The 144179-nt window shown below is 44.5% G+C and overlaps 2 protein-coding genes, 1 long non-coding RNA gene and 1 pseudogene across 3 annotated transcripts; 1 reads left to right on the top strand and 3 right to left on the bottom strand.

Annotated features, from left to right (window-relative positions):
• Nucleotides 1–30751: 30751 nt before the first annotated feature.
• Nucleotides 30752–47982, top strand: LOC118930378 (laminin subunit beta-3-like). Its single transcript, XM_057489532.1, is given in 15 exon segments — nucleotides 30752–30824; nucleotides 30958–31154; nucleotides 32138–32261; nucleotides 32476–32513; nucleotides 32516–32856; nucleotides 34088–34260; nucleotides 34353–34558; nucleotides 34836–35033; nucleotides 39473–39617; nucleotides 42846–43041; nucleotides 43429–43570; nucleotides 43969–44145; nucleotides 44894–44909; nucleotides 44912–45046; nucleotides 47345–47982. Coding segments are annotated over 15 exon segments (2298 nt in total). The 3' UTR covers nucleotides 47482–47982.
• A 758-nt stretch (nucleotides 47983–48740) lies between these two features.
• Nucleotides 48741–90564, bottom strand: LOC118930377 (calcium/calmodulin-dependent protein kinase type 1G-like). The gene is given in 19 exon segments (XM_057489530.1): nucleotides 48741–49615; nucleotides 49767–49882; nucleotides 50432–50675; nucleotides 50678–50855; nucleotides 51092–51179; nucleotides 52635–52713; nucleotides 53450–53562; nucleotides 55509–55513; nucleotides 55516–55611; nucleotides 55613–55633; nucleotides 64421–64559; nucleotides 66717–66791; nucleotides 69065–69190; nucleotides 80347–80463; nucleotides 80833–80940; nucleotides 81770–81868; nucleotides 83056–83444; nucleotides 84704–84853; nucleotides 90532–90564. Coding segments are annotated over 18 exon segments (2151 nt in total). The 3' UTR covers nucleotides 48741–49615; nucleotides 49767–49791.
• Nucleotides 90565–99244: 8680 nt separating this feature from the next.
• On the bottom strand, nucleotides 99245–102102 carry LOC130679958 (uncharacterized). Its single transcript, XR_008992934.1, has 3 exons — nucleotides 101139–102102; nucleotides 100124–100213; nucleotides 99245–99665 (listed from the first exon to the last, which is right to left on the bottom strand). It is a non-coding gene; the product is annotated as an uncharacterized LOC130679958 (long non-coding RNA).
• A 4862-nt stretch (nucleotides 102103–106964) lies between these two features.
• On the bottom strand, nucleotides 106965–131675 carry LOC118930376 (extended synaptotagmin-2-like; annotated as a pseudogene).
• Between the last annotated feature and the right edge of the window lie 12504 nt (nucleotides 131676–144179).

Genomic DNA, 144179 nt, shown 5'->3' with positions numbered 1-144179 from the left:
CCACATTTTCAGTATTTGTTATGGCAACATTTCAGTCTTGGATGCCAAAATCTGTATTAGTGTTAAAGAACTGTTGTATATCAAGTTACCACAAATTTAGCAGTTTAAAACAACTCTCATTTTTTAGTTCAGAATCCTGTAAGTTGGAAGTCCAAGCATGGTGTGGTTGGCCTCATGACATCACAAGGTTGAAATCAACGTATTGACAAAACAGAGTTCTCATCTGGAAGCTTTAAGGAAAAACATGCTTCCAAGCTCATTCTTGTTTTTGGAAGAATTCAGTTCTTTACAGTTACAGAACGATCGGCTACAGTTTCCCACTTCCCTTCTGGCTGCCAGTCAGGCCACTTTCAGCTCCTAGAGGACACCCACATTCCTTGCCAGGTGACCTCCTTACTCTTCAAGCCAGTAATACTGGGTCACATCCTGTTCATGCTTTTCATGCTACTCCTCTAGTCAAAAAAATTCTCAGCTTTTAAATGGCTCATATCATTAAGCCAAACTCACTTAGGTAATCTCCCTTTCTCAAGGTTGTCTATGCCATAGAATGAAATCTAATCCATGATATTTACAGTCCTGGAGATCACACAGGTCATGTATTCCAGGGGGAAGGGGTACCAGGAAGTCTTGGGGCCCATCTTAGAAGCTTATCATAGGTGTTATTCACTGGCCTCTTTAAGTCCCACCAATCCTGAAGAAGCAAAGTTTAAAGTCTGGGAATTTATGTTTTATCATTCTGTGTCCACCCTTTTCTTTTCTCACTCTAAGCTCTTTAGGCCAGTATATTATTAGATTAAGAAAGATGAAGAAGAGAATTTCATGATTTCATGGTAATTCACTCTCATTGGAACCCACAAATTCCCACACCAAGAGAATGGGGATTTATTTTATCTGTATCGGGAAGGTACTCTGGATTGCTCACTTAGCACAGAGCCGGACTCTTCGAGAAGCAGCACAGTTCCAGCCTCAGCCTGCACTCTGTCTGTGAGAGCCTGCTCCCTTTTATTTTAGACTCTTTCCCTCTTTCCTCATTATCTGTAGGATGAATGTAATTCTGAGTATTTGCCAGGTCACCTCAGGACAAGTGGGAAAACCCAAGGGCCCTGGTTCTAGTGAAAACGGTTTGTCGGTATTGACTGGGGTGATGTCACTTGAGGCTAAGAAATCACAAAATGATAAGATTACTCCCCAGAAACAGCTCCCAGGTAAGGCTGTAGGTCACATGGCCAATAGCATTATTCTGACTTCCTGGTAATTCTCCCCACCCCTCAGCAGTACAAAGGAGGTGGTTTCTATGCTGGATTAGGAGTTGGCCAAAATTAGAAGAGAGCTGTGACGTGCTAGACCAAGGAAGGGATATGTCTCCTTTCCATTCCATGCAACCCTTGCTTGAAATTTCCATTTGGGGAGCAAGGCTGAAACTTGGACCGCACAGGACTCCAGGCATCATACAGCAACAGAACTTCCATGTTACTCAAGCCACCCGTAGAGCCACACCCAAGGAAAGGGTGATGTCGGGACCAGTATTACACAGCAGGTATCTTAAAGCTTGCACAGTAATTTTGTTTCTTACAATAGCTCCTTGGGATAGTTTATGGAAAAGCATCATCTTTTGATTTTATTGTGACAATAATTTCAAAAGTGGAGAGACACTTCTGAAATATTACCATTATTACCTAACAGCTTAGGAATCAAAACTTACCTTCAGTCTTAAGATGAAACTATGAAAACTGAATATTGTGTTCAACTAGAATTTTAAAGCATAGAAGAAAAAAGTGACCTAATAAAAGTACATCTAAAAGGAGCTGAGCATCTACCAGGGTAAACTTTGACACTGGATACAAACTGTTTTTCTAACAAAAAGATGATGTTATTCCCTAAAAGACAAATTGCTGGGAAAAAGAATTAGGAGAAAGATGACCTCTTGTTCAGAAATCTGAAGATGGTATTTTACACAAAGCATCATTTATCAGTCTCCATGGCTGCTGTCTCGTGAGCAAGTCAGGCAAGGAGGACAGGAAATGGGGAAAAGCACCACCAGCCAAGAAAGCAACCAGGATCAAGTCTGGGGAGCTTCCACTAGGGGTTCTGCCAGGCTGGTGCTAAACAATGAAAAATGAAAAATTGGTTCCAACAGATAAAGCAGTTAAAAACAAAAAGAATCTAGATTTGTAGTTAGTGTACGCAAAGGTAGCCAAAACTTTGGCCAGTATATCCAAATTGACATGTAAATCCCCATCCCCACTTTAAACACAAAGAAATTTGGACAAACTGTAACACAACTACACACACACATGTGTACACAATGCCCCGGTGCTGAAAATACAGATGGAACTCCAAGTCAGAGCAGTGATGGGGAACCAAAAGCCGAAGGACTCTTGGGGAAAGCGGGATTCGAGATCGGCCTGAGATGCTGGTGGCTGGGCCTTTAATTAGTTGCAGGACCTGGACACCCAGGAGCTGGAACAAGCTATGTATGCAGAGCAAGAAGTCACACAGGGCTTGTCCATACACAAAATGGAACTAGATACACCATGACCACTTTGCAGGAAAGTGCCCTGGGGGCTAACTTCCTGCTTGGGACCGGAGGAGGAAAGAGGCTAACTGCGGGTCTCAGGCTGGCGCTGTGCATGAGGGACTGAGTCAGTGCACGCTCCAGATTGATAGCACAGGGCCCCAGCCTCAAAGCTGATAAGCAAACTGTCCCGGGCCAGTGGAATGCATTGCGCCCCTTGCAGAGACAAACATAAAAGCTCATGGGTCACAGTTCATAAAAGAAAACACATTTCACAAAGGAAAAGTTTAATAATAACTTGGAGTACTTGATCACTTAAAATTTCTGTGAAATTGTAGACACTATAGACAAAATTTAAAGGCAAATGGTCAGTGGGAGAAAAGATTTTCAAGCCATATAACTAACAAAAGAAATAGTATGCAGAATTTATAAAGAACTACAGATTAAGAAAAAATAGAACAGTGGACAAACATTAAGAATAATCAATTCTCTGAGGAAGAAAGCTGCCTGATAAACATTGGGGGAGAATTTCCATCTCAGAAATGATCAGAGAAACCCATTGTAAAACCTTCACATTTATCCTATTGGCAAAAGTTAAATAGAATATTTGTAATATATTATAAAGTCAAAAAAACTCTTAAAATAGTACTAATTCCCCTTTTGGGTGTCCCCTAGAGAATACCTTGTACACATGCCCCAGTCAGCATGTACAAGGTGGCTGCTATAGCCTGGTGGCAGGAACAAAACTTTAGAAACTTAAATGTCAACCACGAAGGGAAGGGATAAACCAAGCGACTTGGGAAAAGACGGCAGAGCAGGAAGGCAAGGCAGAAACCACCTCCCTCATACACACCAAGGAAGCAACTACAACCAAGCCTGAAAAAGGCCTGAAGACAGCAGAATAAACCACCTACACCTGGTGAAAAAGGGAAGCCCACACAGAGAGGGGTAAAGTGACAGGGCAGCGGCCTGTCAGGACCCAAGCCCTTCCCCCATCGTGCCCCGAGCAATTTACAGATTTAATGCAATCTCTTATCAGAATATCAATGATGTTTTTCAATGATCTAGAGCAAATGATCCTAAAATTCATATGGAACCACAAAAGACCCGAAATAGCTAAAGCAATCTTGAAAATCTAAAATAAAATAAAATGAACAAAACAGCAGTAGATTCAGAGACACTGAGAAGTGGCCGGTGGTTACTGTGGGGGAAGGGTTGGGGTAGGCGAGTGGGAAGTGTGAGGGGGATAAAGGGGCACAAAATTCCCAGTCATAATATTAGTTGGTCATAGAAATGGAAGTGCAGCATGGAGAATACGGCCAGTGGTTCTGAAACATCTTTCTAGGTTGACAGATAGTAACTGCACTAGTTGGGGTGAGGATTTAATAATGTGGGTAACTGTTGAAGTACTGTGTTGTATACTTGAAACCAATGTAATATTTTGTATCAAAGATACTTCAGTTAAAACGAGGGGATAAACGGTAGCCTCATTTTACAACGGAGTAGAATTGTAGTTAAAAGGAGTGACCTAGGTCTCTCTGTATTAACATGATATATCTCAAAAATGGAAGGTTGAATGAAGTACATGCTACAGAATGATACAGTGTGATTGTATTCATGAAAAAAATGTAAAAGTCTCAAACTACATATTAAAAAATGTTAAAAGCAATAGATGGCCTAGAAAAATAGAAATAAAAAATAAAATTGCTGATCAAGATTGCCTTTTATTGGGAAAATAAGAGGGAAATGGTACTGAGTAAATCCTCAAAAAAGGACTTTGACTTTATCTGTAAAATAAAAAATATCAGAAATAGAATGAGAAATACTAACAACTTCAATGCTAGGTGATAAGCACTAATGTGTTTATTATCTCAATCTGTACTTAAAAAACTTTCTGAATATCAGAAGTAATTTTTTAAAAATAAAATTAAACATATATCTTGGTCCTATATAATTGCAGAAATGGACAATGAATTGGGCTTAGAGCTTAACTGTTTCCTTCATTACTGTTTATTCTGCTGTTGTTTTGTATCAGCCCAAATGTCAAGAGCTCACCTGAAAGCTGTTGAAGATGAAGGTCTCTCTCTAATCTTTCAGAAGGTCTTTCTCACACTTACAGAAATATGACAGGCTGCAAAAACAACTAGCAATGTCCCTCCATCCCCTCCCCTGTATAACCATGCCGGATTCACAACTAATTTAACAATTACATGCACATATTTCAGTTCTCAATACTCAAGTTATTAATTTGTGTATTCTCTCACTGTCTTTGTAAGCCCAAAGGTGGGACTGTATCTAAATCTCTTTACATGACACTTAAAAAGATATGACATGCAAACAAATGCTCACAAATACATTACTTTTCATGGTCATACCAATTCATAATGAGGAAGTGTTATGAAAGGGGCCCAGGTAGATGACAAAACTATACAGACAGGCTTTCCCAATATTGTAGTTTCATAACAGTTAATTATTGGTCAGTTCCTCTATAGAGATGTACAGTTCACATATATTATTTGAGTATGATTGATATTGATGAGTTTCTATTTTTATGGGAACTTGAAACTACCCAACTTACTTCCTTAGAAATTGAACTGTGAATTTACATCTTAGCAGCTGACTTTCTCAAATGATCATATAACTTCTGTATATATATTGTTTTCACACATGCTGACTCTACAGCAATTTGCTGACATAAGAGCACAAAACAAGCAAGAAAAATGACAACCAAAGTATAATAAAATGCAGAAAACAGGCTTATAACTAAAAAAAAAAAAACCTGATAGTGCTTTTATTTTCCACCAGTTTTATTTTGAAGGGAAAACTTCTAGATAAGAAGTTCATAAATCTAGTTGGTCAAATATCCCAAAGTGTAGATTGTGTTCACAAAAACAAAATTTTATCCATCAAGGAGTATGAATTAATCAGTTATTTGTAGCAATTTAGGCAGCTTCACAAAAGAAAATATCACACAGATCTATAGGTATATAGTATAGGTTAATGAAAGTTCCTTTCATTTTGCTATATAATTGATCATAAATTGCCTTTTCATGAATTATTCCACAGAAGTCAGCAATTCAATAAAAAAGACTAATAAATCTCATGCAATCATCAAGTACAACATTTTACTGCAAATTCTATAATTTCTGTGGTGTGAGCAAACAAAAATGTCTAAATAAATGTTCCATATATATTTTTAAAGTCCCCCTCAAGTATGTTTTATCTTTCACAGTTATCAGAAATCATTTTAAAGCTGTTAATAAGTGTTTTGATAAATATTTTGAAGATTGGGAAATGTCTGCTCAAATGCAGAATGATGAATTTGTGTCAGTAAATGAAAAACCAAAAAATCTAACAGATAATAAATCAATAAGTAAATGCTTTTAGGACTTCTTGGTATTCCATGAATTCCACTGACCCCGCCACAATGCATTTATCAAGAACATCTTTTGACAGCCATTTGCTCTGCTGCAGTCAACCAAAATGCTATCCCAGTACCCTCTGGTCTTTTCCTAATGAGTCAATAAAGTGGGTTCTTCTCCATGTTCCCAAATCTTTGAAGCTCCAATGAACTGAAGCAAGACTGTACTAGAATTTATGAATCTCTCTAAGAACTGTGTATGGTGAATCTCTATGTTGTATACTCAAAACCAATATAATATTCTATATCAACTTTACTGCAATAAATAAAAATAACTGCCTATGAGAATTTCATGCCAAACACCAAGTTCAGTCAAAGCTCAACCAGGCACTTAAACATTCATTCATTCACGCACTCACAGCAATAGCATATTTTTATATATATATTTTCCTCTTTTTGTAACAATTCCTTTTTCTTCCACAGTTTCTCTCTCTCCTCTTCCTTTTCTCTTCTTCTGGCAGAGATTTCCATTTCCAGTCTTGCTACCTCTTCCTGGTGGGCTCGCCATTGAAGAACCTGAAATAAATAGAAATTCACTCCAATAACTATACACACTCCAGTGATTTTGTATATCACAGTGACATTAGGTTCTGTATCAAGGAGATGTCAAGCTTTTTCCAGATATACATTAAAATTCTATGTGCAAAAGCGTGCGGTGTGTCATGGGGGCAAGATGTGTGGGTGTTAATGTTCAACGGAGAAAGCAGCGTTACAATCAGTTCATTTAGAGAGTCTTCACTTCAACTCATGGAGTGGAATCCTAATGAGTCTATGAACTGACTTCAAAGGATCTGTGAATTCTCATAAATGGTATATAAAAATTAATGTGTTTTTTCACAGGTGGGTTTTTCTGGAATAACATTTCCAGTTTTTGCTCAGCAGCTTTAAAAAATTCCCAAATTGTCCTAAGATCTAAAAGTTTAAGAACCATAGATACATTTCAACTTTATTTAAAAGTGAGGAAAATGAGCCCAAATGAAGACAAAGAAGAATTTAAGACATTAAAATGAACTTTCTGGGTACCGGTAAGTGCTGCTGGTAGAAGTGTAATTGGCACAGCACTTTTAGAGACACTGGACAATATGTAAATAGATATCACAATATAAAACATGCATAGCCTCTGACCCACAGCCCCACTTTCAGGAAGTTATTCAAAGAGGACAATCAACTGAATAAGTACACAAAAATGCACCCACGGGAATGTTCACTGCATCAACAAAAGAACTGGAAAGGACCTGAATGTCTGGCAACAAGAGATGGCTTAAACTAATTATGGTACTTTCATACAATGACTCTCATTGAAAAGTGATGCTATAAATCTATATTCATCGACACAGAAAATGCCCACAAAATATTATTAGATACAAAAAATCAGGTGCAAAGTCACATTTATAGTATGATCACATTAATAAAAAGCATCATCTATGTATCTACACATAGAGATTTAGAACACCAAAATAACTATTGGTTCTCTCTGAATAGCACCATTTCATGGAATTTTAAAAATTTATTCTTTAAGCCTTTATGTGCCAAGTGACATTTTTACAGTGGACATGTATTATCTTTATAAGCAGAAAACCAATGAAACTAATGAAATAAAAAGAAACACATTTTCCATGCACACATGTAGCTAAAGAGGCAGCAAGGAGTGAGATGGAGAGGTGTGCAGAATTCTTTTCTGGAAACGAATAAACTAGCATTCCTAATTTGAAACCTCATATCTTACATATTTGATGTAAGCATGACTCATTATGGAAACATATAAAATGAAAATAGAGTAAATAAAATGTACTAAAAATATGCTGAATTAAAGTAACTAGTTAAGCTCTTTCATTTTGTACACTTTCACTATTAAAGTTTGTTTTCTAAAAATATATTTTGCCCAATTTACCAAAACAAGCAAAGAAATTCAGAACTATTGGTTTTTAAACACACTTAGGCTCCCCCATCTGCTGTTATCCTGGCCATCATATTTGCCTTCTTTGGCACCCCATTCCTAGAAGGAGATCATCTATGTCTTTCGTCCTGACCTCCTGCTTCCAAACAATTCCTTCTGTAATCTACTGTATCAAAGCCAGGGGTCCTGTCAAGTGCTATCGGTGACCTCCCTCCTGAACACCCAAGGGATAGTAGTTCTCAGTCCCGTAACCTCGTGGTGGTACCTGACACTGCTGGCCATCTTCTCACGTTTCCAACTCCTTCCTCAGCCATAACGTTGTTCTCCCCTGCTTTTCCACCAATGGCTACTACTCTCTTCTTGCTTTCTGTGTCCACCCTCCATCTCCACCTCTACTGCTACCCTTTCTCTTTGACCTCAGCCACTCACTCTATGTCTGTTATTTGATGTGTTCTTCCTCTCGTATGAGTTAACCTGTCACTTCTGTGTCTGACTCTAAGACGTACAGTATCAGCTCTGTTTTCTTATCTGAAATCCCATCCTAACAAAATCTGAGAGCCTTTGGTTTTTCTGTGTGCCCAAAATACAACGTTTCCAAAATTAAACCCAGCATCTCTAACTTTGCCACAGCTTACACCAAGCCCTGTGCACCTTTTTTATCTTTCAGTTTGTTCTATGGAAACACAAGTACCTCTGGAGTTTGTATTTTTATTTTACTACTATGTACACTTATCAACATGACTAATTCTTTGTATTTTACATATAATTTGGGAAATATTATATTTATTAAGCTCAGATTAGCTTTTAACTTACCAATTTCTTTCAAATCCACTTCTAAACTATTGAATTTCCCTAGGCCATTTTTCTGTAATTCCCTAATGCTCCCAAAGTCTATCTGCCAAATGTGTTTAGAACAATATCAGAAAGTTACTGGGGTGATGTCAATTTCTCCAAGTAGAACCTTTAATAATTAAGCTTTCTCAGCCCCACCCAGTGCCCACTCTAGCCCAGCTAATGTGTAATTTCTAGGTAAGTTTTTTCTGTGGCTCCCCTGATATGACCATTCTTGTTCTTAACTTCATGTCAGGGTCCAGGCTATTCCCCCACCTAGAATACCTCTCTCTTTCTCCCTATTTCATGAAAGGGTTCCTGGCCTAGCACATGTACCATGTCTTCCATGAAACATTGCACATCTCTCTTTTCTTATTACACTTACCATACCATAACTGTTCTCTGTTTTGAACATAATGTTTCTATTTCCAGTTAGAGCAGGGTTTTCTCCTTATACTGTCTAAGCACAGTGTTAGCACATTATAGGTGCTCAATTACTCAGTAATTACTTTCTATTTAATTTACCAAAATAAACATTTAAAAATAAAATTTAGTAAGTGAAGAAGACATGACAGTATTAGAATATATCATTTGGCAACACATAAAGAAATAATGCATCCTCACCCATGATCTTCAGTGGCTACTAAAAAGTTCATGCCCAACAGCTGATGGGAAACTCAGTGGATGGATCAGGCTGGCATCAGTTGGATACACTGAACAATCTTAACATCACAGAGCAACAAGCAGGTATTTTGGTCTCATGATGGAAATATACAACATTCCCCTGAATTACTCTTGACAAAAAATAAAAATGAATACGATAAAATCTCTAGACCTATCTGTCATATTACAGGGAATCAGCCAATGAAGAAACATAGTAAGCAACAATATTGGCATGCAATCAGCAGAATTAAAATTTGAAAAACATTAAAGGACTTTAACAAATTGAAAGAAAAAAAGAAAGAAGGATAACTAAAAGAGATTTAAGAAACGTAGCAACCAAATGTAAATGTGAATCATATTTGGGTTCAGATGTTACCAAATGTAACAAGAATTATGAAACAATTTGAGATATTTAGTATCAATTAGTTGAGGCTAGTAAGGAATTATGGTTAAGGTTGTTAGGTATGATTATGGTATGGTTATGTATTTTAAAAAGGATCTTTTTTTTTTGATGGTAACTTTGGCTCAACTTTATTTTATTTATTTAATTATTTTTTTGAGAGGGCATCTCTCATATTTATTGATCAAATGGTTGTTAACAACAATAAAATTGTGTATAGGGGACTCAATGCACAATCATTAATCAACCCCAAGCCTAATTCTCAACAGTCTCCAATCTTCTGAAGCATAACGAACAAGGTCTTACATGGTGAATAAGTTCTTACATGGTGAACAGTACAAGGGCAGTCATCACAGAAACTTTCGGTTTTGATCACGCATCATGAACTATAAACAGTCAGGTCAAATATGAACATTCGTTTGATTTTTATACTTGATTTATATGTGAATCCCACATTTCTCCCTTATTATTATTATTATTATTATTTTTTAATAAAATGCTGAAGTGGTAGTTAGATGCAAGATAAAGGTAGAAAACATAGTTTAGTGCTGTAAGAGAGCAAATGTAGATGATCAGGTGTGTGCCTGTAGACTATGTGTTAATCCAAGCTAGACCAGGGCAATAAAACATCCACGTATGCAAAGATTTCTCTCAAAACGGTGGTGGGGGGGGGAGGTTCTAAGCCTCACCTCTGTTGATCCCCAATTTCTCACCTGATGGCCCCCCTGCGACTGTGCCTGTCTTAGGTTGTTCCTCCCTTGAGGAATCTTACCCATCTCTGGCTAACCAGTCATCTTCCGGGGCCTTACAGGGAAATGTAAAGTTGGTAAGTGAGAGAGAAGCAATATTCTTTGAAAAGGTTAGCTTTTTACTTCTTTGCAGATTTATGCCCTGTGGCTTCTATGCCCAGCATTTGTCTTGAGGTATCTTTACCACTTGGAAGAATTATGATACTCGGTAATTTCAATATGAGGCACGAATTCTACTAAAGGGTTGTAATTAGGAAGGAAGAAGAAAAGCTATAGAAGTAGCAGACGGAATCGGACCCTGACAGCCCGACTGGGAATCCATGAGGAGTGTCTTTCTTTCTGTCTCTCTTTCACTTCCAGCCTGGTTCTTCAGGCCGCCATGGACTCTGAGTGAGGCAGGAGGCTTCCCTAACTCTTCTAATTTCATCAACATCACAGAACCCAATGCTCACCACCGCAAGGTAGGAGATCTATGCTTCGCTCTTATTCCTGATGAAATGCTGTACTTTTTATCTCATAAAAATGTGTCTGGTTCGTTGAAGAATGCTTTTGGTCTTTTGATGGGGGTTGCATTGAATGTGTAGTTTGCTTTAGGGAGGATGGCTATTTTGACAATACTTATTCTTGCTAGCCAAGAGCATGGGATGAGTTTCCATTTGTTAGTGTCCTCTTTAATTTCTCGTAAGAGTGTCCTGTAGTTTTCAGCATATGGTAGGTCTTTCACTTCCTTGGTTAGGTTTATTCCTAGGTATTTTATTCTTGTTGATGTAGTTGTGAATGGAATAATTCTCCTGATTTCTCTTTCTGCTAGTTCATCGTTAATGTCTAGGAAAGCAACAGATTTCTGTGTATTAATTTTGTATCCTGCAACTTTGCTGAATTCAGATATTAGTTGTAGTAGTTTTGGGGTGGAGTCTTTAGGGTTTTTTATGTACAATATCATGTCATCTGCAAATAGTGACAGTTTGACTTCTTCTTTACCAATCTGGATGCCTTGCATTTCTTTGTTTTGTGTGATTGCCGTGGCTAGGACCTCCAGTACTATGTTGAATAACAGTGGGGAGAGTGGGCATCCCTGTCTTTTTTCTGATCTTAGAGGAAAAGCTTTCAGCTTCTTGCTGTTAAGTATGATGTTGGCTGTGGGCTTGTCATATATGACCTTTATTATGTTGAGGTATTTGCCCTGTATACCCATTTTGTTGAGATTTTTTATCATGAATGGATGTTGAATTTTGTCAAATGATTTTTCAGCATCTCTGGACATGATCATGTGGTTTTTGTCCTCCTTTTCATTGATGTGGTGGATGATGTTGATGGATTTTCTAATACTGTACCATCCTTGCTTCCCTGGAATAAGTCCTACTTGTTCATGATGGATGATCTTTTTGATGTATTTTTGAATTTGGTATGCTAATATTTTGTTGAGTATTTTTTTTTTACTCAGTACCACTTTTATTCTTTGTCTTTTCAATATACAAAGTGTTTTTCTCACTATACCTAAAGCACACACACACTCACACATGCACACACACACACATATATGCATAAAGATAGATTTTTCCTTTAGAGAACACACAAAATACAAAAAATTGCCATTGCAAATCTGAACTGTTAGCATCTGGAGCATATAAAATGTGTGTTCACCTGCTTTTTTTTTCACAAGGCTCCCCTGATCTCAGTGAGGTGGCCAATTGGAGTTTGTCTCCTCTTGTCTCTGGTCCATTGATTTCAGCTTGGACATACTGATTCTAGACTTTCTAGGTGGTTCACAAACAGCAAAGGTTAAATTAACTTGAGGACAGTATTTGAAAATGCAGAATTGCTCACACTTTTTTGTGCCTGTTATTAAGCATTGTTTCCAGAAGGTCAATATTTTAATTACAGTGAGCTTCCCAACTGGTGGATCTCAGTAACAAGAAGTGTATTGTGTGAGCTGACTGGAAAAATAAAGAAAAGGAAAAAAATTCTTTATAGCACATTGCCTTTGCAAAAGTAACATCTCCAGGGTATTGAATAGAGTCTGGTCTTCACCAGCCTATCTAAGGTTGGTCCTATAATCTCCATAAAAAATTTACCTTCATGAGTTCATGTTTGATGGGAAGAACTTATAATAGATACATGCTAATACTTATTGTGTATTTTCTATGCAGTTGGAATTGTGCTAATCATGTTAACTTATATACTACGAGGTTGGCTCTGTTATCCTTCCCTATTTTAGAAGTGAAGAAACTAAGGCTATTGAACAGTTAATCTGTGGCCTTATAACAATAACTGGAGCACTATGTTAAATTTAGCTCTATCTTACCACAAAGGTAATGGTATTAACTCCGATGCTCTTCTTTTATTTATTTATTTATTTAAAAATTTAAAAAATTTTGTTATCATTAATCTACAATTACATGAAGAACATTATGTTTAGTAGGCTCCCCCATCACCAAGTCCCCCCAACAAACCCCATTACATTCATTGTCCATCAGCATAGTAAGATGCTGTAAAATCACTACTTGTCTTCTCTGTGTTGCGCAGCCCTCCCCATGCGCCCCCCCCACATTATACATGCTCATCATAATGCCCCCTTTCTTTTTCCCCCTTCTCCCTCCCTCCCCACCCATCCTCCCGAGTCCCTTTCCCTTTGGTAACTGTTAGTCCATTCTTGGGTTCTGTGATTCTACTGCTGTTTTGTTCATTCAGTTTTTCTTTGTTTGTTTTACTCCACATATGAGTGAAATCATTTGGTGCTTGTCTTTCTCTGCCTGGCTCATTTCTCTGAGCATAATACCCTCCAGCTCCATCCATATTGTTGCAAATGGTAGGATTTGTTTTCTTCTTATGGATGAATAATATTCCATTGTGCACATGTGTCACATCTTCTTTATCCATTCATCTACTGATGGACACTTAGGTTGCTTCCATTTCTTGGCTATTGTAAATAGCGCTGCGATAAACATAGGGGTGCATCTGTCTTTTTCAAACTGGGCTGCTGCATTCTTAGGGTAAATTCCTAGGAGTGGATTGTTGAGTATTTATGCATGTATGTTTGTCAGCGATATTGGTCTGTAATATTCTTTTTTGTGGTGTCTTTGCCTGGTGTTGGTATTAAGGTGATGCTGGCCTCGTAGAATGAGTTTGGAAGTATTCCTTCTTCTACTTTTTGGAAAAGTTTAGGGAGGATGACTATTAGATCTTCACTACATGTTTTATTAAAGTCAGCGGCGAAGCCATCTGGTTCAGGTGTTTTGTTCTTAGGTAGTTTTTGATTACCAGTTCAATTTTGTTGCTAGTAATTGGTCTGTTCAGATTTTCTATTCTTTCTGGGTTAGCCTTGGAGGGTTGCATTTTTCTAGAAAGTTGTCCATTTCTTGTAGGTTATCCAGTTTGTAAGCATATAATTTTTCATAGTATTCTCTAATAATTCTTTGTATTTCTGCAGTTTCTGTAGTGATTTTTCCTTTCTCATTTCTGGTTCTGTTTATGTGTGCAGGCTCTCTTTTTTTCTTGATTAGTCTGGCTAGGGATTTATCTATTTTGTTTATTTTCTCAAAGAATTAGTTCCTGCTTTCATTGATTCTGTGTATGGCTTTTTCGTCTTGATTTTCTTTATTTCTGCTCTAATCTTTATTATGTCCCTCCTTCTACTGACTTTGGGCCTCATTTGTTGTTCTTTTTCTAGTTTGGTTAATTGTGAGTTTCGACTGTTCATATTGGATTGTTCTTTTTTCCCGAGGTAGGCCTGTATTGCCATGTACTTCCCTCTTACACCGCCTTGTCTGTGTCCCACAGGTTTTGTGTTGTTGAATTATTGTTGTCGTTTGTCTCCATATATTGCTTGATCTCTGTTTTTATTTGGTCATTGATGCGTTGGTTATTTCGGAGCATGTTGTTAAGCCTCCATGTGATGGTTGGCTTTTTCATTTTATTTGCACAATTTATTTCTAGTTTCATACCCTTGTGGTGTGAGAAGCTGCATACATTTTGAGGGCTTGTCCGGGATCACTTTGGAGGTGAGTTTAGGCATCCAAGCCTGCCTTTTCTTTCACTGTCCTTATATGAGAAAGCCGTCTATGGCACAGAACATTGGGCACTTGTCAGCCACCTATGTGGGACTAGCCCGGCTGCCAATCTCAAAGTCTCGAGCAACAGGTTCTCCTGCGTCTCCCTCAGTGGATCCCCCGTCTCCCTTGGGAGCCGGGAAAGTCACCTGAGTGGAGGCCAGGATTCCCCTTCAGAGGCATGTCCATGGATGCGAGGGACTGAGGAAGGCCGTGGGCACCTGCGAGAGTCTAGGCTGAGGCTGCGCTTCAGCGGTTCCTCAAAGGCCCGCGTGTCTGGAATTGGACCCCGACAGCCCGACTGGGCAGACACCGCTGTGCTCATGGAGCTTAGCGAAGTCTATCACCGCAGAAAGCTCAGGGGACATTAGAGTCACCTGGAGGGCTTATCCCCTAACTTTTAACTGTGAAAATGTTAAAGCAAAGAAAATGCAAATAATAGTACAGTGAGCACCAGTGTACCTATCACCTAATTCAAAAAGTGTTAACATTTCACTATATTTGTTTTAGTTACATCCACACATAAGTAGTGACATCATGGAACAGTTTGTAAACAGGTCGCAAACATCATGACACATCACCTCTGAATCCTTCTGTCTGCATCTCCTAAGAATAAAGGTGTTTTCTTCTATATCCACAATATTGTCACATTCAGGAAAATTAATAATAACTCACTAATGTCATTTTAACCTAGCTAATTTTAGAAAATTACAGATTCTTGGTCCCAAACTTACCAAATTGGGATTTGGGGAGATATGACCCAATAGCCAACCACCTATATTTGTAGTTCTCCTGGTGGTTCTTTTGCATCCAGGCCGTGCACTGGTTTTGAGGGGTCTGGGGGTGGAGAGGACAAGGCAGGGGCAAGCCACAGTTGTTGCAGCAGATACGGCTGAGAAGGCACTAAAGAGAAGGCATCTCTGTGGTGCTCAGAGAGGGGACAGCCGCAGGCTGCAGACCCCATGCAGTACAAGGTGAGGGGCTGTGTAACAGGGAGAAGCTGGGCAGAGCGGACTCCCTGTCAGGATGCAGCAGAACCCTACGACAGAGGCCTCTTCTCTTCGGTTCTCAGCTGCCCTGGAACAACCCATCAGGGGGAATAGGTTTTTGCTACATCTTCCTGGATGCCACCCACAATGCTAGGGCCTTCAGGCAGCAACAGGGACATTAGGCAAAGCTAGTCCAGAGCAGGGGGCATTGTCACCCAAGTTCCAGGTCTCTTCCTTTCACTGTCCAGGAAGATATTTTATCCCTGTTTCCTCCACCATGTCCTTCACCACCCAGGCTCCCAGCAAGAGTGGAAAGATACTCAGAACAGGAAATGCAACCTAAAAGTACTATTGCAGCAGGTGCTTCTGGCCCTGAAGGCTCTGCTTGTCTGCCTTCTGACCTGAGTAACCCTGGCTGCTTAAAACTAGCTCTCTGCTCCCCAGTCTCACAGATGGCACAATTTAGTCCTATAATCCCTCTCCCTGCCCCAGCCACACACATCACAGAAACATACGCACACATACACACACACACACACACACACACACACTATAAAACAGCATGAGCGGAACAGCAGTAACACCATTTCAGTCTGCCACAGCATTGCACAACTCCATTAGGTGCCATTTATGTACGTTTCAGTGTAAACGGTACCCCAAGGAAGGCTTTCATCTGATCTCCTCCCACAAAAGGACCCGGAGTGGATGGCGGCTTTGAAGTCAGGGGACTGTCCAGGCATGGTTCTAAAGGGAGGGTGAGAAAGGGAGCACTCTGGAAGTGGAGCCTGGCATGTGGACCCTAGATTCTTTTTTTTTTTTTGTAGATAATTATTTTTTATTGAAGGGTAGTTGACACACACTATTACATTAGTTTCAGGTGTACAACACAGTGATTCAACATTTATATACATGATAATTCTAGCTACCAGCTATCACCATACAAAGTTGTTACAATATTTTGACTATATTCCTTATGCTATACATTACATCCCGGTTACTTATTTATTTTACAATTGGAAGTCTGTACTTTTTTTTTGTTTTTGAGAGGGCATCTCTCATATTTATTGATAAAATCGTTGTTAACAACAATAAAATTCTGTATAGGGGAGTCAATGCTCAATGCACAATCATTAATCCACCCCAAGCCTAATTTTCGTCAGTCTCCAATCTTCTGAGGCATAACAAACAAGTTCTTACATGGAGAACAAATTCTTACATAGTGAATAAGTTACATAGTGAACAGTACAAGGGCAGTCATCACAGAAACTTTCGGTTTTGCTCATGCATTATGAACTATAAACAGTCAGTTCAAATATGAATACTCATTTGATTTTTTTTTTTTTTTAATAATTATTTTTTATTGAAGGGTAGTTGACACACAGTATTACATTACATGAGTTTCAAGTGTACAACACAGTGGTAGAACATTTATATACATAATTCTAGGTTCCAGCTATCACCCTACCAGGCTGTTACAATATCTTGACTATATTCCTTATGCTATACCTTACATCCCGGTTACTAATTTATTTTACCATTGGAAGTCTGTCCTTTTTTTTTTTTTTTTTTGTGAGGGCATCTCTCATATTTATTGATCAAATGGTTGTTAACGACAATAAAATTCTGTATAGGGGAGTCAATGCTCAATGCACAATCATTATTCCACCCCAAGCCTAATTTTTGTCAGTCTCCAATCTTCTGAGGCATAACAAACAAGTTTTTACATGTAGAACAAATTCTTACATAATGAATAAGTTACATAGTGAACAGTACAAGGGCAGTCATCACAGAAACTTTCGGTTTTGCTCATGCATTATGAACTATAAACAGTCAGTTCAAATATGAATACTCATTTGGTTTTTATACTTGATTTATATGTGGATACCACATTTCTCTCTTTATTATTATTATTTTTAATAAAATGCTGAAGTGGTAGGTAGATACAAGATAAAGGTAGAAAACATAGTTTAGTGTTGTAAGAGAGCACATGTAGATGATCAGGTGTGTGCCTGTAGACTATGTGTTAATCCAAGCTAGACCAGGGCAATAAAACATCCACGTATGCAGAAGATTTCTCTCAGAACGGGGGGGTGAGGTTCTAAGCCTCACCTCTGTTGATCCCCAATTTCTCACCTGATGGCCCCCCTGCAACTGTGCCTGTCTTAGGTTGTTCCTCCCTTGAGGAATCTTACCCGTCTCTGGCTAACCAGTCATCTTCCGGGGCCATGCAGGGAAATGTAGAGTTGGTAAGTGAGAGAGAAGCCTTATTGTTTGAAATGGTGAGATTTTTATTTCTTTGCATATTTGTGCCCTGTGGCTTCTATGCCCAGCATTTGTCTTGAGGTATCTTTACCACTTGGAAGAATTATGATACTCGGTAAATTTGATATGAGGCACGAATTCTATTTAAGGGTTGTAATTAGGAAGGAAGAAGAAAAGCTATAGAAGTAGCAGGCGGAAGAAAACATGGGAAGATTGATTATTTCTTTGATATATCTTCTTGTAGAGTAACTTCAGCATGTATAGGTTTTAAGCTACTACTTAAATTGCACACACACATTAACATAATAGGAGTATAGTTACATAACCAAAGCATATCTGTAATTACCAGCCATCTGCAGTGAAACCAAGAAAACCAGTTAGGCACCTTAGGCATTTGTGAAAACTTATCTATGATATGGTGGATATTGTCCAAATGAACTTGAACAGTCTGAGAGAAATCAGACAAATTAAAACAACCCATTCCTGGGGACTGTTCACATGCCATATGTTCTTTTAACAATAAATAGTTTGTAGTTGTAAGACTTTGGAGCGCTACAATTTGCACTTCTCCAAATTCTTGGTTGAGTTCCAACAGTATAGATCCAGTCCAATTTTGTTGTTTTACTGTATGCACAGGCCAGCTTAGATATCTCCTTCCTCATTCCCATGGCAGGTCCAGGAACTGGTGGGATGAGTGCATCTACAGCTGTAGCAGTGTGTGGATCTTTGTTGGGGTTTTTTGATGATCATCTTCTGGCATGAGTCTTCCAGAGGGTGCAGATGTTGGAAGTTCTTTTTCATATCGTATCTTAGTTCATTTTCGGGGTAGCCCAATTAGGCTTTGATCCTCTGTATAAACACAAACAGACCCTTTGCCTACACTTTTATATGCCCTTTATACCCTTGTGTAGAACTCGTTGGAGGTTACCACACAGGAACTGCCCTTTTTTTTTTTTTTTTTTTGCTATCACTAATCTACACTTACATGACGAATATTATGTTTACTAGGCTCTCCCCTATACCAGGTCTCCCCTATAAACCCCTTTACAGTCACTGTCCATCAGCATAGCAAAATGTTGTAGAATCACTACTTGCCTTCTCTGTGTTGTACAGCCCTCCCTTTTCTCCTACCCCCCCATGCATGTTAATCTTAATACCCCCCTACTTCTCCCCCCCTTATCCCTCCCTACCCACCCATCCTCCCCAGTCCCTTTCCCTTTGGTACCTGTTAGTCCATTCTTGAGTTCTGTGATTCTGCTGCTGTTTTGTTCCTTCAGTTTTTCCTTTGTTCTTATATTCCACAGATAAGTGAAATCATTTGGTATTTCTCTTTCTCCGCTTGGCTTGTTTCACTGAGCATAATACCCTCCAGCTCCATCCATGTTGCTGCAAATGATTGGATTTGCCCTTTTCTTATAGCTGAGTAGTATTCCATTGTGTATATGTACCACATCTTCTTTGTCCATTCATCTATTGATGGACATTTAGGTTGCTTCCAATTCTTGGCTATTGTAAATAGTGCTGCAATAAACATAGGGGTGCATCTGTCTTTCTCAAACTTGATTGCTGCATTCTTAGGGTAAATTCCTAGGAGTGGAATTCCTGGGTCAAATGGTAAGTCTGTTTTGAGCATTTTGATGTACCTCCATACTGCTTTCCACAATGGTTGAACTAACTTACATTCCCACCAGCAGTGTAGGAGGGTTCCCCTTTCTCCACAGCCTCGCCAGCATTTGTTGTTGTTTGTCTTTTGGATGGCAGCCATCCTTACTGGTGTGAGGTGATACCTCATTGTAGTTTTAATTTGCATTTCTCTGATAATTAGCGATGTGGAGCATCTTTTCATGTGTCTGTTGGCCATCTGTATTTCTTTTTTGGAGAACTGTCTGTTCAGATCCTCTGCCCATTTTTTAATTGGGTTATTTGTTTTTTGTTTGTTGAGGCGTGTGAGCTCCTTATATATTCTGGACGTCAAGCCTTTATCGGATGTGTCATTTTCAAATATATTCTCCCATACTGTAGGGATCCTTCTTGTTCTATTGATGGTGTCTTTTGCTGTACAGAAGCTTTTCAGCTTAATATAGTCCCACTTACTCATTTTTGCTGTTGTTTTCCTTGCCCGGGGAGATATGTTCAAGAAGAGGTCACTCATGTTTATGTCTAAGAGGTTTTCGCCTATGTTTTCTTCCAAGAGTTTAATGGTTTCATGGCTTACATTCAGGTCTTTGATCCATTTTGAGTTTACTTTTGTATATGGGGTTAGACAATGGTCCAGTTTCATTCTCCTACATGTAGCTGTCCAGTTTTGCCAGCACCACCTGTTGAAGAGACTGTCATTTCGCCATTGTATGTCCATGGCTCCTTTATCAAATATTAATTGACCATATATGTCTGGGTTAATGTCTGGATTCTCTAGTCTGTTCCATTGGTCTGTGGCTCTGTTCTTGTGCCAGTACCAAATTGTCTTGATTACTATGGCTTTATAGTAGAGCTTGAAATTGGGGAGTGAGATCCCCCCTACTTTATTCTTCTTTCTCAGGATTGCTTTGGCTATTCGGGGTCTTTGGTGTTTCCATATGAATTTTTGAATTATTTGTTCCAGTTCATTGAAGAATGTTGCTGGTAGTTTCATAGGGATTGCATCAAATCTGTATATTGCTTTGGGCAGGATGGCCATTTTAACGATATTAATTCTTCCTAGCCACGAGCATGGGATGAGTTTCCATCTGTTAGTGTCCCCTTTAATTTCTCTTAAGAGTGACTTGTAGTTTTCAGAGTATAAGTCTTTCACTTCTTTGGTTAGGTTTATTCCTAGGTATTTTATTTTTTTTTGATGCAATTGTGAATGGAGTTGTTTTCCTGATTTCTCTTTCTGTTGGTTCATTGTTAGTATATAGGAAAGCCACAGATTTCTGTGTGTTGATTTTGTATCCTGCAACTTTGCTGTATTCCGATATCAGTTCTAGTAGTTTTGGGGTGGAGTCTTTAGGGTTTTTTATGTACAGTATCATGTCATCTGCAAATAGTGACAGTTTAACTTCTTCTTTACCAATCTGGATTCCTTGTATTTCTTTATTTTGTCTGATTGCCGTGGCTAGGACCTCCAGTACTATGTTAAATAACAGTGGAGAGAGTGGGCATCCCTGTCTAGTTCCCGATCTCAGAGGAAATGCTTTCAGCTTCTCGCTGTTCAATATAATGTTGGCTGTGGGTTTATCATAGATGGCCTTTATTATGTTGAGGTACTTGCCCTCTATTCCCATTTTGCTGAGAGTTTTTAACATGAATGGATGTTGAACTTTGTCAAATGCTTTTTCAGCATCTATGGAGATGATCATGTGGTTTTTGTCTTTCTTTTTGTTGATGTGGTGGATGATGTTGATGGACTTTCGAATGTTGTACCATCCTTGCATCCCTGGGATGAATCCCACTTGGTCATGGTGTATGATCCTTTTGATGTATTTTTGAATTCGGTTTGCTAATATTTTGTTGAGTATTTTTGCATCTACGTTCATCAGGGATATTGGTCTGTAGTTTTCTTTTTTGGTGGGGTCTTTGCCTGGTTTTGGTATTAGGGTGATGTTAGCTTCATATAATGAGTTTGGGAGTATCCCCTCCTCCTCTATTTTTTGGAAAACTTTAAGGAGAATGGGTATTATGTCTTCCCTGTATGTCTGATAAAATTCCGAGGTAAATCCATCTGGCCCGGGGGTTTTGTTCTTTGGTAGTTTTTTGATTACCTCTTCAATTTCGTTGCTGGTAATTGGTCTGTTTAGATTTTCTGTTTCTTCCTGGGTCAATCTTGGAAGGTTATATTTTTCTAGGAAGTTGCCCATTTCTCCTAGGTTTCCCAGCTTGTTAGCATATAGGTTTTCATAGTATTCTCCAATAATTCTTTGCATTTCCGTGGGGTCCGTCGTGATTTTTCCTTTCTCGTTTCTGATACTGTTGATTTGTGTTGACTCTCTTTTCTTCTTAATAAGTCTGGCTAGAGGCTTATCTATTTTGTTTATTTTCTCGAAGAACCAGCTCTTGGTTTCATTGATTTTTGCTATTGTTTTATTCTTCTCAATTTTATTTATTTCTTCTCTGATCTTTATTATGTCCCTCCTTCTGCTGACCTTAGGCCTCATCTGTTCTTCTTTTTCCAATTTCGATAATTGTGACATTAGACCATTCATTTGGGATTGCTCTTCCTTTTTTAAATATGCTTGGATTGCTATATACTTTCCTCTTAAGACTGCTTTTGCTGTGTCCCACAGAAGTTGGGGCTTAGTGTTGTTGTTGTCATTTGTTTCCATATATTGCTGGATCTCCATTTTGATTTGGTCATTGATCCATTGATTATTTAGGAGCGTGTTGTTAAGCCTCCATGTGTTCGTGAGCCTCTTTGCTTTCTTTGTACAGTTTATTTCTAGTTTTATGCCTTTGTGGTCTGAAAAGTTGGTTGGTAGGATTTCAATCTTTTGGAATTTTCTGAGGCTCTTTTTGTGGCCTAGTATGTGGTCTATTCTGGAGAATGTTCCATGTGCACTTGAGAAGAATGTATATCCCGCTGCTTTTGGATGTAGAGTTCTATAGATGTCTATTAGGTCCATCTTCTCTACTGTGTTGTTCAGTGCTTCCGTGTCCTTACTTATTTTCTGCCCAGTGGATCTATCCTTTGGGGTGAGTGGTGTGTTGAAGTCTCCTAGAATGAATGCATTGCAGTCTATATCCCCCTTTAGTTCTGTTAGTATTTGTTTCACATATGCTGGTGCTCCTGTGTTGGGTGCATATATATTTAGAATGGTTATATCCTCTTGTTTGACTGAGCCCTTTATCGTTATGTAGTGTCCTTCTTTATCTCTTGTTACTTTCTTTGTTTTGAAGTCTATTTTGTCTGATATTAGTACTGCAAACCCTGCTTTCTTCTCACTGTTGTTTGCTTGAAATATGTTTTTCCATCCCTTGACTTTCAGTCTGTACATGTCTTTGGGTTTGAGGTGAGTTTCTTGTAAGCAGCATATAGATGGGTCTTGCTTTTTTATCCATTCTGTTACTCTGTGTCTTTTGATTGGTGCATTCAACCCATTAACATTTAGGGTGACTATTGAAAGATATGTACTTATTGCCATTGCAGGCTTTAAATTCGTGGTTACCAAAGGTTCAAGGTTAGCCTCTTTAGTATCTTACTGCCTAACTTAGCTCGCTTATTGAGCTGTTATATACACTGTCTGGAGATTCTTTTCTTCTCTCCCTTCTTGTTCCTCCTCCTCGATTCTTCATATGTTGGGTGTTTTGTGCTGTGCTCTTTCTAGGAGTGCTCCCATCTAGAGCAGTCCCTGTAAGATCTTCTGTAGAGGTGGTTTGTGGAAAGCAAATTCCCTCAGCTTTTGTTTGTCTGGGAATTGTTTAATCCCACCGTCATATTTGAATGATAGTCGTGCTGGATACAGTATCCTTGGTTCAAGGCCCTTCTGTTTCATTGTATTAAATATATCATGCCATTCTCTTCTGGCCTGTAGGGTTTCTGTTGAGAAATCTGACGTTAGCCTGATGGGTTTCCCTTTATAGGTGACCTTTTTCTCTCTAGCTGCCTTTAACACTCTTTCCTTGTCCTTGATCTTTGCCATTTTAATTATTATGTGTCTTGGTGTTGCCCTTCTTGGATCCTTTCTGTTGGGGGTTCTGTGTATTTCCGTGGTCTGTTTGATTACTTCCTCCCCCAGTGTGGGGAAGTTTTCAGCAATTATTTCTTCTAAGATACTTTCCATCTCTTTGCCTCTCTCTTCTTCTTCTGGGACCCCTATAATACGGATATTGCTCCTTTTAGATTGGTCACACAGTTCTCTTAATATTGTTTCATTCCTGGAGATCCTTTTGTCTCTCTCTATGTCAGCTTCTATGCGTTCCTGTTCTCTGATTTCAATTCCATCAATGGCCTCTTGCATTCTATCCATTCTGCTTATAAACCCTTCCAGAGTTTGTTTCATTTCTGCGATCTCCTTTCTGGCATCTGTGATCTCCTTCCGGACTTCATCCCATTTCTCTTGCGTATTTCTCTGCATCTCTGTCAGCATGTTTATGATTCTTATTTTGAATTCTTTGTCAGGAAGACTGGTTAGGTCTGTCTCCTTCTCTGGTGTTGTCTCTGTGATCTTTGTCTGCCTGTAGCTTTGCCTTTTCATGGTGATAGGAATAGTCTGCAGAACTGGGACGAGTGACGGCTGGAAGGACTTCCTTTCTTGTTGGTTTGTGGCCCTCCTCTCCTGGGAGAACAGCGGCCTCTAGTGGCTTGTGCTGCGCAGCTGCGCGCAGACAGGGCTTCTGCTTCCTGCCCGGCTGCTATGGAGTTAATCTCCGCTGTTGCTGTGGGCGTGGCCTGGCTCGGGCAGCTGCTCCAAAATGGTGGAGTCGCGTTGGAGCGGGAGCTGCTGGGAGGCTATTTATCTCCGTAAGGGGCCTCCCTGCTCCCTGCAGCCCAGGGGTTAGGGTGCCCAGAGATCCCGGATTCCCTACCTCTGGATTAAGTGGCCCGCCCTGCCCCTTTAAGACTTCCAAAAAGCACCCGCCAAAACAAAACGACCACAAAAAAAAACAAGAAAAAAAAATTAAAAAAAAAAAAAATTTTAATTAAAAAAAAAAAGGTGGTCGTTCGTTTTTCTTTATTCTCCGGTGCCAGCCTCAGGCCTCTGCTCACCGGTCTTTCTGCCCTGTTTCCCTAATATTGGGGTCCCTGTCCCTTTAAGACTTCCAAAAAGCGCTCGCCAAAACAAAGCAGCAAAAAAGCAAAAAAAAAAAAAAATGGTCGCGCGCTTTTCTTATGTCCTCTGTCGCCCAGCCTCCAGTGCCTGCTCACTGTTCTTGCTGCCCTGTTTTCCCAGTATCGAGGGCCCTGCACTCTGGCCCGGATGGCTGGGGCTGGGTGTTCGGCAGCCCTGGGCTCCGTCTCCCTCCCGCTCTGCCTGCTCTTCTCCCGCCGGGAGCTGGGGGGAGGGGCGCTCGGCTCCCGCGGGGCCGGGGCTTGTATCTTACCCCCTTCGCGAGGCGCTGGGTTCTCTCAGGTCCGGATGTGGTCTGGATATTGTCCTGTGTCCTCTGGTCTTTATTCTAGGAAGGGTTGTCTTTGTTATATTTTCATAGATATATGTTGTTTTGGGAGGAGATTTCCGCTGCTCTACTCACGCCGCCATCTTCCGCCCCCCTCATTTGATTTTTATACTTGATTAATATGTGGATACCACATTTCTCCCTTTATTATTATTATTTTTAATAAAATGCTGAAGTGGTAGGTAGATGCAAGATAAAGGTAGAAAACATAGTTTAGTGTTGTAAGAGAGCAAATGTAGATGATCAGGTGTGTGCCTGTAGACTATGTGTTAATCCAAGCTAGACAAAGGCGATAAAACATCCATGTATGCAAATATTTCTCTCAGAACAGGGGGGTGAGATTCTAAGCCTCACCTCTGTTGATCCCCAATTTCTCACCTGATGACCCCCCTGCGACTGTGCCTGTCTTAGGTTGTTCCTCCCTTGAGGAATCTTACCTGTCTCTGACTAACCAGTCTGCTGGGAGCCATGCTACTCAAGCTGTGTAGCAAAGCTCAGGCTGGAGGAAGACCCCCCACAAATCAGGGGCCTTCGCAGCTGGCTCCCTCTATTACCCACTTTGATTTTGTTATTTTCCATTATACTATTGGCTTTGTTTTTACTTGCATTGTTGCCAAAGACTAAGCTAACCTTTGCTAAGCAGCACAGAAATGATGAGAACATAAACTTCCCAAAAGCTTTTCAGGACGGTGCTCCTGAAGAATGGAACACACAGGGCCAAATAGCGATCTTAGCATAAAGTACCAAAACCTGCTGTTAGTTAGTCAAACATTGACCACCCCATTTCCACTGAGAACGCCCCCCTTGTTTACAATGCTAGTGAAACTAGTGATGGAAAGTTTTATAGAAATAGAGTCATGAGAATATATTGAATAGAGTAACCCTGTTGACAATTAATCATCTCATGTTTTCTTCCCTCTACTACTTCTATAGTTTGTTTTTCTTCTTTCCTAATCACAGCGCTTTACTAGAATTTGTGCCTCACCTTTACTAGAATTTGTGCCTCATACGTGAAATTAGCTAGTACCATATTCCAGGAAGTAAAGATACCTCAAAACAAGTGCTGGGCACAGAAGCCATGGAGCATAAATCTGCAAAGAAGTGAAAAACTAACCTTTTCAAATAATATTACTTCTCTCTCACTTACCAGCTTTACATCTCCCTGTATGGCCCTGTAAGATGACTGGTTAGCCAGAGACGGGTAAGATTGCTCAAGGGAGGAACAACCTAAGACAGGCACAGTCGCAGGGGGGCCATCAGGTGAGAAAAAGGGGGCCAACAGAGGTGAGGCTTAGAACCTCACCCCCCCGTTCTGAGAGAAATCTTCTACACCTGTGGATGTTTTGTTGCCCTTGTTCAGCTTGGATTAAGACCTGGTCTGTAGGCACAGACCTGATCATCTACACCTGCCTTCTTACAGTTCTAGATCATGCTTTCTATCTATATCTTGCATTTACCTACTACATTAACATTTTATTAGATTCACATATAAAGTATAAAAATCAAATGAATAATCATACATTATATTTGACATAATTGTTTATAGTTTAAGGTTTGTAGTTAAAACAGAAACAGTTTCTATGATATGAATGCCCTTGCATTGTTCACCATGTAAGAACTTGTTTAGACCCTGCAGTAGTGGAGTCATGGAGACCTGGGTAGCATATGCCAGGGAGATTTTAGAATCCACACAGAAGAAAGAGAAATGTAGATAAGAAGGGGAAATTTAGTTTGCTGCCTACTGTGCCCTATAAAGGGGTATAAGGTGAAAGTATGAGTTTATGATTTTAGATTGATTATAAATTTATTAAAGCCTCTAAGAATATTTTTGTGGGAAAGAATCCTAACTAACTGTGGCAGTAGGTGACCTGTATTACACCCTGAGCTGATAGACTCCATAGTCACTGCTACATACCGCACGCTCCTATGGTCACATGCACTACTTAGAAACTGCGTTGCATAGAAACGTAAAACACAATAGAGTCCATGTTGATGGGAAAAGTTTTGGTCAAGGAACAGAAAAACAATCACCTGTCTAATGCTTGACCAACCATGAATAGATTAGAAAGGAAAAGAAAGAAAAAAGCTTGCCTATACTTATTAACCAACTGCCTATACTAATGAATCATCAGAACAATAAAAAATAATCACATCCTTGTGCAAAATGGTATAAATAAAGCTGTCATTGACACTTTGTCGAGAGACCACCTCCATCTGACTCCATGTCCTGTCTCTCCATGCGCCGACTCCGTCTCATCCTTTCAGGCTTTGCACCCCCCCGCTGGAGCTGGACTCCAGCACCAGTCATCTTCTGGGGCCATACAGGGAAATGTAAAGTTGGTGAGTGAGAGAGAAGCCTTATTGTTTGAAAAGGTTACCTTTTTACTTCTTTGCATATTTATGCCCTGTGGCTTCTATGCCCAGCATTTGTCTTGAGGTATCTTTACCACTTGGAAGAATTATGATACTCGGTAAATTTGATATGAGGCACGAATTCTATTTAAGGGTTGTAATTAGGAAGGAAGAAGAAAAGCTATAGAAGTAGCAGGCGGAAGAAAACCTGGGAAGATTCATTATTTCTTTGACATATCTTCTTGTAGAGTAACTTCAGCATGTATAGGTTTTAAGCCACTACTTAAATGGCACACACACATTAACATAATTGGAGTATAGTTACATAACCAAAGCATATCTGTAATTACCAGCCATCTCCAGTGAAACCAAGGAAACCAGTTAGGCACCTTAGGCATTTGTGAAAACTTATCTATGATATGGTGGATATTGTCCAACTGAGCTTGAACAGTATGAGAGAAATCAGACAAATTAAAACAACCCATTCCTGGGGACTGTTCACATGCCATATGTTCTTTTAACAGTAGATAGTCTGTAGTTGTAAGATTTTGGAGCGCTACAATTTGCACTTCTCCTAATTCTTGGTTGAGTTCCGACAGTATAGATCCAGTCAAATTTGTTGTTTTACTGTATGCACAGGCCAGCTTAGATATCTCCTTCCTCATTGCCACGGCAAGTCCAGGAGCTGGTGGGATGAGTGCATCTACAGCTGTAGCAGTGCGTGGATCTTTGTTGGGGTTTTTTGATGATCATCTTCTGGCATGAGTCTTCCAGAGAGTGCTGATGTTGGAAGTTCTTTTTCATATCGTATCTTAGTTCATTTTCGGGGTAGCCCAATTAGGCTTTGATCCTCTGTATAAACACAAACAGACCCTTTGCCTACACTTTTATATGCCCTTTATACCCTTGTGTAGAACTCATTGGAGGTCACCACACAGGAACTGCCCTTTTTTTTTGTTTTTTTGTTTTGTTCTTGGTATCACTAATCTACACTTACATGACGAATATTATTATGTTTACTAGGCTCTCCCCTATACCAGGTCTCCCCTATAAACCCCTTTACAGTCACTGTCCATCAGCATAGCAAAATGTTGTAGAATCACTACTTGCCTTCTCTGTGCTGTACAGCCCTCCCTTTTCTCCTACCCCCCCATGCATGCTAATCTTAATACCCCCCTACTTCTCCCCCCCTTATCCCTCCCTACCCACCCATCCTCCCCAGTCCCTTTCCCTTTGGTACCTGTTAGTCCATTCTTGAGTTCTGTGATTTGGCTGCTGTTTTGTTCCTTCAGTTTTTCCTTTGTTCTTATATTCCACAGATGAGTGAAATCATTTGGTATTTCTCTTTCTCCGCTTGGCTTGTCTCACTGAGCATAATACCCTCCAGCTCCATCCATGTTGCTGCAAATGGTAGGATTTGCCCTTTTCTTATGGCTGAGTAGTATTCCATCAGATGGGCCCCTGGAGTCAGGGCTTTCCTCTGCACAAATGTGGATCCCCTGCCCAGAGAGAGGCAGTGACCTAGCAGGAGACCCATGGTGGCAATGGGGGACAGTTGGGATGAACCCCACTGAAATGAAGGACAAAAGGGACGTTATGCCTGGGTTAGCCCCCACACCAGGAGCCAGGAGGCCCAAGTTCTTATTCTACACTCTTTCTTACTGTCCACACAACCTTAAATAAATCATCCAGCCTCCTCATTTTGCAGACCTGAGCATCTTGCAGAGTTGCAGGAGATGCCCCTGAGTCCGTGTGGAATCTTGTAAGTGGAAGTGGTGCTGATCTAACACCAGCCCTGGCAATCTCCTTTTTCAGGGTGTGGCTGCAACAGGCACTCAGAGATGTATCACTTTGACCCAGCTAGCTGTGTTTGCTGCCAGCCAGGGTGCACGTGGAGGTGTGTGTGACAACTGCCGGGACCACACTGAGGGCAGGAACTGTGAGCGGTGTCAGCTGCACTACTTCCGGAACCGGCGACTTGGTGTTCCCGTTCAGGAGACCTGTATCCATGAGTCACGGCCCTGGGGACCCAGCGTTTCCTGTGCCCATTGCTCCCCATCTGCTCTGGGCATGGCAGAGCAATGTCCTTGGGGACATTAGAGCCCTGAGGAAGGCTTGGCTGCGTGTCAGGACTTCGGGCCATTTTTAAAACTTGGCTGTGCACTTCCAAGCAAACTACCCAACCTCACTGGACCATTAATCAATCAGTAAATCATTCATTGTGTAGCCCTTATTTTGCACAAAGGAGAGAAAAAAGTAAATACATGATATAGTATTTGCTGTAAGGAAGCACATACACTGGTTACATAAACTGTACATGCATGAGAAAATGGGGGAAGCACCTTATGTATACATATTCCATTGCCTTTACCATGTGATGTGGTTTGCTCTGTATTTTTCTTTCTTCCAACACTGAGCATGCCTCTGTAGCAGGGATTATGTCTTATCCTCAGGCCCTAGCACAACCACAGGCAAATAGTCGATGCTGCAGGAATGTTTATTGAATGAATATGTGGATGTAACACTCAGGGGTGACCTCACAAGTCCACCAGGGCCAGTGGGTTGTATGGGAGAGAGCAACGTGGACTGAAGCAATCAGATTTAGGCTGGTTTTTTTAAAAATCAGGAAAGACCTAGATGAAGGAAGAATCTGCATTTAAGCATGAAAAAAATATGAGTGTGGGGGTGGGAGAGGGCTTCATCAGCAGGGTTCATTTCCTGTTGATATGACTTGTTTATGGAAAGGAGGAGAAGACTTGAGTTTGACTTCAGTTTCTGGCATTTATTTGCTGTGTGACCTTGAGTAAATGCCTCAACATCTCTGGGCCTTAGTTTCCTCATTGGTACAAGAAGGGTAATTGTCCTCACCTTGCAGGGTTCTCGTGAGGATTGCATAAGGCAACATGGGACAGTGCTCAGCTGTGTGGCATCTGGCGGTTGTTCAGTAAATAATGACAACAGAAACTTCTATCGGACTTAACATGTGTTGTTAAGTCCTGTTCCACCTGCTTTACATTTACTCATTTCTTCCTTGCAGAAGTCTGTGAGGATGGTATAACTATCCCCATTTTACAGATGAGAAAACTGAGACGTGGAGGGGTTAAGACTGTCAGGTTATAAGACAGTAAGTGGTGAATTAAGGATTTGAACCAGGCAGTCTGGCTTCCTTCAATCTCCTTGTAACTCCCTGCTTTCCTTCTTTATTCCGACCGTGGTGGCCGTTTCTCTCAGCCTGTGAATGTGATCCGGATGGGGCCGTGCTGGGAGCTCCTTGTGACCCAGTGACCGGGCAGTGCATGTGCAAGGAGCATGTGCAGGGGGAGCGCTGTGACCTATGCAAGCCGGGCTTTACGGGGCTCACCCACGCCAACCCAAAGGGCTGCCACCATGAGTAGGGGGACCCAGCATGGCCTGGCTTGGGAAAGGCCCTTGGGGCTACCAGGCTCAGGAGTTGCCCTGGTTTCTGGGACGCCACGTGCTGTGCCACTGGATTCCAGCAGGTGGCAGCACCGGCCTGGGCCAGAAGGCGGGATGGCGAGCCGGTGGAGGAGGGCGGGGGGCCAAGCTGCCCGGACGGGCCCTGGTGGGAAAGCGCGGTGGTCCTGTGAGTCACAGGTTATCTGGAGGGAACGACGCTGCCTGATTCCTTTCCCAGGCTGGGCCCCCGCCCTCATGTATGTCCTCTGGGGGTGAGTTTTGGTTGTCTGCTGAGAGCTTAGTAGCCCTCCCTCCTACAGGCTGTGACTGCAGCGTCCTGGGGTCCCGGCAGGACGTGCCGTGTGATGAGGAGAGTGGGCGCTGCCAGTGTCTGCCCCACGTGGTGGGCCCCAAGTGTGACCAGTGTGCTCCCCACCACTGGGAGCTGGCCAGCGGCCGGGGCTGTGAGCCGTGTGCCTGCGACCCACAGAATGCCCTCAGCCGCCAGTGCAGCCAGGTGTGAGGTGGGGGTGTCCCCGTGGGCCCCTCAGCGGGGGAAGATTGCACCCATCAGCCTCCGTCTCCCCTGCACGCTGCGCTGGGCCTCCCCAAAGTCAGGCTGGGCTGCTGCTGTCCTCATTCCCCTTTTGGAAGGCCACCCAGTCTCCCTTCCTCTTTGGCTCAGGGCCTTCTGCAATGCCATATTCACCACACCTTCTGCAGGGTCATTGTGGCCTTTGACTTCAGAGCCTGCCTCTGATGGAAGCCCTTATTTTGGGGGCACACCAGTTCGCAGGCAGCTGGTGAATCCTGGGCTCTGTCTGCTGATCAGGGATGTGGGCCACTTCCCCTGTGCCAAGGCAAGGCCGGGGCTTCCGGGGAACTCCCGCACGGTGCTGTCCCCCACAGTTCACAGGGCAGTGCCCCTGCACGGAAGGGTTTGGTGGCCTGACATGCAGTGCTGTGGCCATCCGCCAGTGTCCAGACAGGGCCTATGGAGACGGAGCTATTGGGTGCTGAGGTGGGTGTCCACTGGGTCGGGGGGTGGGCACTGAGGCTGTGGGATGAGCTGGGGTGAGCTCGGGGCAGGGGGCGTATGGGCCTGTGTTATGGGAGGACCTTCTCTATGGCACAGGGATGCATGCCCTGCCACCTGAGGTGGCACATGCTCCCCTACTGCCCCTGCCAGTTGGCTGGGCCCCACCCCTATGGCTGGCTGATTAGCCCACCTGTCTGTGTGACAGGAGGGCTGCTTTGCTGCCTACATCCTTGAGAAAGCATTTCCCAGAAGCCACCTCTAGGGCCCAGTAGTGGGAGAAGGATGTTTCTTCCTTCTTCATAGATGGAGAAAGTGAGTCCTCAGGGGGAAAGGTGTACTCTCCCCAGAGTCAGGTTGACAAGTGGTGACAAGAGCCTGGGACATGGAGCCAGCAGACCCAGGTCTGGTCTTGCTCAGCCTCCACCTCCCTGGTGACAGGGGTGAGCCACTCCCCTCTTTAGGCCCCAGTTTCTGGAAGGCACGTTGCACTTAAGTTCTCTGTGCCTCAGATCCTCATCTATAAAAATGGGAAAAGAAGGGTGGCTTACTATCACGGTGTGGTTGTGAAGGTCAAATGTCATGTGGGTATGGACGTGGGGCACAGAGCAGCCCAGTGCAGAGTGGGTGCTGAGCAAAGGCTTGCCTTCTCTGCCGTCATTACTGTGATTTTATTCTGGCCTTGACAGTCCATTATTCTAAGTGAGGTAGAAGGAGCTGGAGGTCAGGCCTCCACTTCGGGCTCTCCCACCAGCTGCGCTGTCTCCCTGACCCAGCCCTGACCTTCATTCTCCCCCGCCAGCTTGTGACTGTGACTTCCGGGGAACACAAGGCCCAGGCTGTGTGACAAGGGCTCAGGTCGCTGCCTCTGCCGCCCCGGCTTGACCGGACTTCGCTGTGACCAGTGCCAGCGAGGCCTCTGCAACCACTACCCAGTGTGCGTGGCCTGCCACCCTTGCTTCCAGACCTATGATACTGCCCTCCAGGAGCAGGCCAAACATCTCAGTAGCCTCTGCAATGCCAGCGCTAGCCTGTGGCCTGGGCCAGGCCTGGACGACCGCAGCCTGGCCTCCCAGGTTCCGGATGCAGAGAGCAAGACTGAGCAGATCCAAGCAGTCCTTGGCAGCGCCGCAGTCCCGGAGCAGGAGGTGGCCCAGTTGGCCGATGCCATCTTCTCCATTGGGTAATTCCTTTCCGTGCCATGCACTTAGAATAATTAAGCCACATGGGTGCACATAAGGGGCACACTTGTCCTTGCTCCCATTGGTTCAGCCCTTTGCAGTTACAAAGCATTTCCATGCTTGCTCTTTTAACAATTGCAAGTCCTGTGAGGTTGGTGTGCTGGTGTTATGACTTCCATTTTGCAGATGAGGAAAAAGGCACAGATGGGTGCAGTGACAGAGCCACATGGCCACTGAGGGGCAGAGCAGGGCCTCAGAGGCCAGGCAGGAGCCCAAGCCTGGCATTCTTTCAAGTCCCCAGCGTTGCCTGTAGGAGAGTCAGCTCTGCATTAGTCACCCTGGTGGAGGGCATCCGAGAGGCAGGAGCTCTAAAAATAACTTGCGTTTGCCTTTGGGTTGGGAGCAGTCCCATACAGCCCCCCTCCTACTGGCAGAGCCATCTTGTTCATGAGATTTGGTTCTGGAAGCTTCCGTAATTACTTTGTATTCCCTGAGCCCTTGCTGAGTACTGAAGCCCAGATCCATCCAGGACTGTGATTGACCTATGTCTCAAAGTTGAGCAGTGAGTCCATAGGTATTTGGTAGGCTGGAAATGCAGGTGCAGAAGGATGGTCTTTGGAAGGATGTTCATGACTGAGCGAGGCCTGGAGGAGGAGAATGTGAGGCTGTGGAGGGTGTTGGCGGTTGGTCAAGCTGCAGAAGGGATGCAGAGGGAGGACAAAAGCTCAGGGGTCATGGACCAGGGCGGGTGGACGCTGACCCCCGTTCCGGTGCGGATGAGCAGAGGGCAGCAGCTCTGGGAGCTCAGTGGGGAGTGGGGCCTGCAGAAGGGAGACCTGGGAGCCTGGTGGGTAGTCCTCCTTCTCCCTGCCCCGGATCCAGTTCATCAGGTGGTGGGCGGCTGAAGTCAGTGTGCAGCCAGCCAAGAGGAGGGGGTCAGGGTGGGCTCCTTGAGGAAGCCAGCTGTGGGGACGTGGAGGAGAACGGAGTGTCCAGATCACACAGCTCAAGGAAGGAGGGGTCTTTATGGACACCCCCAAACCCTGCAGATGGAGGGCGGTCCTGCCGGCTCTCCCAGCCTTTGTGCTACACAACTCTCTCCGACTGGAGGGCTGTGCATTCTGTTGCCTTTGCTGAAGTCCTTCCTCCTGCCTCAGTTCCTCCAAGGGCATGGCTGGTTCCGGGGGGAGAACCCTCTCCTTTCTTCTAGTGAAGGCTTGTCTCCCATCCCAGGCGGAGTCTCCAGGGCCTGCAGCCCGATCTGACCCTAGAGGAGATCTTGTCCCTCCCGGAAGACCTGGCCAGTGTGGGTTGAAGCTTCAGTCACCTCCTCGTTATGTATCAGAGCAAGAGGAAGCAGTCGGAAGAAATCAGCAGTGCCGATCTTCCTGGTGAGGCCTCCCGCCGCCATCTATGCCGCACCTTCTCCTCCTCCATCCCCCTGCCGCCAGGCTCACGGTGGCCCAATTCCCGTCCTCTTGCCGCAGGGGCCTCCCAGATACTGCGGCCTACCAGCGGTCACTGCAGGCGGCTCGGCAGGTCTCCAATAGCTCCTGCCTGCTGCTCCAGCTCAGGGGCAGCCGGAGGGAGGCGGAGAGGCAGGCGACACAGGCCGGCGGAGGAGCAGGAGCTGTGGGCCCCCGGCTCGAGGCCCTGCAGCTGGAGATGGCTTCCTTGCCTGATCTGACCCCCACCATCAACAAGGTGACTCCTGGCATGGACTGCCACTGCCTGGAGCCCCTGGCCCAGCTTGTCACACACCAACTGCCGCTACATGTTTCCCACTAGGGCAATGTGAGGGCACCCTACCCCCAACCCATCCAGTTCTTTGGCTCCTCACTGTGTGCTTGGCAATTGCCAAGGAAACAAGTTTCTGGTGCCTGGTTGCCATGGAGAATTCTGGCTGTTTGTACCCTGGGTGTGGGATGTGGGTTGTTGAGGAGCCTTGGGTACCCTCTCTGATGTCCCCCTCTTTCCACAGCTCTGTGGGGGCTCCCAGCAGGCAGCCTGCACCCCAAAAGGGTACCCTGGAGAGCTGTGTCCCCGAGACAACATCACGGCCTGTGGCTCCCACTGCATAGGTGCCCTCCCCAGGGCAGGTGGGGCCTTCCGGGTGGCAGGGCAGGTGGCCAAGCAGCTGCAGGGCTTCAACGTCCAGCTCCAGCAGACCAGGCAGATGGTAGGTGCTGCCACGGTGGGGTGGGCACTACAGCAGAGGGGATAGAGCCTCCCGGGCAAGTCAGTCCCATTGTACAGGCAGGAGACCAAAGTCTAAGTCATTAGGTGACTTATCTGAGGCCCCACAGCAAGTGAGAGAGTTTGGGGCCAATGTTTTGGGCTTTTTTTTTTTTTTTTTTAAATAATTATTTTTTATTAAAGGGTAGTTGACACACAGTATTACATTACATGAGTTTCAAGTGTACAACACAGTGGTAGAACATTTATATACATAATTCTAGGTTCCAGCTATCACCCTACCAGGCTGTTACAATATCTTGACTATATTCCTTATGCTATACCTTACATCCCGGTTACTTATTTATTTTACCATTGGAAGTCTGTCCTTCTTTTTTTTTTTTTTTTTTTTTGTGAGGGCATCTCTCATATTTATTGATCAAATGGTTGTTAACGACAATAAAATTCTGTATAGGGGAGTCAATGCTCAATGCACAATCATTAATCCACCCCAAGCCTAATTTTCGTCAGTCTCCAATCTTCTGAGGCATAACAAACAAGTTTTTACATGTAGAACAAATTCTTACATAATGAATAAGTTACATAGTGAACAGTACAAGGGCAGTCATCACAGAAGCTTTCGGTTTTGCTCATGCATTATGAACTCTAAACAGTCAGTTCAAATATGAATACTCATTTGGTTTTTATACTTGATTTATATGTGGATACCACATTTCTCTCTTTATTATTATTATTTTTAATAAAATGCTGAAGTGGTAGGTAGATACAAGATAAAGGTAGAAAACATAGTTTAGTGTTGTAAGAGAGCACATGTAGATGATCAGGTGTGTGCCTGTAGACTATGTGTTAATCCAAGCTAGACCAGGGCAATAAAACATCCACGTATGCAGAAGATTTCTCTCAGAACAGGGGGGGTGAGGTTCTAAGCCTCACCTCTGTTGATCCCCAATTTCTCACCTGATGGCCCCCCTGCGACTGTGCCTGTCTTAGGTTGTTCCTCCCTTGAGGAATCTTACCCGTCTCTGGCTAACCAGTCATCTTCCGGGGCCATACAGGGAAATGTAGAGTTGGTAAGTGAGAGAGAAGCCTTATTGTTTGAAAAAGTTAGCTTTTTACTTCTTTGCATATTTATGCCCTGTGGCTTCTATGCCCAGCATTTGTCTTGAGGTATCTTTACCACTTGGAAGAATTATGATACTCGGTAAATTTGATATGAGGCACGAATTCTATTTAAGGGTTGTAATTAGGAAGGAAGAAGAAAAGCTATAGAAGTAGCAGGCGGAAGAAAACATGGGAAGATTGATTATTTCTTTGACATATCTTCTTGTAGAGTAACTTCAGCATGTATAGGTTTTAAGCTACTACTTAAATTGCACACACACATTAACATAATAGGAGTATAGTTACATAACCAAAGCATATCTGTAATTACTAGCCATCTGCAGTGAAACCAAGAAAACCAGTTAGGCACCTTAGGCATTTGTGAAAACTTATCTATGATATGGTGGATATTGTCCAAATGAACTTGAACAGTCTGAGAGAAATCAGACAAATTAAAACAACCCATTCCTGGGGACTGTTCACATGCCATATGTTCTTTTAACAATAAATAGTTTGTAGTTGTAAGATTTTGGAGCGCTACAATTTGCACTTCTCCAAATTCTTGGTTGAGTTCCAACAGTATAGATCCAGTCAAATTTGTTGTTTCACTGTATGCACAGGCCAGCTTAGATATCTCCTTCATTCCCATGGCAAGTCCAGGAACTGGTGGGATGAGTGCATCTACACCTGTAGCAGTGCGTGGATCTTTGTTGGGGTTTTTTGATGATCATCTTTTGGCATGAGTCTTCCAGAGAGTGCTGATGTTGGAAGTCCTTTTTCATATCGTATCTTAGTTCATTTTCGGGGTAGCCCAATTAGGCTTTGATCCTCTGTATAAACACAAACAGACCCTTTGCCTACACTTTTATATGCCCTTTATACCCTTGTGTAGAACTCGTTGGAGGTTACCACACAGGAACTGCCTTTTTTTTTTTTTTTTTGCTATCACTAATCTACACTTACATGACGAATATTATGTTTACTAGGCTCTCCCCTATACCAGGTCTCCCCTATAAACCCCTTTACAGTCACTGTCCATCAGCATAGCAAAATGTTGTAGAATCACTACTTGTCTTCTCTGTGTTGTACAGCCCTCCCCTTTCTCCCACCCCCCTATGGATGCTGATCTTAATACCCCCCTTCTTCCTCTCCCCCCCTTATCCCTCCCTACCCACCCATCCTCCCCAGTCCCTTTCCCTTTGGTACCTGTTAGTCCATTCTTGAGTTCTGTGATTCTGCTGCTGTTTTGTTCCTTCAGTTTTTCCTTTGTTCTTATATTCCACAGATAAGTGAAATCATTTGGTATTTCTCTTTCTCCGCTTGGCTTGTTTCACTGAGCATAATACCCTCCAGCTCCATCCATGTTGCTGCAAATGATTGGATTTGCCCTTTTCTTATGGCTGAGTAGTATTCCATTGTGTATATGTACCACATCTTCTTTATCCATTCATCTCTTGATGGACATTTAGGTTGCTTCCAATTCTTGGCTATTGTAAATAGTGCTGCAATAAACATAGGGGTGCATCTGTCTTTCTCAAACTTGATTGCTGCGTTCTTAGGGTAAATTCCTAGGAGTGGAATTCCTGGGTCAAATGGTAAGTCTGTTTTGAGCATTTTGATGTACCTCCATACTGCTTTCCACAATGGTTGAACTAACTTACATTCCCACCAGCAGTGTAGGAGGGTTCCCCTTTCTCCACAGCCTCGCCAACATTTGTTGTTGTTTGTCTTTTGGATGGCAGCCATCCTTACTGGTGTGAGGTGATACCTCATTGTAGTTTTAATTTGCATTTCTCTGATAATTAGCGATGTGGAGCATCTTTTCATGTGTCTGTTGGCCATCTGTATTTCTTTTTTGGAGAACTGTCTGTTCAGTTCCTCTGCCCATTTTTTAATTGGGTTATTTGTTTTTTGTTTGTTGAGGCGTGAGAGCTCCTTATATATTCTGGACGTCAAGCCTTTATCGGATGTGTCATTTTCAAATATATTCTCCCATACTGTAGGGATCCTTCTTGTTCTATTGATGGTGTCTTTTGCTGTACAGAAGCTTTTCAGCTTAATATAGTCCCACTTACTCATTTTTGCTGTTGTTTTCCTTACCCGGGGAGATATGTTCAAGAAGAGGTCACTCATGTTTATGTCTAAGAGGTTTTTGCCTATGTTTTCTTCCAAGAGTTTAATGGTTTCATGGCTTACATTCAGGTCTTTGATCCATTTTGAGTTTACTTTTGTATATGGGGTTAGACAATGGTCCAGTTTCATTCTCCTACATGTAGCTGTCCAGTTTTGCCAGCACCACCTGTTGAAGAGACTGTCATTTCGCCATTGTATGTCCATGGCTCCTTTATCAAATATTAATTGACCATATATGTCTGGGTTAATGTCTGGATTCTCTAGTCTGTTCCATTGGTCTGTGGCTCTGCTCTTGTGCCAGTACCAAATTGTCTTGATTACTATGGCTTTATAGTAGAGCTTGAAGTTGGGGAGTGAGATCCCCCCTACTTTATTCTTCTTTCTCAGGATTGCTTTGGCTATTTGGGGTCTTTGGTGTTTCCATATGAATTTTTGAATTATTTGTTCCAGTTCATTGAAGAATGTTGCTGGTAGTTTCATAGGGATTGCATCAAATCTGTATATTGCTTTGGGCAGGATGGCCATTTTGACGATATTAATTCTTCCTAGCCACGAGCATGGGATGAGTTTCCATCTGTTAGTGTCCCCTTTACAAAAAAGCAAAAAAAAAAAAAATGGTCGCGCGCTTTTCTTATGTCCTCTGTCGCCCAGCCTCCAGTGCCTGCTCACTGTTCTTGCTGCCCTGTTTTCCTAGTATCGAGGGCCCTGCACTCTGGCCCGGATGGCTGGGGCTGGGTGTTCGGCAGCCCTGGGCTCCGTCTCCCTCCCGCTCTGCCTGCTCTTCTCCCGCCGGGAGCTGGGGGGAGGGGCGCTCGGCTCCCGCGGGGCCGGGGCTTGTATCTCACCCCCTTCGCGAGGCGCTGGGTTCTCTCAGGTGCGGATGTGGTCTGGATATTGTCCTGTGTCCTCTGATCTTTATTCTAGGAAGGGTTGTCTTTGTTATATTTTCATAGATATATGTTGTTTTGGGAGGAGATTTCCGCTGCTCTACTCACGCCGCCATCTTCCGCCCCCTCCGTTTTGGGCTTTTTAAACCTGATTCCACATCATTTCTTCTGGGGCCAAACCAAATTAGTTACAAATGTTTCCCAGGTAGGTCTTGGGGAGCAGGTTCCCCAGAATCCTGGGGGCAGGTGAGACATGCTCCCAGGGCCATGCCCGCTCCTGACCTTTCGAGTGTGTCTGCAGATCAGGGCTGCCGAGGAAGCCTCCCTGCAGGTGCGGTCCGATGCTCAGCGCCTGGAGACCCAGGTGAGCACCAGCCACTCCCAGATGGAGGAAGACCTGAGATGCATGAGGTGCCTCCTCCAGCAGGTCCGGGACTTCCTCTCCGGTGAGCCTGGCCTCCACGCGCCCTTCAGCACGTGTTTGGCCTGCCTGTCCCTCGTCCTCCCGTTCCCTGTCCGTGATCCAGTTCCTCAGCCAGCTGCCTCCTGCCCTGGCCTCTGTGCCACCCGGGCCAGGCCCCCACCCTTTGCCTGCATGGCAGCCACGCCCTCTCGTGGTTCTCCTGTCTTCCCTCCTGCTCCCTTGCGGTTGGTTCTCAGCAGAAGAGCCTGACACATCTCTGGGAACTATGTAAGGGAGATCACATCCCACTCATGCTCAAAACCATCCCCTGGCTCCCCCTCATTCTGGGAACGCACCCCCAGCTCCTCGCATGGCCTCTGCTCCCCTCCAAGGTGTGAACTACGTCTTCCCCTCTTTGCTCGCTGACCACCTTTGAACAGGCCAGGCCCTTGCCTGCATTGGAGACTTTTATTTGCTCTGCCTGGAATGCTCTTTCCAAGGCTGCTGGTTCTTGTGCTTGAGGCCTCAGTTTAAGTAACATCTCCCTAGAAAGCCCTGGCCTGACCTCCCCTCCCTCCAGTGTGGTCTTCCCCTCCCATCCTTTCCCCTTTGCTGTCTGACCTTCATTGCACTGCTTCCAGCCCGTGGTTGTTGAATTCACTCGTCTACGCATGTGTTGTTTGTCTCTGAACTAGACTCTAAACTCTAAAAGGGCAAGGATGGCCATCTGTCTTGTTCACTGTCACCTGCACCCAGGGTAAGGACAGACTCAGAAAAGCACCCAGCATTGGTGGGAAGAATAAATGAACCAGATCCCCTCTCTTGCCACCCTGGGGAATGGAAAGATCCCCGGACAGGAGAGAGGAAACCTGTGTGACTTTGGGCAAGTCACGGCTCTCTTTGCCTCATCTGTCGCTTCTGCAAACTGGGATGCTAGTATTTCACACATCTATTCTGAGGATCTAGTAACTGATGTAAAATGTGTTTTGAAAAATCAAAGGTGCCTCAGGAATATGAGTTGATATTATTAGATTTCTCAACCCTGCCAGGGAATTTGCTTGGCTGGCAGCCCAGCTCATGTGAGCCGAGGGCTTAGTCTAACAACAGTGGCTTTCTTGCTACTGTAGTGGTGCTCTTGCTCCAAACAGGCCAAAGCCCCCTCATGAGTGGATGGCAGGTCAGAGATGGGCAGGAAGGGTCTGCTGAGGTCCCAGGGTTTGCCAAAAGCCACGCTGGGGTCAGCGTCCCAGAGAGCCCCAGAATGGGTGGTGGGGGCGGGGGCGGGGTGGGAATTCCTTGGGGATGCAGGGAGGTGGTGCCCGACCCATGTGGCCATCCTAGCATCCTATTGAGGGTCATGCTTCCCTGGTCATGTGCCTGTCTGTCCCATCAGGTTCGAGTTCCATGGGGCAGGGACCAAATCTAATCTGATTTTCAATCTTAGCCGTTTGGAGCAGTGGATGTCTGCTAAGCCCACCCTGAGACTCGATGCACATTAAAATGAGTGTAACTCAGACCGTGCCTGTGGGCACAGCCAAAGTGACACAGAATAAAGGGAGGGCCCAAGCTAGTTGGGAGTGTGCTCTCTGTGGGAGACTTTCTGGGGAAGGGGCGCGGTAAGTCTTGTTCTGGGTGTAGGGCTCTGCATTAGATGAGAGGTCGATGATCTCTAGGAGGAGGTCCTTGTGCAAACCTGCAGCTGGAGATAAACCAACTTCATGAACTCAGCCATAATCATGGTTTGCGCCCCTGCAGTGTGTGAATCTGGCTCTGAAGGGACACAGCAATGAATGAGGCATGGCTTCTGCCTTCCAGGAATGTCCCTCCATCTAGCAAGGAGGACACTGGGGCTGGGGCCTGTGTAGGTAGCCAGTGAGGAAACTCTGATTGCAGAGTGAGACTCTTCACAGGAAGTTGAGTCCAGGGGAAACCTTTAGGTTGGGTGGGTGCCCCCAGGTCAATACCAGTAGAATCTACAGAAGTGAACAGGGTGAAATGGCAGGGAGGATGCCATCTCTGTGCTTCTGGCCTTACTCTGACCCAGAACTGGGCGGTAAAATTTTTTTGAATTGATTGTTTCATTTCATCCCTTCAGGTTGAGGACTGTTACTGCCATTTCACAGACCAGGAAACTGAGCCCAGAGAAGCCATCTGACCTGTCCCAGATTGCTTGAATAGTAAAAGAGGCCTGGGTCTGGAGATCTTTCAATCATTCATTTACTCTACAAATACCGAGTGCCTCTCAGAGTCAGATGCTGTGCTAGGACCTGGGGATAGAGTCGTGGATGAAACCCAGGTCCTGCCATCGTGGAGATTTGTCCTGGTGGGGTAACAGACAAAACACCAGAAAAATGAGTGTCTTGCCAATGGGTTCACTGTGGATTCAATGTGACCAAGGAAATGATAGTAGAATGTTCTTGGGGTGAAAGGGCTTTACCCAACTTTATTTCCACAGTGGCAGGTCAATCCCTAACATCCCATCCAATCAGAGCGAGTCTGCATGCAGCAAGCCGGTCTCTGCCTCTGGGCCTCTCTGCCTGCACAGCTCTGCCTGCAGCCATGCAGCCATGCCACGATGTCGCCCAGAGCCCTGGCAGGGCTCTTTTATATAGAGCCAGGAATGATGCATGGCCCACACGTGTGTAGTGAGCTAGCCACCCAGGGCCAGGTGAGAATCCTGGCCACAGGAACCTTCACTTTATCCACAATGAGTAAAGCATTTGGCATGTGGGAAGTGATACATGCTGGGGGAAAGATAAAGCAGAGGAGGAGGAGAGGAGGGATGGCCTAGGGTGGAGGTTGCGATTCTAGATCAGATGGCCAGGGCCAGCCTCTATGAGAAGGTGGTATTTGAGCAAAGACCTGAGAATCTTTATCTGCCTTTGCAAAAATGACCACTCTGGCCTGAGGAGGGGCCCATGGAAGGGGTCTTACTGCCAAGGAAGCAGTTCCAGTTCCTGATGGCTCTCCCCAGCTCAGGGCTGATTAAGTTTGTACTCCAGGTGTTGTTTGGTTCCAGCTGTCTGGCACCACCTCCTCTCTTCCGCCTACAACTCCCGTGGCATCAGACACTGAGTTACCACAGCTGTGCTGATGCTCCTCTCCTCCAGGGTTCCCGGAAATTCTCCGGGAGTGGGCACCTGAGTGTGCCTGGGACGGAGCAGCCAGGGCAGGGACTGAGCTTCCTGTGGGTGCTGCTCGGCCTGGAGAGGCCCCTGACCTTCGGGGAGGTGGCTGGGCTCCCCCAGTCTGATGGGCTGCTATCTTCCAGACCCTGACACAGACGCGGCCACCATGCAGGAGGTCAGAGAGGCTGTGCTGCCCACAGACTCTGCCAAAGTCCTGAAGAGGATGAGTGAGATCCAGGCCATTGCAGCCAGGCTCCCCAACGTGGACCTGGTGCTGTCCCAGACCAAGCAGGACATCGCCCGGGCTTGCAGGCTCCAGGATGAGGCTGAGAAGGCCAGGTATGGCTCTGGGCCCTGAACTCCCTGCCCAGGATTGGGCCTGTGTTTTGCTCCCCAACTCCTCTGCTTGATGGGAGAGGGAGAGGAGTCTCTGCAGGTTGGTGGGGGTGGGTACCGAGGGCTGGGGGACAGAAAGGGGTGTCCAGGTGAAACATCACACAGTCCTGTCTTCCATATTGGAAACCAGGCCCAAAGGGCATCTCAGACATAACACATATGTCATGTCTGCTAGGTGGGATCTTGGGATGGAAATGCTACTGAGTTAAGATTCCTTTTGTTGTCTCTGCTGGGAAGGATATTCTAGCCTGGTGAGTGAATTGAGCCACTCAACTATCCGTTTGTTATTCACTCCTTCTCTCTCCTCTCTCTCCTTCTCTGTGGCTCCAGGAGCCGAGCCTAGGCAGTGGAGTGCCAGGTGGAGGATGTGGTGGGGAACCTGCAGCAGGGCACCATGGTGCTGCAGGAGGCCCAGGACACCACGCAGGGCACCCACTGTTCCCTTCAGCTTATGCAGGACAGGGTTGCCGAGGTGAGGCTTTATGGCTTCCATCCCCCATATTTGGGAATGAACAGACAGATTTAGGCACAACGCATAGAAAATGCAGAAAGCGACTTGGACGGCACCTGAACTGGGACCCTAAAGAAGAAAGGTTATAAGCATTGGGACTGGCTTTGAGCTTTTGTTTTTCTGGTCTCAGGGCCGGGTGCAGAAGGCAGGGGCAGGGGCTGAGCTGCAGTAGGGTGGGGGTCAGCTCAGCTGCTGGGGAAGGAGGAGGCCTGGATGCGAGGGGACAGAGCGGATAGGGAAGGGGCAATAGCGATGACCTGGTTGGAGAGAGTTTTGGCTGCCTGATGCGCTGGAGAAAAGGATGACAGCTACTGCTTATGAGACCCACCACAAACCCCCAGCCTCCCTCTTTTCAAAAGGTTCAGCAGGTCCTGGGGCCAGCAGAAAGACTGGTGACCAGCATGAGGGAGCAGCTCGGTGACTTCCGGGCTTGGACGGAGGCGCTCCGGAGCCAGGCAGGGCAGCAGCGAGTGCAAGCAGCCCAGGCCCAGCAGCTTGCAGCGGGCACCAGCCAGCAGGCACTGAGTGCCCAGGAGGTACAGAGAGGGCAGAGGCCGTCCTGGAAGTACAGCATGGGGGCCTGAGCAGGAGTGGACTTTGTACACTTCATAAGACCATGGGCTCAAAGGCAACTAGAGCAACAGCTGTTCTAGAATAACCTCGTGGGGCTTCAGGATTCACCCAAACGTGGCCAAATCCGAAACTACCTCTGGTTGCTTTGGGGTAGCTGGTTCAAGCATGTTGGAAATTATCTAGTCCAATCCCGCTCCTTTTACAGATGAAGTGGTAACTTTGTCAGGCCCATGGGTCTCTTGACACCCAGGCCAAAGCTTGTCCCCTCTCGTGGCCACCTAGCCCAGACAGACACTCGCTGCCTCACTGTCTTGACCCTGGCCCATCGGTGTTGGAGTTACATCAGAGAGAAGACCAAAGTGCCATTCCCGATGTCTCCAGCAGTTTTAGCAGTTTGCCAGGAACTTTGGCAGTTGTGGTTCCAGCACAAAGGCCAGGCTGCCATGTATACAATTCAGGGACAACTGTGCCTGGCACTCTGCTGCAAGTGAGGTGTGAAAGGACAGGAGGCGCAGATGGAGGGAGGGACATACAGGAGCTTAAGTTACAGTTTGTGGCCTAGGGGTTTTTATAAGCAAAACCAACCCATGCAGAATATAAGGAGGCAGTTGACCTGCGGGTGGTTTTTGGTAATACCATGTGCTTCCACGAAGGTTTTGAGGACTTTGGATGGTGATGATGGCAACACTGAGACTATCCTATAATTTTCAGGGATTTGAAAGAATAAAAAAAAATATGCAGAATTGAAGGACCAGTTGGGGCAGAGCCCCATGCTGGATGAGCAGGGCAGCCGGATCCTGAGCATCAAGACGGAGGCAGAGGAACTGTTTGGAGAGACCACGGAGATGATGGGCAGGCTGAAAGGTGAGGGGATGGCCAGGGGCTTGGACTCCTGGGCGCTCCCAGAGGCGGAGCCCAGCCCGGGTCTTCTGTGGCCCCCTCTTGCTGGAGTTAGCGGTGCTGAGGGGGTGAGACCAGCAGGGATGTGCTGAGCACCTGGTAAGGAGGAGGCATAGTGATGGGGCTGGGGGAAGGCAACGATGTTCGGGAGATTTGCCCTGCCCAGCGGCTTGCATTCCAGAGGCAGACATTGTTCTTCTTGTCCACGAGAGGCATTAAGCTGTATTTAACAAGGGGTCTGTGATAGAAACCTAAATAACAAGACCTCTAGGGGTTCAGGTGATAAATAATGTCAGAGAACAGGCGAAGTTGAGAAGAGATAAGGTTTGATGTGGGCCTGGCAGGAGGCACAGGCCTGGGTGAGGATGTGAGGAAGAGGAGGGACGTCAAGACGAGGTTGGTGGGAAGGAACAAGGCATGTGGAGGGCAGGGGCAGGGTACAGCCCGCAGGAGAGGAGGGCTGGGGAGGACAGAACAGGTGGGGGGTAAGCAGCGTGGGGTCACTGCGGTGGATCCAGGGGACCACCTCCACGTCTGGGGGAGGAGGGCAGACTCTGCCCTGGAGGCAAAAGGATCTTCACCCTGGCAGATGCATAATGAACGTAGCCATCACCAAAGGGTTCTGCATTTCCTCAGGAAGGAGGGTAGGAATTTCTGGCATCCACATTTAATTTCTAAAGACATGATGGTTAGGTCTCTGCACAAGTGTGCCCAGCGAATGCCAGGAACAGAATTTCCCTGGATTTTAGAATAAAACAGACAAGATCCATTTGACCAGCCAGGTGGACAGCACAGAGAAGGTTGGCCTGGCGAGCTGGCAGAGAGAAGACACGAGGCTGCAGCCAGCCAGACCTGAAGGGTGAAGCGAGGGGTGCAGACCGAGGGGGAGGGGTCCTGGGGCTGGGTCAGTATGTGCCCTGCCCATGTTTGTGAGTGTTTAAGAGGAAGATAGAGAACTTGCTTATCAAACTCTGTGCATGACAGATGACACAATAGGTAACAGAACCAGTATTCTATGGCAATGTTGGAAGAACTGAAAGGATATCCTTAAAGTACATACGGAGAAACATCTCCCGCTCTGGCCTCATTTGGGCTTAACCCCACAGGCCCAGCTCAGTTGAGGCCTGGCTTCTCAGTGCCTAATGTAGCTGAAAATATGTCATTACTGGTAAGTGATAAGCAAATATGAGTTGTTACTCACCTGAAAAAGACTCCAGACGCTTGGCTCAGTAGTGTCGTGGGTCAGCAGTGCCTTGCTGCTGCCAAAAGAGCAAAAAGATACGAAAAGCAGCCACCAAAATAAGGGGAGAAATGGCTCAGGGATGATATTAAAAACATTTATTAACTATTTGTGTCATGTGCCTGCCAACCAGAAAAGGCTCAGGTTGTAGCATTGGGAAAGGCATTTGCCTGCTTGCAGGGATTTATCCTTAATTTCAGGATGATCGGAAAGATCTCAGAGAGGGGACTTGTGGGAGTGGGGACCAGGGAGTAGGACAGCGGCTGTTAAATGTCAACATTTTATCCACCCATAGGTCCATAGGGGTGCTGGCTGGCTTAGTAATGCCAGCCCAGTAACAACCCAGTTATACTTGGCTGATAGGATCCCGCCTGTGGGGTGGTGTTCTGTGGTGGCTGCTACATCCTCAGGAGGGACACTGACAAACCTGGACATATCACAGGGAGGGTGGCCAGGGTGCGGAGGTAGGGAAGGGCTCGATAATTACATCAGATGAAGACTGGCTGAAGGAACTAGGGAGGCTTGACCTGGAGAAGATGCGGCCTCAGGCATTTGAAGGATCCCCACGGGGGAGAGAGAGCAGATATGTTCCCATACCCTTAGGAGACAGACCTAGACAACTGGGTGGAAGCAAGGAGTGCTCAGATTCTGACTTAACGAGAAGACTTTCCTAACACCTAGAGCTGCCTGAAGGTGGAGCCCTGGGAGGCAGTGCGCTCCCTGCTCATTCCTGGAAACGTCAGGGCTGAGGCTGGGAGCTCTCGTGAATACGACAGAGGAGACCCCCGCCCAGCCTGACAGGAGGGACGGACCGCGCTAGTTCACTTCAGAGAACTTCACATCCTCCCTGCGTGCTCGGGGGGGTGGTACGCCGAGGGGAGAGTTGCCTGAGGCCAGACAGCCCTGGAGGTGGTTTCTCCTGCAGGGGCTGCCTCTAGGTGGGTGGGAGGAGAGGAAAAGGTCGGGGGCCGGTGGGTTCCTCACTAGCAGCTCCTCCACCCTGCGGTTCCATCTATCCTCAGACATGGAGTTGGATCTGCTTCAGGGGAGCCTGGCCGTCATGCTTTGCTCAGTGGACCTGCCAGGGCTGGAGAAATATGTGGAGAAGATTCGCAACCACATCAATGGGCACGTGCTCTACTACGCCACCTGCAAGTGATGCTCCGGCTCCCAGCCCCTGGCCCCACTCACCTGCCCTCTGTGCTTTTGGGGGACAGACTGGGTTGGAATGTTTTTCATCTCTGGGAGACTTATATGCAGCCCAAAGCACAGCCTGGCCGACCCCTGGTGTGCACCTGTCGAGATCGTTCTGGGCTGCAGCTGAGCCTGAGCTGAGGGGACCCAGATGGTGGAGGCGGGCCGTGTCATGCGGGGGAAGCTTGGCTGGGCAGTAGTGTTCCTGCCCTTCATCCTCCACTGAGGCTGACTCCTGGATCAACACGAACTCTTAACGGAAAATGATATACAAGTGAAAAGCCCAATAAACATCTGTGGAAAGAACCCTGGAGGTTGAAAGAGGGAAAATGGTCTGTCTCCCCATTAAATATAGCTTCATCACTTGTTTCTGTCTCCCATTTGGGGTTCCTGGGTGCTCCTCTGCCCACGGTCAAGGCTTAGAACTGTATGAAGCCGTAGCCTGCCTCACTCCCAGTCCAGCCTGCTGACCTCCCAAACTTAGGGAGACTGGACCCCTTTGCCTCAGGACCTGATGCATCCATCCTTGAGAAACCAGAGGAGCCATTTTCATCTGTCCACAGTGATCCCACTTCTCATTTACAGACGAGGAAGTAGAAGTCCAGGGAAGGAAAGTAACATGTACAAAGTTCACACAGCTTCTTGAGGCAGAGCTCAGACCAGGATCTGTGTCTTCTGGGATGTCAAAGAGAAGTAAAGGAAAGTGTATTTGTGTGTGTATGGTGTGGGGGGGGGCGGGCAAATATGGAAAAGGCATGACTGTGTGATAACCGTGGCTCAGGCATGCACTGTGCTAGGACTTCATTTACTTTAACTTCTTGATTGATAATCAGTTACTGAGCACACTGTGCTGGACATGCCGTCTATGTCATCTCAGGATGTCCGTGGTGTTGGTGGTCCCATGTGACAAGTGGGGAAACCAAGGCCCTTAGGCTGAGTCACTCCCCCAAGGCCACAGATGTGGTAGGGCAGAGCAGAGCTGGGCCTCAGATTCATGTTTATCTAGTACCGTCATTAGGACAAAGGACTCTGAAGCCAACTGCCTGGATTCCAACAAACCCCATCCGAGGGGCTGCTGAGGAGCTGATGCGTCAGCAGGTGTAACTCCTGGCCCTGGGTGCCTGGCCCCGTAGGCTCCCAGTCCACATCAGCTGCATAGGCTCAGAAGTCCCTGAACTGCTTTTGCCTTTGAGAAGAACAAAGTGAAGCCTCAGAGAGAAAAATATGTACATTTTATTAAGCACAACACCAAGCAGGAGGCTGGAGGGGGCAAGAAAACTGGGGAGGGGGAAGGGACAAGAATAATGTGCCTGCTTTTTGTGGAGAGAAGGGAGCAGAAGCAGGATTGGAATTACTGGCTGAAATTAAACCAGTCAACTTCCAGCTTTTACTAGATTGGGTGTGTGTGGAGGGCATCTGGCCAGGACAGTAACTCCTTACAGTACCTAGGATTTCTTTCTTTGTCATGTTGGAGGCTGGGTGCTGTTTCTGGATGGGGGCAGGGAGGGAGGCGGTCCGGAAGTGTGCTGGCAGGAGGGTGGCCCGGTCTCGGTGCAGCCAGGGGCCTATCCGACTTCAGCATTTGAGCTTGAGGGCTCACAGACCAGGAGCTGCCTGCCCTTCATGCGGATGGGCAGGCGCCGACATTCAGGAACCCGTTCCGGCCACGATGGAGGCCTGAGCGGCAGGAGTGAGGGTGTGCTGAGCAGGGGGTCTGGGGAGGTGGTCCACATGGCTTTGCCTGGAGAAGGTGACACAGCCTGGCCAGCCTGTTAAGCTTCTCATGATGAACAACACAGGCCTGGCAAGAGCAATCTAGGTGCACTGCCCAGAGCCATGGCACGCAGGGTGTGGGGCGCAGGGAGGGCAGGTCAGGGGGACCTGGGAGCCTCAGATGCTGCTCCTCCTGTCGGCAGGCGAGGCCTCCACGCCCCGGGGCTCACTCCTGGGCCTTCTGAGAGCGTCTGTCCAGGTGGCAGCCGTCGGCTGCTTCTGACCAGAAACTGCTCCTGCCCGGCCCTGCTCTGCTTGCTCCCTCTTCCTCCCACTGCAGAGTAGGTGCCAGGTTTGGAGGGGCAGAGGAGAGTGGAACACCTCTCCTGCAAGGCAAAGGGGTTCAGGGCGGCGGTGGGGCTGCTGCCTCTGGCACCCCTAAGGCCCCGTCTTCCATACTCTGGGATGTGGCTTTCCTCCTTGCGCAGAGGCTCTCCCGACCCTCCCGCCAGCCCCTCCTGCCTTCAGTCCCCTCACCTGAGAACTGCAGGACGAGCCGGGATCACATGAGGAGACACACTCCCGTTTGCCCTGCCCAGCAGGGGGAGCTGCCGCTGGCCTTGACTGGCACCACGACCTCTGATTTGTAGTTCCTGCAAAGGAAATGAAGCAGCGGGCATGAGAGCCGGAGGAAGGAGGAGGGGCTGGGATGCTCCTCTGTGCCTGTGGCACCCACCCAGCGCCCCCTTCAGGAGGCTCTGCATGTACAAGCCCTTGCAGTAAATAAATACAACCGTCCGGCACCCTTCCTCCTCCCCAAACACGGACACCCTGGAAACTCAAAGAGCCCAATAGTCATCACTCACGTGTACCTGGTTTTCTATGCGCTCTTATAATCCCTGTTGCTTACTAAACCTTTATAGCATCTCTTGAGGCAGGTTAGGTAGATAAATGTGATTCGATCAACCCATTTTACAGATGAGCAGACTAGAAACAGAAACACTGACTGACTTGACCGTCAATGGCTGCAGAGCTAGTGAGCGGCACGGACAGGCCTGGAAGCAGTTCCCCTGCCCTCCATCCAGAGCTATTCCCATAGAGCGGCCTCTACTCTGCTCGATTCCTTTCAGCCCCACTGCCCGAGGTCTCTCAGACCCAGGCTGAGCAGGGCCAGGCCTCTGTCTTTGGCTGTAAATACTTACTGTTTTTTGTTAGCCTTTTTGAGGAGTGTGGGCTCAGAGCAGTGGGAGGACTTCCCTGTGCTCCCGATGCGCAGGCAGCTGGAGCAGCAGCCACAGGGCCCGGCAGTCAGGGGCCCCTGCTGCATGGGCACCAGGCTGTGGCTGATGTGCAGGGAGCCACTGACCAGGCAGCTGAGGGACCTGCCACCAGCGGCGCTGGGCCAGGGGCTGTGCCAGCAGGGCAGCTGGGACAGGGCAGGAGCCCCACGCTCTGCTCCAGGGTGGGTGCTTCAGTGACAGTGATCACAGGGGAGCTGGGGCTGGAGGCTTCTGAGGCTTGCATGGCAGGTGGCCTGTTCTCCACCCCTGGGTGGCCCCCTGGGCTGTGCAGGTTCATGTGCAGCTTCCTCATGTGATGCACCGCAGCTGCTGCATTGAAGGCTTGCTAAAGAGACACAAGACCAACCCCTGGCTGTCTCCAGCTTCAGAAGCCACAGGGCTCAAGGTTTCCCCTTGACTGTGCCCTCCAGAAATCTGTGCTTAATTCTCATCTTAGAGAAGGCCAAGGTATCTCCAGTGTCTGCTGGGGAGCCCCAAGGAAGCCCCTACACCAGCCCTTGCCCCAGCCCAGCCTCCAGCAGCCCAGAGCAGCATGCCCACCTCCTGGAGAGGATGACTTACCCTCCACTTGCTCTTGGCAAAGTTCTTTTGGATCTGGAGGCTGACGGATGGGTAGATGTCTTGGTGGAGGGCTGTGTTCCCGTCAATCCTACGGATGCACAGCAGATGCCTGGCTAGTGGGTACCTATGGGAGCCAAGGGTTGGCCTGGGGGCTGTGCATGCAGGCTGAGGTTAAGCTGAGTGGAGTGCCCCAGAAGAAGAGTGGTCCACAGAAGGAAAGGGCTAGAACCAGGGCTCCTCTGTGTCCTTGGGCAGGTCAGAGGGGGCCTATGCTTTGGCAAAACCAAAGACTTGCTTAGAGCAGGGTCAGCAAACTATAGCCTGTGGCCAAATCTGTCCATTGCTTATGTAAATAATGTCTTCTTGGGACACATGCCCATTCATTCAGGAATGGGCTATGGCTGCTTCTGTTCTTCCAACTACAGCTGAGTAGTTGCCATAGTGAGGGTACGGCTAGCAAAGCCTGAAATACACACTATCTGGCTTTTTACAGAATATATCCCTTTTGCTCAAAACCCACCTCCTCCCGGAAGCCTTCCTGAATGAGGCCCCGGATACAGGCTGCCTTTTCCTGTACCCTCAGACTCTTATTCACTCATCTCTAAGTATTTCCCAGACCCTCCCCATGTGCATGCTACTTTCTAGGTACTACCTTTAGTGCTACCCAGAGAAGTGACAGAATGGCCCTAATCTACACGGGATTTCAGAGTAGGTATTCAGCCATGTTGCTTGCCTTGAACTAGAGTAAGACATTGAACATTGTAAGACCTGTGATTAATAGAGAGATGGGGAGGCCTGCCTGCACTGCAGGAGAGCCAGGGCATCACACAAGGGCAGAGGCTGCTCGGGACCCTGAAGGATGCCACATATAAGGCAAGAGGCAGGACATGCTAGGTGGTGAGAATGACATGGCCTGAGGTGTGGTTTAGAAAGGGTTTCATATATGGGGTGGAGGAAGGGAAGGAGAGAAAGATAACTTTTAGGCCTTTTTGGAATGTGTGTTGGGAATCCTGGGAAATGAAGTTGGAGATAAAGGGTCAGGCCCAGAAGAGGGAAAACCTGGAAACACAAAGGAACCTAGTTTGCTCTGGCAGGAAGTGGGTAGCTATGTGAATTCTTGAACAGGTGTGTAACATGAAGGAAGTGTTTCAAGATGTTATTTACCTACTTTGCTGATTGGTTGCTTTTGTAATTATTCACAAATCACCACACATGGAACAGGGCTTGATCCCAGAATAAAATGATGCTCTAAGGACAAGGCAGAGTTGCCTATTCCTGGTTAAGTGCTCTGCTCTAGTGCTGATGACAGTGCCTAGTTGCATCTGCCTCCTGCACTTGACTAGGTGACCCACCTGCCACCCCTGGGTGAGAACCTGCTTCATTAAGTGCTATTTGCACCTCCAGCTGGACCTGATGAACATTTCTGAACTCCTTGGATGCTGCAACAGGAAAGAGCTTGGGGCAAACACCACATGAATGAGTCAGCATGGGATCTGGTGTGCCGCATGGCTAGCGTCTGGAGCCCACCCCATTCCTCACTCACCAGGGGTGCCTCAAGGCCTTCTCACAGGTATACTGCTCATTTGGGTCCCTCTCCAGCAAGTGGCAAATAAAATCCTTGGCTGAGGGGAGCAATCAAAGACACAACAACTAAGGAGCAGCTTTCCCGACTCAGAAATTCACTTCCGGGCTGGTGGGTGGCAGTGAATGCATCTTTAGCTAATCTTCCAAAGAGGCGATTTTAAGAGTCTTAAAAGAGGGAAAAAAACCCGAGCCACCTACAACAACGCACCATTAACCGCCAAAAAGAGGCTCTACACAGCTTCACCCCCACAGCACTGCATCACGAGGTACCAAAGCGCCTGCGCATCACACGTGTGCATTTGCACCGGTCAGGGGCTGGCAGCCACACATGGGTACACATGTGAGTGCTGGCTAATTGCGGCTCCAATCTCCTCTTAATGGCCCCAAAACATGTAATAACTGCCTCCTCTCACACACACACACACGCATTGCATGCTCTCAAGTCTTAGTATGTGAAAGGCCAAACTTGGCCTTGGTTTTTCCAGTCCTGCCTGGAACACTCTCCTGGATGCAGCCCTGCCCTCATTACCTCCCCAGCGTCTACCAGGCATACTGTAGTTGTGCCTCTCAGGAAACAATAGCACAAACTTAGATGTGAATAATTGATTTGGCCTTTGAACTGGATGAAGATCTCTCCATGTTCCTTGGCAGCCTGTTCTATAAGGTTCCCCAGGGGCCTCCAAGAGCCAGGACTGTCATCCTTTGTTAAGCTCTTTCTCTTGGAAGCCTCTGCCTTGAGCCTGTTATCTTGTCCTTCACAGCCGCTGACCTTACCTGACTCAGAAATGTCATCCCAGAATGGTGAGTCAACCTCATAGTAGCCTTCCTTGATCTTCTCAAAAAGCTTAGACTCAGTTTCTTCATAGAAAGGAGGATACCCACATAACCTGCAGAAAACAGGAAGGAGGTAGGCTGCTGAACAACCCTGTCCTCCCCGGGCTGGCTTCTCCCCTCTGCCCAGTGCCCACCACACACACAGGCAGGCAACCAGCAGTGTGAGCAGGACATAGACCTGCCTCTGACTCAGGAGCACCACGGGGCCCATCAGCTGTTGATGAGGACCCAAAGCTTGGAACAGCCAGTCCTGGAGGCTGATGGATGGGTACATGTTTTTTATATTTCCCCCAACCCCTTGCCACTTCTCCCTGTACTTCCCCTAACTCTTAGGTGATGTAGAAAATATCTTTAAGAAGGATGGCAGGAAGTCTAAATGAATGTAAATTTCATAAGGGATATTTTTTAGGCTATTTTGTTCTTCATTCTTTAGCACATAAACCAGTGATTGGCAGAGAGTAGACAGTCCACAGATACTTGTGCAAATGAGTGAATGAGAACAGGTGTTCATTATAAGTGGAGGGAATAGAGAACTGAATCCACACTAAGGGAAAAATAACTAATAGCAGGTCATTTTCCTAAGAGCAAAAATTTGCTATAGGTGAGGAGGAATGGTGGGGAAGGGGCGATGAGGAGGTTTGGCAGGGAGAGGCTGAGAATGTCTGGAGGGGAGTGATGAGCACGTTCATCTGGGCCATCATTTTGCCTTGAGCTGATGTTGCCAGGAGAGAAATCTGAGATGTGAACATAGGGCCCACTTGGTTTCCAGGCTTGGCGTGGACTCTCTCTTTCCTGCTGCTCATTCCACAGAGTGGGATTCAACACATTCATACACTGTAAATGAGGCTGTACAGGAACAGTGAGGACCCTGTGGCTGAACAGTGTTATCACACAGGGCTATGTCTCCGCCATCAGAATAAGTATGCTCTGAAGGTAGGGCCTGTGTCTCCCCACTTAGATGGGGGATCTCTGAGGCAGGGGCTGTGTATCTCCCTTCAACAGGAAATCTGCAAGGTAGGAGTTGTCTCTTTCCCACTGGATTGGAATTTCCTTGAAGGCAGAGACTGAGACGCTCCTGTTAAAGTTAGGAGCTCCCAGAGGGCAGGTAGTAAATGTCCTATCTGTCTGTGAGGCCATATCAGATGGAGAGCTCTACGAGGAAATGAGCCATGCCTTTCTCAGATTTGGAGCTCTTGGGCAGCAGAGAGCTACCTTCTGTATTTATTTCAGATTCTAGGGCTTTGTAACCAATGCCTGATGGTAAATGACTGATCTCTCTTTGGGGGGTTGAGCAGATTTCTGCTACTGAGTCAGGGTTCTGCTTCCCACTTTCCAACCCCAACTAGGTGATGATTGGCTAAGAGGGAAGCGGCAGGACTGGTGCTCTGAATTTTTACTTTCTCCCATATGGATCTCAGGAATGCTTTCACCCAGTAACTTGCTGGCTTTTACTTTTCTTGGGTGCTTCAGAAGCCCCCAAGGGGCTTTATTCAGGCCTGACCTCTGCTAGCTTCCTAGTGTGTTTCCTTGAGTATATATACATTTGGGTCTAGGGTCCTCAGATTCAAAGTCAATGCTATGCCCCCAGGAACTATCAACTGGGGGGCTGAGGTCTCCTCTAGAGTGGGAGAAAAGAAGGGTGACTAGTGGTCAACTCCTCAGCAATCTAATGATCTCTGGGTTTGTGATCTTATCTCTGCACCTAGTCTAGAAAAGACAAAGGCTGGAAGTCTGACCTCAAAACTGACAGTCAGAGTATAGATGGGGACCGTAGGAAGGGCTCTGAGTAGACTGTCTTTAAAGATACAGGATTTGGGAGCCATAGTAGTTCCAGAGATAAATGGAATCTACCCTAAACCTCATAAATGAATGTTCTACCTGGATTGCTCCTGATGTTGAACCAAAGTATCTTCCCATAACCACCCTCTCTGTAAATAATATCCATGTGGTTGGATATAGACAGCTGGTCAAACTCCCTCCTGCCCCCAGGCTTGCTTACCCACATAGCCTGGGGTCCCACAGGCAGTGGACATGACCCCACTCTGTTCCATCTTGGACAGACCAAAGTCTGTGATCATGATCTTAGAATTCTCTTCAGGGGTGAAGGTACAGCAGGTTTTCAGGCTGTGGAAGAGAAATATCATGTAGCGTGTGGGATACAATCATCTGAAACACACATTTGTTTTCTTCCCCCTAATGAATGATTTCATAGAAAGCTGCACCCTGGGCTCCTGACTTCAAGGCCAGGCCCATTTCTTCCAACTATTCCCTCCTTCCTCCTTCTTGAACCCTTGCCCCCATATCCTAGCAATCCGTGTTTGTTTATGGCCAACTTTGCTCAGCTTCACAGCTGTTAAGATACTAATCCACTCATCCCAACCACCTTAACACTATTTTTTTTTGAGGAAACCAACTATTAACGATCTCTGATCTCTCTAAAGTCTGGTACACACATGACACAATGTTGACCCTCAGTAACTATATATTACATTTGCTTTTTTTTTTTTTTTTTAATAATTATTTTTTATTGAAGGGTAGTTGACACACAGTATTACATTACATGAGTTTCAAGTGTACAACACAGTGGTAGAACATTTATATACATAATTCTAGGTTCCAGCTATCACCCTACCAGGCTGTTACAATATCTTGACTATATTCCTTATGCTATACATTACATCCCGGTTACTAATTTATTTTACCATTGGAAGTCTGTCCTTTTTTTTTTTTTTTTTTTTTTTGTGAGGGCATCTCTCATATTTATTGATCAAATGGTTGTTAACGACAATAAAATTCTGTATAGGGGAGTCAATGCTCAATGCACAATCATTATTCCACCCCAAGCCTAATTTTTGTCAGTCTCCAATCTTCTGAGGCATAACAAACAAGTTTTTACATGTAGAACAAATTCTTACATAATGAATAAGTTACATAGTGAACAGTACAAGGGCAGTCATCACAGAAACTTTCGGTTTTGCTCATGCATTATGAACTATAAACAGTCAGTTCAAATATGAATACTCATTTGGTTTTTATACTTGATTTATATGTGGATACCACATTTCTCTCTTTATTATTATTATTTTTAATAAAATGCTGAAGTGGTAGGTAGATACAAGATAAAGGTAGAAAACATAGTTTAGTGTTGTATGAGAGCACATGTAGATGATCAGGTGTGTGCCTGTAGACTATGTGTTAATCCAAGCTAGACCAGGGCAATAAAACATCCACGTATGCAGAAGATTTCTCTCAGAACGGGGGGGTGAGGTTCTAAGCCTCACCTCTGTTGATCCCCAATTTCTCACCTGATGGCCCCCCTGCGACTGTGCCTGTCTTAGGTTGTTCCTCCCTTGAGGAATCTTACCCGTCTCTGGCTAACCAGTCATCTTCCGGGGCCATACAGGGAAATGTGAAGTTGGTAAGTGAGAGAGAAGCCTTATTGTTTGAAAAAGTTAGCTTTTTACTTCTTTGCATATTTATGCCCTGTGGCTTCTATGCCCAGCATTTGTCTTGAGGTATCTTTACCACTTGGAAGAATTATGATACTCGGTAAATTTGATATGAGGCACAAATTCTATTTAAGGGTTGTAATTAGGAAGGAAGAAGAAAAGCTATAGAAGTAGCAGGCGGAAGAAAACATGGGAAGATTGATTATTTCTTTGATATATCTTCTTGTAGAGTAACTTCAGCATGTATAGGTTTTAAGCTACTACTTAAATTGCACACACACATTAACATAATAGGAGTATAGTTACATAACCAAAGCATATCTGTAATTACCAGCCCTCTGCAGTGAAACCAAGAAAACCAGTTAGGCACCTTAGGCATTTGTGAAAACTTATCTATGATATGGTGGATATTGTCCAAATGAACTTGAACAGTCTGAGAGAAATCAGACAAATTAAAACAACCCATTCCTGGGGACTGTTCACATGCCATATGTTCTTTTAACAATAAATAGTTTGTAGTTGTAAGACTTTGGAGCGCTACAATTTGCACTTCTCCAAATTCTTGGTTGAGTTCCAACAGTATAGATCCAGTCCAATTTTGTTGTTTTACTGTATGCACAGGCCAGCTTAGATATCTCCTTCCTCATTCCCATGGCAAGTCCAGGAACTGGTGGGATGAGTGCATCTACAGCTGTAGCAGTGCGTGGATCTTTGTTGGGGTTTTTTGATGATCATCTTCTGGCATGAGTCTTCCAGAGAGTGCTGATGTTGGAAGTTCTTTTTCATATCGTATCTTAGTTCATTTTCAGGGTAGCCCAATTAGGCTTTGATCCTCTGTATAAACACAAACAGACCCTTTGCCTACACTTTTATATGCCCTTTATACCCTTGTGTAGAACTCGTTGGAGGTTACCACACAGGAACTGCCCTTTTTTTTTTTTTTTTTTTTTGCTATCACTAATCTACACTTACATGACGAATATTATGTTTACTAGGCTCTCCCCTATACCAGGTCTCCCCTATAAACCCCTTTACAGTCACTGTCCATCAGCATAGCAAAATGTTGTAGAATCACTACTTGTCTTCTCTGTGTTGTACAGCCCTCCCTTTTCTCCTACCCCCCCATGCATGTTAATCTTAATACCCCCCTACTTCTCCCCCCCTTATCCCTCCCTACCCACCCATCCTCCCCAGTCCCTTTCCCTTTGGTACCTGTTAGTCCATTCTTGAGTTCTGTGATTCTGCTGCTGTTTTGTTCCTTCAGTTTTTCCTTTGTTCTTATATTCCACAGATAAGTGAAATCATTTGGTATTTCTCTTTCTCCGCTTGGCTTGTTTCACTGAGCATAATACCCTCCAGCTCCATCCATGTTGCTGCAAATGATTGGATTTGCCCTTTTCTTATGGCTGAGTAGTATTCCATTGTGTATATGTACCACATCTTCTTTATCCATTCATCTCTTGATGGACATTTAGGTTGCTTCCAATTCTTGGCTATTGTAAATAGTGCTGCAATAAACATAGGGGTGCATCTGTCTTTCTCATACTTGATTGCTGCATTCTTAGGGTAAATTCCTAAGAGTGGAATTCCTGGGTCAAATGGTAAGTCTGTTTTGAGCATTTTGATGTACCTCCATACTGCTTTCCACAATGGTTGAACTAACTTACATTCCCACCAGCAGTGTAGGAGGGTTCCCCTTTCTCCACAGCCTCGCCAACATTTGTTGTTGTTTGTCTTTTGGATGGCAGCCATCCTTACTGGTGTGAGGTGATACCTCATTGTCGTTTTAATTTGCATTTCTCTGATAATTAGCGATGTGGAGCATCTTTTCATGTGTCTGTTGGCCATCTGTATTTCTTTTTTGGAGAACTGTCTGTTCAGTTCCTCTGCCCATTTTTTAATTGGGTTATTTGTTTTTTGTTTGTTGAGGCGTGAGAGCTCCTTATATATTCTGGACGTCAAGCCTTTATCGGATGTGTCATTTTCAAATATATTCTCCCATACTGTAGGGATCCTTCTTGTTCTATTGATGGTGTCTTTTGCTGTACAGAAGCTTTTCAGCTTAATATAGTCCCACTTACTCATTTTTGCTGTTGTTTTCCTTGCCCGGGGAGATATGTTCAAGAAGAGGTCACTCATGTTTATGTCTAAGAGGTTTTCGCCTATGTTTTCTTCCAGGAGTTTAATGGTTTCATGGCTTACATTCAGGTCTTTGATCCATTTTGAGTTTACTTTTGTATATGGGGTTAGACAATGGTCCAGTTTCATTCTCCTACATGTAGCTGTCCAGTTTTGCCAGCACCACCTGTTGAAGAGACTGTCATTTCGCCATTGTATGTCCATGGCTCCTTTATCAAATATTAATTGACCATATATGTCTGGGTTAATGTCTGGATTCTCTAGTCTGTTCCATTGGTCTGTGGCTCTGCTCTTGTGCCAGTACCAAATTGTCTTGATTACTATGGCTTTATAGTAGAGCTTGAAGTTGGGGAGTGAGATCCCCCCTACTTTATTCTTCTTTCTCAGGATTGCTTTGGCTATTCGGGGTCTTTGGTGTTTCCATATGAATTTTTGAATTATTTGTTCCAGTTCATTGAAGAATGTTGCTGGTAGTTTCATAGGGATTGCATCAAATCTGTATATTGCTTTGGGCAGGATGGCCATTTTAACGATATTAATTCTTCCTAGCCACGAGCATGGGATGAGTTTCCATCTGTTAGTGTCCCCTTTAATTTCTCTTAAGAGTGACTTGTAGTTTTCAGAGTATAAGTCTTTCACTTCTTTGGTTAGGTTTATTCCTAGGTATTTTATTTTTTTTGATGCAATTGTGAATGGAGTTGTTTTCCTGATTTCTCTCTCTGTTGGTTCATTGTTAGTATATAGGAAAGCCACAGATTTCTGTGTGTTGATTTTGTATCCTGCAACTTTGCTGTATTCCGATATCAGTTCTAGTAGTTTTGGGGTGGAGTCTTTAGGGTTTTTTATGTACAGTATCATGTCATCTGCAAATAGTGACAGTTTAACTTCTTCTTTACCAATCTGGATTCCTTGTATTTCTTTATTTTGTCTGATTGCCGTGGCTAGGACCTCCAGTACTATGTTAAATAACAGTGGAGAGAGTGGGCATCCCTGTCTAGTTCCCGATCTCAGAGGAAATGCTTTCAGCTTCTCGCTGTTCAATATAATGTTGGCTGTGGGTTTATCATAGATGGCCTTTATTATGTTGAGGTACTTGCCCTCTATTCCCATTTTGCTGAGAGTTTTTAACATGAATGGATGTTGAACTTTGTCAAATGCTTTTTCAGCATCTATGGAGATGATCATGTGGTTTTTGTCTTTCTTTTTGTTGATGTGGTGGATGATGTTGATGGACTTTCGAATGTTGTACCATCCTTGCATCCCTGGAATGAATCCCACTTGGTCATGGTGTATGATCCTTTTGATGTATTTTTGAATTCGGTTTGCTAATATTTTGTTGAGTATTTTTGCATCTACGTTCATCAGGGATATTGGTCTGTAGTTTTCTTTTTTGGTGGGGTCTTTGCCTGGTTTTGGTATTAGGGTGATGTTAGCTTCATAGAATGAGTTTGGGAGTATCCCCTCCTCCTCTATTTTTTGGAAAACTTTAAGGAGAATGGGTATTATGTCTTCCCTGTATGTCTGATAAAATTCCGAGGTAAATCCATCTGGCCCGGGGGTTTTGTTCTTTGGTAGTTTTTTGATTACCTCTTCAATTTCGTTGCTGGTAATTGGTCTGTTTAGATTTTCTGTTTCTTCCTGGGTCAATCTTGGAAGGTTATATTTTTCTAGGAAGTTGTCCATTTCTCCTAGGTTTCCCAGCTTGTTAGCATATAGGTTTTCATAGTATTCTCCAATAATTCTTTGCATTTCCGTGGGGTCCGTCGTGATTTTTCCTTTCTCGTTTCTGATACTGTTGATTTGTGTTGACTCTCTTTTCTTCTTAATAAGTCTGGCTAGAGGCTTATCTATTTTGTTTATTTTCTCGAAGAACCAGCTCTTGGTTTCATTGATTTTTGCTATTGTTTTATTCTTCTCAATTTTATTTATTTCTTCTCTGATCTTTATTATGTCCCTCCTTCTGCTGACCTTAGGCCTCATCTGTTCTTCTTTTTCCAATTTCGATAATTGTGACATTAGACCATTCATTTGGGATTGCTCTTCCTTTTTTAAATATGCTTGGATTGCTATATACTTTCCTCTTAAGACTGCTTTTGCTGTGTCCCACAGAAGTTGGGGCTTAGTGTTGTTGTTGTCATTTGTTTCCATATATTGCTGGATCTCCATTTTGATTTGGTCATTGATCCATTGATTATTTAGGAGCGTGTTGTTAAGCCTCCATGTGTTCGTGAGCCTCTTTGCTTTCTTTGTACAGTTTATTTCTAGTTTTATGCCTTTGTGGTCTGAAAAGTTGGTTGGTAGGATTTCAATCTTTTGGAATTTTCTGAGGCTCTTTTTGTGGCCTAGTATGTGGTCTATTCTGGAGAATGTTCCATGTGCACTTGAGAAGAATGTATATCCCGCTGCTTTTGGATGTAGAGTTCTATAGATGTCTATTAGGTCCATCTGCTCTACTGTGTTGTTCAGTGCTTCCGTGTCCTTACTTATTTTCTGCCCAGTGGATCTATCCTTTGGGGTGAGTGGTGTGTTGAAGTCTCCTAGAATGAATGCATTGCAGTCTATATCCCCCTTTAGTTCTGTTAGTATTTGTTTCACATATGCTGGTGCTCCTGTGTTGGGTGCATATATATTTAGAATGGTTATATCCTCTTGTTTGACTGAGCCCTTTATCATTATGTAGTGTCCTTCTTTATCTCTTGTTACTTTCTTTGTTTTGAAGTCTATTTTGTCTGATATTAGTACTGCAAACCCTGCTTTCTTCTCACTGTTGTTTGCTTGAAATATGTTTTTCCATCCCTTGACTTTTAGTCTGTACATGTCTTTGGGTTTGAGGTGAGTTTCTTGTAAGCAGCATATAGATGGGTCTTGCTTTTTTATCCATTCTGTTACTCTGTGTCTTTTGATTGGTGCATTCAACCCATTAACATTTAGGGTGACTATTGAAAGATATGTACTTATTGCCATTGCAGGCTTTAAATTCGTGGTTACCAAAGGTTCAAGGTTAGCCTCTTTAGTATCTTACTGCCTAACTTAGCTCGCTTATTGAGCTGTTATATACACTGTCTGGAGATTCTTTTCTTCTCTCCCTTCTTGTTCCTCCTCCTCGATTCTTCATATGTTGGGTGTTTTGTGCTGTGCTCTTTCTAGGAGTGCTCCCATCTAGAGCAGTCCCTGTAAGATGTTCTGTAGAGGTGGTTTGTGGAAAGCAAATTCCCTCAGCTTTTGTTTGTCTGGGAATTGTTTAATCCCACCGTCATATTTGAATGATAGTCGTGCTGGATACAGTATCCTTGGTTCAAGGCCCTTCTGTTTCATTGTATTAAATATATCATGCCATTCTCTTCTGGCCTGTAGGGTTTCTGTTGAGAAATCTGACGTTAGCCTGATGGGTTTCCCTTTATAGGTGACCTTTTTCTCTCTAGCTGCCTTTAACACTCTTTCCTTGTCCTTGATCTTTGCCATTTTAATTATTATGTGTCTTGGTGTTGCCCTTCTTGGATCCTTTCTGTTGGGGGTTCTGTGTATTTCCGTGGTCTGTTTGATTACTTCCTCCCCCAGTGTGGGGAAGTTTTCAGCAATTATTTCTTCTAAGATACTTTCCATCTCTTTGCCTCTCTCTTCTTCTTCTGGGACCCCTATAATACGGATATTGCTCCTTTTAGATTGGTCACACAGTTCTCTTAATATTGTTTCATTCCTGGAGATCCTTTTGTCTCTCTCTATGTCAGCTTCCATGCGTTCCTGTTCTCTGATTTCAATTCCATCAATGGCCTCTTGCATTCTATCCATTCTGCTTATAAACCCTTCCAGAGTTTGTTTCATTTCTGCGATCTCCTTTCTGGCATCTGTGATCTCCTTCCGGACTTCATCCCATTTCTCTTGCGTATTTCTCTGCATCTCTGTCAGCATGTTTATGATTCTTATTTTGAATTCTTTGTCAGGAAGACTGGTTAGGTCTGTCTCCTTCTCTGGTGTTGTCTCTGTGATCTTTGTCTGCCTGTAGCTTTGCCTTTTCATGGTGATAGGAATAGTCTGCAGAACTGGGACGAGTGACGGCTGGAAGGACTTCCTTTCTTGTTGGTTTGTGGCCCTCCTCTCCTGGGAGAACAGCGGCCTCTAGTGGCTTGTGCTGCGCAGCTGCGCGCAGACAGGGTTTCTGCTTCCTGCCCGGCTGCTATGGAGTTAATCTCCGCTGTTGCTGTGGGCGTGGCCTGGCTCGGGCAGCGACTCCAAAATGGTGGAGTTGCGTTGGAGCAGGAGCTGCTGGGAGGCTATTTATCTCCGTAAGGGGCCTCCCTGCTCCCTGCAGCCCAGGGGTTAGGGTGCCCAGAGATCCCGGATTCCCTACCTCTGGATTAAGTGGCCCGCCCTGCCCCTTTAAGACTTCCAAAAAGCACCCGCCAAAACAAAACAACGACCACAAAAAAAAACAAGAAAAAAAATTTTTTTTAATTAAAAAAAAAAATTTTTTTTAATTAAAAAAAAAAGGTGGTCGTTCGTTTTTCTTTATTCTCCGGTGCCAGCCTCAGGCCTCTGCTCACCGGTCTTTCTGCCCTGTTTCCCTAATATTGGGGTCCCTGTCCCTTTAAGACTTCCAAAAAGCGCTCGCCAAAACAAAGCAGCAAAAAAGCAAAAAAAAAAAAAAAATGGTCGCGCGCTTTTCTTATGTCCTCTGTCGCCCAGCCTCCAGTGCCTGCTCACTGTTCTTGCTGCCCTGTTTTCCCAGTATAGAGGGCCCTGCACTCTGGCCCGGATGGCTGGGGCTGGGTGTTCGGCAGCCCTGGGCTCCGTCTCCCTCCCGCTCTGCCTGCTCTTCTCCCGCCGGGAGCTGGGGGGAGGGGCGCTCGGCTCCCGCGGGGCCGGGGCTTGTATCTTACCCCCTTCGCGCGGCGCTGGGTTCTCTCAGGTGTGGATGTGGTCTGGATATTGTCCTGTGTCCTCTGGTCTTTATTCTAGGAAGGGTTGTCTTTGTTATATTTTCATAGATATATGTTGTTTTGGGAGGAGATTTCCGCTGCTCTACTCACGCCGCCATCTTCCGCCCCCCTCTACATTTGCTTTTGACTGTGGCTGGGTTCAAGATGTGTGGTTATCTTGCTATCCTAATAGGGTGGGGCCTAATGAAAAGTTCAAGAAAAGGTTGAGGTGCAAATTAACAAAGATTGCTTGGTCATCTGTGATTTGTTTAAGGAATCCGAAGGCAGAAGGGGACTCAGGACTCTATTAGTACAACTCTCTGCTTTACAGACCTTAGACTACCCATGACCCATGCAGTCTCCTGACGGGTCATTCTCTGTCCCACCAAGGAGTCCTGCCTTGGTACCTTTAAGTCTCTGTGGATGATGCCATTCTCATGGAGGTATTTCACTGCTGACAAGACCTGCTGGATCACCAGGCTGGCATCCTTCTCTGTGTAGACACCCCGCTCCAGGATCCAGTCAAAGAGCTCCCCACCAGAAACACTGCGGGCACAGGGGCAAGTGCAGGAATCTAGCTCTTATTTCAGGTCAAAGGGATGTGAATGTATTTGCTCTGCAGCCATGGACACAGCTGCATCAGAATAGGCAAGTGCTCATGGACTGTGCAGAGAGGACCCCTCCAAGCTCAGAATACCGCCTTTGCATGCTGAAGTGGTATCACTAAGAAGTCATTTTTCTGGGCCAACCATTGACCACTCCCTGGAAATGTCTTTTAAAATGCAAAATGCCCCTGGTTACGGTCTAGAAAGAAGCCAGTAATCTCTTAGAGGGGACACATGTCTTAGCTGCCTTCCTCCCTGGCCTATGGCACAGGAAGGCATGCTAGAAACTGAATATGGTGAGACTGAAATCAGGCAAAGTGAGAAGGTGTTCCAGTAAGGCTAAAAGTGCATATGACATGATTTCTTTCCTTGTTTTGCAACTCTGGGCTGTCTAAAGTGGGAATTACAGGGTGGAGGTGGAGTGGTGTTTTAAGGCTCAAGTGAAATGGAACGTTCTGGTTCAGAGGAGCGTTAAGATGAGGCTGGCCCTCCTCTCTTGAATGCCATCTCTACTATTTTGCCAAGAAGTTTTCTGGTCAGTAGTGGAATAGCTTAGTGGCAAAGAACTCATGACTTCTTAAGACAGACTGATTTATCTTTTGTCACCTTCTTAGTATTTCTATAATAATGATGGAAGTTGACTCCTGTAGCTTCTACCAGCACATACCACTGGGGCCACCCAGGTAAAGAACACCGTCCTTTCCTATGAGCCTTTGTAAGTATGTGAAGACAATGAGATGCCCTCCTGAGGTCTTCTCTGGGATTAGCACCCCTGAGTACTTCAGCCATGAGCCCGGGTTTCTGATCTATCGCAGGTGTCCCCCCACGGTTCCATGACATTTGGATGTGAACATGCACACAGGATGGGGCCATGCAGTGATGAGGCAACAGAGCTTCTTCAATCAACATGCACACCATCTACTCCTTTGGCTTCTGTCCTGAAGCTCCAGGCTCTGCTCTAGGAGCGGCAGGTCCATGAGAAAGGTACTCTGGGTGCACAGCTGTGAATTCCTGACTCAGACTGACCTGGGTCCTGGAGCTGGTCCTCTCCTAGGCATGGCCGCTCTTCAGTGACATCTGAATCTGCCTACCTCCCCGCCTCACCTGGGCTGTCTGAGTGACGGTGGGAATCCTGTTGAACTGGCCACTTGGTCCCTGTTGACTTGTTAGTCCTGCTCTGGGCACCCTCTACCTCACTCTCTTGACTTCCTGATAGTCACTGGGACTCAGGTGAGCCTAGGAGTTACTAGGCTGTTTAGGCTTGAGTCAGCTCATTAAAGTTTCTGAGGAATCAGCCCATCAGTCAATAACATGAATCCAGCCACAATATGATTACACAGTGATGTGTGTGTGTGTACTTGAAAAATAGAAGTATCTCTGGGCCCAAGGCTGAGCCCTCAGGAGCACTGGCCGATCCCTGCAGCAGTCACTCTCAGGCAGAACTCTTATTTATACATGATAATTATATGGAAACCTTTCTAATGAGGTACCATTTCTGGTCCAGATGGACACACACAATTACAGCCTGTTTTTAAATATGGACAAGTCTTGATCTTGCAATATATCTACCTGTCTTCTAATCCTACCATGGTTTTACCCTGAAGTGATGTTAAAGCATTTAATATCCAGTTGGATGGACACAGATTGACTGGTCAAAATGGACTCAAGCTATGGGCCCGAAAAGGGTTCTGAGGCCTCCAGTTACACTAGGCATTACCCCTTCTCTTATAGGGTGGTGTTTGTATGTGTGTGGGGGGTCTAAAAAGTCTGAGGGGAGAGACTGAACAGCAGGGGAGGATGCAGGGATTGGGGTCACAGCTATTTGCCAGCTGGTAGTTAATATTTTAATGACTGGTAAGGCTGGACTGGTACATACCAACTCAATTATCAGCTCAAGCTTTACTCCTCCATCCACATAGAACACGAGCATGACCAGTGGCGTATTGTATTTCACAGAACTCTTGGCATTTCAGGGCCTCTTGAACTAATCTTGATGTTGTCTTTTAATGACCATCCTTCCCTCACCACTAACCAGCCTCCTCTAGGCCCCCCAGACCCCGTGAGATGTCTGCGGAGGAAGTGGGTCCCCTTCACTCACAGCTGCATGACCAAGTAGCAGTGAGTAGAGCTCTCACAGATGTCCTCCAGGGTCACAATGTTCTCATGCTTGATCCTGGGAAAAGTAAGGGTCATGGTGAAAGCCATGTGATTTAGGTTGTCCGGACAGAGAATGCAGACCCAGCCCAACTGGACTTTTATTTGTTAGAGACTTTTGATGACCACGTTTAGGAAGATCATGCAGCTTTCCTACTGGGTAGGCAGTCCCAGTGAAATCCTGGAGAAAAGGCCCCCAGAGTGGTGTTCAGTCCCTATTTTTTAATGGATAATTGATCATCTTGCCTACAGGGAACAAACATTTCTTTGTTACTCCAGGAATGTCACTAAACTTTACCAAGTAAAAGGTAAAGGAAATGAAGGAGGCTAAGGGAGTGCCCGAAACTAGATTATTTCACACAATGGGTGCCCAGATCTCCTTCAGAAGCATTGCATGAAGAACATGGGCCATAAGAGGAGGGATTTAGGGCTGATAAGTGTCCTCATGGGTCACCATGGGGGAAGTGCCACAAAATCATTGTTTGAGGATATTGTGAGAAGCAGGACAGATGCTCATTTGGGGGGTCAGTTCTGTAGGATGTCTTAGATCAATTATTTTCATTCAGGGCTATTTTGTCCCTCAGGGGATGTTTGGTAATATCTAGAGGCATTTTGGATCATCACGATTAGGGAGGGAGCAGGTGCTATTGGCATCTAGTGGGTAGAGGCAGGAATGTAGCTGAACAGCTTACACTGCACAGCATAGCCCCCAACCCAATACAGAATTATCTGGTCTAAAATGGTAATAGCACTGTGGCCAGAAAACCTTGCTGTAGATGACCTCTGTCTAGGATTACTCAGAGCAGAGTAATAGCACAGTAAAGCAGAATAACCGTAATAGCTGGGGGGGCTTCGCTTCCCATTCTTCCCAGGCAGCAATTTTGTGCATATCTGTCCAGCAGGAAAATTTCTAGATGTTTTAATCATGGCTGTGCAGCACATGGGTTAAGAACTTAGACTCTAAATTGGTTGGTCTGAGTTTAGATCCAGCTTGGCACTAACGGAGTAACTGGCTGGCTTACTCAAATCTAAGCCTTACTTTCCATGTGCACCTCTCGCAAAGGGTTATATTGGGATTAAAAGAGATAATGCATGAAAAATGCCTAGTACAGTGCTTGGGAAATAGTAAATACATAATCAATAATACTGTCATCCTTAAGGCATTTCTAAAAATATAGACCTCTAACAATGGTTACCTGATGGATTCAACTACCCTTGTAAGCTGACAATACTAAGATGAACTTATCAATGGTTTACTCACTGAACACACGTTTATTGAGCACCTATGCTGTGTGGGACAGATGGTACAATGCAATAAGAAAGACGAACCTACTCCCTGTTCTCATTGACATTATTTATCATGGCATCCAAGACCCCTTTTAATAAGGTCTCCCTTGACCATTTTAATTTCATCTCCTGTCCCTTGACGGTACACACTCTGAGTTCTGGGACTCCCAATACTAACTCTGCCCTAGCATCCTTTGTACTTTCATGATTTTATGTTAAAACTTATGCTACTCTTGACCTGAATTGCCTTTCAGCACTTCCCTTCCTGCCTGAACAAAATTCTACTCATCCATCAAGGTCCCTTTTCTTTGAAAATGTACCTAATACTCCAAATTCATGGGAACACATGTGTAGACAAAATGAATCTCTGTTTCCTCCAAACTTTGCCTTCGGCTAGTGTGGCTCACATGCAATGGGATTAGAGTCTGTGGCTGCTACCTCTGTCTCTGCCCATAACATGTGAGTTCCTGAGGGTGAGGGATTTCGTTGGCCTCATCCTCATGGCACTGATGGCTGTTACACTTTGGGCACACCACAGGGGTTCCACAAGGCTGTATTGTTTGAGTTCTGCTGTAAACATTTGATGCTTTGTTAGCATAGACTCTATCATGATGGTTGGGAAGCTGAACCTACAGTTGCTTTGGTCCAAATTGAGAATAATTTCCAAAGCGTATGCTGCTTGCTTAACTTTTGATTCTTCCTGGTGTTGGCCCTCCATCAATTCTTGCCACCTTAAGGTCACTACTCTCTGGTCTGTGTGCACAAGTCAGATGCTGCTGCTGGTTGTTTCACTAGTCACTGAGCTGGAAAAAAAATCAGCCAAGATAGCTGTCTGGCCAAACTTGGCTGATTGATCACACTGACCCAAACTCATCCACCAACTCAGTCAAAGAGAGTATGTAAACTTTTGAATATGGAAATCCAGTGCCAGTCCTTCTTGAAGGTAATCTGGGAAGGAAATGTTTTGATCCCACATTTGTATCCAACACCCTAAGAGCCACTCACCTTTTCAACACAGCAATCTCATTCTCGAGACTGCTGTTCCAGAAGGCAGGGGACTTCTTGATGCACTTCAGGGCAGAGAGCTTCCCAGTCACCCTTTGCTTCACCAGGAAAACTGAAAAAGCTCCCCTGAGTAAAAGGTACGAAGAGATAAACACGACAGCACTGATTTGGCTAGCGAACATTGCTGGAGGCAAAACCAGAGGGTAGATGAAAGAAGGTGTGGCTTGTTGTTAGTTTCCACTGTTGTGATGGGCACCTGACCAGCTGTGCTGACGGCAGACCCTATCTGACATGCCCCTGTGTCGTTTCTCTCATCTATCACATAGGAAAGAAATAATTCGACTATAGACCCAGGGACCAGGTGGGTTCTATTTCTGGTTCTGTAATTGGGGAAGGACTCCCAGAGACTCTGCTTTGGCTACAGAGAGATTTCTCCACTTGGCAAATCCATTAAAGAGAGGCCACTGCAGAGTTCTTTTGCTTCGCTACTTTCAGTGTGGTGAAGTATGGCTCACCAGAGTGGCTGTCGGAGGGAGCCCTGGGGAACAGCACTCAGACACAGTAAGGGAGAAAAGACCCCTGTATCAGTTTTAGAGGGTGATAATGACCCTGAGCCAACTGTCAGAGGCAAGAGGGCTCTGCACCCTCTCATTCTGTAGGATCTGCCAGGACAAAAGGCAGAACCCAGCAGCTCTGGGCAGGCTTTCTGAAGATGGAGAGGATTGAGCCCAATAGGGACACAGAGTAGGACTGTGAATTACAGGCTTCTCGGTTTGAAGGGGGTCCTCTGGAGACCAGATTATCAGATGGGAGATTAACTAGTGGATGGTGAAGCTAGATTGTCCATGTTAGAACCTCAGCTTTTTGGGTGATAAGTTGCTTAACTTCTGCATATCTAGTTTCTTCATATGAAAAGTGAAATGTCAATAGTATCTGATTCATAGGGTTGTTCAGAAGATTAAATGAGTTAATGTACATAAAGGGCTTAAAAGCATTCCTGACATCTATTAAATTAGATACTATTGCTGCTTTTATTACTATTATTGCTTGGATATCATTAGGGAGAACCCTTGGTAGTAACAGGAGATAGAGTTTAAGTGAGGAAACAGCTGAGCCGTCCTCTCCCCTGCCATCTGGGCCTCTAGAATGAAGAGTCAAGCTGGTGTAAGGACTCTGAGGATCTGCACTAGAAAACAGTCGCTGTTTCCTGTGGCCGAGTTTCCTGTTTGCCCCCAGCTGCACTTGAAACTGAGTTAATCAGAGCCTTCAGAGCTTGCTCTATTCATTCACCCAGCCCTTCAATCAAGATTTATTGAGCACCTACTGAGTCTTAGACACTGGAGATGAAAAGGTAAGTATTTCTGCTCTTAAGGAGCCTGTAGACTAGTGAAGAATACAGACAAATGAGCAATTAACATTTGATTTGAAAAATGTTACTAGGCATTCAGTGAGTGCTTGTTTGGCTAACAGAACCTCTCTGTGTCAGGTACTTGGATTAATACTGGTCTAGCTTAGCATCTAGTGTGAGAGACAGGCCCATACAGATAACCAGTGGGTATTAGGGGGCCACAGACAATGAACACTTAGGACAGGACCTTTGCTACGGTTGGGCAGTTTGTATACTGCACAACTGCAGCAGATGCCGTTCACCTTGGAGACACTGGACACTTTCATATGGTTAATATATGTTTTTCCCAGAAGACAGCAGGCTAAAGGAAAGGGCTCATATTTCCTAATGTGGACCAAGTGACAAATTGCGGTGGCTGAGGAGCACATAAATATCGCCCGCTGACTGAAGAGCACCCTGAGTTCAGTTTTAAGGGAGGAATGAGAGGTAGCCCATTGGAAAAACCAAGTTGGAAGTGACGTTTCAGGTGCGGGTAGGAAAGAAGCATGAGCAAAAGCCTGGAGGTGCCGAGCAGGAGGTAGGGGTGGGCCGCCAGCGGGCAGTCCAGTGCTGTGGGTAAAGCAAGGGGCAGGGAATGAAGGGAGGAGGAGGAGGATGGTGCCAGGTTCTGTGCCTGGTTACATATGGAAAATGCCCTATGGTGTCTGCGTGATGGATGCACGGGCGGATGGGTGGGCGGATGTGTGAGGACTCTGGGTTGGGGTTCCTTATATGTTCTACTGGTCTCTAGACCCCACTTTCTTTATTACAAAATCAGAGCATTGAACCACATAGCCTTAAAGATTCCTTTAAGAATCTAGGATCCAAAAAATCAATGAAACCAAGAGCTGGTTCTTCGAGAAAATAAACAAAATAGATAAGCCTCTAGCCAGACTTATTAAGAGGAAAAGAGAGTCAACACACATCAACAGAATCAGAAACAAGAAAGGAAAAATCACGAGGGACCCCACCGAAATACAAAGAATTATTAGAGAATACTATGAAAACCTATATGCTAACAAGCTGGGAAACCTAGGAGAAATGGACAACTTCCTAGAAAAATATAACCTTCCAAGATTGACCCAGAAAGAAACAGAAAATCTAAACAGACCAATCACCAGCAACGAAATTGAAGTGGTAATCCAAAAACTACCAAAGAACAAAACCCCCGGGCCAGATGGATTTACCTCGGAATTTTATCAGACATACAGGGAAGACATAATACCCATTCTCCTTAAAGTTTTCCAAAAAATAGAGGAGGAGGGGATACTCCCAAACTCATTCTATGAAGCTAACATCACCCTAATACCAAAACCAGGCAAAGACCCCACCAAAAAAGAAAACTACAGACCAATATCCCTGATGAACGTAGATGCAAAAATACTCAACAAAATATTAGCAAACCGAATTCAAAAATACATCAAAAGGATCATACACCATGACCAAGAGGGATTCATCCCAGGGATGCAAGGATGGTACAACATTCGAAAGTCCATCAACATCATCCACCACATCAACAAAAAGAAAGACAAAAACCACATGATCATCTCCATAGATGCTGAAAAAGCATTTGACAAAGTTCAACATCCATTCATGTTAAAAACTCTCAGCAAAATGGGAATAGAGGGCAAGTACCTCAACATAATAAAGGCCATCTATGATAAACCCACAGCCAACATTATATTGAACAGCGAGAAGCTGAAAGCATTTCCTCTGAGATCGGGAACTAGACAGGGATGCCCACTCTCTCCACTGTTATTTAACATAGTACTGGAGGTCCTAGCCACGGCAATCAGACAAAATAAAGAAATACAAGGAATCCAGATTGGTAAAGAAGAAGTTAAACTGTCACTATTTGCAGATGACATGATACTGTACATAAAAAACCCTAAAGACTCCACCCCAAAACTACTAGAACTGATATCGGAATACAGCAAAGTTGCAGGATACAAAATCAACACACAGAAATCTGTGGCTTTCCTATATACTAACAATGAACCAACAGAAAGAGAAATCAGGAAAACAACTCCATTCACAATTGCATCAAAAAAAATAAAATACCTAGGAATAAACCTAACCAAAGAAGTGAAAGACTTATACTCTGAAAACTACAAGTCACTCTTAAGAGAAATTAAAGGGGACACTAACAGATGGAAACTCATCCCATGCTCGTGGCTAGGAAGAATTAATATCGTTAAAATGGCCATCCTGCCCAAAGCAATATACAGATTTGATGCAATCCCTATGAAACTACCAGCAACATTCTTCAATGAACTGGAACAAATAATTCAAAAATTCATATGGAAACACCAAAGACCCCAAATAGCCAAAGCAATCCTGAGAAAGAAGAATAAAGTAGGGGGGATCTCACTCCCCAACTTCAAGCTCTACTATAAAGCCATAGTAATCAAGACAATTTGGTACTGGCACAAGAACAGAGCCACTGACCAATGGAACAGACTAGAGAATCCAGACATTAACCCAGACATATATGGTCAATTAATATTTGATAAAGGAGCCATGGACATACAATGGTGAAATGACAGTCTCTTCAACAGATGGTGCTGGCAAAACTGGACAGCTACATGTAGGAGAATGAAATTGGACCATTGTCTAACCCCATATACAAAAGTAAACTCAAAATGGATCAAAGACCTGAATGTAAGTCATGAAACCATTAAACTCGTGGAAAAAAACATAGGCAAAAACCTCTTAGACATAAACATGAGTGACCTCTTCTTGAACATATCTCCCTGGGCAAGGAAAACAACAGCAAAAATGAACAAGTGGGACTATATTAAGCTGAAAAGCTTCTGTACAACAAAAGACACCATCAATAGAACAAAAAGGAACCCTACGGTATGGGAGAATATATTTGTTAATGACAGATACGATAAAGGCTTGATGTCCAAAATATATAAAGAGCTCACACGCCTCAACAAACAAAAATCAAATAATCCAATTAAAAAATGGGCAGAGGAACTGAACAGACAGTTCTCCAAAAAAGAAATACAGATGGCCAACAGACACATGAAAAGATGCCTCACATCGCTAATTATCAGAGAAATGCAAATTAAAACTACAATGAGGTATCACCTCACACCAGTAAGGATGGCTACCATCCAAAAGACAAACAACAAATGTTGGCAAGGCTGTGGAGAAAGGGGAACCCTCCTACACTGCTGGTGGGAATGTAAATTAGTTCAACCATTGTGGAAAGCAGTATGGAGGTTCCTCAAAATGCTCAAAACAGACTTACCATTTGACCCAGGAATTCCACTCCTAGGAATTTACCCTAAGAACGCAGCAATCAAGTTTGAAAAAGACAGATGCACCCCTATGTTTATCGCAGCACTATTTACAATAGCCAAGAATTGGAAGCAACCTATATGTCCATCGGTAGATGAATGGATAAAGAAGATGTGGTACATATACACAATGGAATATTACTCAGCCATAAGAAGAGGGCAAATCCTACCATTTGCAGCAACATGGATGGAGCTGGAGGGTATTATGCTCAGTGAAATAAGCCAAGCGGAGAAAGAGAAATACCAAATGATTTCACTTATCTGTGGAATATAAGAACAAAGGAAAAACTGAAGGAACAAAACAGCAGCGGAATCACAGAACCCAAGAATGGACTAACAGGTACCAAAGGGAAAGGGACTGGGGAGGATGGGTGGGTAGGGAGGGATAAGGGGGGGAGAAGAAGGGCGGTATTAAGATTAGCATGCATAATGGGGGGGTGGGAGAAAGGGGAGGGCTGTACAACACAGAGAAGACAAGTAGTGATTCTACAACATTTTGCTATGCTGATGGACAGTGACAGTAAAGGGGTTTATAGGGCAGACCTGGTATAGGAGAGAGACTAGTAAACATAATATTCTTCATGTAAGTGTAGATTAATGATAACAAAAAAAAAAGGAAAGAAAGAAAAGGGGGATTACTCCCTGATAGGATAAAACTAACTGTAAATCAATGATTAACGCATGCTTTAAATATCCTCAATTTTGGTCACTTATAGGGTGTCAGATGTTTGGCTATGGAGGTACATTTTTCTGATAATATTCCTTTCTCTTATAAAAAAAAGCAGTTCCTGTGTGGTGACCTCCAGTGAGTTCTACACAGTGGTATAAAGGGCATATCAAAGTGTGGGCATAGGGTCTCTTTGTGTTTATACAGAGGATCAAAGCCTAATTGAGCTACCCAGAAAATGAACTAAGATACGATATGAAGAACTTCCAACATCAGCACTCTCTGGAAGACTCATACCAGAAGATGATCATCAAAAAACCTCAACAAAGATCCAGGCACTGCTACAGTTGTAGATTCACTCATCCCACCAGTTCCTGGACTTTCCATGGGAATGAGGAAGGAGATATCTAAGCTGGCCTGTGCATACAGTAAAACAACAAATTTGACTGGATCTATACTGTTGGAACTCAACCAAGAATTAGAAAAGCAAATTGTAGCGCTCCAAAATCTTACAACTACAGACTATTTACTGTTAAAAGAACATAAGGGATGTGAACATTCCCCAGGAATGGGTTGTTTTAATTTGTCTGATTTCTCTCAGACTGTTCAAGTTCATTTGGACAATATCCACCATATCATAGATAAGTTTTCACAAATGCCTAAGGTGCCTAACTGGTTTTCTCGGTTTCACTGGAGATGGCTGGTAAATATAGGTCTGCTTTGGTTATGTAACTGTATTCCTATTATGTTAATGTGTGTGTGCAATTTAATTAGTAGTTTAAAACCTATACATGCTTATGTTACTCTACAACAAGATATGACAAAGAAATAATCAATCTTCCCATGTTTCCTTCCGCCTGCTACTTCTATAGCTTTTCTTCTTCCTTCCTAATTACAACCCTTAAATAGAATTCGTGCCTCATATCGAATTTACTGAGTATCATAATTCTTCCAAGTGGTAAAGATACCTCAAGACAAATGCTGGACATAGAAGCCACAGGGCATAAATCTGCAAAGAAGTAAAAAGCTAACCTTTTCAAACAATAAGGCTTCCCTCTCACTTACCAACTTTACATTTCCCTGTATGGCCCCGGAAGATGACTGGTTAGCCAGAGACGGGTAAGATTCCTCAAGGGAGGAACAATCTAAGACAGGCACAGTCGCAGGGGGGCCATCAGGTGAGAAATTGGGGATCAACAGAGGTGAGGCTTGGAACCTCACTTCCCCTGTTTTGAGAGAAATCTTCTGCATCCGTGGATGTTTTATTGCCCTTATCTAGCTTGGATTAACACATAGTCTACAGGCACACACCTGATCATCTACATTTGCTCTCTTACAACACTAAACTATGTTTTCTACCTTTATCTTTCATCTACCTACCACTTCAGCATTTTATTTAAAAAATAATAATAATAATAAAGGGAGAAATGTGGGATCCACATATAAATCAAGTATAAAAATCAAACGAATACTCATATTTGACATGATTGTTTATAGTTCATAATGCGTGATCAAAACCGAAAGTTTCTGTGATGACTGCCCTTGTACTGTTCACCATGTAAGAACTTATTCACTATGTAAGAATTTGTTCACCATGTAATAACTTGTTCGGTATGGTTCAGAAGATTGGAGACTGACAAGAATTAGGCTTGGGGTAGATTAATGATTGTGCATTGAGCATTGACTCCCCTATACAGAATTTTATTGTTGTTAACAACCATTTGATCAATAAATATGAGAGATGCCCTCTCAAAAAAAAAATAAATAAAATCAGAACATAAGGCCAGCATAGGCTGGAACAGATTAGAGATAGAACAAAATATTAAAGAGGACATCAAAGACCTAATATCAGACAGATTATACATAGTACTGATGACAAGGCAGACACAGAGTATCCCAGGTGAGGTGGCTATTGAACAATTCTAAATTTCTTGTGGCTTCAATCAAGGTGTAATGGTGGAGATGGAAGATTCAGTTGATTCTGGGTATATTTTGGTGGTCCAAACAACAGGATTTTATGGAAGGTTGGGTGCAGGTTATAAGAGAAAGAAGGGATCAAGGGTGGAACCAGAGAGAGAAAACTGCTCAGTACCAGAAAAATTGGAGTTGCCATCAATGATAATGGGAAAAACTGTGTGCATATAATATTTATAGATTATTATCAGGATTTTAGTTTCCAAGATGCCTGTTAGGCATCTATGTGGGGATGTGAAGTGGACAGCTGAATATACACTTCTGGAATTTAAATCAGAGGAGCTTTACAGAGACATAACTTTGGGAGTCTAGTGTGTTGATGGCCTACAAATCATGAGTCTGGATGCTATTGCAAGGAGTTGATGTTAGCTACATGGAATGATAAATCTGATCCAAGAGTCCCTCTAATGATGGGGTCTGGGGAGATTAGGAAGATGATCAGAGGAGGCAGAGAAATAGTAGCCAGTGACATGGGAAGAAATCCAAAATAATTTGATGTTTAAAGAAGATAAACAAAAGTATCCTAGTAAGAAATAAACTGAATCAGACATTCTTCCAAAGAAGAAATACAGATGGTGCACAGCATATGAATAGATGCTCCACATCACTGATCATGAGTGAAATGCAAATAAAAACCACAGTGAGATATCACCTCACACCAGTCAAAATTGCCACTATCCAAAAGATAAGAAATAATAAGTGTTAGTGAGGATGTCGAACAATGAGAAACCTCCTGTACTACTGGTAAGAGTGTAAATAGGTACAGCCACTGTGGAAAGCAGTACGTAGGTTCCTCAAAAAGATAAAAATAGAGATACCATATGACCCAGTAATTCCATTTCTAGGAATTTACACAAAGAAAAGAAAATCATTGATTCAAAAACATGCATGTCCCCCTATATTAATAGCCACATTATTTACAATACCAAAATATGGAAGTAACCAAAGTGTCCATAGAGATTATAAGGAAGACGTGGTACATATACATAATGGAATATTATTCAACCACAAAAAAGAAAGAAGTCCTGCCATTTGCAACATGGATGGATCTGGGGGTATTATGCTCGGTGACATATGCCAGGCAGAAAAAGGCAAATATGATATGATTTCACTTATTTGTGGAATATAAAACAGAGCAAAACACTGCTAGCAAAACAGCGGTAGATTCATAGACACTGGGAAGTGACTCGTAGTTACTAAGGGGAAGGCGTTTGTGGGTGGGTGGGACGGCTGTAAATTAGTAAAGCCCACTATGAAAAGTCATATGGCTGTTCCTCCAAAAGCTAAAAATAGAAATACCATGTTTCATATTTCCTCTTCTATAAATTTGCCTGAAGAAAACAAAATCCTTGATTAAAAACATATGCACTTCTATGTTTATTGCCACATTGTTCACAATAGCAAAGATTTGGAAGCAACCAAAGTGTCCATTTATAGAAAAATAGATAAAGAAGCTGTGGTACATACACACAACTGATTATTATTCAGCCATTAAAAGAAAGGAATCCTGCCATTTGCAACAACATGGATGGATCTGGATGGTATTATGCTCAATGAAATAAACCAGGTGGAGAAAGACAAATATCATATGAAATCACTTATTTGTGGAACCTAAAAACAAAAATAACAAAAATAACAAAACAGCAGTAGATACAGACAGAAGTGACTTGTGGTTAACATGCAGGGAGGGATGAGTGGAAAGAGTGAAGGGAGTAAAGAGGCATGGAAATTCTGAGTCATAATATAGGTGGGTCACATGGACAGTAGCACAGCATAGACAATATAACCAAAGACTCTCTAACATCTTCCTATGTTGGCAGACAGTAAGTCATGTGGGTAATTGTTAAACCACTGTGCCTTCTATTTGAAAAATATAAGATTGTATGTCAACTGTACTTCAATAAAAATATATAAACTGAAACCATATTACTGAAAACTCTATTAAAGAAAGGACTGAGAATTAAACAGTGGGGACTTGACAAGATAGCAAACCATGATGACTCTTTAAGAACCGATGGATGGGCCAATTATTGTTACTATGGAGAAGTAAGAGAAAGGGCCTCCTCTCCTGCAACATTCTGATGACTCACTCTCTGAGCAGCTTCTCATATATACTCTGTGATCAGTATGGGCTAAGTATGAACAGATATTTCACTACCGTTTTATAATTCCATGACCAGTGTTTCCCAATTTCATACTAGTAGCTACAAATTGTGTATCTATATTTTAAACCTAATGGGCTATAGACCAAAATTACAGGTTTTTTAGTCAATAATGTTGCAGTAAATTGCAAATTAACATAAAAGTGTTTAACCTGTGGTGCAATGTACCATTGTAACTATAACTAAAAATAAAAATGGGACTTGTTGCTTACCCCAATAAATTTAGTTTTAGCTGACATACTTGATGCAATAATTGAGACATAGGGTTTTGGTGCAGGGTCAATTTCACCCATTTCAACTCTCTTTCATGCTTATGAAACTCTCTTCCAAGTTCATGATCAGAGCATAGTTCTCAAGGGAGCTTGATATCTGCCCAGTCATGTGGTTCAGAGCAACCAGTTTTTCTGCACAAACATGTTTGTCCTTTCACACCCGCTTAGTTACCTAGAAGAGAATCTCAATATAGTTGCTTGTTAATAAAGTTACCTGAAATTTGAATATCAGAATAATTACTGTTTTTCTTGAATATAAGATGATATGCCAAAAATAAAAACAGCAGTTTATTATTAAAAAAATTAAGTTCTGCTAGATGTCTGGATCTGGCATTTCATGAAGAATCAAAAACAAAGGTCAAAATGTAAGAGAAGACCTGGCACCCTGAGTATGTGAAGGGCACCACTGCCCGAAGCCCCCTCTCGGATCGGGAGGTGTCCCCTCTCGTCACAGTGAGTAGTAACACACGGACAGCAGGGGTGACGTAGGTCACAGGCTCCTTCCCTCGGCCAGGCCTAAGACTACAGGAGTCACTCCACAGCTGGAGTGGGGGGACTAAGGGCCGTGTGAGCAGCTGCCGGGAGGGGGACGGGCGGCAACACACTTCCAATGGCCGAGGCCAGAGGCCGCAGACCCAGCGCTGAGGACCAGAGCACCCGAGCCGGCCGACCCTGAGGCCTCGCAGGGACATGGCTGGGATGCAGCCAGCCTCCCGCAGAGCTCCAGCAGCTGGAGACCCAGATCTGCATGCGGAGTCCCCACACCCTTAATGCACAGCTGGGGAAAGCTCCGGCCACATGGAGCAGGCCCGCACCAGGACTCAGCACGCGCCCGTCAGTTTCTGACCTTGGTTTAAACAGTTACATGTGTGAAAATGCGACAAATGACCAGCATCTTCAAGGATGAGGTGTAAAGCGAACTAACAGACATCAACAGCACTGACTTTGTTGTTTCCATAAATACTGTGCTTTCAGCTGGAGCACCATCACGGGCAATACCAGGCTGCACAGACGGAGAATCTTCGCATGGGGCAGCCGAGGCTGGCAGCCTCTGTTACCAGACTGCCAGTGAGACCTCGGATGCTTCAAGCAGCAATGCCAGTCTTTTCACTGCTTTTCTCAGTTGTTTAGGAATTAGTTTTTCACAAGAATGTCCATCCTAGGATGTTGTTTTTTCAACTGTTATTTAAAAATACTTTAAAATTCTCGGTTTTGATTTCTGTCTCAGTGAAAAGCAATGGATCTGTGCTCATAGGGAAGGTTCTGGCCTTTGGCCATCCACTTTGCTTGACAGGGACCCTCCCTGTCCATAGTTTACACCTGGGACTTACATTTACAGGTCTACAGGAAGTTTCAAATAGTTAGTTATGTTAACAAGTTCACAACTGCTGATTCTTTCACTTACACTTGTCAACAGTGTGTGTGTTTAAACATTTGAGTCATTCAAAGGCATTGCCAGGCCGTTCCTGGTGTGTTAATTCGGCGTCTACCCCGGCTGAGTACACACCTTACCTCTGATCAAACACGGGGTTCGATGTTTTCTTTGACACATGTGTTTTCTCCGACACATGTGTTTTCTCCTTCCTGACCTCCTCTTGTCTGGTAACAAATACATGTGGACGTACAGGTCACAGCCATCTTCCGAGAAGGCAATGAGATTCCTTGTAACACAAACCGGAGAACACTAGACATTAGAACGCAGGAAGACAGCTCCGTCACACTCGGGTCCCCGGCTCTGCTTTGTTTTCATCTGCATGCTGAGCACAAGGAGTGACGCCTGCCTCTGCCTGCTGCCCCTGCTCCTTCAGCATCTTTGCTGCAGGGGCATCTGCCTCCATGTCTTGAGCCTGGAGTTTGGGGGATATTCTGCTTCCAACACAGAAACTACCACTTCCCATAGAACTCGTACTGTCTTCTCCTGATGAGGCAATGAGGTCCCTTACAGCCAAATAAAGCCACCTCCCAGGCCCCAGGGCAGCCGTGCAGCATGCTGCTTACAGGACTGCTGAGTGGCACTCAGCCTTTCTCTGTGCCTGCTTGGTGCTGACCCCAGTCTCTGTCCTTCGACCCCTGAACCCTTCATAGATGAGAACCCAGGCTGCTGGTCTGGGCCAAAAACAGTCCAGTGTTGAATTACATGCAACCACTTCAGGCCATTCACCTGGCCACCACCTGGGTCAGGTTGGGGTGTAGAACCAGCACCCTCTGGGTGAGCCACATCCTGCACCACCCACAGCCCTCAAACAGCAAGCTCACAGAAGGTGCACAACAAATAGGGCTGAACTGAACTCCACATTTACATAACCAGTTAAGTGTCACTAATTTTATTTTCCTATGTTTCCACAGCTTTTTCTAAGATCCAAATATTCATATTATTTATTTATATCGATTCTGATACCACCTGAGACAAGTTACACAAAAGGAAAAAACCCGGTCACCTCCACCCATCACCAGCCATCACACAAACTGAAGCATAACACAAACAAAACCCCTGTGCAAGTTAGGACAGACCGGTCCCGACTGTGGGGAGAAGGGACACGTGTGCCAGAGGGGCCGATGTCCCCGGCATCCTCTTTGTGGAAAGACTATGGAAATGCCCGTCATGATCCCATGAACTATTCTGGAGCTGTAAATTGACATAAACCTACTCCTGGAAATTTAATCCCCAGAAGACGCCTCAATAAAAGAAAACTGTGTTCACTACTGTTGTGTGTAACACAGACATTCTAACCACCATGCAGGGAATGCCGTGTAGACCACAGCACAGCACTACAAATAGGACATGCTTAGGATATATTAGAACAAAAGCAAGTGAAACACTGAATACAGGGTCACAGGACAATCTGCTTTGTTCTTCAAAGTCAAAACAAGCCCATGTGCTGGTGACGCCAGAGCATCTCACGCCCACCCCCGCCCGCACCCCGCGCCCTCTCACCTGCAGGAGTGCACGACCACCACCAGCTTGTTCCTCTGCGAGCTGTGCCGCATGGTCAGCTGGATCTGCCCCAGCGGAGACTGCCCCAGCGTCGCCCCACTGGGGAAGCAAGCACAAGGTCACCGCCTCCTCCATCCAAGCGGCTGGGGTGCACCCACACAGTAAGGCCGTGCTCTCTCGATTAGACAGGAAGGGCTCAGAGCACCTGTGGGATGGGCCAAACCTGGGCACCAGCTGAGTTCATAGTTCAGTTGAGGATTAAACATAATGTAATTATTCAAAGCTGGCAGCCTTTGCTCTTAGGGCCCAAAGTAAAAACGAGGTCTCCTGATTATAAACATCTTTTCCATAGTTTTTATGAACTGATCCACAGCGGCCCTCTGTCACAGCCCCACGCGAGTGCCTCTGTTTCTCACTGACAGGCCATCTGCCGAGATCCACACTCCCCACTTGGATTCTCTCATGGCTGAAGCACAGACCCACAGGACGGCCCACAACCACTCCAGCCTGTGCTCCCCAGGGTCACCTCGGCCACTTTCCAAGCTGAGCTCCTGAGGAAAAGCAGTTTCTTTGAAATTCTATTTCCTTCTACAGCAAGAGTGGAAGGAACTGGTTCCTTTTCTCCAAAACAGTGGACACGAGAGAGTACCGAGGGGAAGAGTGTGCTAAGTCTGGGTCACAGAGGCCCCACAGACCAGCGCTCTGTGGCTGCCAGGAACACATACGCCCCACCCTGGCTGCACATCGCACTCAACACACCTCTTAGAACAACAAGTAGTAACAAGTGCCTCAAAGGGTAACCGTGTTCCTTCCTTCCACTGAGAGGAAAAGGCTAATCTGAGGCTGACAACTGCTGAGTGCTTTTCTTCCTTATCAGAGAACATCTATGAGCCGTGGGGTTTAAACAAGAATGAGCGCAGACATCCAAGACAGGCAGACGCGCCCAGGCAGCTGGAACGGGTGTTGATCAAACACGGACAAGCAGGGCCTATTCTTATACAGCAAACAGGTGCCACCCTGGGATTATGATTCAGCAAGTTGACTCCAGGCTCTGCCTTCCTGGTCTAAGGACAGGCACCAGGGCTCCTCCCAGTCACGGAACCTACTGCCCCTTCACTTTCTCATCCTTAAATGAGCCAAATACGAGGCCCCAAAAAATGGCAGGTTTATTGAAGTCAAAAGGTCAGACTCCAGTTATTCTAGCTGACATGGGAGGTGCTCCCTGTATGGTATGCACCACCCCCACCCCCTACCAGGCACAACAAGGGCAAAGGACATCTAGTTACTTTTCTAGCAGCCACAGCCTCTGCCGAAGCTCCTGGGTGGTGATGGGCAGTGACACATCTGAAGCGATGCTCGGGGTGGGCTCCTTGATGAGGAGGATGTGGCTGGGGGAGCAGGCAGCACTGGCCTGCAGGCTGGGGCAGCTTCCGGCCAGGTCACCTGGCTCTGGTGTGCTGGCCTCCACAGACGGGGTGCTCTCCTCCTCGCCAGGCTTACCATCACTCCCGCTGTCTGGCACGGGTGGGGAGGGTCCGCCATCTGCAGTGTGGGGCGACGCGGACATCTGAGCCCTGATGGGCATTCTCCTCCCATCCCTGGGGACAGAGGGTTGCTTTACTCGAGCTGAGTGCTGGTGGTCCAGAGACCTTTCTTGCTTTTCAAGGTGGAGCACCTAGAGTTGGAAATAAACACAAAATTAAAACTGTTGACACTGGTAATGATCTGATATGTGACCTGCTTTAGATATATTCATTTGCAAATATGTCTTTAAAACACAAAACATTAAAAATGATCTAGTCTATCTGTTCAGCTATTCTGTTATTAAGGCAACACCACATTACAGAGGGTTTCGAAGAGGAAAGTTATAGTAACCAAAACATTGCTTCTGTGAGGTAAATGTTATTTCTGTGTATTTCTCTCCAGCCTCTTCTGTTCACCTGCCTTTCTGCACCATTTTGGGCAATGTCACAGCTGGCAAAGCCTGAGTCCCATGCCCTGTGCAGGTGGCCAGCCTCACTCTGCACGGCGGCCTCTGCCAGCACTCCTCAGGGGGATGACGGGGGCAAGCACCCCTCTGCCCAGCGAGGTCGCCCCATTGCCTGCCTGAGCTCCTGGACACCCCACCCTCTGGCCAGCGAGGCCACCCCCAACCTGCCCGAGCTCCTGGACCCCCCACCACACTCGCGTTTACTGCCTCCTTCCAATGTGCACAATGTTCCCCTGAGCAGTCTGCTCTCCAGGGCTTGTGATGGCTTGTGATTTTTTTCCTGCTTTTACAAAATAAAGCGGCATGAATGTCTTTATGTGCATAGTCTCCCCACATTCCATATTTCTACCAAAAGCCAGATTTCCAGGGATAGGATCACCAGTCCAAGGGGCTGCAGAGCAGTCCCTTCTGCAGAGGCTGTGCTGGGGCCGGGCGCTGGACTGTACCATCAACAGAGTTTAATTTTTTTGGAAAGTCAGTTAATTTTAATTTGCATTTTTAAATTAGTCAGTTTTAGCATTTCCCTGCATGTTTCTTTGGGTACTTACAAGAATTATCATCTACTTTGGACAAAATTTTTTTTTTGTAATTTCTACCAACTTGTAGAGTTTCATTAAATTCTCCTGAATGGCCTTTGACAATTTAACCTGGGCCAGGGGACTTAAAAGCATGGCTGGCTGGACTCATGTGCAAGCATAAAGAGTAGTTCTGGGGCCATCTCGAAATACCCACTTTGTGGGATGTCTTGCGTCTGCTCTCGCCCTCTCCTGAGAGCCTACAGAACCAGTCTCTGCGCTCCCCAAACACGAGGCTTCCTGCCGAACCTGGGCCCCCACCCGACCACCACCCCCACGCCCTGCACCGCCCACACTGGGAGCACAGCCGGAGAGCATAGCCCAGGCGGCCCCTCCCGCCCCTGTAAGTCCTGCTCAAGACGCCCGTACCCGGAGGGTGACCTTCATCTTAAGGGTGCTGTTGGGGCCAGAGTTACTGAGCTGGAACCGCTGGCTCAGGGTCATGCCCTTGCTGGCCAGCAGCTGGCTGAGAGGGATCTTCAGGTTCCCAAGGCAACACTGGTGCTGCTCATCTCTGACCTGCAGACATGGCAGAACATGCTTAGCGCTGAGGGTTAGGGCAGAAAACACAGAAAGGCCTGGGTCCAGCGTTTAAGAAGCAGTTCAGTCACCTCCTCCTAAGCAGGTTGCCTAAGGGATTCTTCTGAAACACAAAACACCATAACGAGTGGGTTACGATCTGTCATTTCCTCAACACACGAGAACAAGAACCCAGAGAACGCCTTGTGTGATGAATCTGAGGGAGTCCTGAGCCGAGGGGCAGCAGCGCACATGCCTGAGGATGACAAATGTCCCTGGCCCTGTGGGGATGGCGACCACTCACATGCACAGTGAGGATTCAAGTTTCGACTAGTGATGGCCTGTCTGTGGAGAAAAAATATTTCTACTGAAAATTTACCTGGTTGTTTTGAAAATTTACAACATCTTATTTAAATGCATGGCAATTTGTCTTCTGAATAATGCCAACCAGCATTACCTCTGTTAACGGGAATCACCCCTATTGGACTGTAGTAACACAGAGTTCAACCACATAGGGGAGGAGCCCTGGAGGGTTCATGGGCTGCACAGAAATGGTGAGAGAAGTGAACTACACATGAAACCTCAAGGCCTGCTTGTTAATCTAAGCTGCAATCATGAAAGTATTTAAATGATGTAAGTGACAGTGTTTACAGAACTCAATTTTAAAAATTCAAGATCCAGTAACCAGATATTTTAACAGTGCAATTTAATAGGGAAAAAGTATCTAGACAGATATATTTTGTATTAAACAGAATGTAAAAATACAAAACAAACAGAATAATGGAACAGGCTGGGCATGTCCAACTGACCGGCACCATCAAGGAGAGTTGACAACTGCCTAGCAGGACACCCCTCAGACCTCAGGGTCAAGCTAAATAGAAAACAGAGGCCCTCTGACCTCTCAAGGACTGAATGTTGAAATACAGGCCATGCCAAGAGGAAAGTATGGGAACTAGAATTGTTCAGATGCTCAGCACTGGGATGAATGCACTTGGAACAGCACTTCTGTTAAACTAAAGTGGGGTGAGAGAGGCGGCAGGGAGCCTGCCATTGAGAGCAGAAAGCAAACCTCCGAGAAGCTCCCCTAATTCTGCCTAAGGAGGTGACTTATATATATCATATTTTAAAACATGCAGAGGACTTCTGCCCTGGCTATGACCAGGTTACAGGAAATGAATTTATCATCCTACATTAGCTTAAAAACACCCAGCAGACATGAGATGAGAGGTCTCCGACTGGATAGCAAAGGGAACCGGACACAGGATGCAGGAGCAAGTGGGGGAGCTCCACCACTGGTGTGGCACTGGCTGGGAGAGTTCAGGCTATGGCCAGTACTAGGGCCCCAGACAGAGCCCAGTGGTCTCCCAGTGTGGAGGAGCCCCCCAGAGAGCACCGAAGGCCCTGGCGAGTGTCTGCAACTGCTCAGATGTGTGCAGGAACAGACTGCTCAAGGCCAGGGAAGTCCCAGGGCACAAAGGACAGCAGGCAGTATCCTTTCCAAACAGAGGGCAGAATTTTCTTAACACCCAGAGCATCAGACTAGTGAGGCCACAGGCTGCAGGACTAGCTGTCGGGCCTGCCCAGTGAAGCTTAGCTCAGGCCTCAAAAGGCTCAGAATGTATCCAAGTAACTCAACTGCTAATAAGAACAAATCTCCAAAATACATAGGAATACAAAAATCCCAATACTCTGGAATATAAAATTACAATGAAAAATTATCAGGCGACCAAAGAAACAGGACTGTGTGACTCCTAATGAGGGTAAAACTCACATACAGAAGCAGATCCGGCAGTTACACAGATGACAGAACTGGTGACAGGGTGCTAAAAGCTGTCAGACACACGAGCACACATGAGCGTGTGGGGGAAAGACTCGGGAGAATGATCCAGATCCTACTTCTGAGATGAAAGATCACAGTATGGGGTTGGTAGCACGTTAGACATGTAAAGAGGGGAAAATGTGAGGAAGCAGTGGCCAAATGTTTCCCAAACTTAACAACAGCAGACTTCTTGTCAGAAACAATGCAAGATGGAAGAAAGTGGAAGAAAAAAAAACCGTTAGCCAAAAATTTTGTATCTTGTGAAAATATGTTTCAAAAATGAAGGTGAAAGAGACTTTTTCAGACATACAAAAGCTGAAAGAATTCATCACCAACAGAACAAACCCACAGGAATTGATAAAGACCTGCAGGCAAGGGAAAATCACATGATGAGGAACTTGGGATCCATGCCATGGAGGGAAGAACACTGCAAAGGGCAAATATGTGGCAAAATTGGAAACACTGCTTTGTTTTTTCTAAGCTCTTTAAAAACAACTGTCTGCTTAAAACAAAAATAACAAAATGTGTTGTAGGGTTAAACACACATGCATAAGTAAAACAGGACCACAGCACAAAGTCTGGAAGAGAGGAAATGGCAGAAGTAAGTCACAGAAGGTTCTAGTACTCTCTGAGACCTGGCTTACTACTTAAGGTAAAAATGAGTACTACAAACTCTAGAGCAACCCCTAAAAAAAATAAAAACAAAACAAGGAGGTATAGTGAATAAGGTAAAAAAGGTGATAAAATGAATTATAAAAGTGCTCAATTCACCCAAGAGACATCAGATTAAAAAAAGAGAAAATGGAATAAAGAATAAATGGGACAAATAACACATTGGCAGATTTGCCACCACCCATCAACAATAACAGCACATGTAAACGAACTAGATGCCAAAATGCAAAGGAAGAGACTGCCAGATTAGATGAACAAGCAAGACTTAACTGTATGCTGTCTGTAAGGACCTAGTTTAACTATAAAGTTACAAATAGTTGAAAGCAATAGGATGGCAAAAATAAGCTGTGCTAACTCCAATCACAAGAAAGGTCATTAATATATTAATTAATATATATATTAATATCAGAGTTGATCACAGAGCTGAGAGTATATTGACAAGAGGCTTTTACATGATAAAGGGAACGGCTCATTGGTGGGCAAGCAGAACAGCTCTAGGGGTTTATGTGCCTAGTAACAGAGGCCAAAGTACATGAAACAAGAACTGAGGCCCGAGAGGAAGAAACAGACAGATTCAGTCTTAAAGCTAAAGCCTTAGACGCCACACTCTCAGTGACTGACGTAACAAGGAGACAGAAAACGGTGAGGACACAGAGACTTAGCAGCAGGGTCAAGCCATCTTGGCCTCGATGGCATTCGTGGAACGCAACGCCCACCCAGGAGCAGCAGGCTTCCCCGGGCACATGGAACGCGCACCGAGAGGCCGTCCTCTGGGCGACCAGCCTCCAGGCTTAACATTCAAGTCATACAGAGGATGTAATCTGACCACTGTGGAGTTCAGCTAGAACGAACAATAGGAAGAAAAATCCCCAAACACCTGGAAACTAACAGATCTTTAGTAACCCACGAGTCAAAGGAAGAAACTAAAAGGGGAATCATTAAGTATTTTGAGAAGACTGAAAAAGCAGCTACACGGAATCGGCACGTGTGGGATGCGGCCGCGGCAGCTCTCAAGACCCCGTCAGCCGGATGCCCAGCTCGTCGGAGAAGGGCTCACATCCAGCCTCCACCTTTAAAAGCTAGGAAAACAGAAGCAAATGGAACCCAAAGGGAGCAGAAGAAAGGAGATAATGACGATCAGAGGAGAAATCGGTGAGGAAGTAAACAGAGAAGGACAATGACAACCAATGAAACTAGAAGCTGGTTCTTAAGAAAATAAAATTGATAAACCTCTCGCCAGTTATACCTCTCGCCAGACTGGTCAGGAAAAGAAGAGGCCATACTCCCTCAGAAGCAAGAGAGAAGGCCTCTACCTTTCCAGGATGCTAAGGAGCACCACGGACGGTTAGATCAGTACCTACTAATGGCACCGAATTTGTATTTAAATACCTTCTTACAAAGAAAACCACAGCAGGCCCAGAAGGCTTTGCTGGTGAATTCCCCAGAGAAGCATGTGGGCAAAACCCACCCAGTTCCACACAGACTCTCCTAGACAATGAAGGGGACACTCCCCACTCATCCCGTGAGGCTTGCACTGCCTGGTATATAAACCAGGAGAAGGGACTACAAGAAAACAAATTACAGATCAAGTATCCTTTATGGCTAAAATGCAAAAATTCTTAACAAAATTTTAGCAAATTAAATTGAACACATAAAAAGGTACTACCTCATGACTAAGTGTGGGTTCTCTCCAAATAAATGTTTGCTTGCTAAGTTTTCTCATGTTAAGTCTTGAAAACCAAATGAAGTTTGCAAGGTTTAACATCTGAGAATAGACAATGTAGTTCACCATAATTATAAACTTAAAAAGAAAAACCGTATCATTATCTCAATAGTTGCAGAAGCCTTCTGAGAAAATCAACATCCATTCATGACAAAAGCGCTCAGCAAACTAGCACTTGGAGCAGAAGAAAAGTTCTCAAGCATCAGCTTCATGGTGAAACATCAGAGCCAAAGGCCAGGGGCTTGGGTAGGTGGCAATGGAGTACAAGGCATCAGACTCCAAGTGCCATTCTGTGCAGAAACGGGGGGCCAGGCAGAAGACATCCCAAAGGAACCATCAAGAGCTACAAGAACCAGTAAGTTTACAGAGTTTATAATCTGACGTCAACATACAAAATTCAGTTGCATTTCTAGATACTAGTAGCAATCAATGAAAGATGCAAATTTTTAAAATTTACAGTATCAGAAAGTATGAAATACTCTGGGATAAGTTTGACAAAGATGTACTGATTCTGGTGATGGGTCTGTATACTGGCTGCTTTACGTGCAGTTCTTTGTATGTGATTTTTTTTCTCAACAAATCTATTACAAAATGCAAATATAATACCTCAACTTCAAGGTCCTGGCACCTGGGATTGTGAACAAAGAAAGTGAAGCTTTCCTTCCACACAGGTTCACTGGTTTTGTACCTAATCTGGAAGAAATATTCAAATGTCAGCTCTGTGGTATTTTCTGTGCAAAAGGACGGCCAGTACTGTTTATCCATTTACTGTGCTTGGAAGCTTAGGACGACTTTAATTAAAGTCCAAGACATACATTTACTGAGCAAGTTCTGTTGCATATTGTGGAGAGACATGCCAAAGCATACTGTGTCAGGAAATCAGCTGTTATGGAATCCACCGGCGACCCACCGCCTACCCCCACCCACTCTGTTCTACTGTGCCCCGGGGCCACGCAGTGCTGCAAGGCAGGAAGCTCTTGCCGAGTTCAAAGAGAACAGCCTGTAGCTTTACGAAGTTCCCGAAATGTTTTCTCCCATCGTGGGAGAGCAGAACATACCACAGCACCAACAAGGCCTCTTATTCAATTTTATTCTAAATTAATGCCTTTTATTCAATTGTTGAATATAATTTGTATTTGTTGAATTTGAAGCACTGGTGGTTGTCTTTTAAACAAAATATTTACAGAACATTCAAAGGAAACTTAGAAATTGATCCCATGTCACCTACCCATGAAATCAAGCAAAAGCATATTCATAAGCCATTTTTAATGTTATTTTAAAAAATGATCAATGTATTTTTCCCCAAATTAAGTAGCTGGTTGTCTATGAAATTACTGATTAGAGAAAACAAAAGAAAGATACATCAGTGGCTGGACCCCTGCACCCGCTTCCCTCCAACCCTGGCAACAGTCCCACCTGAGACGGTGGCACCATCTAAAGCGTGATGGCACGCTGGCGTCTTACCTTGCTCTCCTGGGCCTTGTGCCCAACTGACATCTGGACAACAGTGTTTGGACTGCTGTTCATTTTCTTCCCTGACTGTCCAAAGACAAAAAGACACAATAAAAAACATACATCTGAAATGGGGCTCACAAAAAATGCAGTTATTATCCTTCAGTAACACTCACTTCTACTGACTTCTGCCACTTCAGTTATAGGGGACATCTGGGAACACTTTAATCAGAAACAACTGCTAAGCATATCCCAAAGCCATAACTGTGTCTACCATAAAGTAAATTAAGAAAGCTGGTTTTTGCACACAATTTAAAAATGTTAATGTCTTTTTTTTTAAAGCAAGCTACTCTAGACAAATGGAAATCTTCTGAAAAATTTCAATGTTAATTCCAGCTTTCAAACTTATCTTACTAGGATAACAAAATGAATAAAGTGCAGCAAATGGAAACAGAAAAATACGAGAAAGGACAAATGTAAAGAGTGAATACTTCAGAAAAGTCCCCTGGGACCGAGAGGTTCCGACTTTGAATCATAAGGTCAGTCAGTCACGGGGCTATAATGCACAGCATAGGAATTTAGTCAATACTATTGCAGTGACTGTGTGGTGACACGTGGGACTGCAGTCAGCATGACGAACATTTCATGATGTGTCTAACTGGCGAATCACCATGGTGTACCCCTGAAACCGATGCACTGCTACATGTCAACTGTACTTCCATTAGAACAAAACAGTCCCCTGGTTGCAATAATAAAAACACTACAAAGTGTCAGAGACACAATATAACATTTTTAACTTAGTACCTTCTGTTCAAACATGTAGCTATCAGATATCTTGCTTACCAGCTGGTAAGTAATTTTGACTGGAAGAATAAACATCAATCTAGAAGTGCATTAAATGAAGCAGATATAAATAAAATGAGAAAAATCAGGAATAAGAAAACATGATAAAAAGCATACTTTAATTTGAACTGTTTATAGTTCATAACGCAGGAGCAAAATCGAAAGTTTCTGTGATGACTGCCCTTGTACGGTTCACTATGTAACTTATTCATTATGTAAGAATTTGTTCTCCATGTAAGAACTTGTTTGTTATGCCTCAGAAGATTGGAGACTGACGAAAATTAGGCTTGGGGTGGATTAATGATTGTGCATTGAGCATTGACTCCCCTATACAGAATTTTATTGTCGTTAACAACCATTTGATCAATAAATATGAGAGATGCCCTCACAAAAAATAAAAAAATTAAAAAAAAAAAGGACAGACTTCCAATGGTAAAATAAATAAGTAACCGGGATGTAATGTATAGCATAAGGAATACAGTCAAGATATTGTAACAGCTTGGTAGGGCGATAGCTGGAACCTAGAGTTATGTACATAAATGTTTTATCACTGTGTTGTACACTTGAAACTACAGTAATGTAATACTGTGCGTCAACTACCCTTCAATAAAAAATAATTATCAAAAAAAAAAGCATACTTTAGCACAGACAGCTGACAGAAGAAAACAACATAATGGGATATGAGGTTTATTTATAACTTAGCCCCACAAGAAGATGCAATTAAATATATATGTTGGTGGAAGTTAATTGGAAGGCCACAGAAAATGTTTTTAGTTGAAAACTTTTAGAATCAATCCTCAACACTGCAGCAATGACAGAAAAAGGTGTCAAATTCATATGATTATTGGAATAAAACACACTAGCTCAAACACACTGTGGTAGTCTACTGTCTGGTTTCTGCTTTTGATGTGAATGAACTCTGCAAAATCAAGTAAATACTGTTAAAAAATACCCAAGGCTATATAGACTTCTGTAGCAGAGAATGCTCATCTTCCCCTAAATATTTTCTCCTTCTTTGTTTATACTAGAAGCCTGAAGTTTCCTCTGAGCACAACCCCTTCAATAAAAGGGCCTCCCTGTAGTTAGAGTGAGGCCGAGTCACAGCCGGGTCTTTGAGGAGGGGTTCTCACTGTGGAGCCGCAGGCAGAATTAGTACCGAATCGGTAAGGATCAGTACTGGCGGGGAACAGACAGCCACTTGCTTAAACTTGTACTTTTGAGTTTGGTACAGAGGCTGACTGTTAAGATGTCACCTCTGAAAAAGTAGCCATTCATTCCTAGAGATTTACTCTATCATCTCAATTTTAAGACACACTTTTTTTTTTCACTTTCCACCACCTATGGAAACAGGGTGATACTCCAGGATGACTGTGTGTGCCTGTCCTCGGGCAGAGGCAGTAGTGCCAGAGTGTCTCTGCCTTAAACCATCTGTTTTGCTGACATTCTCCTGTGTGTGCATGTGTGGGTGCCATACAATGTGTCCAAGGTCTAGAAATTCTTTCAAAGTATAAAATAAACCTTAACTGATACCTTTTTTCTTTTTTGATGGTACGGAAGATAATGGTGGATCTTACAGTGGATGACACTTTAGATTCTACGAAACAGTTAAATCACTGTGTTTTCTACCATGATGTGATATTCAAAACGCATCATCAGCACATGTCAGAGACCCAAGGTATAATGAGAGTATGAGCTTTTAAGTCGGTCTGTCTTGTGTTTAAAGCTTAGCTCTTTACCACTGATGACAAGACTGACATTCCGTTGTCTGAACCTCCATTTTCATGTGTATAAAATGGGAATAATGCCATTTCCAGAACTTTGTTATTAAACATAAATGAGATAATGTAACAACTAAAATACACATATTATCCTATGATCTTACTTAATTTACTCTATACTCCAATTAGGATTGTATCGCTTCCATGCTATCAATAGGGATTGAACGTTGTGCTGTGTCAAGTGGGTCACATTGGTGAGCTCTGCTGATTCAAATGCCGGCCGTCTGATTTCAGAGCCTGTGTTCTAATCATCACAGCGCGCTGCTCAGTGAGCCCCAGATATCAGAGAGGGAGAGGAGACTGCCGACAGAGCTCCTTCCAATGTTCTGGGGGATGGACGTGGCAACAACTGCTCTTCATTTTTGAAATTTAACTTGTTTTTCTACATGAACCAGATTAAAAAATACCATCCTGACTCTTTTGGATAAAATTTTCTTAAGACAATTTAAAACCTCCCCTGCTCCCAGTATTTAAGCCTAAGATATTAAATGAAATCAGAGAAAAAATAATACAGCATTGTAATTCATAGAAAACTTTTAACAATTTCGCCAGAAAATACATGGTCATGTCATTTTAGGGAGTGGAGCTTAGTTTCCAATATACCTCATTTAATGAAACTTAAGGCTAGTCACCCACACCCGGCAGCATCAAAAGCCAGGAGTCATGACTCAGACATGGCCCTGACTCAGTAAATTGGAAGAGGTGATTTTTAAATGGGTAGTCTCAGTGCACAAGGCATGCCTTGAAATTATCACCTAAAAATTGATTCATATTTTAAGTACAACTTCTATTTCGCCATTTTCACAAACTCAAATCCAATTAAAATATAGATGATGTAGAATGACCTTAGATATTGCTGCCTAAGGCCAACAGGACAGAAGTATAATTTATCATATTGTGTCTTATAAAATTTATCTTCAAAGTTGACTTAAATTCTTCTACGTATGAATTCTTGGGTAACAAAAGTAGGCTCTCTCTCCAAGCAGATACTGCCGACTCTGTGACTATGAGGGGCAGTTCGTTGACAAACCCATGAGCACCAAAGCATCATCTCTTTCAATATGTTTTAATTAACTTTTTGAAGGGAAACTATTAGTTAACCTTTAAAGTTTTCTGAACTGCAGCCTTCTTCAAGACATCAGGATTAAATTCTAATGGGTTACTCTTTCAAGTCAGAAGAAAATGAATATACCAAGGGTTAATAAAACATGCAATGAGGCATCCACGTAGGTTAATGACATGAAAATCGATGAAAACAAACAAAACATCTTTAAAAGAAAACCATAAGAATTACACAAAAAAACAATTACAATCATTTGTAAAATTCTTCCTATGCCCAAGGCATTTCCTGAGATGAACTATTAACCTACGAACACGACACATCTGGTTTTCCTCTACAATTTCTTCTCTTACTCTCTCACCATTTCGGGATTTGAAAGACCCACACATGACACTTCAAGGAAGGTTTCTATCTGCTCTTCTTTGCTTGAATAAGCCCTTAAAACATCCACCATATCACACTAAAGGTTTATCCAGAGTACAAAGGAAAGGGCTACAGGCACCCGCATGGCTCTCCGGGCAGATCCTGTCCTGAAGCAGGCACTACATTCCCCCCAGCTGAAGTCTGCACTCTTCATGAAAAACCACTGCAGGCATGGGCCTTCCCCACCCTGCCCCCAGTTCTTTCCCAAGTATAAAATGCAGAAGCTGAACAGACAATTTCAAAAGGTCCTCCTGGCTTTAAAGTTCTACTGCTATGGCCTATAGGCCCTATTTTTGTTGATTTTTAAAACTTTGCAAACGTCTTCAAGTACTAACATTTAAGATGAAGGATTTTATCATTTTAGTTGTAATTAACTTCAAATGACAAACTGTGTTATATTTATTATTGTTTAGCAGGATATTTTATAATGAAGTAGGTGGACAGCTGGCCTTCATGCCTGCCAGGGTCATGGAAGGTAAGGTCAAGCATCTGGCACAAGGAATTAACTTGGTGTTAACACTGGCGCTCGGCCCAGGCTACCCCTGCAGCAGCCCAGGTCTGAAACACTGGGCCCATCACACCTGTATTGGGGGGCCTGGGCGGGTGAGGCTGACAACCTTCACCTGTCACAGGAATACTTCCTAAAGCTCAGTTTGGGTAGATGTGACGTGTAGTAAACATACATGATATTATGACATGCATAAGTTAAAGCAAAAGGAGGACAGAAGCCACGTGTGGGGTCAGGGGTGCGAGATGAGCACGTGAGGCCATGGAGAGCTGCACAGGCCCAGCATGCACAGGCTGCGTCCCCCAGGGGCGCTGGCAGGGTCAGCATGAAGCCTCAGGCACTGCTGCACTTTCCACCCGCAGGCCACTCACCACAAATGGAGGCAGTGGCAGCCACCTGTGCGTCTGCTTCACCTGGCACCCTCACACAGAAGGGTCTTCATATTACACAACCAGTGCCTTCGTGGACAGGCAGGCATTAGCATGAACACCACTTACCTCAGAGAAGCGCCACACACAGCGTTCTGAACTTACAAACTTAATGCAGTGATAATAAACTCACTTTACACTAGGAGGGAGTAGACAGGAAGGGTGAGGATGTGGACTCTGGGTCACACAGCTGAGCTCCAATCCCAGCTCTGCTACTTGACTAGCAAAGCCTGGGTCTCTACTCTGCACCCTGCAAGCTCTGCTGTTTCCTTACCTGAAAAGTGATCATGATGGCAGAGACTGAAGGGGCTGTGTAAGCAGAGCCCTCAGACAGTGCTTAGCAAATCCATGCTACCTTGTAAGCCTAAAATTGTAAAGCTGGCCACTGGGAGTCAGAGGACACCCTCAGTGCTCCAGTCTGAAATGCAAGCCTAGGACTTGATCGAGAGGAGGGCAGATGCTCAGTCTACAATACAAAGAGGCTGATTCCAGGACAGGAGCAAGTCCTGCCGTGCTAAGGGTTCACTGGTGGGAATGCACTCAAGCTGGAAACACAGTTCTGAGTGGGCAGAGGTTAAAAGAGCGACGGGCTGGCAGCATCCAAAACCCTTTCTAGAAAGAGAATGGTCTCAGTCTTTGGAGGAGGTAGAGAAAGCATTGATCTAACTTCATAGTGAAAATTGATGGGGAAAAAAGGGCAATTGACCTGTTCAAATTTATTTTACAGAACATTTTGCTGATGCCTACATGTGAGTAGGCAAGTATGTGATTTTGATAATGTGGAAGTTTTGGTAACCCAGCATTGTCTTAGCTAAGTATTACAAAGCAATTTAAAAATACAGAAATATTTCCTCTAAAAGGAATAGTTATAGAATGGAAAAAAGTAACCTTGCTTCTCTGATACTGGAGACAACTAACAGTGTATGTACCAGTCACACTGTCACTTAGAGCAGCTTATAATGCAACTATGTATTGAGAAATACCCAAAATAGAAAATCATTTTAGTGATAGAAAAGGCTGTCAATATGCACACTGACCTCATTTTGTCTTAAAAAGGCCATAAACAGGTGCTGGAGGGCAGTGAAGATGATGGTCACCACCACCTGCTGGTGTGACACATGGCTCCCCAGCCCTGCAGGGCCTTGACTGTCTTATCCTCGAAATGGGGCAAATCACCTGTTCTTCAAGATTTGCTGCCCCTTCTACTTTTAATAGGAGTAGACTAAGAATATGTGTCAAAGTAGAAATGAACACTATTCAGAAATGCAAAGTGCCACCACTATTGGACTCGAGGGCCAAGTGAGCTTTAAGAATCTCACTAATTATTGAGTCGCATGATTCATTAGTCTAGGAAGCATGACTTTCTAACCAACCACTGAGCCATTCATTGGTGGCTTCCTCTAACCCCAGAGTGATTATCTATCTGCTAAAAGCACGAGTAACAGTACCCAGAACAAGGCCCCAGGGAGACACAAGAGGTCAAAATAAGCTTCCCCAGTACAGGTTAGAAATGCTCAACAGCGCCCTCCACGGAATCTTTAGGCTCCTTAGAGGAACTGAGTTGTAAACTCCATGTTTTTTCTCCCTGAGGAGGGCTGGTTAAGCAGTGAGGGCTAGCAGCAACTGGAAAATCTGCACAATTTGGAAGGCAGGTCCTCAGGGTAACAGGGTTTCCGCCCTCACTTCCCCAGGGGAAGAGCTAGGACTTCAAGCAAAGCGAAGCCCTGACACTTCTGTGTCTGGTCAGGAGGAGAATGTAGATCATGGAAGTTTTTGAAAGCTTGCAGCGAAATATTCACATCTCACATTGAGATGAACCCCAACGAAATAAATTTCATTCATTATGGTTTCATTTTTCCTCAGAATTTCTCTTTTTATCATTCTACACGCCAGGAGCAGTTTCAGAACTAAGGCTTCTTTGTGACTCACTAGGTGTGTTCATCTCACTGTCAGACGTGACCACCAACATCGGTCACAGTGGTGTCACAGTCACAGAACAGGCACAAATGGGACCACACGGTGACTGGGGTAGTGCAGGAGTCAGGAGGCATGCCTCGTCATCCCACTGTCGAGGGGGTGGTTAGAAGTCCCAGTCCACGTTCCAGCAGTCTCCATTACCACACAGGAAGAGCAACGCTGGAGAACTCACAAACAGTGCTCTATAGACTGAGGCAGTATTTTCACAAAATACTAGTCCCAACGCTTGCCTCTCTTTTAAGTAACCACACCCAAGTTTCCCTCGTAGATACTCTTAGGAAAGTGGAAATGGGAGGAGAAAGCAAAGAATGGGGGGTTATGGTCAGTGAGCGCACAGAAGCTCTAATAAACAGGGGTGCAAAAGACAGAGGGTCCCACACAGGCGCAGGCAGTGGGGATGGCAGGCGTGCCCGTCTGAGACACCTGGCAGGGCAGCAGTTTAGTGAGGACCCTTTGTCTCTGGCAACCAGAGCACAGGTCATGCACAGTGACCTTTCGATAGAGGCAAATGAACTCACTTTTTCTCTTTTTGCTTACATGACATAACTCAAATTTCAATGTAATGTGACAACACAGTTCTAAGGAGATGCCTAATCCTTTCTTGCCAATAAAATGTTCAACAAATTCACTTCCATAAGGCATTAAAAAGACTCTAGAGCAAACATTATTGTGGTTAAAAACAGAAGGTTCTACTGTATAAGAAATTTGTAGAAAGGTTAAACAATAATGAACCCCCCCCAAACATCTTTCCCCAAATTGACATTTTAACAGAAATAGTCACAGACTTCAGATTGGAAGACTGTCCAAAAGGCTAACATAATACTTTAAGAAAAATTAAGAATTTAATTAAGTTAAAACTAGTCAAGAAAGTTTCACTGAAAGGAACAGTATGTCTATATACAATCACATGGGGTCCAACCACATCTTTCCAGGGTGAAAAGATAATCGATCGGGTTTTAATTGTTAAAAACTTTAAATAAAATGTACAAATGTACAAAGTATATTTACTTTGCTTTTGAGCAAAGCCCAGTCATGCACAATTTTAAAACCCTGTAAGGTGCTATCACTGGGGTGCATATTTCACGGAATACACAACAGCCCAGCCACAGTCAGGTGAGGCCTGGCTGAACCCAACATGAAACACTTGGATGCAGAAGCACCAAGTGCCAGCAAGATGCTCTGTGCTCATGGGGGCAGCAAAGAGAGAGGACACAGGGACTGTCCCCAAAGACGAGCACTCACTACCACCACAAGGGGAAGACACCCTGCATCTGGTAGCAGTAGTCTTTCTTTCAAGAAAATTGGCCTTTGACACACAGAAGTAGATCAGGAAGGGTGCGCTACTGAATGCGTGACAGGCACTCAAAACCCATCCCAACACAATACCCACGGCTGCTTCGCCCAAAGAGTGGGGTCACAGCAGGCTGCACAGGACAGGAGCAGGGAGCTTTTCTTCCCCGTGGTTATGGTCATCATCTGCACGAGCTGTGCGTTGCAGCTTTTCTAAGAGCATAAGAGCTCTGGTGCAAACGCTCTGGGCTGAGGGCCATGTGAGCGACAGGGGCTCAGGGGCAGCATGTGTGTCCTTTTGCTTCCTGCCATCCCAGGAGCCATGCTACATCCAGGATGGACTCTGGTCTGTCACCAGAGCTGCTTCATTTCATTTCTGAGCCAGAGACAGTTTCTGTCTTTAGGCAACTGCATTTAATGATCAGTGACTTTCTATAGAGTACCTTCTTCCCTAAATGCTAGGCATACTCCTTCCTTGTGTATTGGAGATTTCTTTGCAAAACATGCCACAGTACAGATAATTCTGAGCATCCTGGAGAAATTAGTAAGATGCATAAGCACCCCCTACAGAAGATACGTATGAGTCCCAGACCACACTAAGTACACATGTGTTCCTGTCCACTGCTGCCCTCAGGCTGGAATGAAGTGAAAACCGCAATAGAAACAGGTGACACAGTGCAGTTGAGTACGGTGGGATCTGCCACCAGCTGGCGGGCACCCAGCACAACCCAGGGTGCTACTTACTGGAAGGTTCCTTGCCGAATCCAAATACAAGATCAGCAAGGAGGAGGAGAGACCATCACTGGACTGGTCTTTGTCAGCTCTGAGTCTGCCAGCACCTGCAAGGGAGGGGAGAAGCCTCAGCAGGTGCGCTTCCATGTGGTGTCAGACTCTGTCCACCTGATTGTCTGTACAGCCCAGGGGAGCAAGGGAAGTGGAGAAACAAGCCTTTCCATATATGCACTACAGGGAGAATGAAAACATTAAGTATCTTTCAAAAGACAAAATCCTATAAAAAACGATTAAATGAAGCATGCAGGCAACCGGTGGCTCTCCAAATCCCAGTACTATATCAAGCACGGCAAAACTTGAAGATCTCGTAAGACAGGTGTGAATGACCTGAGTGTCTCTTAAAAAAAAAACTCCATTATCTTCAATTTATCCCTCCTGGTACTGTAGTGACATGGTATAATAATCAAAACACTGCTGTAATTTTTTAGTGGAGCAGCAACACAAGTGAAAGACAGTGATCTCAGCCCCGGCAGCGGCTGCTGTGTCGGGAGAGCGGTGCACACACCTTGTCCAGACTGGACGTGTCCGGGACCAGCGTGAGCCACTGCAGCCTCAAGTGAAGCTTTCCCCTGGGGACCTCATCCAGGGCGAACCACTGCGGAGAAAGGGGCAGGTCAGCAGAGTACTCCCGAGTTGGCCTACAAACGTGACAGCCGACTGCCGGCCGCAGCACCAGTCCTCAGTCAGCGCCAAGAGTGGGGCCTCCACTCTTGTCTGAGTGAGCGGGCGGCCCTGGTGACCTGCACGGCACGGCTGGGCCCTGGGTCTGTGAACCTGCTGGTCAGGGACCATTCTGACTGCTTCATGTACATTAATCTACTGAATCCTAACCAGACGCCTGCAAGGGAAATGACGTTCATCCCTACCCGCACAGGATTCAGGTGTCTGCTAGTGCCACCCAATGCTGGCTTCTACGTAAGGGCTTTAACAGAACTTAGGGGCCAAGAGATAACACCACACGGGTCCCAAATACTAGATTTCAATTTTCAAACAAGCAAACATGTTGCTTTTATTCATCATTATGTTAACTAAAAAATAGTATACTGTTGTTGCAGCTTAAAAACCACAAAATAATGAACAAAGACAGACCCCATGCACTCTGGGTTAAGACCGCCCTGAGCTGGGGCTTAATCTCTCCTACCTGAGCCTCATACTTACTCTGGTAGCAATGCCCTGTGCATTGCTTGCTGTCCGCTTGCTGTCAGCCCCCACTGCATCTACAGGTGCTATTCATGGAACAGTTTCTCATCTGCTGGGCAATGCATTAAGTCCAGATGTTTAAATGCTAACTAGAGCCGCTTCTCGTGGGTCCCTGCCCTGTATCCTTATGAATTCCTAGCACACGGTAGGTAGTTAATACATACTTATTAGGCTCTTAAGCTTCTCTCTCTCTTGCTTTGCTACTATGAAAAGGTCTACATTCTCAATATGTGGGAGACAACTGTTAAATTCTCAGAAGGTCATGTGGGCAGGCAGGGCAGGCACACAGCTGAATAGTAGAAAACTCCAAAAAGACTTACTTCATCTAAAAGGCGCTCCTTTTCAACTTCAACGAGATCAATCATGAGACTACAGAAATAACACAACAACTTTAGAACACAGGGACACACTTCTTACAAATGAAACAATCTCAAGCATGTCTATGAAAAGTACTCCAGAACTGCAACAAAATGCTAGTTTATCCAGAAAGACTTCTTGAAAGGCTTCCCGGAGTTCAGAGCCAGGAGTGAAGGAGGTGAGGAGAGCAGTGTGTTTCTGGGCTTGGCAAAGCTGAGGCTGAGTATAAAAACCTGGTCTGGTCCTCCCAACCGCTTACAATGTAGCTACTTACGATGTGCCTGACGTGATCATGGATATTCTGCCCTCCTGCTGGACATACCCCAGCACCGTGGCTCAGCACCTGGGGTGCTGGCACCCCAGCCCCAGCTCTGCTCCGCCCTCAGCTTGAGGCCAGTATCTAAGTCCCACAGCGGCCTCTTGCTCAGCATTTCTCAGACAGCCCACTCCGTTTTCCCTAAATAATCCTACTTTCTTGCAAAAAATGCTCCTCCCACCCCTGCCCAGAAGCTCAGAGGTGAGCTAAGAACACAAATGTACTTTTAATATATTTTCTGCCTATTCTTTGGGGCAAATGGGTGCACATGGGAAAGCACACATGTGCAAAGTTTCATGGCACCAAAGAACACCTCTAAACCCAACTGTGAAGCTTTAAAACTTAATTCTTGCCAGTACTTCTCAGACGTTAAAAGTGTTAACATACATACATAAAGTAACTACACAGAAAGGACCAGATGATCCCACTCCTGTTGCTTCTTGTAGCTCCCAGGGGCTTGTCTCAGGTCAGACCCTCACACCCTCTTCTGGTCTGTGAGAGCAGGCTCCAGGCCCCTTGCAGGTCACCTAGCCGCACATGGTCCCCTAGAATGCGCCCCTCTCTGCTCACTGCCCTGCTTACCATCTTACAATCTTCTGGTTGCTCCTTGCAAAGCTCTCTCATGAATTCTTGTTTATATGTCATTAATCACTTAAAACATTTCTCACATTATCAAAAACATTTTGCCAATTATTTATTGTGAGCTTTATGGGATTAAGGTTTACTGTTCTATATGTCAGCATGACAAGAAATGTTGTGAGGTCAGGACAGAAGTTCCAGCCTACACTGGCATACTCCATGGGACACACCAGGGGCCCAGGGCACACCAGGACACCACTGGGCCCACTCACCTCATACACCTCATTCCACTTTGGACTGACGTTCTTCTTGATGACCTTGCTTTGGAAGATTTGGTTGCCGACACGAGTAACTCCACAGAGGTCTGACTTCCCCTTGACAAGCCCCTTAAGGTAAGTATCTTTGCTCTGAAGATAATGAGCTTCAATGAAATGTATCCTCAGAACACCCTGAAAGGAACAAACATGGGGCTGCTCAATGTTCATTACACATATGGACCAGCAGTCACGTGATGAGAATGCAGTGCAGACCAATAAAACGAAGAGCCCTTCTTGTGCAGGTGAAGAAGGGTCTAAGTCTGTGAGGCATCAGGTGGTGTGCCAGGGAAGCTGATGAAGGCACAGGGTGGTGTCAGACTGACAGCCGAGGAGGAGGATGGGGGGTGGCCTGTGGCCTCCAGCCACCCAGCCCAGATCCTGTGCAGCTGCTGGAGCCCACGGAGCCAGGACAGGCAGGGCCTCACAGGTCACCAAGTAAGCCTACGTTTCAGCACCACGGTGAGTGACAACTAATATTATCAGACCCGATATTAAGCCCTTGATATGCACCAACTACTTCATTCAATTTTTAAAGAATCCTATGAAATGCTGTCATTAGACCTAGTTTATAGATAACAGTATCTATAAATATGTACCACTCATAGACATAAGCAAGTTCTCTTTCTCTAAAATGTTGTTTAACTGGTAAAATAAAAGGCATTCACTCATATTTCTTTCATGGCCAAACAAAGGCAGTAAGGCTGCCTGCCTCTCAGTAAGGTAGCATTCTCTCCTACAAACCTTTTGAAAAAATTACTGGGTAACATTCCTGACCCAATCAGTACACAACACATGCTTTTACATATAGATACACTTTAAAATGTTTAACACAAATTTCCTGCTTATATTTTCATGTCTGAAGTTCCATGATCTGGAGACATGCTTATGGCTCACACCCAACCTGGGCAGGGCAGCTCCGTGTACACCCGCACTGGAGGCTGGAGGCTGTGAGTGTGTGAGGACTTGTCTGCGGGAAGGGATCCCTAGATTTTCAGAAATAAGCATCACAGCTCAAGGGAAAAGACATCCCTTTCTCATAGGAACGTCCAATTAAATGTGCTGAATGCCAAGAGCATAACTAAGTTGGGCAAAAACTAGTTGGAGCATTACTTTACTTTTCAGAAATCCAAGAGTGCTTGTGGGTGTTTGCTGGCTTGCGCACTGTGTCCACCTAATTTACCTGGCAAAGTGACAGGCCTGGGGGAGGTCATGCACGGCCACCTCAGGTACAAACGGAAGCACCAGCTCAACACCTTCCAACCTGGTGACATAAGCTGTGGGTCCCACTCTAGAGTCCCCAGTCACACTGGGCGGGGTGCAGCTCAGCTGGAGAGGCCCTCGCTGACCAGTGGGGCCCATTTGCTCCAAGCCTTCCTCTGAGGCCGGCAGAGGGAATTCTACATCCCTGATCCACAGTCCTCGCACCCTCTGGATGAGGTGACTCAGTTTACTCCAGTGATGGTGACCGTGGTGCCAGCTATTGCCCTGGCTCACAGATGAGGACGCAGGCCCAGACATGCCAGCAACATGCCCTGAGCTGAGGTCACTGCTGACCCCAGGGTGACTCAGGCCCCCAGGGAGCAATAAGACCACAGATGTCACCACCACGTCACCTGTTAAATGACCCCAAGATCACTGTGTTCTCACGTGTGACAAAAGGGATGCTGGTGATTAAATGAAGTCCCTACCACTCAGACTAAGCTGTTACATTTTGATAAATACAAACAGTGTGCTTTGCGAGGCAGAGACTTTGCTGTTACAGCTGTCCCCCAGGACCTACAGGTCCATCTGCAGAACCAAGGCCCTATTAGCACCTCCGAGGCTCATGGCGTCTCTGAAAGCTTCCAGGTCCTGGGTTCTGAAAGCTTCCGGATCCTGGGTGCACATGAGCCAACTTCCCAGGAGTGCTGCAGTACAACTACCTTTACCGCACCAAGATGCATGTGGCAAGGTTGCTGGCTGAGAGAAAAACAAAAAGTTACAACACCTTGCAGGTGAAAGGTTCCTGCACATCTATTGTGCACATGAAGGATGCTAAAGACGTCCTTACCTTTGGTATAGGAAACTGCAACTGAGCTATTTGAACTACGCTGACAAGAGGAATGGTGATCCGATTGGGAAGCACCCGATAGTTTGATATTATGTCCAAAATGACAGTATCGGATGAACCACTGTCAAGCAGGAGATTAAAAGAACAAACCATCAGACACAGCAACCTTGCACCCTAACAGTAAACTTCTCAAGTGACATGACAACCCATTCACAGGGCAGAGGGGTCTGATGTCTCCCACACAATTTATCCTGGCAGCTCAATCCTTCAGCTGTGGTGACCATGAGGCAGGATTTATCCTGGGGACAAACTGTACTATTCTGGCTACACTTCCTGATGTCCTAAATAACACTGCATACATTCCTACATAGCTTTATCAGTGATTAATGTTGAAAAACTAAGAAACAATTCACTAAATTTCTTCACATAAAATATTCCAAACATCCATAAATGTGCAGATATCCATAAATCCTAACAGATATCCACTTACTCACTGTATCACACTACATCGCCCTCTCGTTACACACGCACAGTTCCCAGTGAAGGAGCATTCAGTTGCTCTCCTCCACTTATCTGGGTACTGAACAGTGATTCTGAGACACCACATGCCACTGCACAGAGCTCAGCACAGGAATACAACTGCGGCGGCTGAGAACACAACACTCTTGTAATACATTTTCTGCCTATTCTTTGGGGCAAACAGGGGACTTAGTGTGTGGGAAAGCACACAGACTGAAGTTTCGGGGCACCAAAGAACACCTCTAACCCAACCGCAAAGCTTTAAAACCACCTTACTTCTTGCCAGTAGTTCTCAGATGTTAAACATGTTAACACATATAAAGTAACTGTGCACATAAAAATGTCCACTGGGACAGAGTGAAGGGCTCCATCGCTGAGTCACTGAGTGATAACTGAACACTTACCTAAGCTGGGCATTCAAATACAGGGACCATATAGGGCCTTATCTTAGGACTTGTCAGTTCAAGACAGGAAAAATACAAAAATCAAACAAACCACACCCCATAGACAATGCTACTCTGCTTATGAACAGGCAGCTGAACAGACATGAGCACTCCAGAGAGGCTGGAGGATCTCCACTGCAGTGGACATGCCCAGAGCAGAGGTGGCCCTTCAGTCTAACGCCAGGCACATTCCTACTTCTGGCATCCCCGTAAAACAGCGGTTTTATTTATATTGAAAAATCTGTTCAAATGGAAACCCACTGGCTGATGACATGTTTTCAAGAATCCCTCAGCTGCCGTGGAGGCAAGCCAGCCACCACCCTGGCTATGCAGCGCCAGGGGGACTCATCGGGGCCACGGACTCACCGCATCTTCGCCTGCTGCCACTGCCCCATCATGCCAGAACAGCTTCCTGGGGTGTCCGGTCCTCTCTGTCCCTGGGAGCCACCCTGCTTGTCACTGTACTTCTGTCTCCATCATCACCTCAGCCCTTCTTAAGCCTTCAGCACTCAATGTGGGGCTCCTCATGGGAAGCAGCAGGGACAGCTAAAACTCATGGTGGAGTGAGCAACTCAGGCATTAGAGATGCTTGATAACCCTTAACACAGCACGCGGACCTTCATTTTATAAAACTTGGGGCAAGATTTCCCAAAGGAATATTTGCTTTCATAATAGGGTTCACCATATCTGATTCATTTGCTAGAAACCTCTGAGCGAGACCAAATTTGTGTTAAGAATGTATGTACAAGAGAAGACAAGTAGGGATTGCATGGCATCTTACTACACTGATGGACAGTGACTGCAGTGGGGTGCAGGGGAGACCCGATAATAAGGGTGAATGTAGTAACCACATTGTTTTTCTTGTGAAACCTTCATAAGAGTGTATATCAATACCTTAAAAAAAAGAATGTATGTACATATTTATTACACAAAAACAGTACACCTGTTGCAGATGGTCCCTCTGCCAGGTGAGGTGGACAGACAGAACCAAACCGGAAGACCTGGCTTCTCTCACACAGGGATGTGCCCTTCATGGTTCCATAAGCTTACCAGGGGAAATTCTCCCCATGTGTGAGATACCAGTTGCTACAGAATAATGAGGGGACCCCAACAGATGTGATGCAGAAGCTTTGGGTCTCTCACTGCCCTGACTCTTGGGTCTTACATGGTCTGGTTGCCCCTACACCTGCCCTCCACACAGGGGAGGCTAAAGGCACAGAGGGCAGAAAGGAAAGGGCCAGTGAAAAGAACCCCAAAAGGGCTAGTTTGGAAACTTTTTTTTGGAAACATTTGCTTTTTAAAGTTTTTTTGTTTTTCTGGAAAATAACAAAAACCAAATTTAAATTAACTTGTAGAATGTTAAAAGGCTGTTACTTTCCTAAAACGCTAAAGCTGGAAAGATACCTGTGATGAAAAAAGTAAAGGGGAGTGTGAGCAACTCAGTGTAGACCCCAGGGCCCCACTACTCCGGACCCCAGCAGCACCCGAGCTGCTGATGCGGCAGAGCCAGCGCAGCCTCACCACGGCTCCCTCACAGCCTGCGGGGCAGGCGCAGACTCTGCCCACCACTATTCTGTGTTGCCTCATGACACTGAAGACGGCCACGCCACCCCCACCAGTGAACACGGGATGCAACACACTTACTTCAGTCCAGGAATATCAAGGAGATTCGTCAGTCCGGTCCAATTAACTTCTAAAAGCTGGTTTTAAAAAGGCAAGAATATTAAGTATTAAATTATTTCCGATCTTCAGATCAAATCATAGGGATTTGCTTTTTTATAAGTGGAAGGGACTAGGACACAATGCTGCCCTGCACCTCGATTATCACTCAGTAAATCGTCAAGGCCACTGTCCCTTGTTGGTACATGGAGAGAGGCCTTTGTTTTTGTTTTATTTTCTGATAACGTCATAGTTTTCTCCAGTGAAGTCTTATAAAAATTTATATATCTATCCTCCTATCGACAGGCACTTAGAAAATGTGTAATTTTTATTTTAAGTAATGGTTCAGTGAGTATCTTTGTTACATATATGTTATCTGTGCATGAGACTAGCATTCAAAACATGGAAACCTCACAACAGGAGAAGCAGATTCACAAATACAGAGAACAGACTGGGGTCTGCTAGAGGGGAGCATGGGCATGGGTGAAATAGGACGAGGGGGTCAAGAGGTACAGGCTTCCAGTTACAAAATAAGTAAGTCACAGGAAGAAAAGCACAGAGTGGGGAATACAGCCAATACTATAGTAACTATATGGTTACAGCTGGTAAACATTCCAAATTTACATAATTGTCAAATCACTATATTGAACACCTGAAACTAATACTATATATCAACTACAATTTTTTTTTAAATGGAGGTTTTGGTCAAAGACATATGCTCATTTTTTGTGCTGACAGATGCTGCCTAATTGCCCTAAAAAAATTACCAATTTATATTCCCACCAAGTGTATGAAATGTCCTTTGTTTACACCCTCACCAAAACCAGATATTAAAAGTCAGTCCATCTGGCAGTTTAAAAAAATGGTACTTCACTAATATTTCAATTTGCATTTTCCTGATATTAGTGTAACATGTTTCATCCATTCATTCAACATTTGCATTCTTTTGTTCATTTTTGTAGCGGGTATTTATCTTAGAATAATTCCTACATAGTTGACTAAAATCCCATGAAGTAGATGTAAATGGGTGAGCACAACTGATTAGAAACTACTTTTCCTTTCAAAATGGATACTGCAACAGTAAAATTACTTGTCTTTATATTTTTAGGAGAAATGCTAAGTGAAATTGCATGATCTCAAATATGCAAGCAGCTGGAGTAACAAAAGTGCCTAAATCCCTTGGGAAGTAGATGGTTATAAATAAATATGAAGTAGAAGAATCAAGATTCTTTTGGATAGACCATAACTAAAAAGCAATAATGTAAATAAACCTCTCAAGGACTGAGATCTTTCAGCATATGGGAAATGAAGCATAAACTTACTGCAAATATCAGTATGAACTCATACCCACCTCTTCTCCCCAAGAATAGGCCCAGAAATGACAACCTGGGGCAACCAGCACCTGGTCCCCAAAGCCCCCTGGCACTGCAGTGTGGTCTATGTCTGGGTCCCACTCCGGTCCAGGGGACTCCTGGGGACCCAGCCGCACAGCCCTGCCCCTCCACCTCACTGCTGCCCCAACCCAGGGCTGTGGGTCGGCTCCTGGGAGCACGATTCAAAAACCACAAGCTTCCCACCAGGGCAGGCTGGTCTGCCTCTGGCCCGGCAAGCAGGGAAGGGAAGGGAAGGCAGAAGACACACTGCCCCTCGGGGGCACTGACAGCCTCGTCTTTGGTATGTGGACAGGAGGACCAGAGGAAGCCAGTCACAGTGGGAGAGCATGAGAGACTGTCAAAATGCTTTCAAATTCTGAGCTCCGTAGGCATCACAAGCACCAATATCTGCTTTCATTTTTATAAAGTCCCTCCTTTGCCTCAGGTATCTCATAGCAGCAGTCCTAGCTGACAGGACTCATGTCCTCACCATCCCTCTAAAACGAAGATGTCACTTCTACCTTACAGATGGAGAAATGCAATCCACGGCTCAGAGAGCTGGCTGGGAGGACCCCTGAGATACACACATGTGGAGCAAGCCTCAGACCTCTCCTCTCCTGGGGACAGCCTCCTGGACTCACTGGTTTACTCGGCATGAGGGACAGAACCAACAGGACCTCCGACCCGGCACCCCAAGGGATGTGTGAGAGGTCACTCCCAAGCTACAAGTCAGCACACACAAGCAGCTGGGACATGGACAGGGGCACACGCTGGCTTGTTCTGGCTCTTCCCAGAACCTTCACCCAAGCTTTTGTCCTGGTCCTTACCGGAACCTTCTTCCAAGCTTTTACTCTTGCCAGGACTTGACTTCTGATGTCAGGACCTCACCAGAATGCTAAATCTACATGTAGGCAAATACTTGATTTCCTAAAAATCTGAGGCCCTGCTATGTTCCAGGCACTCTACTGCCTGCCTTATACCCACTTTTGTGAGGTAGGTCCTGCTGTGACCCCCATTCACAGATGTGGAAACTGAGGCTTGGAGAAATTAACTAAGTTGTTCAAAGCACACAGTAAGAAGAGAAAGAACTGAGGTGGGAACCAGGTCACAAGACTCTTCAGTTTGTCACTTAACCATCCTCTGGGCTCATCACTCCAGAAATTTGTAGGTTTTTAAGTAACATATTATCAAAACGAATCTAAACAAATCAGCAAGCAGGGAAATGAATGAAGGTTTCATATATTCTAAATCATCTGGATAGCCAAGAAACCCCCAAGTCTTTCCAGCTATATTTTCCAGTGGGTGAAGAATAACTTGGCAGCCAGCAGCGAACTCTGTTCTTATATTTTCCAGATGAAAGCAGCTGAAAAAATGTTGCTTCTCTCCAAAGCACAAGTTTAGTGACTTTACTCCCATATAAGGAAATGAATGATTCTGAACTTTGCACAGAATCATCCTCCTTTTCTGAAAGTAATATTTCATTTGGATGTTAACATTACAGTGTTAGTTTTAAAGTAAATACACCTATGGAAGAGCCAAACTAAGTAAAATTATTACTAAATTTTGAGGCAGTTAAAGATTTGGATTTTGTTACATTCTGAACTGAAAGAAAAAAAATTTTTAATTGTTAAAAATTCTTTGTAAATTAAAAAGACTTGGCAATTTGCTAAAGATTAGTTTTTTATACTCATTAATAAAGGAAGTGTTTTAAACTTACTGACTTTTAAACAACTGGTATGCATTCTAAATTTTTTATGGATCTCTTCATTTCTCAAAGTTTTAATAAATTAAACAGAGAGGTTTCTTAATAGCTTTTGAATTTTAACATGCTTTGTAGTTACAATACATTCAGAATTAAGCAACTGAAAGCAAGTGAGAATAATAATCTCAGTGGTAACAAAGTGGTGACATAATTCTTGTGTTTTTATATAGAAAAAGTACTAACCTGTGGTCAAAATAAACCCATATTTAAAAACCCAAAAATAATTTGAATTGTTAGTTGAATCAAATTATACAAATTAACACCCCATTTAAACTACATGATGTTAATTGTGCCTCCAGAAAGGACTCATCAAAGGTTAGAAAAGTGGAATATTGTGAAGAGATGTTTGAGAAACAGATCCTGAACTGCGTGAAGACATGTCGTGGCTCTCAGAAGAGTTAACGCCAAGTGTGCCACCATCGAGGACTCCTGGCTCAGGGAACAAGGAGAAAGCTGACCAGTTGGGAGAGGCAGCACAAATACCTTGGACAGCCTTCCAGAGAAGGCAGAGGGGAGGGGAGATGGGGCTGGCACCACCACTGGGCTGTAATTCTGCCGGGGCTTGGAACGCAGGGCGACGCTGGCAAGAGGGGCCCCATCTGGACTACAGTGACTGTCTGCAAGTGACAGAGGGCCCCTGGTGGGCCAGTCTGGCCTCAGGAAGTCACCCAAGTGGTGATGTCTACAAGGACAGAGCCAAGGCAGGAAGCCCATCAGAGGCTGCAGGAGCTCAGGTGAGGAGCAGCCTTGCCGGTAAGGAGCCACCCAGGGGAGGGGAGACTCTTGGCGAGGGCGAGTTTAAGCAGGAGTGACATTTTTGTTGTCTTATTTTTGTGGCTAATAATGAGTGATGAGGTGGGGCGGAAGATGGCGGCGTGAGTAGAGCAGCGGAAATCTCCTCCCAAAACAACATATATCTATGAAAATATAACAAAGACAACCCTTCCTAGAATAAAGACCAGAGGACACAGGACAATATCCAGACCACATCCGCACCTGAGAGAACTCAGCGCCTCGCGAAGGGGGTAAGATACAAGCCCCGGCCCCGCGGGAGCCGAGCGCCCCTCCCCCCAGCTCCCGGCGGGAGAAGAGCAGGCGGACCGGGAGGGAGACGGAGCCCAGGGCTGCCGAACACCCAGCCCCAGCCATCCGGGCCAGAGTGCAGGGCCCTCGATACTGGGAAAACAGGGCAGCAAGAACAGTGAGCAGGCACTGGAGGCTGGGCGACAGAGGACATAAGAAAAGCGCGCGACCATTTTTTTTTTTTTTTTTGCTTTTTTGCTGCTTTGTTTTGGCGAGCGCTTTTTGGAAGTCTTAAAGGGACAGGGACCCCAATATTAGGGAAACAGGGCAGAAAGACCGGTGAGCAGAGGCCTGAGGCTGGCACCGGAGAATAAAGAAAAACGAACGACCACCTTTTCTTTTTTTAATTAAAAATTTTTTTTTTTTTAATTAAAAAAATTTTTTTTCTTGTTTTTTTTTGTGGTCGTTGTTTTGTTTTGGCGGGTGCTTTTTGGAAGTCTTAAAGGGGCAGGGCGGGCCACTTAATCCAGAGGTAGGGAATCCGGGATCTCTGGGCACCCTAACCCCTGGGCTGCAGGGAGCAGGGAGGCCCCTTACGGAGATAAACAGCCTCCCAGCAGCTCCTGCTCCAACGCGACTCCACCATTTTGGAGTAGCTGCCCGAGCCAGGCCACGCCCACAGCAACAGCGGAGATTAACTCCATAGCAGCCGGGCAGGAAGCAGAAACCCTGTCTGCGCGCAGCTGCGCAGCACAAGCCACTAGAGGCCGCTGTTCTCCCAGGAGAGGAGGGCCACAAACCAACAAGAAAGGAAGTCCTTCCAGCCGTCACTCGTCCCAGTTCTGCAGACTATTCCTATCACCATGAAAAGGCAAAGCTACAGGCAGACAAAGATCACAGAGACAACACCAGAGAAGGAGACAGACCTAACCAGTCTTCCTGACAAAGAATTCAAAATAAGAATCATAAACATGCTGACAGAGATGCAGAGAAATACGCAAGAAAAATGGGATGAAGTCCGGAAAGAGATCACAGATGCCAGAAAGGAGATCGCAGAAATGAAACAAACTCTGGAAGGGTTTATAAGCAGAATGGATAGAATGCAAGAGGCCATTGATGGAATTGAAATCAGAGAACAGGAACGCATAGAAGCTGACATAGAGAGAGACAAAAGGATCTCCAGGAATGAAACAATATTAAGAGAACTGTGTGACCAATCTAAAAGGAGCAATATCCGTATTATAGGGGTCCCAGAAGAAGAAGAGAGAGGCAAAGAGATGGAAAGTATCTTAGAAGAAATAATTGCTGAAAACTTCCCCACACTGGGGGAGGAAGTAATCAAACAGACCACGGAAATACACAGAACCCCCAACAGAAAGGATCCAAGAAGGGCAACACCAAGACACATAATAATTAAAATGGCAAAGATCAAGGACAAGGAAAGAGTGTTAAAGGCAGCTAGAGAGAAAAAGGTCACCTATAAAGGGAAACCCATCAGGCTAACGTCAGATTTCTCAACAGAAACCCTACAGGCCAGAAGAGAATGGCATGATATATTTAATACAATGAAACAGAAGGGCCTTGAACCAAGGATACTGTATCCAGCACGACTATCATTCAAATATGACGGTGGGATTAAACAATTCCCAGACAAACAAAAGCTGAGGGAATTTGCTTTCCACAAACCACCTCTACAGAACATCTTACAGGGACTGCTCTAGATGGGAGCACTCCTAGAAAGAGCACAGCACAAAACACCCAACATATGAAGAATCGAGGAGGAGGAACAAGAAGGGAGAGAAGAAAAGAATCTCCAGACAGTGTATATAACAGCTCAATAAGCGAGCTAAGTTAGGCAGTAAGATACTAAAGAGGCTAACCTTGAACCTTTGGTAACCACGAATTTAAAGCCTGCAATGGCAATAAGTACATATCTTTCAATAGTCACCCTAAATGTTAATGGGTTGAATGCACCAATCAAAAGACACAGAGTAACAGAATGGATAAAAAAGCAAGACCCATCTATATGCTGCTTACAAGAAACTCACCTCAAACCCAAAGACATGTACAGACTAAAAGTCAAGGGATGGAAAAACATATTTCAAGCAAACAACAGTGAGAAGAAAGCAGGGGTTGCAGTACTAATATCAGACAAAATAGACTTCAAAACAAAGAAAGTAACAAGAGATAAAGAAGGACACTACATAATGATAAAGGGCTCAGTCAAACAAGAGGATATAACCATTCTAAATATATATGCACCCAACACAGGAGCACCAGCATATGTGAAACAAATACTAACAGAACTAAAGGGGGATATAGACTGCAATGCATTCATTCTAGGAGACTTCAACACACAACTCACCCCAAAGGATAGATCCACTGGGCAGAAAATAAGTAAGGACACGGAAGCACTGAACAACACAGTAGAGCAGATGGACCTAATAGACATCTATAGAACTCTACATCCAAAAGCAGCGGGATATACATTCTTCTCAAGTGCACATGGAACATTCTCCAGAATAGACCACATACTAGGCCACAAAAAGAGCCTCAGAAAATTCCAAAAGATTGAAATCCTACCAACCAACTTTTCAGACCACAAAGGCATAAAACTAGAAATAAACTGTACAAAGAAAGCAAAGAGGCTCACGAACACATGGAGGCTTAACAACACGCTCCTAAATAATCAATGGATCAATGACCAAATCAAAATGGAGATCCAGCAATATATGGAAACAAATGACAACAACAACACTAAGCCCCAACTTCTGTGGGACACAGCAAAAGCAGTCTTAAGAGGAAAGTATATAGCAATCCAAGCATATTTAAAAAAGGAAGAGCAATCCCAAATGAATGGTCTAATGTCACAATTATCGAAATTGGAAAAAGAAGAACAGATGAGGCCTAAGGTCAGCAGAAGGAGGGACATAATAAAGATCAGAGAAGAAATAAATAAAATTGAGAAGAATAAAACAATAGCAAAAATCAATGAAACCAAGAGCTGGTTCTTCGAGAAAATAAACAAAATAGATAAGCCTCTAGCCAGACTTATTAAGAAGAAAAGAGAGTCAACACAAATCAACAGTATCAGAAACGAGAAAGGAAAAATCACGACGGACCCCACGGAAATGCAAAGAATTATTGGAGAATACTATGAAAACCTATATGCTAACAAGCTGGGAAACCTAGGAGAAATGGACAACTTCCTAGAAAAATATAACCTTCCAAGATTGACCCAGGAAGAAACAGAAAATCTAAACAGACCAATTACCAGCAACGAAATTGAAGAGGTAATCAAAAAACTACCAAAGAACAAAACCCCCGGGCCAGATGGATTTACCTTGGAATTTTATCAGACATACAGGGAAGACATAATACCCATTCTCCTTAAAGTTTTCCAAAAAATAGAGGAGGAGGGGATACTCCCAAACTCATTCTATGAAGCTAACATCACCCTAATACCAAAACCAGGCAAAGACCCCACCAAAAAAGAAAACTACAGACCAATATCCCTGATGAACGTAGATGCAAAAATACTCAACAAAATATTAGCAAACCGAATTCAAAAATACATCCAAAGGATCGTACACCATGACCAAGTGGGATTCATCCCAGGGATGCAAGGATGGTACAACATTCGAAAGTCCATCAACATCATCCACCACATCAACAAAAAGAAAGACAAAAACCACATGATCATCTCCATAGATGCTGAAAAAGCATTTGACAAAGTTCAACATCCATTCATGTTAAAAACTCTCAGCAAAATGGGAATAGAGGGCAAGTACCTCAACATAATAAAGGCCATCTATGATAAGCCCACAGCCAACATTATACTGAACAGCGAGAAGCTGAAAGCATTTCCTCTGAGATCGGGAACTAGACAGGGATGCCCACTCTCTCCACTGTTATTTAACATAGTACTGGAGGTCCTAGCCATGGCAATCAGACAAAATAAAGAAATACAAGGAATCCAGATTGGTAAAGAAGAAGTTAAACTGTCACTATTTGCAGATGACATGATACTGTACATAAAAAACCCTAAAGACTCCACCCCAAAACTACTAGAACTGATATCGGAATACAGCAAAGTTGCAGGATACAAAATCAACACACAGAAATCTGTGGCTTTCCTATATACTAACAATGAACCAACAGAGAGAGAAATCAGGAAAACAACTCCATTCACAATTGCATCAAAAAAAATAAAATACCTAGGAATAAACCTAACCAAAGAAGTGAAAGACTTATACTCTGAAAACTACAAGTCACTCTTAAGAGAAATTAAAGGGGACACTAACAGATGGAAACTCATCCCATGCTCGTGGCTAGGAAGAATTAATATCGTTAAAATGGCCATCCTGCCCAAAGCAATATACAGATTTGATGCAATCCCTATGAAACTACCAGCAACATTCTTCAATGAACTGGAACAAATAATTCAAAAATTCATATGGAAACACCAAAGACCCCGAATAGCCAAAGCAATCCTGAGAAAGAAGAATAAAGTAGGGGGGATCTCACTCCCCAACTTCAAGCTCTACTATAAAGCCATAGTAATCAAGACAATTTGGTACTGGCACAAGAGCAGAGCCACAGACCAATGGAACAGACTAGAGAATCCAGACATTAACCCAGACATATATGGTCAATTAATATTTGATAAAGGAGCCATGGACATACAATGGCGAAATGACAGTCTCTTCAACAGGTGGTGCTGGCAAAACTGGACAGCTACATGTAGGAGAATGAAACTGGACCATTGTCTAACCCCATATACAAAAGTAAACTCAAAATGGATCAAAGACCTGAATGTAAGTCATGAAACCATTAAACTCCTGGAAGAAAACATAGGCGAAAACCTCTTAGACATAAACATGAGTGACCTCTTCTTGAACATATCTCCCCGGGCAAGGAAAACAACAGCAAAAATGAGTAAGTGGGACTATATTAAGCTGAAAAGCTTCTGTACAGCAAAAGACACCATCAATAGAACAAGAAGGATCCCTACAGTATGGGAGAATATATTTGAAAATGACACATCCGATAAAGGCTTGACGTCCAGAATATATAAGGAGCTCTCACGCCTCAACAAACAAAAAACAAATAACCCAATTAAAAAATGGGCAGAGGAACTGAACAGACAGTTCTCCAAAAAAGAAATACAGATGGCCAACAGACACATGAAAAGATGCTCCACATCGCTAATTATCAGAGAAATGCAAATTAAAACGACAATGAGGTATCACCTCACACCAGTAAGGATGGCTGCCATCCAAAAGACAAACAACAACAAATGTTGGCGAGGCTGTGGAGAAAGGGGAACCCTCCTACACTGCTGGTGGGAATGTAAGTTAGTTCAACCATTGTGGAAAGCAGTATGGAGGTACATCAAAATGCTCAAAACAGACTTACCATTTGACCCAGGAATTGCATTCCTAGGAATTTACCCTAAGAATGCAGCAATCAAGTATGGGAAAGATCAGTGCACCCCTATGTTTATCACAGCACTATTTACAATAGCCAAGAATTGGAAGCAACCTGAATGTCCATCGATAGATGAATGGATAAAGAAGATGTGGTACATACACAATGGAATACTACTCAGCCATAAGAAAAGGACAAATCCAATCATTTGCAGCAACATGGATGGAGCTGGAGGGTATTATGCTCAGTGAAACAAGCCAAGCGGAGAAAGAGAAATACCAAATGATTTCACTTATCTGTGGAATATAAGAACAAAGGAAAAACTGAAGGAACAAAACAGCAGCAGAATCACAGAACTCAAGAATGGACTAACAGGTACCAAAGGGAAAGGGACTGGGGAGGATGGGTGGGTAGGGAGGGATAAGGGGGGGAGAAGTAGGGGGGTGTTAAGATTAACATGCATGGGGGGTAGGAGAGAAGGGAGGGCTGTACAACACAGAGAAGGCAAGTAGTGATTCTACAACATTTTGCTATGCTGATGGACAGTGACTGTAAAGGGGTTTATAGGGGAGACCTGGTATAGGGGAGAGTTATTCGTCATGTAAGTGTAGATTAGTGATAGCAAAAAAAAAAAAAAAAAAAAAAAAGGGCAGTTCCTGTGTGGTAACCTCCAACGAGTTCTACACAAGGGTATAAAGGGCATATAAAAGTGTAGGCAAAGGGTCTGTTTGTGTTTATACAGAGGATCAAAGCCTAATTGGGCTACCCCGAAAATGAACTAAGATATGATATGAAAAAGAACTTCCAACATCTGCACCCTCTGGAAGACTCATGCCAGAAGATGATCATCAAAAAACCCCAACAAAGATCCACGCACTGCTACAGCTGTGGATGCACTCGTCCCACCGGTTCCTGGACCTGCCATGGGAATGAGGACGGAGATATCTAAGCTGGCCTGTGCATACAGTAAAACAACAAAATTGGACTGGATCTATACTGTTGGAACTCAACCAAGAATTTGGAGAAGTGCAAATTGTAGCGCTCCAAAGTCTTACAACTACAAACTATTTATTGTTAAAAGAACATATGGCATGTGAACAGTCCCCAGGAATGGGTTGTTTTAATTTGTCTGATTTCTCTCAGACTGTTCAAGTTCATTTGGACAATATCCACCATATCATAGATAAGTTTTCACAAATGCCTAAGGTGCCTAACTGGTTTTCTTGGTTTCACTGCAGAGGGCTGGTAATTACAGATATGCTTTGGTTATGTAACTATACTCCTATTATGTTAATGTGTGTGTGCAATTTAAGTAGTAGCTTAAAACCTATACATGCTGAATTTACTCTACAAGAAGATATATCAAAGAAATAATCAATCTTCCCATGTTTTCTTCCGCCTGCTACTTCTATAGCTTTTCTTCTTCCTTCCTAATTACAACCCTTAAATAGAATTCGTGCCTCATATCAAATTTACCGAGTATCATAATTCTTCCAAGTGGTAAAGATACCTCAAGACAAATGCTGGGCATAGAAGCCACAGGGCATAAATATGCAAAGAAGTAAAAAGCTAACTTTTTCAAACAATAAGGCTTCTCTCTCACTTACCAACTTCACATTTCCCTGTATGGCCCCGGAAGATGACTGGTTAGCCAGAGACGGGTAAGATTCCTCAAGGGAGGAACAACCTAAGACAGGCACAGTCGCAGGGGGGCCATCAGGTGAGAAATTGGGGATCAACAGAGGTGAGGCTTAGAACCTCACCCCCCCGTTCTGAGAGAAATCTTCTGCATACGTGGATGTTTTATTGCCCTGGTCTAGCTTGGATTAACACATAGTCTACAGGCACACACCTGATCTCCTACAAAACTAAACTATGTTTTCTACCTTTATCTTGTATCTACCTACCACTTCAGCATTTTATTAAAAATAATAATAATAAAGAGAGAAATGTGGTATCCACATATAAATCAAGTATAAAAACCAAATCAGTATTCATATTTGAACTGACTGTTTATAGTTCATAATGTATGAGCAAAACCGAAAGTTTCTGTGATGACTGCCCTTGTACTGTTCGCTATGTAACTTATTCATTATGTAAGAATTTGTTCTACATGTAAAAACTTGTTTGTTATGCCTCAGAAGATTGGAGACTGACAAAAATTAGGCTTGGGGTGGAATAATGATTGTGCATTGAGCATTGACTCCCCTATACAGAATTTTATTGTTGTTAACAACCATTTGATCAATAAATATGAGAGATGCCCTCACAAAAAAAAAAAAAAAAAAAAAAAAAAAAGGACAGACTTCCAATGGTAAAATAAATTAGTAACCGGGATGTAATGGATAGCATAAGGAATATAGTCAAGATATTGTAACAGCCTGGTAGGGTGATAGCTGGAACCTAGAATTATGTATATAAATGTTCTACCACTGTGTTGTACACTTGAAACTCATGTAATGTAATACTGTGTGTCAACTACCCTTCAATAAAAAATAATTATTAAAAAAAAAAAATAATGAGTGATGAGCACTTATAACAAAAAATGGAGTAACATGTATTTAACAATGTGAAGTAACATTATGTTTAGTGAAGTGTTATAACTCAGTCAAAAAATCCTTATGACTTTTAAAACTTTTAAGAACAGTGTTCTGTGTTTGTAGTTCATTAAACACACCACAAATGGTGGCAATGCAGAATGGGGCCACCGTGGTCTGTGGGAAGGGCTGCAGGAGCCTGGTGGTGAGGATGAGAATGGCACCTGTGTCCGGCTGGGTGGGTCTAGTTGCACGCCTGACTTACTGACAAATTAGACTCTGAGAGAACAGTTCTGTGACAAAAATTATTTTTATAATCATCAAAATATTGTCCATCTAAAGAGCAAGGCCCTCAATCAACACACAGAGAGGCATGAAAACAGCCACAGGACTCATGCATCAGGGAAGAAGTGCGTTAAGGACAGAACTCCGTTCTCCACCTAATATACTCTGAGATGTACATATTGTTGTCAGGGAATCAGAAGATAAGGATGAAGTAGATGTTGACTTACTGGCTTCCTAAGGAAGAAGATGGACAAAGCTCCCACCAAGGGCATGTATCCAATCAATGGTTCCAGGATCACCCGCATGGTACCATGAATCTGAATTCAAACAGGAAAATAAAACATGTTATAGAAAACAACTCCACAGGCCACTTGCTGATGCAGATGCATGACTGTCTTAGCAACTTCTGAACATTTGACTTCAGGTTTCTCTCAAGTATAACCTACAAATAAAAACTCAACTTCAAAGAAATTGAGTTAATAAAAACATCACAGGTTTCTTAAACAGAGCATAGAGAGATTTTAGAAGAATGAAATTTAAAAAATCTTACCTGTATGCTTTGCACACCAGCTCTACAAAAATATTGCTTGATCTCCAAATCAATCTCACAATTTCCTACAAAACTAGCAAAGAAAAAGTTCTGAATTAATTCTCTTAATCACCATAGACCTGCAAGGCAGGCATATAATATGAGTAAAATGAAAGGAAAGCAACCAAACGCAGCTGTAGGCAAAGCTGCAGCCTAGGGCCTGTGTGCCAGAGTATTCCCAGCCGGCTGTGGGCGGCAATGCCGCCAGGCCCACCACCACACTCCTCCGAGTGCAGCTTCTGGGGCAGCCTCTCGACACAACGTAGCTTTCATTTGCTTTATAAACAACCACGCTTGTTTAAAATGTACAGAGTTTAGACTTACTCTACAAGTAAGTTCTGCGCCACGTCCCCAGTTGTGAGGAAACCAGCAGTGCTCCAGGGTCTGCGGCGTCAAAGTGAGGAACACTGTCTGGGCAGCAATTTCACTCGAAGACTCGGTCATTTCAATCACTGACATGGAATGAACATGAATGCAGGGTGATGTGGAAGGCAAGGTTTGCATCTCCTTACAATACAAACAGGAAACGCCACCTACATTCTCTGTGGATCTGTATGATCTGATTCCAACCCTCGACTCCAGAGGCAGGGTGCCGCACTCCTGTCTGAGAATGTTTGGGAACAGTTTATAAATGCTGGATAGAGCATCTCAGCACATAGCAAAGTACCAAAAGGCATCTGGGGTAAGACATTTACTCTCCTGGCCTTGAAGCCAGCACCTATAGATTCTTCTCAATGAGAATCGTCCAGTTGGCAATGTCACCAGTGACAGCCTGTTACAAAACCATCCCGAAGCTTTCCTCTTCTTCACTGAGACTGGGGGTAATGGGGAAGATAGTGTAGCAGCCCAGTGTACAGCCCAGTGGGATGAAGTGAATGCACTCCATTGTGCAGCCATCCCCCCATCAAGGACATGTTCCACCTCACAAAGCTGAAACTGTACCCACTAAATAGCAACCCACCCCCCACCATCTTCTCTCCATGAATCTGACTCCGAGAAAGACTTTACGGGTTGAATCAGACAGAATTTGTGCTCTTGTGACAGCCTTGTTTCACTTAGTGTCATGTCCTCAAGTTTCCTCCATGTGGAAGCAGGTGACAGGACTGTCTTCTCTTTTATTTACTGTTTACATGAAATCTTTTTATTTATTTTATTTTATTTTTATTTATTAATATTACTTTTATTATTGATATACACTCTTATGAAGGTTTCACATGAAAAACAATGTGGTTACTACATTCACCCATATTATGGGGTCCCAACACCCCCACTGTAGTCACTGACTGTCAGTACAGTAAGATGCCACAGAGTCACTAGTCTTCTCTGTACTACACTGTCTTCCCCATTGCCCCACCACCACACGTACTAATCATGATACCCCTCAATCCCCTTCTCCCTCCCTCCCCACCCATCCTCCTACACCCCCTCCCCTTTGGTAACCACTAGTCCCTTCTTGGAGTCTCTGAGTCTGCTGCTGTTTTGTTCCTTCAGTTTTGCTTTGTTGTTACAGTCTACAAATGAGGGAAATCATTTAGTGCTTGTCTTTCTCTGCCTGGCTTACTTCACTGAGCATAATATCCTCCAGCTCCATCCATATTGTTGCAAATGGTAGGATTTGTTTCTTTCTTATAACTGAATAGTATTCCATTGCATATATATATCACCCCTTCATTGTCCATTCATCTACTGATGGACACTTAGGTTGCTTCCATATCTTAGCTATTATAAATACTGCTGCAATAAACATAGGGGTACATGTATCTTTTTGAATCTGAAAACTTGTATTCTTTGGGAAAATTCCTAGGAGTGGAATTCCTGGGTCAAATGGTATTTCTATTTTTAGTTTTTTGAGGAAACTCCATACTGCTTTCCACAATGGTTGAAAACTAGCTTACATTCTCACCAGCCGTGTAGGAGGGTTCCCCTTTCTCCACATCCTCACCAGCATTTGTTGTTCTTAGTCTTTTCGATATTGGCCATCCTAACTGGTGTGAGGTGATATCTCATTTTGGTTTTAATTTGCATTTCCCTGATAATTAGTGATGTGAAGCATCTTTTCATGGGCCTGTTGGCCATCTGAATTTCTTTGGAGAAGTGTCTGTTCATATCCTTGGCCCATTTTTTAATTGAGTTATTTGCTTTTTGGTTGTTGAGGCATGTTAAGTTCTTTACATATTTTGTATGTTAACCCCTTATTGGATATGTCATTTACAAATATATTCTCTCACACTGTAGGATGCCTTTTTGTTCTGCTGATGGCATCCTTTGCTGTACAGAAACTTTTAAACATGATGTAGTCCCATTTGTTCATTTTTGCTTTTGTTTCCCTTGCCCAAGGAGATGAGTTAAGGAAAAAGATGCTCATGTTAATATTTAGGAGATTTTTGCCTGTGTTTTCTTGTAAGAGTTTTATGGTTTCATGACTTACATTCAGATCTTTGATCTATTTTGAGTTTACTTTTGTGTATGGGGTTAGACAATAATCCAGTTTCACTCTCTTACACTTAGCTGTCCAGTTTTGCCAACACCAGCTGTTGAAGAGGCTGTCATTTCCCCATTGTATGTCCATGGCTCCTTTATCGTATATTAACTGACCATATATGCTTGGGTTTATATCTGGGCTCTCTAGTCTGTTCCATTGGTCTGTTGTTCTGTTCTTGTGCCAGTACCAAGTTGTCTTGATTACTGTGGCTTTGGAGTAGAGCTTGAAGTCAGGAAGCATAATCCCAGCTTTATTATTTCTTCTCAGGATTGCTTTGGCTATTTAGGGTCCTTTGTGGTTCCATATGAATTCTAGAACTATTTGCTCTAGTTCATTGAAGAATGCTGTTGGTATTTTGATAGGGATTGCACTGAATCTTTAGATTGCTTTAGGCAGGATGGCCACTTTGACAATATTAATTCTTCCTATCCATGAGCATGGGATGTGTTTCCATTTATTGGTATCTTCTTTAATTTCTCTCATGAGTATCTTGTAGTTTTCAGAGTATAGGTCTTCAACTTCCCTGATTAGATTTACTCCTAGGTATTTTATTCTTTTTGATACAATTGTGAATGGAATTGTTTTCCTGATTTCTCTTTGTATTAGTATCGTTAGTGTATAGGAATGCAACAGCTTTCTGTGTATTAATTTTGTATCTTGCAACTTTGCTGAATTCAGATATTACATCTGGTAGTTTTGGAGTGGATTCTTTAGGGTTTTTTTTATGTACAATATCATGTCATCTGCAAACAGGGACAGTTTGACTTCTTCCTTACCAATCTGGATGCCTTTTATTTCTTTGTGTTGTCTGATTGCCATGGCTAGGACCTCCAGAACTATGTTGAATGAAAGTGGAGAGAGTGAGAATCCTTGTCTTGTTCCTGATCTTAAAGGAAAAGCTTTCAGCTTCTCACTGTTAAGTATGATGTTGGCTGTGGGTTTGCCATACATGGCCTTTATTACATTGTGGTACTTGCCCTCTATACCCATTTTGTTGAGAGTTTTTATCATGAATGGATGTTGAATTTTGTTGAATGCTTTTTCAGCATCTATGGAGATGATCATGTGGTTCTTGTCCTTCTTTTTGTTGATGTGGTGGATGATATTGATGGATTTTCAAATGTTGTACCATCCTTGCATCCCTGGAATAAATCCTACTTGACCATGATGGATGATCTTTTTGATGTATTTTTGAATTCGGTTTGCTAATATTTTGTTGAGTATTTCTGCATCCATGTTCATCAAGGATATTGGTCTGTAATTTTCTTTCTTTGTGGTATCTGCCTGGTTTTGGTAGTAGAGTGATGCTGGCCTCATAGAATGACTTTGGGGGTATTCCCTTCTCTTCAACTTTTTGGAAAACTTTAAGGAGAATGGGCATTATGCCTTCACTAAATGTTTGATAAAAATCAGCAGTGAAACCATCTGGTCCAGGGGTTTTGTTCTTAGGTAGTTTTTTGATTACCAATTCAATTTCATTGCTGGTAATTGGTCTATTTAGATTTTCTGTTTCTTCCTGGGTCAGCCTTGGAAGGTTGTATTTTTCTAGAAAGTTGTCCATTTCTTCTGGGTTACAGGATTGCCTTCTTTTTAAACTGAATAGTTCTGCTGCACATGTGCACGTCTCACACAGCCACCTTGTTGACATGCCAGTGGCTACTTGTTGCTTCCACATCTTAGCTCTTGTGAATACTGCTGCTATGTACATGGGTGTCACATCTCTGAGCCCTTACTTTTGGTTAATTTGGGTATACACTCCAATGTAGAATTGCTGGGTCATATGGTAATTTTTAAAATTTTTTTGAGGAGTCACTATTCTGTTTCCTTAGCAGCTGCATCAGGTCACATTCCCGCAAGGGCTCCAATCCCTCCACATCCTTGCTGGCACTTGCTTTCTCTTCTTTCAGAAGTAGCTGTCCTCATGGGGGTGAGGTGGTTTACCACTGTGGTTTGATTTCAATTCCCTGCTGATGAGTGAGACTGAGCATCTTTCCACATGCCTGTTGGCTGTCGGCGAAATGCCTATGTAAGTGCTCTGCCCATCTTTGAAATGGGTCACTAGTTTTGTGGTCGTGGGGATGTAGGATATATATTCTGGGTGTCAGTCACTTATCAGATATTTGATTATATGAATTGCATTGATTCTGTAGTTCGCTTTTAGTATTGACGTAACAAAACTGTCTTTGAAACCATGACATTGGGATGTGTTTCCATTTATTTGTGTCTTTAATTTCTCATGGCAGTGTTTTGTACTTTTCACCACCTTGGTTAAGTTAATTTTTAGTATTTTGTCCTTTTGATGTTCTTGTGAATAGAACTGCTTTCTTCATTTCCTTTTTGGATTGTTCATTATCAGATCACAGAATGTTAACTAATTTTTGCATGTGACTTTGTAGCCCACTGCTTTGCCAAATTTATTTATTAGTTCTAACAGGTCTTTGTGAAGCCTTTAGGGTTTCCCATGTGTAAGATCATATCTGTGCACAGAGACCATGTCACTCCTTCCTTTCCAGTGTGATGCTTTGCTCTTCTTACCTAACTCTCTGGCCTCTCTGGCAAGGCCTTCCAGGGCCACACTGAACAGAAGTGATGAGGGCAGGCATACTGCCGTGCTCCTGATCTTAGAGGGAAGATTTCAGGCCTCACTGATGAATGTGATGTTCACTGTGAGTTTCTCATACATGCCTTTATTATGTGACAGTAGTTTTCCTCTATTCCTAGTTTGCTGAGTGTTTTTATCAAGAAAGGTGAATTTTGTTAAATGCTTTTTCTGCATCAACTGAGATGACGATGTGGTTTTCGCCCTTCATTCTGTTGAAGTGCTGTGTCACACAGACTAACTCTCCAATACTGAACCATCCTTGCATCCCTGGAATAAATTCCACTTGCTTTGGTGCAGGGTCCTTTTACTATGCTATTTTTTTTTTTTGAGCAGTGAGAAGTCTTTATTAAGGCAAAGAGTACACACTCAAAGAAAGTGGGGTGTGGGAAACCTCCAAGAGGAGGTGTGCTTAAAAAGTGGGTATTCTGTCTTTTAAGGATTTTCAAGAATGGAATAAAGAGTCAGGGGGGTGTAGGTTTGTCATGTGGTCTCATAATGTCTATCTCCAGTGAGAGACACTACGGCATTATCCATAGTCAGTCCTCCAGATAATTCTATAAGATAAACCTAACATAAGGAATTTATGATCCTGTTCTCCCCATATATAGTGGTTACCCTCAAGCACTAGGAGCATACCAGTTAAAACTGCTCACCTTCATTTAAGATAGGTTGTTGGCTGATTGCCAAAGAATAGTTAGGAATCTTACTTCCCAACTCTGCTTTTAAAATGGAATCTTAGCCTTAAGATAAGTCCCTCCTCATCTTATTATGCTATTTATATCTCAGCATTTTTAGGAAAATTAATCGTGATGCTTGTCCCATGTCTCTGCCCTATCTCACCTGCATTCCATTGGCTAGAGCAAGTCTCAGGTCAGCCCAGATTCAGAGCGTGTGGAATGAACTCACGTTGCAAAGGTCTTGGGTCCAGGGAGGCTGTTAATTAGGCATCATTGTGGTGAAACTATCCCAGTCTCCATCTCAGCTCCAGAAGCGGTTGGAGATCGTGGCTCAGCTGATAGGACCATCTCATATGGTTACAGGAACTAGTAAAGGGGTGTGCATCTGACCTAAATAAGGCCAGCCTGAATCAATCCCAGACATTAACAAAGACATTCTCCTTCTGTTCGGGTTTCTGAGCTGGCAGGACGTAAGGCTGCTAAGGGCCATTTTCAGACAAAACAGGGAGAGCCTACCTGGGGGTGAAGCCAACACAGAGGAAAGCAGAGCTGAGAGATGGAGAGAAACATCCTTGGAGTTCCTGGATTCTGCTGTGATCGAATCGTTTTTTCCCCCGGATCTCTGAAGCCAGGATTCTGCCTCTGGACTTTCCCTGTTTGGGCCAAGAAATCACTTTTTGTTTCATTTTTTGTTTTGCTTAAGCCAGTTTGAGTTGAGTTTCTATCCTTTGCAATCAAAAAGCCTCTCTCTCACCTGCTACATACAGACAAATGAACCCAGGTCAGTCCTCTGGCTCCAGAATATCCCTTGTTCCGATCATTGTACTATGTTATTAAAGTTGGTCTGCTGGTATTTTGTTGAGGATTTTGTCATCTGTGTTCATGATGAATACGGGTCTGTAGTTTACTTTTGTTGGGCTGCCTTTTTGATTTCTTTTATTTAAGATATTTTATAAATGGCAGTATCTAGGCTATTGGGAACTGTGACCCAGAAAGTAAATAAACTGGGGCCTTCAACAAGAATTTAGTCAAATTTCATCAAGCAATGGTAAGAAGTGTGCTCATTATATCCTCCACCCTATGGGTTTGGCTAATTGACATCATACATCATTAATTATGACAAATTATGTAACAAATGTAACACAAATAAAAACTTACCTAATCTGGAGGTCCAAAATAATTTGCCTTTTGTCCACATTTTCAGTATATACCTTAACACCATTGATCCTGAGGGGCTGAAACAAGAAGCAGCACATTTTAAAATGCAGGAAGGGTGAAGGGAAAACAAACTTTGCAACAGGGCGAAGAGACGAAGAGAGAAAGCTTCAGCGCCCCACTGCGGGCACTGAACTTCTGCTCTCTCCACACAGCTATTTCACTCTGGCCAGTTATTTAACCTCCATTCTTCTGGGAAGTGCGGATAAAAGTGGCATCTATCTCATGAGGTTATGTGACACCAAAGGACATGAGAAACATGCCACACGTGGTGAGGGCTTGGCAGCAGTGAGCACAGGGGCATCTGCTCTTGGCCGAGCCCGCTGCCCCTTGTCTCTTCCTGTTTGCTTTGATCCTTTCCTGACAAATCCTCGTAATGTAACTCCCTTTCCATTTTTTCTCTGTCTTGTAATTTTTCATTTCTTTAGATTTTAACAAAAAAATGAAGGATTTTGAGTAAATCAAAAATACTAGCTGTACACTAAACTATGTTTTCTACCTTTATCTTGCATCTACCTACCACTTCAGCATTTTATTAAAATAATAATAATAATAATAATAATAATAATAATAATAATAATAAGGGAGAAATGTGGGATTCACATATAAATCAAGTATAAAAATCAAACGAATATTCATATCTGACCTGATTGTTTGTAGTTCATAATGCGTGATCAAAACCGAAAGTTTCTGTGATGACTGCCCTTGTACTGTTCACCATGTAAGAACTTATTCACTATGTAAGAATTTGTTCACCATGTAAGAACTTGTTCGTTGTGCTTCAGAAGATCGGAGACTGTTGAGAATTAGGCTTGGGGTGGATTAACGATTGTGCATTGAGTCCCCTGTACAGAATTTTATTGTTGTTAACTGTTAACAACCATTTGATCAATAAATATGAGAGATGCCCTCTCAAAAAAAAATGCTAGCTGTAGCTATAACTTCAACAGCTAATACATGACAGAGGGTCAGAATCAAGTGACCCTGAAAATAAAAGGCAGATCACATTAACTGCTCTATCTCAAGGGTCCAGGTACAACACCATTTCAAACCTTTCCCATTTGTTAGGTGGAGAACCCTCCTGAGCAAGTTATCAACACCACATGGAGCATTAAGAACTGAGTGCAGAAGAGACCTCTCACCTTTAGAGATGACGACCTACTCCGACCGCCTGGGTGTCCTGCAATCTTACCCCTCAACCAGTGGTAGGTTAAACTCTATGTCTCTGAGGGTCTCCATCTTCTGCTCTGCCAGGTGCAGGGCTTTCCCGAGGATCCCAGCTCACACAATACAGACTCCCTGGAACACATGAGGAATAGTGGCAGCTTTCCTCTGTGCAGAATATGATTCTAGTATCAAATCCCCTCTCCCCTTACCTGTCACATTAAAGCCATGCCTACGAGCCTGGCATTGGAGCCACAGCTACTGTTTTTAAGTGTCTTGAGGGGTGAGCACCTTCAGCTCGTCATCAACCACTGACCTTCCAGTGGGACTTCAAATGTCAATGTCAACCCCCCTTGCAACAGAGTGCACTGTGGACAACTGCAGAGGGTTTTCACAGAGAATGTGCGGCGAGCTCAGGTATCTGCCCAGGGGCCATCCTGGCCCTAGACCACAGGGCTGAGAGGGGAACGCGGAAGACTGCCGACGTTTGAGGGGGCCTGCGGGAGACAGCACCTGGGGCAGCTGCAGAGACACCCATCAGACCTGCCCGGGGACAGCTTTCACTGGAAAACGATCTGAAGAGCCTGTACTCTGAGGTCTCACAGCACTGCCACCATGTGCACAAACGCCTTTCAGGATAAACTGACCTGCTGACCCATGTCAACTTTGGAGAAACTGAAGGTGCTGAGGTGGGTGTGTGCTCCCCGCACAGCTGGCTCTATGGTCTCTCGAAACAACTTCTCTATGAACTAGCAAATGAATGGCCACATGTGTTTTACAGTCTGGAAAGGAGAACTCACATTAAGCAAAATGTTACAATACATAATATACTTAAGTCACCATGAAAAATTATGATCCTGAAGCCTATCAAAATTTTTGGAAATAAAAGGGGATCCATTTCTTATGCAAATCAACACAATATAAAATTCTAAAATGTATTAAAATAGTAAACTATTAATTAGTATGTTACAGGTAGTAAATATTCTGGTTAAACATTCTGTTTAAGCATATCAGCACATTTAATGATTGCTGAAAATAAGAAAATCCTGTAGTTTCAATGCACTGCTAAGTATCTTCTAAAACTGTATAGATCTTAATAAATCCTGGGTTTTCTTTAATTATGGGCTCACTTACAATCCTGTAAGGTAATCATTGCCTACATTAGCTTTTACTATATAGCTTTAAGGGTACATAAAATATAAAGATAAAAGAGATCTACTTCACAGTGTATCGATCTAAAAATATAATCTTTTAAAATAAATAAATGATTATTATATATAACTAGGTTTCTTGGGAATCATTTCCCTCTTCAAAGTATTTCCAGAATTTTCACTTATGATTATTATAAAACAGATCTGAGCATTAGCCACAGGAAAGAAGCCATAAGACCAAAGACACAGTCATGAATATATCATTAATTTTCCCATGGCAAAGATAGTTTCACTGCTTAGAAAGGAGAGTAATTATCAGTTATAACTGAGTCTTTTGGGAGCAGAAGCTACTCGCTGAGTCCAAACAAGTTCACATCTTGTCAGCATCCAAATTCCTAGATATGGGAAGAATCCCAATTTCTAATTCCCACTGAAATCTGGTATTTAGTATCTTCCATTCTTACCTTATTTAGCCACTCTGCTCTTTCAGTGTCTGGAAAATGGACCTAAGGGAAAAACATACACACATGACTTACTCACTCTTGACAACTGTACCCAGCATGTTGCCCAGCCAGCTGCCTCACCGCGTGCCTTGCCCACAAAGGGCTCCTGAAAGATGCCAGCTCTGGAGTTTTGGAAGAGGGCCTCTGCAGCAGGACAGTGACACGCGAGATGCTTGCTGTTTACATTCTAGGGACACTCCGAGGCAGGACTGTCTAATGGACACCCAGGCCTCCCTCCACATCCTGACCATCCAGAGGACATTCACAGCATTGGGACGTCACCAGGAAGGTTCCTACTAACCTCTTCCCTTCACAAAGCCCTGCTTTATCCCATATTAACCTCATGTGTTCTCTGGACACCAGGCCTCCAAAACCCAACTTTCCCCTTTGGGGTCAAACAGCTGGCAGATGCCCTCCATTCTCTCGCCCACCTTCTCCCAAATGAGTATTACTACTGTAGCTTCCCATTAGGGCCTGTACATTGGAGAAAATAAGCATTTGTAGGGGTAGAAAAAAACCTATTTAGAAAAAAGGGTGAAGTATCATCTTTGCTGTGAAAATAGAACCCCCTTGTAGAGGAAAACTAAAGCTGTTTTGGTAAGGAATTTTCTCTCCCTCCCCTCGGGCCTCCCTATTCCCTGACACACAACAAACAAAATTGAAATTAGTCCAGTGGCCTCTAAGTGTTTAAGTGAAGGGAACAGCTATACGACTCTCCCTTTCAATCTAGCTTTTGCTAGAAATGATCAAGCTTAGTGAGGAAGGCATGTTAAAGGCCAAGACAGGCCCAGGGCAAAGCCTCTTGCACCAAACAGTCAGCCAAGTGGTGATGCAAAGGAAAAGTTCTCAGAGGAACTTAAAAGTGCTACTCCAGGGGACACATGGGTGACGAGAAAGTGAAGCGGCCTTGTTGCTGACGTGGAGGAGGTTTGAGTGGTCTGGCTAGAAGGTCAAACCACCACCCCAGTCCCTTAAGCCAAAGCCTCATCCAGAGCAAGGCCCTGACTCTCCTCAGTGCAACGAGGGCTGGCAGAGGGGAGGCGGCTGTGGAAGCAAAGCCTGAAGCTCGCAGAGGTTCACGAGGTTTAAGCAAGGAAACCGTCTCTGTAACGTCAACATGCAGGTGCAGCAGCAGGGGCTGAAGGAGAAGCTGCAGCACAGGAGGTCACCCAGAAGATCCAGCTGAGAAAATTGAAGGTGGCTACACTGAACAACCCTGACTTCCAGCGTAGATGAAACGGCCTTCTGTTGGAAGATGCCATCTAGGCCTTTCATAGCTGAAGAAGAAAGTCAGTGCCTGGCTTCAGAGCTTCAGAGGCCAGGCCGACTCTCATCAGGGGCTAATGCAGCTGGTGATTTTAAGAGGCAGCCAGGGCTCACTGACCACTGAAAACCCTAGGGCCCTTAGGAATTATGCTGAATCCACTCTGCCTGTGCTCTCTAAATGCAACAACATAGCCTGGATGACCACACGTGTGTCTACAAGATGGTTTACTGAATATTTTAAGCCCACCAGTGAGACCTACAGTTCAGGGAAAATGATGATTCCTTTCAAAATATTACTGCTCGTTGACAGAGCACCTGGTGTCCCAAGAGCTCCGGTGGAGATGGGCAGCGAGATGAATGCTGTTTTCGGGCTGCTCACACAGCACCCATTCTGCAGCCCGTGGGCCAAGGAGTCACTTTGACTTTCAAGTCCTAGTATTTAGGAAACCCACTTCATACGGCTGTAGCTGCCGTGGAGTGGTTCCTCTGGTGGCTTGGGGCAGAGTCCACTGAAAGCCTTCCGGAAGGATCCTCCACTTCAGATGCCATCAGGAACATTCGTGATTCCAGGAAGAGGTCAAAACAGCAACATTAACAGGAGTGTAGACGTTGATTCCAATCCCCACGGGTGACTTCGGGGGTTCAAGGACACAGGGGAGGAAGTGACCGCACATGACATGTGACAGCAGGAGAACCAGGGTTAGAAGCGGAGCCTGAGGACATGGCTGAACTGCTGCATCTCACGATCAGACCTGAAGCGATGAGGAGCCGCTGCCCATTGAGCAGAGAGAGCAGTTTCTTGAGATGGAATCTGCTCCTTCTGAAGGTGCTGCGAAGATTGTTGAAATCGCAGCACAGGATTTAGAATATTACGTAAACTTTAGAATAGTTCATAAACATAAAAAAATCAGCAGCAGGTTTTGAGAGGACTGGCTCTAATTTGGAAGATGTTGTACAGTGGGAAAAGCACCATCAAACAGCATCTCACATGGAACAGAGAAACGGTTTGTAAAAGGAAGAAGGGTCCATCAATGTGGCAAACTGCACTGCTGTCTTCCTTTAAGAAATGGCCAAAAAAAAAAAAGAAAAAGAAATGGCCACACAGAGAGGATTAAAGATAGCGGCGTGAGAGGTGAGACAGAGGGTTCCTCCTAAAACCGTATATAATATGAAAATATAATACAACTAATCCTGAAAGAGCAACAGGAAAGAGGACTGCATCAGACTGAATACACCTGGAGAAAAGAGCCGACCTCATGGAACAAGGCAGCATACCAAAGCCGTGGCCCAGTGGGATCCAAGCCCTTTCCCCACCCCAGTTCATGGGCAGGAGGATGAGAAACTGAGCAGGGAGGGAGGGGAGGCCCGGAACTGTGGAACACCTAACTCTGGAGATCTGTTCTGGGAGCATAAGCCTATGTTTCATGGTGCTTGCATGGTACTCTCATGATTAGGGGGTTGGAAAGCTAAGAGAAGCAGAATTCCTGGAGAGAATGAGATTCCAGCAGCTTGTGGAAAGCAGAGATCCATATCCGGCTGCTCTGGGACAAAAGAAAGGCAGGCAATCTGAGAGACTTCCTAACAGCAAGAGGGCTGCTAAAGGGGCAAGGATTGCACAGAGCTTACTGCTCAGGAAAGGACAGGCAGACAAACTGTCCGAGTGCACTCTACCCAGCAGGTTGGGAGCTTTGACTATCTTCAGGCGCTCAGCTCCCTGGCTGGCTACACAGCTCCAAGGACCCCCTCCATTATACACAGCCTACCGTACCTTTCCCCCGCCAGCCCCACTGGCTCGCAAACTGGCAAAGCCTACTCTGGCGTTAGGCCATCCTGCCTAAAGCAATCTACAGATTTAATGCAATTCCTATCAAAATACCAATAGCATTCTTCAACGAACTAGAGAAAATCATTCTAAAATTCATATGGAACTACAAAAGACCCCAAATAGCCAAACCAATCCCGAGAAGGAAGAATAAAGCTGGGGGAATTATGCTCCCTGACTTCAAGCTCTACTACAAAGCCACAGTAATCAAGACAATTTGGTACTGGCACAAGAACAGAGCCACAGACCAATGGAACACAATAGAGAGCCCAGACATAAATCCAACCATATGCAGTCAATCAATATATGATAAAGGAGCCAATGGACATACAATGGGGAAATGACAGCCTCTTCAACAGATGGTGCTGGCAAAACTGGACAACTACATGCAAGAGAATGAAATTGGATTATTGTTTAACCCCATACACAAAAGTAAACTTGAAATGGATTAAAGACCTGAATATAAGTTATGAAACCATAAAACTCTTAGAAGACAATATGGGCAAAAATATCCTGAATATAAGCACGAGCAACTTCTTCCTGAACCCATCTCCTCAGGCAAGGGAAACAAAATAAAAAATGAACTCATGGGACTACATCAAACTAAAAAGTTTCTGTATGGCAAAGGACACCATCAACAGAACAAAAAGGCATCCTACAGTATGGGAGAATATATTTGTAAATGACATATCCAACAAGGGGTTAACATCCAAAATATATAAAGAACTCAGATGCCTCAACACCCAAAAAGCAAATAAGCTGGTTAACAAATGGGCAGAGGATATGAAGAGACACTTCTCCAAAGAAGAAATTCAGATGGCCAACAAGGTAGTGTATCAAAGCCATGGCCCAGTGGGATCCAAGCCCTTTGGCACAGGAAAAGATGCTCCACATCACTAATCATCAGGGAAATGCAAATTAAAACCACAATGAGATATCACCTCACACCAGTAAGGATGGCCAGCATCAAAAAGACTAAAAACAACAAATGCTGGTGAGGATGCGGAGAAAGGGGAACCTTCCTACACTGCTGGTGGGAATGTAAGCTAGTTCAACCATTGTGGAAAGCAGTATGGAGGTTCCTCAAAAAACTAAAAATAGAAATACCATTTGATCTTGGAATCCCTCTCCTTGGAATTTACCCAAAGAATATAACTTCTCAGATTCAAAAAGACATATGCACCCCTATGTTTATCACAGCACTATTTACAATAACCAAGATATGGAAGTAACCTAAGTGTCTATCAGTAGATGAATAGATAAAGAAGATGTGGTACATATACACAATGGAATACCATTCAGCCATAAGAAAGAAACAAATCCTACCATGTGCAACAACATGGATGGACCTGGAGGATATTATGCTCAGTGAAATAAGCCAGGTGGAGAAAGACAAGTGTCAAATTATTTCCCTCATTTGTGGAGTATAACAATGAAGCAAAACTGAAGGAACAAAATAGCAGCAGACTCAGAGACTCCAAGAAGGGACTAGTGGTTAACAAAGAGGAGGGGTGTGGGAGGGCAGGTGGGGAGGGAGGGAGAAGGGGATTGAGGGGTATTATGTTTAGTACACATGGTGTGGGGGATCACGGGAGAACAGTGCAGCACAGAGAAAGCACATAGTGGATCTGTGGCATCTTACTACACTGATGGACAGTGACTGCACTGGGATATGTGTGGGGACTTGATAACGTGGGTAAATGTAGTAACCACATTGTTTTTTCATGTGAAACCTTCATAAGAGTATATATCAATTATACCTTAATAAAAACTAAAAAAAAGAAGATACTGTACATACACACAATGGGATATTATTCAGCCATAAAAAGAAAAATCCTGCAGTTTGCAACATGGATGGATCTAGAGGGTACCATGCTCGGTGCAATAAGTCAGGTAGAGAAAGACAAATACCATATGATTTTACCTATTTGTGGAATATAAATAGAAACCCAAACAGAACAAACATAACAGCAGTAGAATGACAGACTCTGAAAAGGGCCTGGTTGTCATCATGGGGGAAGGGTTGGGATGGGTGGGTGGAGAGGGTGAGGGAGATAAAGACTCAATCATAACGTAGGTTGGTTACAGGGACGGTAGTACAACATGGAGAACACAGTCAATGATTCTGTAACATCTTCCTATGTCAACAGATAGTAGCTAGTGGAGGTGAGGATTTAATATGGGTAACTGTCTAACCACTGTGTTGTATACTTGAAACTAATGCAAGACTGTATATCGACTAAAAAAAGAGAAGGAAATATGGATTAGAAAAAGATGTCCTAGAAGTGAAGGTAGACCCATTTTCATTTTGAAAGGGATGATCAAATGTCAAAATAAAGAACGAAAAAGGACCCACAACAGACACACTGCCATATATGTTCAGAACACCAAGGGTAGACCCTAAATCTTCTGGAAATAAAGATTATGTCACTTACAAAGACCGCCAGGAAACAGAAGTAGAATGCTTTCCAAGTCCTGGAGAAATTGTTCTGATCAGAGAATTCTATTCTGAGCCAACTCTCACGCAAGTGTATCAGTATAATACTTTCTTAGAGTAGTTCCTTCCTACATACTGTTGCTGAAAAAGGTATTTGAGGATTTTCTCCAGGGAGAAAAAGGGGGTTTTCAAGAAAGAAGAGGACACTGGATCCAGGGAACTGCAGATCTCACCCAGAAGTGCAAAGAAAAGAAATCCCAGATGATAGCTCCTAGGTCTGAATACAGCTTCTAGGTCCTGACTACAGGAGAAAGCGAACTCTGAGATGAACTTTTTAAGCAAATTTCATTGAACAGATAACACGACTGAGTGATAGACTAAAAGATATGTGATAAGGTTTTTAAAAAGTCTATGTTATTTTTTGCCAAAAGCAGACAAAGCACAGGAAAGTCAAAAGCCCCTTGAGAAGCACGGTCGCATGTGGAGCTCAACTCGCCAGGGCCGCTCGTGGGCGCTGGAGGAGGGGCGGCCCCTGGTCCCGCGGCTGGTTCTGCGGCGACGCTGCCCCGACGACCGCAACCCCGTGGGGCTTGCTAGTTTTGTTTTAGGAGCCCCGCCGCCAACCGCCCCAGCAAACGCAGTTTCCAGAGTTGCGGGGAATGAAAGGACCGAGTGCTTCTCGAAGCAGTGCCGGGGCGCCAGTCCAGCAGTGTCGTGCATCTGGCGCAAGGATGCTGCTCGGCACCGTAAACGGGAGTAACGTGAAAGCCCGAACGACAGCGAGGAGGGAAGGCACGATGGAATGGACGCGGATGGCGTTCCTCGACTTTCGGCAGGACCGCGGCTGGCGCTCGGCCTGGTGCACAGCTCCCTCCCAGGCCCGGCCGCGCCGGCCCGAATGCACAAATGGCGCCCAGAAAGCCGTCGCCAACACCCCTCAGCCTTGCGCGGCACCGACCACCCGCACCCACCTTTAGCTGCTCCATAGCCCGTGGGCGTCCGACTAGCGTCCCGACGCCTAGCAACCCGCAGGCGCGAGCAGCGAAGCGCCGAAGGACAGCGGGCCTGGCACACCCCGCGGCCGCCCCAGTGCGCCTGCGCACTCCAGACTCCTAGCAACCGGCAGGCGCGAGCAGCAGAGGGCCGAGAGACCGCGGGCCCGGCACACCCCGCGGCACCACCAACGCGCCTGCGCCTCGCGACTCCTAGCAACCCGCAGGCATGAGCAATGGAGCGCAGAGCAACCGCCCGCCCAGCCTTCTTCGCGCAGCCCAAGGGATCTAGCGCGGAAGGAGGCGGACCACGCCCTGGGTCTCCCTTTGGTCCGCGTTAGGTTTGGGCTGCGGGCGCTGCCCGGGGTGCTGGAAAGCAGCTGGACTGACCCCGCCGGCCGGTCACCGTTATACAGAGAGCTACAGTGAGCACACAGGCAGGGCTGCTGCACCGACCGCTGCTTACGCCCCACGGGGTGCCCTCTTTCCTTCGAGGACTGCACACCTCCGCAGGGGACCACACCTTCACACCCTAAGACCGCGACCCGGGAAGGTGGCGGGCTCTGGCCTGCGGCCGCGCCTCCAAACCCAGGACCGACTACCCGGCCCCGCGCGGTGCGGCAGGTCCCAGGAGCCCGGGTCCGAGGCCGTCCTCGCAGGTCGCCTCTCGCCCGTGTCGCCCGTTTTCGCCGGCGCCCCCTGGTTGGGCCGGGAGCGGGAGCGCTGAGCAGAAACAGCGCTGAAAGAATGCTTGTCGTTGTACGGAGACGAGGGCGCGCGTCTCAGGCTTATTTTGTGAACTACCCCTCCAGGTCTGCATTGAAAGCCAGTCCCGAGCAGGCTCTCCTGGAGGGAGCGCCATTCCCGTGCGCCTGTCCCAGCGGAGCTGCGGCGCGACGTCTCAGGACATCAGCCGGCCGGTAGTGACAGTGTGCTTTTGACAATATGTTTTTCTGTACATACCTGACTTATTTTGCAAACAACTGCATTTTTTAGTTCACCGTTTTATGGATCCATCTAGTTTGTGCCAAAGACCGTTTTGCTCAGCAGCTTGCCTAGAGAAATTAATAGCAGATCTAATAAGCCTTTTATGTTTAATTGTGCCTGGTTTTGGACATATCAGTGCTTTTTCATTTGCACTCATGAGCACTCAGGAAGAACAGAGCGAGAAGGAGGTAGGAGGGGTAGTCTCAGCGACGGCTCGGATTTATGTAGGAACTGCCGCAGTGGAGGAACCGAACCATAACACTCTCGCCTACACCCACCCCACTGGGCTGGTGGCTGCTCTGATGCCAAGGTCCACCTCCTAACTGCTGTGTCACTTCTTGTCAGCTGAGCAAACGGCTGGTACTGGAAAGCTTCAGACTGTTAAATAAGAGGATAAGGTCACCAGCCATGGTGTTGGGTAAAAAGGCACACACAGCAGCCTGGGTAGCCTGGGCCTGGCCCTGAACCCTTCTCCCTTGCCTCTGGAAGTCACTAACTCCTGTAGAGATCCCTACATCTTGACTGCCCATTGTTTCCACTCCATCCCACTTGCACTGGTCATCAACACGGGAATGTCATCACTTCCTGCATCTGTCTCCCCATATGTACCCTATTCACAGGCTTTGCAAATGCTATTTACTCTTTCTCACCATCCCCCCCATATTTGCCACATAAATGGCTACAGAGGAAGCTAAAACAATTTTTCCTCAGACCTCTTTAAACAATCATTTTCTAAATAACTCATTTGCCGGTAACATTTTATCTTTATCTTATAATATTTATTCTATCATTTTTATTCAGTAGATCACCTACTCAGTTCACAGAGTGCTAGAGAGAATGCTAGGTAAACTCCCTGGGCCTCTAGTCATTCATGATTGCTGGGAGAGGGAAATAAGCAAACAGCTATTGACCAATGTGAGCATGCTGGGTGAGGAAGCCACAGACGTTTGCCAGGAAGGAAGGAATGAAGAGGAAGGACTTCCTTTCGGTGGGATCTTGCAGCACAGATAATTTGCCGGGCAGGGAAACTGGGAAATGAGACTTTGAGGGGAAACAAATATGGGTTCAAGTACAGTGGAAGGAGGGGCTGGAAAGCTCAGGGAAATGTAAGGGTTGTTTCTACGTTAGCATTGTCCACACAGGTAATTATAAACTGTCTAGTAGCCACATTTTAAAATGTAAAAAGAACAGATGAGACCAAATTTAATGATATACTTAGTCAAATACATACAAAGTTATCATTGTCATAACATTTTTTAAATACTGATTTATCTTACACCTTTTATACTGGCTTCAAAATCCAGTGTGTATTTACCTTTGCAGCACACCCCAATTCAGAGGAGCCACACTTCAGATGCTCTGTGCCCCAAGCAATGAGTGGCTTCTGCATCAAGCAAGCATGGTATTGGTGGAGGGTGGTAAGAAATGAGGCTGAGAAGAGGACGTGGTTAACTTAGAAAGGGCTGTGAAGGGCAGGGCAGGAAGATTCCAGTGTAAGGCTGGGTGATGGTAGGTCACAAGCAGAAGAGAGTGCTGTGGTTTGCAGGTGCAGAAGGGGTGGGAGCCCAGAGACCAGGCGGGAGGCGTGCTGAGGCTTGGCGCCATGGCAGCTGGCCTTGGAGCAAGCTGCTGGCCTTTCTCCACTCTACTCCTGCCCCTGGAGCCTGCTGCAGCCCCACACACAGCCTCCCTGCTCACCTGTGTGTCCCACATGGGTGTTATAGTTTGCCCATAGCCTCTTTCCTAGAATTAAAAATTTTTAATGTCCTTTTCCCTCATTAGACTATAAACTAGCTTACAATTTCAGGTTGTGATAAAAAAACAAAACGGGAGGCGAGGCTGCGGACCAGCTGGGACGCCGCGCCGGGGTGGCGGGCACAGCAGCCTCACGGGCTCGGGGCCGGCCAGGCTGCGGCATCCACAGTGCGCCGGGTGGGCGCGGCGCTTCCGGCCACTGGGCGTCCTCCTGGGCCCGGCGCGGTGGAAAGAAGGCCGAAAGCGGCCTTCGCAGCCTTGAGAGCCGCGGGGATGGAAGCTGAAGGGTGAGGCGGGGGAGGTGTGCCTGGCTGCCCGTGCCCCCTAGCCGGCCCCGCGGCCGCCCACCCGGAGAGCCGTTAGCACGTGCCCCGGGAGCCGCGCACGTGCCCCATGGGAGAGGGGCCGCAGCGAAGCCTCGTGCGGGCGCGGCGGCCCCGCTGGCCTCCTAAGCAGAGTGACCGCCGGGGTGAGACGTGCCTCGTGCCCTGGGACTGGGTGATGTGCAGCCGTTTGAACTCCCCACAAAGTCCCACAGGTAACCTCGCTTCATTCTGCACAAAGTACGAGCCATGAAGCTCGAAGCTCGGTGTGTCCTTCCTCGCCACTGAGAGACCACGCAAAATGAGTCATGCCAGAACTCCTCGGAGCGTGGGGGCTAGGTCACTTCCAGCTTTTGAGGATGTGCACATTTTTGCTATTGGTTTTACCAGTTTATATCCTGTTCAGCAAAGCATGGAAGAGCCTGTTTGTCCACAGCTTCACCAACACCAAGCACCAAGCTCCTAAAACCAGGAAGGTGGGAACTTTCATGCGCACCCGCTGACCTGCAGGAAGCCGGCAGCAGCAGGAGGAGTGGAAGCCCCGCGCATCCTTCCTCTCGCTTGCCTGGTCTCTTCCCTTTGGTGGTTTCTGAGTTGTATCCTTTATGACAAACCAATGCACCCTTCACCCCCTGCCACATCTTCATTTTGGTAGATGTTAGACTGCAGCATTCAGCATATTGCCTGCCTTCCCTAATCTCTCCTACCCATTGTGCATAATATTAGCATGATTTACATGTTACCATTCTGATAGGTTCTTACATTATAACTATCTCTTGGTTACAATTTTGATTTTATATAAACATGTCTGACTTGAAGACAATACTGTGAGCGAATCAGTTCCTTTTAGCCAGGGCTTGGCAAGGGAGATGGGAAAAGTCCTTAGTAGCTGTGTGACCCCAACAAAGTCACTTTGCCTGTCTGGTCCTCCATTTCTTCATGTGTAAAATAAGGACAATAACAGGACCTACCTTACGGGGGGGCAAGGAGCATTGAAAGAGTTAACACATATAAAACACTTAGAAGTGCCAGGCACATAGTAAGCCCTTAACTTCCAAGAATCTGTGTTGGAGTTAATAAGGAAATGGGTTTAACTAGAAAGAAATAGCGTGGTTGGAAAAAAAGCATAGGATGAGGCCTTGAATGCCATAATCAAGAGTGACTGGTGGTTTGTGGTCAGGTTTTTTTTTTTTTGTAGATAATTATTTTTTTATTGAAGGGTAGTTGACACACAGTATTACATTACATTAGTTTCAGGTGTACAACATAGTGATTCAACATTTATATACATGACACTTCTAGGTACCAGCTATCACCATACCAAGCTGTTACAATATCTTGACTATATTCATTACATCTCGGTTACTTATTATTTTACCATTGGAAGTGTATACTTTTTTTTTGGTGAGGGCATCTCTCATATTTATTGATCAAATGGTTGTTAACAACAATAAAATTCTGTATAGGGGAGTCAATGCTCAATGCACAATCATTAATCCACCCCAAGCCTAATTTTCGTCAGTCTCCAATCTTCTGAGGCATAACAAACAAGTTCTTACATGTAGAACAAATTCTTACATAGTGAATAAGTTCTTACATGGTGAACAGTACAAGGGCAGCCATCACAGAAACCTTCGGTTTTGCTCATGCATTATGAACTATAAACAGTCAGTTCAAATGTGGTCAGGTTTTTTTGAGCAGAGGATATTGAATGAAGCTGCATTTAGATGAGTCTAGCAGTGGAAGGCCTGATGATGCTCTTGACCAGAAACCTGAGCTTAAATCTATTGACAGAACGTTTCAAAGCCTTGATTTATTTACTATTGTTTTAGATTCAAAACACTGGTTTTCACAGGGCATTTGAGTCTAATGTAATGTCAGTTAATTAGGTCCCAAGTAAAACAGCTGCCATGGGAGGTTTGCATCACCGTAGCTTGCATTTGAGAAAGTCAGAATTTAAAAAAATGGTTAGTTCCAAAGAATATTTTTGATAAACCAGCTTGAATACTGCATTGTGGATAACAAGGTTAAATAAAGGTTCTAATAAGACAAACAGCGACAATTTAAATAAATCAGATGCTTTGCCGAAGATTACTCTGTGATTTTCTCCAATTATTCATGACATTTCACCCATTCATATTGTGATCTGCTTTAATAGTGGAAGGAAAAAAAAAACCCTTGTCTCCTTGTTTATTCTTTGTTCTCAAGGAAATAAGCTGTTTATAAAGATACGTTATTTGTTATTTAAATCACTTTTACTGAAGTTTATTTCCTTATTTCAGTTTCTAAAAATATTGCAACAATTGTAATGCTTCTTAGAGATGTATATTCAATTCAGTGATTTGTACTGAAATTATTTGCTAAATGGGCACAGGTGCTGATGAGTATAACATGCTAGAGTGAGTCAAACTAATAAATGCTAAAAAGAAGAAAAACAAACAAAAAAAGAACTTTTTTTTCACAGTAATAAACCATCCTCTCCCAGCCTCTGTAGTTTTCCCAATCACATAATTTTGGTGTCACTCTGATGTCCATGTGTGCAGGTATGGTACAAAACCTACATATGGTGTTAACTAACCTGGCGAGCAGTTGGAGGTGGAGCTCGCATCCTGGTAGCCCCTCATTAGCTGTGTGAGCTTGGGCGGTTTTACTACGTTGGGCTTCAGTTAGCTCCTCAGTAAAAATGGAATTAAAAGATTAATTGGAATTAACAAAAATGGAATTAAAGGGTTAATTAAGATATTGCACCCTGTAGAGCTATTGTGAGAATTAAATGAGTGATTATATAAAGTACCTAGAGTGGTACGTAGAGCAAATGAGCCCTCACCGTCTCACTTTTAGTTACTGACAATTTTATTATTGTTGTGTTATAGGCTGTCACCTAAGTTATAAGGATTTAGGGAAGATGAAAATAGGTGGGATAAAATTACAGCAGAGACACTGTTGTTGTCCTGGATGAAAACAAGCCAACTGGCACGTCAGGAGGGGCCATGTGGACGATGCTGATGGTGGCACCTGGCCATCAGCCCACAGAAACTGGTAACAGGAGTCCTGCAGCTGCAGGGGACTGGACTCTGCCAACCCCCTGGATGAACTTAGAGAAGATCTCAGAGGAGGATCTCTGATTTCACCTTTGGAGACCTGAGCAGAGGATGCAGCAAGGCCCTGCAAATAACATCTTCATGACTGATAAAAACTGAAGTGGGGCCTGTGACTTGATATATGGCTTCAGCTGGGGGCTCTAACATACTACCCAATAGGACATCTCCAAGGACACCGGGCCCCTCTCACATGCACAGAGAGCTGAGCTGTCTATAAGGTATAGACAGGATTAACTGAAGGAGGGAATATCACACAACACGGCCCAGAGGTGAGGACATACAAACTGAGTTTTGAAAGATGAGGAGGAGTCTTGCATGAAGACAAAAGGAGAAGGGTAGTCCAGACAGAGAATAGCAGGTGGAAAGGCATGAAGACAGGGAATTTGGGAAGATTCTTTCCCACAATTTGGGAAGAATGAGCAGCAGGGTGACCCTGGAAGACCCTGGGTGCAAAGTAGGTAAGATGAAGAGCTGTTTGCCATGTAGGGGAGCTGTGCGCTCATGCCAGAGGCAGAGGAAACATTTCAGAAGCATCAAAGAGCTTAAATCAAATCTTCATTTTAAACTGGCCATTTGATAGAATTACAGACTGTTAAATTTTTTTTAATTTCAAACTTAGAGAAAACATGCAAGTATAAAGAACTCCACCTCCATCATCCAGACCCACACTTAGCCTCACACCACATGTGCTCCACTTGTTACCTGTCATCCATCTGCACACGCCCATTATCATCCATCTTCTTCAGAGTCACTTGGCAAAGAGCCTCAGATACAATTACTCATCACCCTGAAACACTCCACTGTCTTTCCCCAAAACAAGGATGTTGCCAAGCAGTCACACACAGGGAGTCTCTCCCTACATACTAGGCAAAACCTCAGCCCAGACAGGGGAGGGCTCTTGGCTTTGTTCAGGGAAGAATTCGTGAACAGGTAGGATCAGTAAGGAAGGAACTCATTACAGTGAGAATAGTAGTGAATGGCAGAGCTGCACAGAGCCAGGAAAAGTGGGTCCTTTATTTGTGCAGCCATGCAGACAGAGCAGGGGAGAACAGAGGAGGAAAGGGAAGCTCACTGAACTCCTGCTCAGCTTAGGGCACATCCCTTGCCAACTCCTAGAGCCAGGGTCACCTAGTGTCCAGTGTCTACTTGAATTTGCATGGTGTGGGAGCTAAGCCCCTACCACCCCAGGATTCGGGGGAGCTGCAGAGCACTGGATGGAGTGAGATTATATTTCGAGAACTTCCCAAAGCAGAGAGAATTTTGGGGTAGGCTGCTAAAGAGCATGATCATACATACAGCCACAGTCCCATCGGGGTCACCAGGTGATGGGAACTTGCAAGCCCAAATCCCAGATCTCAGTATCCCTTTCTACTTATCTGAAGTAAAACAAGTACAGAAGATATGCTTGAGTATTAAACTGAATGAAGTAGCAAAGTAACAAAGATGCTTACCACCAGGGAAGGGGTCTCTTATTAACCTCCCAACAGGCTTAGAAGAGTGCAAAGACAAAACACATTGCATTGAGCAGCAAGAAGGTTTTATTTAAAGCAAAATAAACACTTGAAGACATGGGAGTTCAGGAAGCCTCAGAGGAGAATTGCACTTAAAATAAGAATTGGGTAAAGGGCCAGGGGAGCACAGGCTG

This window comes from Manis pentadactyla, chromosome 12 (assembly GCF_030020395.1).
Source record: "Manis pentadactyla isolate mManPen7 chromosome 12, mManPen7.hap1, whole genome shotgun sequence".
Lineage (NCBI taxonomy): Eukaryota > Metazoa > Chordata > Mammalia > Pholidota > Manidae > Manis > Manis pentadactyla.
This window is presented reverse-complemented; position numbering and strand designations above follow the sequence as displayed.